The following is a 142,909-nucleotide window of genomic DNA, read 5'->3' as shown; positions in this document are numbered from 1 at the left end:
GCCTGATCACTGTTCATCTTGTCACATAGAGACTTCGAACTCCAAGACTGTGTAATCTTTTTCAGAACCACTGAATTAACCTAGGCAAGTTGTAAAAGTCTCACACCGAAGCTACATAAACATAAATGGGATTATCAGAGCGTGCTTTATGACCCACTTACCTGCTGCCTGTGGTTCCAGTACCTTTTTAAGCATCGCTCCTTTACATTTCTCCCCCTGTATTGTTTCTAATTAAGTAAAGCTCATCAGAAAGCAATTTTTTATTTATTTTTCTACTCTTAAGAAATTAGAAGTGCCCAGTTAAGAAGTTTGTTTCTTTAATCTGAATGGAAGGCATAATTCTGCATCCTTTCTACAATTGCTTTGGTCCCATACATCTTTTGCCTTCAAGTCATTGAAGAGCCTCAGTCAAAGCATTCTGAGTCGGCACCATCGACAGACTTGAGCAGATGCCCAGACACTTGTTAGTATGAAACTGTAGCATGGGCCAACGAGCCCATAACATGGCCGAACAGCAATTAACTAATGCAGTAAGAAATAAGACTCTCTCACCTGACATACCTAGAGAGATCTGATGGTAGCAGTTTGAATTGGTTCTCCAGGATAGGGACAACGATTTAGTAAAATTTCAAGTGTTTTATGTGATAATTATACCTTTTTGGAGGTCGACTGCTCAGCAGCAGATAGAGGAAAAACGTATTTCCTATTCATGTCAAACCATAGTTCGTAGCCTTTAGAGAAACACATGCCTTGGAGTCTCACTTTTCCGCTTTCTCTGCCGCAGCATTACAGCACAGCAATGAAGGGAACATAGAAAATGGTTTATGACAGTAGTGTGACCAACTGATAGCTGAGAAAACCACAAGATATGCACAGTTCTACTTTCAGTTCTTCTCAGTACAATTAAAGCTCTAAACAGAGACTCTGACTAAAACACCCAAAAAATCTTCTGCAAAGTTTACACCTCTTTTTTTGGAGGTGGGGAGGGGACAGAAAGGAGAGGGAGGAAAAAATTGTCCCTTAATTTCTCTTCACCCTCAAGAAAGGCAAACCAATGGAATTAATGGAAACAAAGCTGAACCTCAGACTGAGTACTTGAACACTTGCTGTGCTACTGGTCCGTTCTAATTCAAGGATTTTATTAGTGCTTGCAGTCCTTTTTGCATCTGTTTAAGACAATTTACATCATATACTTCAGGCAAATGTTCAAATGATTTTTAAACTGCAGGCAAATACTATGCAAGTGAGCTTGCCAAATTGAACATTTTTATGTGTATTTCCAATTTTACTAAAGCACAGATTGGATATGTTGGCCAGTGAACACCTGCTCCCTCTGCTGACTGCAATTTAGTGCACCTCAGTAGTATCAAGGTATCCTTAACTTTTATGTATTAATAATTATCTCCATTGGGGGAAAACTGCTGAGATACAAGTTTCAAAGCAAACTAGCAAAGCCTACTCAAACTATTTATTTTTATCTGAGCTTGAATATTTACCCTATCTGAACTGGAATCTAGCATATTTTCTGTTATGCTAGATTCTGATAAAGTAACTGAAACACTGTCTCCCATCCCTTCAATAAAAATCACTTTCTAAACTTGAAACATGATTTAAATATTTTTATTTAAAAAAGAAAACAGTGATTTGGGTGAGTGTGTTTCTGACTATTGCTTCTTTAGACTGTTAGAGAGAAAAAAAACTCCAAACAGAACTGATACAACCTAACGCAAATAGACTGCCTACAAAGATGTTTGTCAGAACATACATTTTGGTATTGCAGGACTTGCATCTAGATGTGGCTATTAAGCCTTCACATCAGTGGGCTTGCATAAGCAGCTTAAAACATTAAGTTCACTCATTTAAATGCTGTTGATTCTACAAGTCACAAAATACAATGTTTATTAATGCCTAAGCAGCTAAGTTCGTAGTTAGGTGTCTGATCTAATTCAAACTAATAGAATCATTATTTTCTTTACCATAAGTGATGACAGGTTTTTGTCTTTGGCCTGCAATAAATTCCAGGGACCATTTAAAACTAACTAGTTTAATGTAATCCTTTTCCACTGTAGGATAATTATAGTGTTGCGTGTTAAACTGAGCAAAACTAGCATGAAATTAGAAGTAGTACCCTTCTTACTGTCAAATGGATTCCCTAAAACAATCATTACCAATTTGCAGTTGCAATTACAACAACCTACGTGTAAGCACGTATCTAGGAGTAACACTGGTATCTAGGAATAACAGTGGTATAATGATTCTTTTCAAAGACAACAAAGATTTTACCACTGGGTTCTACTTGAATTAGAAAACTATTTTTTACTGACTATATACTAGATGGTTTGCTGTATTTCTGAATTTATAGGTTTGCTCTATAGCACAAGTTTTCTAAATCATCTTCATTAAAATTGCATCATTTAATATCAGCTCTAGCGTGGTCTAGCCCCTTGTTCCTCTAGGCACACTGTGAAGTAACTTTTTATTAAGAAGTAGTTGAGGGATGCATTCTTTTACTGCTTTATGTCTAAAATTAAAGCAGTGAAGCATGTAAGGTACTGTAAGAGCAAATGGAAATTGCCCACATAAATACAAAGGGGTTCAGGAATGCTGCATAAGGGCACTTTTCTCCTCAACCAGTTGCCTTAATTGGTTGCCTTTTTCTAGCACATGAAATTTTGCTCCACAGTACCTGCCTCAGGGAGGTGGGTATACTTTAAATTACTGGACCAAGTAACAAGAATTTCAGCATCCTCTTTAACACCTTGCACATACCTAAACCTTTCTGAGGTCTAAGTCTTAGATTTCTCAAGCCAACCCTGGTTTGCTGATTTTGAACTCTACTCATTTCATCCAAAAAATAGAACTACCTGCCTTCAAGTTGAATTGGTGCATATATTCCAATATATGTACTCAAAGAAAAAAATAGTAAGTTGTTTTTCTGGAACAAAGGTTTAATATAAGAATGCATTTAGTGATTGCAGTTCTAATACTGAATTACAGGTAAATCCTGTGTAGTCAAAAGCACAAATATTTAATTGAAAAGAAAAAACTGTTTAAAGAGTCTTAAAACAGATTAATTAGATGCCTGGAAAAGCATTGAGAAGTCTTATGTGGAGGAAAAGTACATAAAAAGGCCCAAATCCACAACTGCTACTAGTTTATCGCCAAGATCTCATTTGCTTAAAAGTTTAGGATGAAAATTGAAGCCCTTTTTCATCTGCTGAAGCGCAGAAGGATAATGCTTTTATTTTAAGTGAAACAGAGGAAAAAAATGATTTTATTTTTATCTGCTGTGACACACCCACACAAGGTTCTTTCTTGGTAGCTACAGCAGTAAACAGTCCTCTATTCCCAGAGCGGCAACAATTACTGCTGAGCATAAACAAGGGAAAGAGCCACCAGAGAACACCATATGTGGAATTTAAGAAAATACAGCTAATTTGCAAGCTTTAGATAATCACCCTTGAAAACAGTATAAAAGAAAATTGTTATAAAATACACAAAAGAATACATTCAGAGCTTAGAACATACATTCATTAGAGAAAATAACTGCAGCTGTAACAACAAGCTCCTGTCCAAAGACAAGAAGATTCAATGTATTTTAGTGAAACACCAGTACTTTTATTTTTAAGTCAAATCTGAAGAGAAGGGTGCTCTGTGTTTTGCTGTATTTACCTTTAGATGTACTTCTGAACTTCTGGATGTGTCAAACTTCATTTAAATTACAGTTGGTGGATTTGATATGCAACACCTCATACATCAATACTTAAGAAAATGATTTATTCTTTAAGCAAGTAGGTGCATAAATGCTCAAGTCTAGTACTGTTAATTCCCAGGCAGGGGACCATGAAGTCCCTGATGTGCTTTTGAGTTTGAAGTTGTCATACAAATCCACACACAATTAAGAGGATATGCATTCACACTTAAATAATTGCCAAAGAAAATATGGCTTTGTTTCTTATCTTAATCTGTATGGAAAACAATGTCCAATAGTTCCAGGGCTGTCTGAACCATTTTCTTTAGTGCTGTCTTTAAAATTAAGCTTCACGTACACAAGGCAAATATCTGACACTGCTACATCAAATAAAGGTGTGTTTATTTAATTCAATTACAGTGCTTCAATAGGATGCTACTTGTTTTCCACAACAGCAGAGCTTTCCTATACTCCATGCAGCTACAGGTATTATCCATCTCCCTATGAAATTTTACCAGTCTCATTGAAATCTGTCTCATTTGTTCGTTTGGAAATTTTTACCAGTGGTTCCCATGGAATCAGAACTTGGTCAGCAATCTTTAGTTCAGTTGCATTGCAGTGAACTTCCATCAAAACATTTTTCTTCAATGTGTACACACTGGGAAAGCCAGGGAACTTTCACCAAATTTACTTATAGAGACGTTATTTTCAAGACTAGTCAGTAACAAAGAAGGTTTAGGAACTTCCAGACCATAACACTGATAACAGCTTGGCTATCAAAGAAAGACAGTGATGGTCTCAGTATCAAAATCAACTAGCAGTATAGAAGAGCAGCAGTGCAAGTATCTATTCATTGTTTCTGTAATAGTTTTCAATTGTTTCTGAATTAAAATACACCACAGTAACTGTGATATCATCTCTGTACATTCTTGCAAGGTCTTCAGGCAGTGTCAACATTGCAGCAAGTTTCTCCTGGTCCACCTCGCCGTATTCATTATCTCCAATTGCATGCCTTATTAAATGAGTAGCTATGTTCTGGTCAAGTGAGGCAATGCCTCGGTTTTTCCTCTGAAGTAACAAGTTGTGCATATAACCCAAATTAACTGGTTTCTCAAAAGCCAGTTGTGGTTTCTGCTCATTAAGCTCTGTAAGGTGTCCAGCAACTAGTTTTACAACTTGTTCATTACTGAGCATCTCCCATAGTCCATCTGAAGCAATAATGAGAAACTTATCCTTGCCTCTTAATTTGTGGTATGTGACTTCAGGCTCCGCAGTTAGGTAGGGGGGTGTATGGTAGTTTGGAGGAACATACTGATAAATATTTAAAGCCTCAGCATCACAGCTGTTCTCAAGAACACTGTGTTGCAGTTCTTTACTCCATTTTAATTGCACATCTCCAAAAGCTCTGGAGGGCATGAGAATCCCCAGTAGCCTGTCATTCACAAACAGAGTTTTCTCCTCAGATCTAGGATGTTCTCTCTTTAATCTTCTAATTTCAAACTCATCGAAGGCATTGTGGTCTCGCGTTAGAGGAAGAGTAGACCATGTTCCATCTTCTTCCCGAACCCCTAGAATTGCTCTGCAATCACCAGCATTTGCAACATGTAAGTGAACACCATCAACATGAGCTACACATGCTGTTGCGCCAGAAAAAGCTACTTGAAGGGCAAGATTTCTCATCAGCTCATTTTCCTGGGGAGCCTGAACTTCCAATGATATGTCCGAGTCTAACCTTTTGAATGCACTTACCATGGCTTCTTCTAAACTAAATCCTGGCTCAATGTCCAGGTCCAGTAAGTGTTGCCAGTAAACCCGGAGATTCTCAAAGTACTGCGAAGTTATCTCTCGGTACTCCACATCATTTGGATGCTTGTGCAACTGCAGAATAGGCATAACTGGTTTCATGCACTCCACAGCAAGCTCAATCTCCTCCAGTGCTTGCCGAGACATGAGAGAAACCGCTATGTAATGAAGGAGTCTCTCACTTACTGCCTGAGCACATGCAGAACCTGCATGACCATCAAAGACACCGAACATCATGCCTCTGGTCTGCAAGCAAGTGGCTGCACTTCTGCGGTCTTCAATAGGGGTGTTGGATGCCAGCTGGTTACTTTCAAATCTCAACACAGAATTCGTATTTTTAGAATTCAAATCCAGTATTTTATGGGATAATTCACCTGCTCTGAGAATATCATTGATTTGTGATGGAGACAACTGGAAAGAGAATTGTTCTTCTTCGGTGGAGGTGTGTCTGAACGCTTTTTTTAAGGAGAAGACATTGTCTAAGCTGCAGCTTGCAGCAGGGTATAGAAGTCTTTTGGAGAAGACAAGCTTCCATTTTATTTTCTGTCTATTTGGGATGCATATGGAGTACAAACGTCCTTTTCGTTGTAAAACAATGCTGTTTCTTGCTGAGCTTAAGATCCAGGATGATACAGTTCTTGACATCATAGGTCACTCCACAAATTGAACAACTTCCTTCAGTCAAGCAGAATGTCCTTGTAGTCTGGAATATAAGAATTGGAAAGGTGTAAGGTAAATTTCACAAGAACCTTTCCATACAGCAATACAAAGAAAGTCTAGAGCTCACAGAAACATTCAGAACTTTTTTGCAGAAAAGACTTATGGATAGAGGTATCTTAGAAGTGATACAATTTCCATTACTTAATGACAACCTTGGTGAATTTAACTTAGGATATGACTCCTCCTACCAACTAACCCATCAGGAAAGCTCATTTTTATTTACAAGCATGCTTTTTCTTATTATGGCATGATTAGGACATAATTCCAACATTACAAGAAACATACACTGTTCAGTGAAAAGCTTTGTCTAACAGGACAAAGAAGACAAATATCTCAAATGTGTTGGATCTATGCGGCAATTAATGGACAACTTTTAAAACGTCTGCTAAAGTACAGCTCTACTCCAAATTCATTCTAAATCGTAAAATGTTTCTTCTAAACATCAGAGCCAAGAGAGTAAGTACTCAAATCCCACAGAACTGAAAGATGTGGCAGACAGATTAACGTTTTATATAAATTGCCACGAGCTTCGCATCTAGAGCAAGCTAGCTTACCTTTCCAATTCTGTTCCAGCTTATAAGCTTGATTCTCTTTTTGTACCTTCCAGGTCTTAACACTGGTAGGATTTCTGCACAGCTGAAGTCAGACTGGACTCCTGGTCAATTAATGTATTTATCACAGCACTGTGCACTTGGACAAAGGGAAAGTTCTGCCACAGCTGCACTGATGACTTTTATAGGTTTGCAGTTAGGCATGTTCATTTGGAGTGCAATTAAATCAAGCAGCTGTGAAGAGCTCTGCTGCCAACAGCACTGAAACCTTGGGCACACCTGAACAGATGAGGTTCTTCAGCTGCCATGGGGGAGGTGCATCATCTCTCTTCCTCCTTTAAATAAGCTATTCAAGCTGGGAGAGGCACACATGTCTAGATGCTTAATTCACAACAGAGCTTTGCCCCAAGGACTTAAAAGCTAACTGTATTGTAGCACCACAAGTACAATTACTCCCAGAAGATTATACTGGCAGCCTGTTTGAACAATGTAGTTTTCTCGGAGCTCTGAACCACTTGCAGGTTGCCTCCAGCACAAGGTACTCCAGGTCCCACTCCAACGATGCTATCTATGTACTACTGCAGTTCTGGTTTTTGTTTGTTTGTTTTAAGCAGTGCACTCTGTGAAGCAGTGCTAAGGCCATCCAGCCAGTTGCATAAATAAAAACGTTCTAAGAAATCAGCAGAAGCTAAACACAAACGTGAGCTACTGTAATCAGAAAGTCTACCGCTCCAACCCAAGGACTCGACTAAAATCCTATGTGGGAAACAAGAGCAAAGCGTACCCCCTGCGCCCCACAACAGCAGAGAGCAGACAGGCTGTTCCACCAAGGAACCCACCACTCTGACACCGGGGACACTGCGAGGACAGGCAAGGACACCGCCTGATCACTGCCATCGGGAGAGCAGATGACAAAGCCACTGCCAGTTCATGGCTCAGCGCTTGCCTGTGGTTTCCTGGGACAAGGACCTCTCCCACCGCCACCTATTGTGCTGCACAGAGAACACAACCAGAAGAAAGCCAGGAGGAACCAGAACAGCAGCAGCACCAGACGAGCCTCATTTGTCAGCCTTGCCCAGGCCGTTCCCCACTGCTGCTTCCCTCCCGTCCCACCCTTCCGAGCCAGGCAGGATCCGAACCCTGACAACTCCCCTGTTCTTGATCAGACCCCCTTACAGGAGCAGCGTGTTAACGTGACTGACCCTGCTCGCAGCGGTGGCTGCACCTCGCTGGGGTTTTCCTTCCCCTCCCCAGCAGATCCCCCCAGCGCCATGCACACACCTCCCTGCCCAGGGCCGGGCAGCACCGACGGGGTCCTGAGCACACTGCTGAACCTACACCCACAGCCCCAGCGCCCACCCCAGCCACCGCCCGCGTTACAAAGCGGTGGCGGCGCTAATTAGGGCGCCGGGCGGTGCTAATTAAGGCGCCAGGCTACAGCCCATAAGGCAGGAGCCGCTCCCACCCGCCTCAAGCGGCGCAGCGCCAGCAGCAGCGCTTCCTCCGGGCCCACCGGAGCCCCCGCGGCTCACCCGCAGGCGGCCGAAGCGGTGCCTCCGACCCCGTCCCTTACCGGAGGGCTCCGCTCCTGTCCGGTCCCGGCCGCAGCCGCCGCCACGCGCCCCGCAGGTTCCGGGCTCTCCGGCGCCGCTCAAGTGCCGGGCGCTGAGCGACGGCCCCGCCGCCCAACCCGCGCCGCCCCTGCGGGAGCCGCCCCCGCCGGAGCCGCCCCGAGGAACGGCCGCGGCGGGGCGGGGCTGCGGGTTCCTGTCAGGACATGGCGGGGCGGGGCGGGTGGGGGCTGTGTGGGGCTGCCGCCCCGCCGCCATGTTCCCTTAGCGCCGCCTCCGCCAAGCGGTGCCAGCTCTGCTGCTGCTGGCGGGGAGGAGAAACACCCCCCGGGCACGGCCTGACCCGGCCCGTGGGGGCCGTGCCGGGTCCCGTCACCTCCCGTCCCCTCCCGTCCCCTCCCGTCCCCTGAGCCGCCCTCACGGTCGGCAGCGCCGTGCCCTCGGCTGCAGCCTCCGCCCTCCTCCTGCTTTAGATTAATAAACTAAATTCTCCATTAAGAAAGAATCCATTATCCATTTATAAAGAATCCATTAATAAACGTCAACAAAGGTTACTCTTTGCAGGAACTCTCCTTTGTTCTTTTTAAAAGTAAAATGACACATCTTTTGGTGCTGGGGCTGCCAGCTGATAAGGCTCCAAATCACAAAGGCCCTTTGAAAATGGCAGACCCTGTAAGTTAAGAGCAACAACTATTAGAGGTTCAGACACCTGGATCCCCCTTTTTGCCATCTTCTTTCTAGTTTTCAGTGTCTGTCATGGTTAAAATTTCTGTTGAGTCATTTAGTAATGAGACAAGGAATGAGCCCAAAGTGCATGGTGGTTAATAAGTAGTTATTGGTTATTACATACTGGATACCGATAGACCTTGCCTCGACCTGAAGTAGTGATTCTGCAAAAACAGAGGCTCACATGAGGCTTTGATAGGATGATAGTTCATTTTTGATTTTCCTGGCTTCTTGTTTTGAAGCGTTTTTCATTTACATAATGTGTTGCAAGTATCCCACACGAGATAAGTGTGTTCCCACATTATCTGCAGTGGACAGATGTGTGATCATCTTTGTGAGTCTGAATGTTTATTTGTTTCCGTGTTTTTGTTTGTTGTTGTTGTTGTTCTAAATGTAAAAAGTGAAATATAGTTTCATGTCAACTGGAAGACCAAGGCAAGAAAAAAAAAGAAAGGTCGCCATAAAGAAAAAAAAAAAAAAAAAAAAAGGAGCATTATTCTAGCATATGTGGAAACAATTATCCAAAATGGGTGCACCAGCAGGAGCTCTTTGGCAGTCTTCTGACCTACCAGTTTTTTCAGTTTTTGTACCATTTACAACAGTGATAAAACCTCATCTGGCAGCCTGAGAACCAACTTGACTGCTCTTTCTTCTGCTCAAGGCATGTTTAAATTCTGCTCTTCAGCTGAAAGCTATTACTGCTCACATATTCATGCAGTCATTTCATAAACTCCTGTGCATAAGCTGAAGTGGTTTAGGAAACATGTAAATTAAGGTGAGACAATTAACAATCCTGCAGGTATTGCTTTTGTTCCACATAAGCCAAGTACAAGAAGGAATACTGTATGAAGGCATATAAGGAACTTAAACATTTTCAGTGTCATTACTTGACAGGACTAGATATTAAGGTCAATTGAGATTCAGATTCTGTTTTGGTGTGTTATGCTGATGAACCAGAGAGATACATTATTAAAGTTAAAAAGTAGAAATGCTACTCTCTGATATGATTTGGGGAAAGAAATTGTATTGCTCAGGCTTGCAGTATTTTTGCCCTCAGGAATATCTAATTACTATGGTGAATTCCTGTGGCAACAGTGGCTTGGTTGCCATAGCACCCTACCTAGCTAATTCACATTAAAAAAATATATATAACTCAAGTTTCTTTAAATAAAATTAAGCTTTCATTTTGACTTCATTGTTTATAGGTGAGCAAAAGGTGACTATCAAATGTCCTGTGCCAGGACAGAGTTCTTATAAGCAAATGAATGCAATTCCAGAAGCATTTTATTAAGGTACATGGTAGGTTAAAATGTAACAAATGCTATATTTAGACTTTTTCAAGGTATAATTTTATCTTTTTACTTGTGTGGGCAGCAACTCTGTTTTCTCTTCGCAAATATATTTTTGTGCTCATTTCCATGCTGCGTGTTTAGGCCTTAATCCAACTCCCATTAAGGTCAAGCCCAGTTTCAGCAGGTTTCAGATAAAGTAAAAGGTTATGTGAGCCTAAAGGGTCAGTCTCAGAAATCCCATTGCATGAAACAGGTTGCAGTCAGGCTATGCAGGCATGTGACATCTTTACTTCTGACCTAAAGTTACCACCACAGGAATTTCTAAGCAGATAAATCATGCCAGGTATTTGAGACAGGAGTACATTGCTTAAGTTAGTTCAGCCAACTTGTATGTTTGTATGAATGGAGAAGTGCAAGACTATGAGAAACACTGAATTTGATGTAATTACTGGATGCTGCTTAGAGCTCTACTCCCAGAACCCACCTGTTGGGTCAGCTTTAGCTATCATGTGAGCTTATGGGAAGTGAGGCTGTCATCAGATCTGACAACATAATAATTTGTTGGGAGGGATGCTGTGATACAAGTTCCTCTGTGGTAATAGGATCATTAAATCAAATGTTGGGAAAGGGGAAAAACGCAGGCTGAAGAGGAGTACTGCTGCTTCTGGCATTGGCCTCAGTTAATTTGGATGAGTGACACCTGAAGCTGTATTCTTAGGCTGTATGTTTCTGGATACGGGGTACAAAGGATGGGAAAGCTAGAGTTTACCTCTTCTCTCATGGTGCATCTTAGCAATTTTTTGGAATTATGTTATCACTGTCTGGATGCCTACTGGAGAATTAGTGTTCTAAGACTTATGGAAGGGGTGATGTATTTTGGTAAGCTCTTCAGGAGACATCAAAATATTAATAAATTATCTTATTTCTGCTTATATTGCATGCCTTCCATTGTATCTAAGGACTTGAAATAGGGTTTGGTTTACTGTTTTGTAATCTTTTATTCCTTAAGATCACTGTATACTTTAAAATGAAATTAATGTTACGGCGAAAATGACTATTACTATTCATAATCCTAGCTATGTTAAGTTTCTTAGCCAAGCATGATATAATATACTGGATGAAGATGCTGACACACTCACAGAAGCAGTTATATTTGTTCTACTTTATCGTTTCCCAAAACCTTTTAAAGTGACAAAAGTAAATGGTTTTGTGCAGCATTTGCAAAGCAGACGTATTTCAGCAGTCTTAACTTGTAAATATTTGCACCGAAAAAATGATGAAGTATAATGAAAGATACACAATCTTATATACCTGCAGTAGCTCAAGTAAGTTAATGTAAAGCTACCTGAATTAATCAGGGGTAACAGAGAATATTTGCACAACGAGGATTTTCACACACAGAACTAGAGGCAGATGTCTGCAAAACTGATAAAAAAAAAAATGACATCTTGGGAGAGGGTGGGAGGTAGTTTTCAACCAATCTTAAACTTTACTCAAGGGTTTTGGCACTCAGTGTTCTGCTTTGAAAAGAGCAGCAACCATCTCAACTCTCAGAACATCTAAGTTGTGGAGAGAACTCGAGTTGGCTAGAGCTCAGATAATGTTTCCACAACATACTGTATCACCCTTTCTCTCTGAAAATCCAATGCTGTGTGGAAGAACTAGAAATCTTAGGAAGAAAAAAAGGCTGTTCATATGCATCACTCAGAAATGACATATGAAAGTATACTTGGTATAGCTCTGATAGTTTGGCATAATAAGGCTTTTAGCTGAAGTCAAGAAACAAGCCCAGAATGTATCTAGGAAGTGGAAGTACAGCTGTTCATAGTTTTTCATGTCCTTTTATCAAAAGAGTCTAATTCTGTAACCGGCTAGTGAAACTTAAAGCTTTCTATCTGACTTGCCTTACACTGATACTGCACTACTTGGGTTTTCCTTTGTTCCTATGGAAAATTCCTTTTCCTTCTTCCGCTTGTTTGTTTGGGCAAATAACTGGCTGTGGCTAGTTTGGTACAATATATCTATTTTCCAATTCCAGGAACTACAAACAGACATCTGTTAATTACCACTGCCTTCACAGCAGGTGCTAATATATATGAATTTCCACTAACCCACTGAAATTCATGAAAAGTGTGGGACTCCTGGTGTTTTGTAAACATAGCTTGTTATGGGGACACATGAAGAATGGAATCATATCAATCAATCATATCAACCAAATAAGTGTGGTTTTCCTAGGAAAACAAGTTAAACATCAGATTAATATTTCTAACAAATAATTAATACTTTTCTGGAAAGCAGACTAGTAACAAACACAATTTGAATCCAAAGAGGTAGAAGTCTACTTGAAGTTTTCTTGAAATGAGGAGAAAGGCTTAGTCTAGTACTTGAATTAGAAAACAGCCATAGATAGACGCCCTTTGGGAACCTGGGAATGCCCATCATGCAAAGAAAGATAGGTCCTGTGAATGACTTGACTCTCTGGACCGGCTGGGAGAATACAGGTAGTCAGAACTTGCCTTTTCATAGACAGCACACCAGTATACCTAACTGGCTTTTTGAAAGGAAACAAATACAAAACAGTTGGATTTGTTACTGCTCACAGCCTTTAAAGATGCCAGCTACTTGCTATATGTGTTTTGTGAATAGTGACAAACATTTCATTTACTGTACATGTATATGCTATTTTGAACTTTCACAAGAGGTAAATTAGCACTTTAGATGGAGAGGTCTCTTACAAGCAAAAAATTATGAATGAGACTGGGAAGAATAAGTTTCCTCAAGGTCTGTTAAAGCAATTGCATTTTCTTCTTAGTTTGGTTGCAAATAAAATCCAGTCTTTGATCTTCTTATGTAATCTAAAATAAATACTGAAATGCTAGGAAAGCAAACAAGCTGCAAGAAATGTCAATGAACAGAGATAAACACAATGAACAACTGTAGGAAAAATGTCATTCCAACTCTCCAACTTCACTTAACCCCTGCTGTTACAACAGAGACTAAGCAGTGTGCATATACACGAAGTTGCAGTTTAAACTGATGATCCAATTTAAGTTAAAGTGATTGGATTAGTACAAAGGCATATGTATTTGCTGTGACTGGATCTTAACTCCACATATATAATTTTTACCCACATTTACCCACATTTTATTCCACATTTATCATTTACTTACTTACAAACTGGTTGAAGTTAAACTGAAAATCACTCTTATGCTGAAATAAATGTTCAGTTAAGGTTCTGTACCACTCCAAATGTGAGTTTAAATTTCTTGAGGATAAGTTACAAGTGCAGGGAAGTCTCCAGACTTAGTTTGAAGTGCCAACATTTAGAAAACTCACTATATGAATGTGAAGTGAAATGATGGTTTCCATTATTGTGACGTTGTTCACAACCTGCAGTAAGATTTTTTTTTGGCTAAAATTCAAAGGTAATGCAAATAGTATTATACAGAGAACATCAGAAACATAAATATTCTCTGCCTTACAGCCATGCAAATTAGGAATAGTTCTGGTAATATAGTTCTGAATCAGGTTTCATCAATATACCATTTTTACAATATACCATACTTTACACTCATCATGAAACATCATAATAAATTGCTGCTATATACATCACCTATATCACTGAAGTTGCCTAAATATCCTCCTGTTTGTAAAGGGTAGTAAAAAACTAAGCTGAACCTTAACTGGAACCATTAAAGTCAAAGAGTTAAATGTAGTGGAGTGTGTAGTTTACCAAGCAGACGATATCTCTAGTTTACCAGTGAAACAAAATTGTAACTGACGTAACTGATCTACTATGATTCTTTTGTAAGATCGATCTTTTTATCTGATAACGAGGGTTCAAGGACTGCATATCCTTCAAGCCCACACAGGGATTTCAACTATAATCACCTATACATTTAAAAATATATATATTTTTTGTCAAAGTTACATTTTCTCTCATGTGTTGTACTTTGACCAAGTAGCCTTAAAAAATTGTTTTAAGCATTTTAAGTGTAAGAAATGGTAAGGAATGGAAACAGGCAGCCACTAGATGGCATTTTTAGTCTAACTTTTACAGGTGTTCAATTTGTCACTGTCCTACAAGTAAGGCCTTGCATTCCTTCAGTCATGAGAACTATGGTCATATCGCAAGTTAAGCCAATCAAATGTCCCTGGAGTAGTTAAATTCAGCTGGTAGCTTTCTTTCAATGGAGCTGGCAATATACAACGGTAGCACACATTCTAGAATTTGAATGTCTGTGATAGAGCAACTTTGCTGAGTAAAGTTTAGAAGGTATGTCAGAGGGTAAAAAGAAAGCAGAAAAAATGATGTTCCTGATAATCCTTGAAAAGTAGTGGTGCGTAACAGTTATTCAGCCCAATGAATAGCCTTTAAGGGGTACATGTGTGCTAGAGTCACTGACTAGAATACAGCTAGGAGCATTTAGACAGTAGAAGCATTTGGACTGTACACTTAGTCACGTGGTCTGAATTTTTGGGTAGACCTGTGTGGTGCCAGGAGTTGGACTAATAGCAGTTTGTACTGTCATAGTTACTATCCTCTGAGGGTCTCACAGCACATTATAAATCTTAGTACACAGTCTCTGGATTTCATTTTTCTCATCTCATAGATAGTAAAATAATATCAGTAAAAGGAATAAAAGAGTTCTTGCTGTAAAGCTCTCATACTAGCCATATTTCAACCAATATATTAACAAGTTAAGAATTTGTATATAAAATACCAATTAATATGGTCCCTTGCACTACAGAACATAGTTACTAGGGAAACTTTGCTAAATTAAAATGAATTATCAGTCAAACATTTGGTCTTACCTCTTAAAAAACATTGTGGACTAGTAATCTTTAGTCTTTGGTGGGGGATAATTTTATTATTTTTGCTTCCTTTTGCTTTAAGGAAGAAATTATTACAAAAGCTTCTGTATTATCAATGTGCCTTGTTTCACTGTAGTAAAAAAAAGATAGTTTATAATCTAACAACTGAGAAAAGCTATAAAGTTTCTAAATCAAAGTGTAGTAAACATCTCCCAGAAACTGAATACCTTGTAGGATTCACCATTTAAAGCTCTTTACTATAGCTAAGCTTTTACAATAACCTTGTGAGCTAAATATTACCCTTCTGCTGTTCACAAGTAAACCACCCTTAAAGAAGCTTAAGTACTATGTTCAAGGTCACAGCATGGACACATTCTGTAGATAAGTAAGCTTCTTTTGTTGGACCCCAGTGGTTGTAATTGGGAAAAGATGAATCAAGGTTTGGTACACAAACCCCATTAACACTTTTTGAGAAGCCTTATATGCTTAAAATTAAAAAAAAATAAATATTTATCTGCAACCTACTCTGTTAAAGCATGTAGAAATGCAGCAGTACTTTGATAGTTTAAGTCATATGAAGTAAGTGATACTGCTTAAATTTCAATTAAGAGGCTTTTAATTTAGCCCTCATAGAACAGGGATATCAAATCTGTAAGGTTGTTCTGGAATTCTGGAAGACCTTTTAAATTTTAAAAGGTGTTTCATGTAGTAAGTAACTATAAAAGGGAAATAAGATTCAAAATTCATAGTAACAAAAATCCAACTCTGACAGTAGGCAAAAAAGTCATTAAAGATGTAGTAAATGTCAAGAATTCTTAGCCAAAAGAATAAACAGCAATAGAAAGCATTAGTCCCAGAAGATGGGAAGAATTGTGGCACAGACTAATTTTTTTTTTTAATTGATAGACTTTCTAGAACTTTGAAAAAAAAAGTCTGAAACTTGAGGGATGACTGCTATCTGTGTTCATATTATTCTACTATTGCATGGTCAAGGTTCCTGTGAAACCTGGAGGTGAGCAATCAGATCATCCCTCACTCTGAAACACGTGCATCAGGTGAAGGTATTGGTGTTTCTCTGCTAAAGGAAGCCTGAGGAAAAAACAACATTGCAATATGTAGGAAAATACAGACCTGTTCAAAATAGATGAGGAGATGCATATTTAAGTGTCATTTATTTAAATGGACAAATGAAGATACATAAATAGATTTTTTGCAATACCAGTTTGCATTACTAGCAAAGCTACATTCATATAGTTAAAAACATTTCATTATGTTTCTTCTCTATTATTTCCTCTAGTATAGTCTGTGTAAGAGTCTCAAATACAAAACAGTGCTGAGTTAACCCTCACAACATCCCTGTGAGGTAGGTCAGTCATACAGTGTAACTCTTGTTTTACGTATGAAGAAACAAAGGAACAGAATATTTTAGGTTGGCATACCAGAAAAGCTGTAAAGAGTTTCATCTAGAATTCTGGCCTTCAATTCCTCATACTGTGCTTCACACATAGTATCTTTCTCCCTTTTCAGAAAACAAAAAAAACAGGCCATAGTAGGTGTTCTCACTAACCCCCTTGCTTTCCTTTAAGGTATACAGCTTTGAACATTTTTTTCATTTAAGATGATAACTGATAATCAACAAATCGTGTCTGAAGTATACAGATTTAATGAAACATTTGAAGCCCATAATTAAATAACTGAAAATAGAGTGAGGATAGTTATAGATAACCTCACTATTTACCACTAGACACAGTAGTCTGAATAATTTCATCACTACGCTGCAGTAGCAGCAATACTAAAGCACGACTTGTCTAAAGCCACTATTTTGAGGAGGTAAAAGTATTCATGACCGATGAAGCCTCACATTTGCAGGGAATATCCCTGAAGAGGGCCATAGCTAGGGGATGATTTGTGCAGCAATGTACATTCAGTGCAGTCAAGGTCTACCCACATTAGTTCTGAAGTAAAATAAACAATCTACATTCTGTAGGGCAGACACCGGAGGTCATATTGCAAAGCAAATCACCTGAGGTAGAATTTGAACAATTGAGATAGCCAGAAGTTACATACCTGAATTTCTACAGATGTTTTCAACAGAACTAACGAGGCCACTAATTATGTATTCTGTATGGGCTAAAAGAATTGATGTCTAACAATAGTGTGCAATAATATGGCCTGTTTTTAAACTCAGCATTTGCATCTTAGAACAGTAACTTGAAAATGTACACATTTTCAGGTAGTGGTGTTCCCATCAGCGCCTACTTGAGGTGAATAAAGAACAACTTCTGTACTACTTTTGCACTTTGTCAGGCAGCTAAAATACAGTGAAAATCTTTCAAAGAGAGCTCAAACTATGAAAAATTTAAGTCCAGTTAATACAAATTTCTTGACTGTTGTTTCATCTTGCATTAAATCAAACAATCCAATGTGTGCATCAGCACTAATAGATCAACAGTTTCTTATATTGATTTTTAGTTTCGAGTCCTGGACAGCATTCCCAATTACTTCACTACCCCTTACACCAAAAAGAGTTCCAGTTAAAAAGATGAAAGATTAAGTTAAAGAGTGAGATTTTAAATATTTAAATCAACTATAAAATCAGAAAGTTGTTGCCCCCCTCCAAGTATGGCGTGTTCAGGGAAATGGCTATCTTGCACACTTCAGGAGTGATCTAAAAAAAACAGATTGTCTTTCATGTGGAAGCTCTTGGATATTTCAGGGCCATTGTCAGTTTTCTTCAGGCATTGAAGGAAGCTCGAACTACTCTCCCCTTCAGTGGCTGAGGGGGGCGAAAATTATTCACCATTTGAATCCTCTGGTCTTCCTCACTGGTGAAGAGGAGTGTGCGGAATTTCTCCAGCTGTAAATTCATGTGAGATAATTTAAAGCTTAAAAAGGCAATTGATATTAATGTTCTTGGAAAAAGGACCAAACGAGAGCATTCATTGAGGTCTATTGATAGAATAGGTTCAAGCAAATATCCTAGGTAGTAGTAATAGAAAAAATACAAGCCCCGATTATTGGACAGGATTATTATTCACAGGCTAATGCTATTTTCAATTGGCCCTGCTGCAAAGCAAAAACAGCCATTGCCTGTGTATCCAGTGTAAAATCTTAAAAGATCTGGGAGAGTATTAGAAGTTTACCTGTTTCTCAGAAATACTGATGGGTTCTTTCAGCACTATCCACGTTACACTTTCATTAAGCGGTGGTGTTGTCAAAGATCCAAGGTATGTCCAATAATCTAGACGCAAAGGCAGGAGACATTTGGGGTTGAAGCTTCTAAATTGAGCTTTTGTCCCCTGGAAGACAATTGATATTTGATATTTCTTTTACTTTTAAGTGCAAATTAGGAAGTCTTTATGAAACAAACAAAACGGTAGAGCAATACTAAAGAATGGAGAGCAGGAGAAGAGTCTGTAATAGTTTGGCTGCCTCATAACTACTGTTACCTAAAAGGTAGCATAAAGAAAGAATCAGGAAAAATATTACATACTATTGCATATCAACTGTGACCTCTGATGTTGGCTGATTGGACTTGGCATTTTTACCCCATGGCCTTTACCAAAGTTCATCTCTTAGTGACAAACATCTAAAAATAGTTCAGGAAGTATATTCTTGCTGCATGGCCTCTACCAAAGTTCAGAGCTGCTGATAAAAGGTCCAAAAATATAGACAAAATATACTTCCTATGTTAATGTTCAGTGAAATACAGAAAATATCATGAAGAATTTCCTTGTCTTGTTACTGGCTATTTTCTACACTATCCATCTGCTTCAGTAAAAAATGTCAACCTTGGAAAAACTTGTTCTAAAACAATCATTGCCTGCTGCGACAAGTATCAGCTTTAAAAAACAAGAATCTAAGTCTAAAAGTAGAGCAAGCTGGATCAACGGAAAGACCAGTAGAAGGAGGTGCTGTGCCTAAGGTAGCAATTGTCTTGACTGCCACACTGCAGGGCAAGATTTTTTTCAGCCTGCAGTTCTATTCACAAGTATCTGAGAGGTATGGAGTCACTCACAAAGCACTGCCCAGAAGTCTCTAAAGCTGCTCATAAGGAACAGACTGAGCAGCTTATCCCTGGTGACAAACCCGCAGACCTATCACTGCAACTGAGGAATGACACTTACCTGTATGTTCAGGGAATCTCTGATTGAAATCTAAATATCACTTCATGTATCTACAACCTACATACGACTGTTGAATTGCTTTCCCAACCCCCCATCTTTCACAAGCATATACAAAGGAACAAGAAAAATGCCAACTCAAGTATTAGGTAGTGCTTTTTAATATTAGAACTTAGGCATCTTACAGAGTGCATTAAGCCCATATAAATCTAAAAAGAACAATATTTGTGGTAGTCTAATTAGTCTTCCTTCAGCAAGCTTCAAAGATCTTGGACACATCTGATAAAAGATAACCTTCACATACTACTGACAATGAACTAGCTTAGGACCCCATGAAAGTTATCCCCTCAGAGCTTTGCAGCAGAAATAATTTGGACAATCAGCTTCAATTTGTTCAAGCTGGACTTGATGATTCATTTTGCTGAGCCTGAAGGGTCACAGAGCTTTTGTTTTAGGTAACTCAGGAAAAGCAAAACCTCTGAATGACCAGTGAGGTCAGCATAGCCTAGGGAGGCACCTGCTAACAGTAGGCAAATATACTGAAGTATGGAGGGTCAGAGAACAGAGGGATTGGACAGGAAGAATAAAACTGCATTGGTACTCTAATGAAAGGATTTGTGGTGGTTGATTTCGCGTTTTTCGTTGTCTCAAAGATATGTAACCTTTTTTCCCCAGAGGATGTCCCAGAAATAAGAAAAATTAAACATGTTAAACTTACTTTAAATTTTACCATGTACAAAGCATCAGTGAGCCTGTTCATATTGGTGTGTTCTTTTCCAATCTAAAATAGTAATGGAATAGACAGGTTAAGTAAGAATGACTATAATTACGCTTTGAATAGGTAGCATAGCTTTCTTATCTCAATCTCAGCATTCCTACTAAGGAAGGTTTAACAGCAATTTGCTATGAGTTACTGCTTCCAGTAAGTCATCTGTTTTCCCTGAGCACCTCTTAAATACATAGCATGGTTCTCAAACATTTGACAGCATAATGCTTTTCATCATGTAAACATGCTATTTTTGTAATTCTTACCTCCAAGAAAACACCAACGACTGCCAAGCCATCTGGAGCTGCTGCTGCTTCTCCAAATGTTGCATATTTTCTGGCATTCCAGTGAACTAAGTGGAGCTTTAAAGGCAGCAACAAAGAAGAATTAAACAAATCAGTTTTAGAAGCTGTCAACATAGGTGGAACATAGATTGACTCATACTTAACAGGCAGTAATGCTTGCTCATAATGGAGTATAGACTCCAAAGACATCTTTGGGAATATGAGCAAGTTCAGTCTTCTGGATCTGGACATAAGCATGGACAGACACTAAATTAAATCTCTATTATCCTTAATTAGAAGCAACTCAGGCATTAACAGATGATTCTGCGGCCTAACTTTGCTGATATGGGCCTTTATCCCGTGAAACACTGTGCCTCATTGCTCACTGGGGGACTCCAGGATGTTACCCTGCTGCAGGATTTGCAAGAGACTGTTGTGGAAATGCCTGAGCCTTGTCCCTGCTTTGCAGAAAATGCTCAGGAGCCTCAAAATGAAGCCATTTTTAAGCTTCATAGGTGGCAGCAGCAGCAGCATTTCATAGGTTGTGATCCTCTGCTGTAGTCTAGTTTGTCCATGCAGGTAGCAGAGCTAGATGCTGCTTCTCAGCATCATATTGGCCAGTACATCCTTCCCGTCTGCACCAGTGAAAGGATGGAATTGATCACATACAGCATGCTAAACCACATAGAGGGCTTTTAGAGGTGCAAGTAGTGCTGTGTGAGCAAAACAGCTGAGCTGTGGAGCCAACTGTGCGCTGTTGACCATGGGCAGAGAATCTTGGAGAAAGGGCTGCACTGCACAGAGGTGTGCTCTCCAAATACAGGGCAATTAACAGATGAACAATAGATCAGAAACTCATGTAAAAAATAAAATTCTCATTAAAGCCCATATGACTTAGTCACATAGAATCATTAGAATCCTAAGGAACATACAGATACCACTACAGATGTTTGCCAACAGCATTTGCATGAATTAATCTCATCCATAAAAACAGTTACCTCACAGGGAAAAGGTTTGCCATCAATTGTATGCTCTGATCCCTGGCTGTGCTTTGCCCCCCAGTGGAAGTGGAACTGCTTTAGCCGAAAGGGATTTTCAAAGGGACCACCGCTGATCACTAGGTAGAAGGAAATAAGAGTAAAGCATTCTCACTTTTTGGCTCCCTGATAATAAAACCTAACAGCTGTTGGCTGTTATTTTCTAATCCTGTACATTTCAGTTTGCAGTATAAAAATGACACCACATGCAGATAGTTAAGGGTTAGATTTGTTACTGGAAAACACCCAAACTCATGTAAAAAATAAATTTGTAGAGTATCAAGTAGCTACTTATGCAGGATTCTCTAACATTTTTTTTTCTGGAAAGAAAACATTTAACATATGAAAGTTTAGTAGGTTTGTTATGGCTAGGCCTTTCCTGTTTAACACAAAACCTAAGTTGAACACGTAAAATATTTTTGACGACACTACTTGGGATTCTGTGCAAAAGGTAAATACCTTGAGCATCAGGTAGAGAAATCAGCTAAGTATTTCCTCTATAAGAATTCTTTCCAGTGGAGGATCTCTATGTTCTGCTTCCTTTAAATACCTGATCCCATAAAACAGGTAATGTAATAGCTTGTACTTTAGACAACACCATTCAGAATCTCAAATCACCTCATAAAGATGGGAAAGGGATACAGAGAAACTTTATACATCATTTAGAAATAACACTTAAGAACAGATGAATGTTTAAGACTAACTACAGAAGATAATCTAACAACCATACCTGTAGTTCTCTTGTATGTTTATATGGCACTAAACCAATTAAGTTTTACTCAGCAGACATAAAATCCTGATCAAAGTCTTGCAATAAGTGCAATTGAAGTGCATCTAGAAATCATAAGGCACTTACTCTCAGTGCAATCTGTAACATTTTTATTCCAAAACTTAAAGTTGTAGCATTGTGCACGCCCTCACAGGTACATAGCTCTAGCCTTCATGCAGGACACTGGCCTTGCCAAAATATTCTTAGTATTAATTAATATTAAGTATTTTCTAGTACGCTTTGCTGAACTTAAGAGAATGCATCACCTGTCCCAATATTTTAAGAAATCTAGCTATGATGGATTAGTCAGAACTCTGTTGTATCATTTATGCAAAGCTGTGAGTCACTAGATCTATTTCAACACAACTCAAACCCTCAAAACCGTGTTTATGCTCCTAGCAATCTTGTTCCTTCTAAGTGTTATTGAAACATCACACATGCATAGCATAGAAAGTGCAGGTGCCTTCATTCCTGCATGAGCTCTGAGTTTCTCTGCAGAGTGATGCATAATGGTCCTAAACTTGTAGAACTGAATGAAGTGCACTGTTGCATTGATAGAGTTCAGCTTTGAATTGCATGAAACTTATTAGCAAGCTAAGGTAATATTTCCAGGTACAATTTACAAGTTACTTTCAGGATTACATGCTTATTGGATTTCTATGCAATAAGTTTTAGAAGATGAACTTCAACATTTAGAAATACCTGAAAACCTGACCAATAATTTGGGCAGTTATTTAGTTTTATCTGAGATGCAGAAATTAAGAATCAAGTGGCAGGAATTTAAACCCCCAGGCCCTATTTCAAATGGTTACCAAGATAGACAAACCACTTCAGAGAAAGTAACTGGTTTTGAGTACCTAGGATATCCTATTTAACTGAGATCGATGAGCACAACCAAATGGAAGATGAAATCAATTGTCAGGCTTAAAATCATTCAGAGTATTCTTAAATGCACTCTTCTCCATTTATCAGCTACTTCATCTCTATTTTGATGCTGTATTTACCACCATCCTTCCCTCCTCACCTCTCTCTCCCCCCCCCCCCATTGTAAAAGCAAGATCTACCATAGAAGTAGAATTAATAGAAGTAATCATATAAAGCATTTAAGTTTTCTGCCAAGTAATTGCATATAGTGCAACATCCACCAGTTCCTACCAATTCAGAATGAGCTCAAGACTTTATCATTTCTGAAGAAGCTGTACTGCCATGAGGAAAGAATAAAATGCAAGATAGCAGTGACTGGTCAATATAAAAATAGGTCTAGTGCGCTACAGTTATGATGACTATTCTGTATGACCTGGTCTCTGATAATCCTCTTCCCTTCTCTGCCCCTGTGGATGCAAAACTGGGGGGGTGGGCCAGCCAAAGCTAGTACCTCTGATTTAGGTGATCAGACAAGCAGGGCATTGAGAAGTGTTCATGCCTACTCCGCATACTGGCTTTCCAGAAAACTGACAATCCCCATTGAAAAGGAACCACTACAAGCAGGCTTCTGAGTTTCTTCATAAAAGTGCTTCTCCTAATGCAGAAACTATTCAGCTGCGTGATATGAAATATTGCTTGAGAGACTGAAGTGAAGGCAAGAAACGTAAGGCTCAGGTTTATTCGTACACAAAATTCAAAGGGCGCTGGTTGCATACCTTGTTCTGAACTGAATTTATACGTTGCATAAAATACACTATCCAAGATATACTTAATTGTTTCCCTAAGACACAAGATGTTATGCCAAGGTAGTTGGCCATCTTGTAGCCTCACCTGTCTTGTCATCAGTATCTTCAAACTCAACCATAACTGAGTGGCCATTGTTGGAGATGTTGAGAGACGTGCAGGATTCATAGGAGACAGTAAGCGGCATCAGATTCGGGTCATAGACTGCTTTTGCAGAAACTATATCAATAGGTGACTGACGGTTCCCTCGGGCAATAGGATAAGATCTGTGCCACTCGGAAGGCCCTTCAAAACCAAAGAAAGGAGAGCACCATTATTTTCTTTCTGCAATGCACAAAATTGTTACAGGATTTCATGAGGCTTGATGTAAGGCTCACTTAGCACGAGTGACTTGAACACTTGCCATCTGACAAGTTCATTTTATATTCCAAGCTTGGTGTTTTTATTAGCACAGTGCAACTAGATGAGGGACTGAAGTATCATGTACAAAACAAGCTGGGGAAGCCACAGCGCATCAATAGACTGCTGCATCTCCATTTACTTGTGCCACTAGTTTTCTGTGAAGTTGGTAGTTATATCTTAAAGGTATCTGAAGTCCTTCCAAGGACTAGATGTGCAGGTATAAGCATACTTATATGCGCACACACTCCCTCAAAGAAACAGCAGTTAGTTCTTCCTAGGAAATATAATGTAAAAGCTACGCTCATTCAAATGAGATGCAGATGACTCAATCTCTTAGCTACTGACTATGCAGTTATTTTTAAAACCATTTTAGGGCTGCAGTAAACCTTTGAAGCAGCTTCATTCCTCACTCATGCCCATTATTGTATCTTTCTGTCCTGAAAGAAATACTTCTCAGTGCAATAATTAACATTTCTAGACTTCCTGAAGCCAGTACAGTAGGGTTAAAGACCTACTTAATAACATTGCTCTCTACTGGCAGATCTGGAACACTCGTGCCATTTGAGATAACAAAGCCTTACATATCAGAATTCCTTATTCTTACCACTTATTTTTCTACTTTGGTAGTACAAGAAGCAATTCAATTCTTCTACTGTTCATGGTCAGAAATCTAAACAGTAACAATTTCACTTTAAGGTTCCTAAGTAGCACATTTTTAGTGGTAGCATTCTCACAGTTTTACATGGTATTACTATTATTTTTAAAGCACATTATCCTCTTATCTTTAGCATTTTCTGAAGATTTAATCTTACAAAATAGTGTATTTTCTTGGTCTGGCTGTAAAGCAGATTTGGGGTTTAAATGCTGTTACACAAGATTAAGCAGTATCATTTGTCTCTTCCAAGCTTTGTGTTAGCATACATAACTCTATGAGTATTACCTAGATGTGCAAACAATACCATCTAGCAGCAATAACCAGCTTCACTTATCATTCAGGTGAAGCTGCTTTTGTCGTGACAGCACCTGTTAAATAACTGCTGTCAAAAGAGGAAGAGACAGGCTCCTGAAGGTTATGCAAAAGGCTGTTTTATTGGACAAGATCAGTCATTCATCCATCGTTCTCTGCAAAGGGTACAGGTGGTAGAAAACATTGTTGTAGGGATCCTTCAGTAGTTTCACACATCCTCTCACTGACACAGTCTCGGAGGTGGGAAGTGAAGGAAGATGGCTAAATTAAAGACTGTCAAATCAGAAAGCATGATTTGTTCAGTAAGAGGTCTCTGATACTGATCTGTACAATTTATTGATGTTCCAGAAATATATAACATATACCTCTTTTTATTCATTTCTTTGGAAGTCAAGATATCACATTTCAGCAGCTGCACAGGACCAGAAGAACTATTACTGCTCTAATAAATCTGCTTTACTTAAAAGAATTGTTTTTGGAGAGACAAATAGTTCATTTTCATAGCAGCTTTTTGGAAAGGGACCCATCTGTAATATACGCAGCCTGAGCAAAAAAAAACACTCAGTACTGAGTCTCTTAATTTAGGAGCAATTATTACAACAACAAAAGGCATCAGGTATAAGTTGATGCATCTCTTGGCAACACTTTCTGTGTGCTCTTTATCAATAAAGTAATTAATTAGCTGCTGTATCTACTTGATTCTTACAGACATAGAAATGCAGGCAGCTCTGCAGGGCTCAGGCAACAGTTCTAGAAAGAAAATGAACGGGGGAAGACAGAGAGATGCAGCATGGAAACGCTATAACCTACCGTCATCCTGCCCATATCCCCAACTGTGGTGGCCAGTCATTATAGGGCAGCTGCACCCTGCTTTGCTCTCAGCTCTTTGATCGGAGCATTGCTGCTTACCTGCCTTTATAATGGCTCACCGTGGGATAGGGTCAGCCCCTTAAAGATACAGAGCAACCAAAGCAGCTCTTGCAGGACGGGGAAAGCATCCGACTTCCTGCTGCTCTGAAGTTTGCTGCTGCTGCTGCTGCTGCTGGGCTCTACCCTGCCCTGCCCTGCTCACTCTGTTTGCTAACACAGCATAGGAAAAGGGAAGCTTAAAATTTAAGTAACTGGAGTCTCAGGACCTAGAGAGGAAACAAGATTGTCCAGGTGACAACTAGCTAAATTTTTGCACGTGAAAATCAAATTTAGGGAAAAGTAGTAGTATTTTCTTATTCTGCACAGGGAAGCAATAGCCACAACCTGCTCTGAGCACCAGGGCACAGCAACGTGCAGACTGTAATGGGAACTGCCCGTCTCTCTTGTGTGTTCTGCACGGAGAAACACCTGGTTACTGCCTCTCGTTTCTCATTCTCTCTAGCTGCAAGAAAGACTGATATTACCAGCTGGTTTGTAACTAAAACTTAAGAAGCAGTGCTTAGATGAGATGGAGAGCAATCTCTTCTTAGAAAATAAAAGTGATTTGTGCTACCTTTAAACAAGGTAGGATCACACCAATTAGAGATAAATCACCAATATGATTTTTTTTCTTGTTAACTCCAAGGAAACTTTTTGAAAGGCAAAAATAAAAGCAGACTTACATTAGGGAACAGAACATGGCAGACTCTAGAAATAGGAGCCTGTCTGTGAAGCTTCAGTGATGTCCTATAAACCAGTTGTTGCCTGCATCCAGCTAAACCCATGGAGAAGCTAAAATGAGATACCAAATCTGCATTTCTGCATTTTCAAAGCTCTTAGGACATCTTTGTGGCAAGAAACATGTCTCCCTGGCAGTAATTTTATTAGATCTAAGGGAACACCATCTGTAAATGCTACGTTTTGTAAAACATATTGATTTTCTTAAAGGCGGTAGCATGCAGAGATAAAGATCCTTCTATTGTGCAATCAAGCAAATGGAAGAAAAAAATCAATGAAAGCATTTTAAGTAACTTTTCTATTGTTGTACAGCCTTGTAAGAATTCATTTCCTTTTTCAGGACCTTTCCACGAGAGTCAGCTTTAAAACCTTTGAGATTTATTGATTCAAGCTAAATCACTCAACAAGGGATGTAACCTGCTGTAAAGGTGTCCACAGAGCAGTTTTACAATGGCTTACTCAGATCCACTTCTCAATTTACTTCTGTCTAGCGTGATCTGCTGAGGTTGCTGAGCAGACCTGATACTCACACCAGGCCCTGATCCTGCTGGTGAGTCCGTGTGCCGAAATCCACACACGCAGGTCCTGCTGCAGTGGCACTGGGTTAAAACACTGCAGCTCTGTAGGACAGGTTGGCTGTAAGGAGGTGGGGGTGCTTCCCCTTATTCTGGTGTGGCTCTGTGGTGTGTCTGTAGGCAAACATGGTGACCAGACATGGGCAGGGTCAGTCAGATGCAAATAGTCTGGAAAGCTGTCCTAGATGGTGGGAAAAAATGAAGAAACAAACAAAAAAACAACTTTCCAATGAAAGGAAATGGAAGATGAATTTTGCATCTTAACGAAGCATAGAAGTTTGGTGAAAATTGCATCCAAGACAGAGAATGCCCAGTGACTGTTTTCAAGAGAAGCTTAAAAACTGCGGCTCAGACCTTGCTCTCAGGGCACCGTGCCAATGAAGTGGCCAAATGTCTACATGTGTTTGATACTGTTCAACACTTCCCCTTCATCTCCTTACATTCAAAACCACATAGATGGTTAAATATGTGTATTTCAAAGGGGGAATGACAAGAATAGCATATTCTTCCTGGCAGCGTGACAGGAAGTGGACTCCACATAATGGAAATTTTAATAGTTGGATTTAAGAAGGGTGAAAGAGAGGAGTGACAGTGCCTGAAAGATAAAACCTTCCTGAATAAAAATTTACCTATGAATTATAACAATATCAAATACATAGTTATTTATATACACAGTATTTAATATCCTCCCCCATTGATTTTTCTTTTTGAGGCAAAAATTAGGTTCTACTTAAAGCTAGAGCAACACTGCTGCATAGACAGATACCAGATCATTCTGTAATCCTGATGTCTATTGACATTGGCTATCTCCAATGAGAGCAACACACATTTGAACATCTTGCTGTGTGCCTACTCTATTTAATACATATGAATGTGTCAGATGTGCCGTTGGCTATTAACAAAATAAGCCAGAAATACAATCAGTTTGGACACAAGCTGCTAACCCTAGAGCCTTTGGAGTACAGAAGACAGGAGCAGACGAAGTGTTAAAACATTCATCACCCCCAGGCTTGCCTACACCTCAGGTTCTTGAGGGTATCTAGTTTATCCAGACAGCTCATCTCTCTTCTTACATTGCCATTACTAATGCTGCCAGTTTCCAAATCGGAGTTATACTATGGTGATATCTGTTCTGTATGTGAGAATTAAAGCCATTTGTAATGAATCCAAAAACTGCACAAAAATACTTTAAATGTAACTATAAACTGGAGCGGGTAGTGCAACATCAAAAATCAAAAAACAGACTAATTCCAGATTTTTTTCACTTTTTAGTACTTTATTAAAAAAAAAAAAGTGATTGCCTACAGTTTTTGATTTTTTGATTGATAACATATACATTACATTTCAAATTTTATATTCTCAAATGTTTATTTGCAAATGTAAGAGCTTGACTAAAACATGGAAAAGAAGAGTTAAAAGAGGGCCAAGAGGAAAGAAGGTTTCCCTTTGGAATGACAGGCAAAGTGGCGCAGAAAAAGAGGAGCTGGGTACCTGGCCCCTAGGAGTTTCCCAGCCTTCACCTGTCATTTTTTGTTGGGACTCATCCCTGACTTTTAAAGCAGCTTTATGGCAGAACTCCAGAACAAACAAGGGACTACATTTTTGAACTGAGTCTGAAAGAGTAATTCTTCTAATTTATGGCTTGACCATTTGAAACCATATGACTGTAGCAGTTACCAAGAACAGAACGAGCCCTACTAAATATTCCAACAGTCACTGGCACTTCAACAGAAGGAAGGATTTACTGCGACAGAGCAAACACAAAGCCTGAGAAGTGAACTTTAGAGGAGGTGCTGTACATGGGAAAAAAAAAGAGGAAACACTGGAGTGCATCATAATGTCATTGGCAAGGTATATAACCCTAGGTTGTAATTGCACTGCTGTGTATTTTGTTCCAGTGGATAAATAGTACTAAATGTACTAAAGAGCAGCAGGATAAAAGTGTAATGTAACAGCTTCTGTAAGGTAATCGATACTGGAACAGTGCACATATCTGGAGGCCTCTCTTGTTGGAATTTACTGACAAGTGTTGGTTGAAACGCTTAAAGATGTAAACGTTTTGTCTTTTTAGTATGATCTGTACTGATCCTATATGGAGACTTCCCTGACAGAAGCACACGGACACAGCTGACTCCGGCTTTTCCTATCAGAACACATTTTCTCTTCAATTGAGCAGCGGAGGGCGCCTCTCAGCCCCCGGCCTGACGAGGCAGACCCCCGCAGCGTTTTCGCCTTCGGGCTTCAACGCCAGCACGCCGTGAGGAGCAGGGCCGCCCCCGGTCGCCCCGCCGAGGCCTCCCCTCATGCCCGCCCCGTCACCGCCTCCGCGGGCCGCCTCCCGCCGCCCGGCCGCGCCTGCGCATCGCGGGAGCGGGCCGCCATGGCGCAGCCGGGCCGGGCCAGCCTGAAGGAGCAGCGATACGACCGGCAGCTCAGGTAGCGCCGCACCCGCACGGCCTCCGCGGGGCTCAGCCTCGGCCCTGCCTCGCCCCGCTTCTCGCCGCGGCCTGCAGCCGCCCCGGCGGCCCCGTTAGAGCGGCCGCGGCCCCTCGGCACGCGAGGGGCGGCCGCAGGGGATGTGCCCGCGGAGGGCAGGGGGCTGAGGCGGGGCTCGGGGGTCGAGGCGGGTGGCCGTGCCGCCGCCCTGCTGCCGAGGGAGCCTTCGTCCCGGCCCCGGGGAGCAGAGAGCAACCGAGTGGGCTGCGGAAAGGGCGGCTGCGGCTGCAACCAGCCCCGTCCTGGGGCGGGGCGAGCCTGGGTGGGTGGAATTCGCAGCGCCTTGCGCGCGGCTGGGAATCTCACAGAGGGTTTAATGCCTTCCTCTGTGTCTTCAGTAAGTTTTCTGCATGTGAGGAGAGTAAAATCCCAGCCAGTATGAGGTCAGGGGGATTGTGAGTCAGGACAGCGGAGACATGGTTTCAACTTGAGGATTATTGATGTTTTAAGTGCATTGCCTAACCAAGCAACTCCTCCGGGCTGTTTGCCAAGCTGCCCGTACATTTCTGTGCCTTGCACCCCCTCAGATTATAGAATTACCTCATTTATAGTGCAACTTACAAAAAAGCATTCATTAAGTATGTCATTTACAGTGAAACTTAGGAAAAAGCATTCCGTTTTATTTTTTTCCCAAGGACAAACTTTACTTAAGGAGTGTTTTGACCAATTCTGTTTTTTAAAAAGCAAAGTATGTTGCAATAGGGAAGGGTGTGCACATTTGTCTGCTGCAGAGCGTAAGGACAGAGAAAATGAATCAGCAATAAAATAGACTTGTTCTTTAGATGCTTTGAGGTCTGTCACAGTTAGTTTTCTGAAAGAAAGTTTATTTTACTTGATGCTAGTTAGTCCTTCTCAATGGCAAATGGAAAATAGTGTGCTAGCCTCCGTTTGTGATCGTTCAGTTCTTTTTTTTTTTTTTGATCACTTTACTATAGAAAATGAAACACAGAGTGCTTCTGTTTATATCCCAATATAGATTGTGGGGTGATCATGGACAAGAAGCTCTAGAATCTGCCCATGTTTGTGTGATAAATGCAACGGCCACAGGAACTGAAATACTTAAAAACTTGGTGCTACCAGGTAAGTAAGTGTCAGTTCTATATTTGTGTTGTAGTATAGCTGATAAGTTCATAATGCCTAGTTATTCACAGTATTTATTTTTCCTTCAAGGTATTGGTTCATTTACGATTGTGGATGGAAATCGGGTCTCTGGAGAAGATGTTGGAAATAAGTAGGTTTGTTACTGGCTTCTTAACCAAATTGAGAACTAACAATTCCATAAGCAGTTTCATCTCCATGCTTTTAAAGTTACATAAATTTCTTCATAATGCTAAACCTCTATATTTTGCTCCAAGTCTTCCTCTTCTTTGATGTTTGCGATATATACAGCATATGTGATCAGCAAGTTGATGTTAGCTTTTACTTTTTTTCTTTAGCTGCTGTTATTGTACCTTATAGATCTATTTGCTTCATATGTCCGGTTTATAAAGGCAATGGTCTGCTCAGTATGAAAATATTTTTTAATAACTTGTTTGCTGTCCTCAAAACATGAATAAGATTTGCTTGCATTTCAGCATGGTTAAAGTTATTTTTCTTAGTGGCGTAACAATTGTGGTGACAAATTTTTTTATTAGTTTACCATTGTGAAACTGCGACTGATATTTCCTTAGTTTCCATAGCTTTGAAAGGTGTGCAGACGGGGATAGGATAAGAAACTTATTACAGATTAACAAGTTACTTTTTATCTGTAATAATTTTAGATAACTTTCTCTTACAGTTCAGGTACATACCCCAAAATACCTGTCTACTTGTCGGGTTAAATGTGGGGTAAGGATATTTTATTATACGAAGAAATGAGTACTAATGGCTCTTTAATGAGCCCAGTGGAAATGAATCTGTAGTATGATCCTGGCTTCTAGAGGAGTTTGGCATGTCTTATTTTTCAGATTGGTGGCTCAGGCAGTGAAAACCTTCCTTTACAATCTGATCATGAGGAGAACATAATAAGCAGGGAGGAGGAAAGCAGATTTAAAGGGGAAGATTCAGACTTTTTTTTAATATGAGAGTCAACAACATAACATAAAGCTACCTTCTGTAGTGCAGACTGTTTTTTTTTTTTCAAAATTAAATGTTTTTCTTTTTTCTTCTTGTCTCCTTTTCAGTTTCTTCCTACAGAAAAGTCATATTGGTCAGGTAAGGATGTAATAAATATCATTTTAAGTATATTGAAAGAATGAATATATTGAGTAAGTACTCAAATGTAGCGTTGTAATTAATGCCCAAAACATATGTATGGGTTAAAATCCCTGTATTCTTTAATTAAGACATTAATGTTTCATTCCTTGTAAATGAGAAGAAAAGCTCAGTTCTGAAAAAACTGAATGAAAAAAATAACAGGATCTGGTTAAGAATATCATTGGAAGTATAAAGTGGAAGAGAATTGCAGTTGGAGTAAGGCTCAGAACAGAGGGGTGAAGGAGCAGGGGGCAAGGAGGAATCACAAGGACAGAAGAATACAAAAAGCACGAGTAACTCCTACAAGTTCTCAAATGAACCTGGAAATTAATAAATAGCCTTCACATAACTTTTGTTTTGAAAGCATTACTAAAAATAGTTTTAAACAATTGTCTGCTATTATGGTATTTATTTTTTCTTTTGCAAACAGGGCATGGAAAATCTTAGCTTATGAAGAAGTTTGTTTACCATTTAGCATATGTAGTACTGATACACTATATAAACTGAGTTTCAAGAAATTAAATAACATCTTTATTGTTCCAAAACAGAGTCGTGCCCAGAGTGCCACTGAGCTTTTGCAGGAATTAAATAACGATGTTTCTGGAAACTTTGTGGAAGAGGTCTGTCTTAAATTATTTTATAGATTTTTTTTTTTCCTTTATATTGTGAAGACTGTGAAATGGTAACTGTGTTGTGTTTGTAGTAATGCAATTTAAATAGCTTCATGATAAAATGACATTTGAAGAAGATGATTTTAATTTACAAAATAATGCTTAGAATTAACTTTTATCAAATAATTCCAATAATACTGTAGCTTTCACTGAATATTTTACATTTAGTGTTGAAGACTTTGTTATCAGAAATTCTTGTCATGTTTCCTGACATATTTCTCTCTACTGTTCAGAGTCCAGAAAAACTGCTAGACAATGACCCTTCCTTTTTCAATCGGTTTAACTTAGTGGTTGCAACACAACTACCAGAAAGGTAAAGAATCCATTCAAGTTGTTTCTTTTGTATTCATTCAGTGGTAAAAGCAGGTTTCAACTGCAGGTATGTTCTTGCAGGAAAACTTAGGCAAAACAAAAATCTTCCATTGTGAAGGAAAGTTATAATAAATGACTGCATTTTTCAACGGACCTTTCTATATGTTGATATGTAGTTGCAAATCTTGTTCAGATCCATGACTGACTTTTAGGTGCCTTCTCCTGTTTGTGTCAAGTACTCTTATGTAGTAGAAATTGCTTCTGGTCCAAAGTTGCTATAACAATTATTCGTATTATGTAAAACCTAATGGATAGCAGGGTCTGTGATACCTTTGGATTTTTGCAAATGTATTTTACGTTTTGTTGTTTATCATATCGCTCGCTCTGTTTTACCTACATAATAATATTGCATAGATGAACTTCAGTAAGACGCGATGTTCTTGAATGTTTTTTTAACCTCTGGTCTCTCATGCTGCCTTCCAGTAAAAAATACAACTGAAAAAATGACAGCTCTTGTAGCATCAAAATGCTTGGGGGAAAAGGACATGTTTCTGTTATTGTAGACAAGCTTCCTCCACAGGGGAAAGAGGTTGCTGGATAGATGAATTGTTGTATCTTGCTTTTGGAAGGAAGTAGCTGTTCATACTTCAATCATTCTCCTCCCACCCCCTGCCTGCTTACATAAAAGCAATAGCAATTAAGAACTGACTTGTTTCTTACTAAAGCGATCCTTGCATGCACACATTTGGGAATTAATTTCTTAAATGCTATTTAAAAATCTGATTTGACTTGCCTCTACTAGAGGTTAAGTTAGTCTGTGCAATAAACGTATCTAATGTGTTTTCTTCTTTCACAATTCATTGAAAAAAAAATTTTACTTAAGTAACATTTAGAGCATTGGGACAATAGAGTTAAATATGCGTAAGACAATGAATAATCATATGACCAGTCTATGTTAAATTCACATGTAAAATTAGTCTCCGTCAGAAGTTTGATCATATGTGCTTAAAATCATAATAATGATAATGGAATACTCATATAGAAAAATTCTTGTACAAGTTAACTCTTGTAGAAAAATTCTTATACAAGTAACTTTGTGGCTGTTGTTCTCTTATATATCTGAAAAACAAACAAACAAATGTTTTTCCTTACAGTACATTGCTGCGTTTAGCTGAACTTCTCTGGAATTCTAATGTTCCTCTGCTGGTCTGTAGGACTTACGGACTGGTTGGTTACATGAGAGTCATCATCAAAGAACATCCAGGTTAGAGTTCTTTTTTTTGAGATCAAGATTTTTCTAAGTGTAAAGCTTCTAAATGTTATGTCACCTATTTCAACTTTATTTTGTGAGGTACTTAGTATTTGCTAAGTCTTCTATGGTTTGCAGTTCCTTACCAGCATTCTTTAAAAAATGCATAAAAACTATGGACTGCAACAGATAGTTTTGGAGGTTATCTTCTGACATTAAGCTTAGCCTATTATGAAACATGTTGAGAATTCAACAGTTAAACAAACAGGTGATGCACTGTGTTTGATGTATAGCTGTGTTTTGAGGGCTGAGCATAAAACTGTGAAATGCATCATGTAACTTCTTTTGCAGTTGTTGAATCTCATCCTGACAATGCATTGGAAGATCTGAGACTGGACAAGCCATTTCCAGAACTGAGTGAACACATTCAGTCTTATGACTTGGATCATATGGACAAAAAGGTTGGTATGTGGTTTACACTATGGTCTCTAAGACACATGCAGGCACAAAACGGATTCTATGAAAACGCTTCTCAGCAGATGACTTTTTTGGTGTTGCATCTCATCTGAGCAGAGGCAACAGGAGAATTAGTCACGAGGTACTGCTTTTGGCCCAGATATTAAAGTCTGTATTTCAACCTTAAGCAAGGGGAATGCCTTAAGATTACCGAAGGACAATTTGTCTTTAGATTGATTTCTCCCCTTCTCGCCTTCTTTATGATCAATTACTGCTTTACTGCTACAGAGCTTTGTGGTGTGGATATTTGTACATGATATTAAGTTCTGCTTTGGAAAAATATAGGAGAATTTGGCTCATCTACACTTGTGTTAAAGTAGAGGAATAACAATTTGTTTTATAGAATTTAGAGGGTTTTATTTCAGAATCAAAATCCAGAACATGTCCAGTGTTGTAAAATAGTAGAAATGATATTACAAGTTTATAATGAAAATAAGTTCTTAATTCATTTCCTGTTTTTATCTCTTCTAAACTTGACAACAGTTTCTCTGCTTTTCAATTACAGGACCATAGCCACACTCCATGGATTGTGATTGTAGCCAAGTATCTAACAAAGTGGTTCAATGAGGTATGTTGCAAAACAGGATAAGTAATCAGTTTGTTGTTATTACTACTACTACACAGTTATTTTTTCTAAACCAGATTATGATGTTGGCAATATGTTCAAAACAAGACGGAAGCATAAAAATATTACTAAGTGAAGTACAAATGAATGTATGTGAACCTTAACAGACTCCTAAAGTTTAACAGTATGAACACCATGAGTTTAGTAGATATTTTTAAAACAAACTCTTTTTGTGGTTTTAAATTTAGAAAAGTGATCAATTGCCCAAGAGTTACAAAGAAAAAGAAGCCTTCAGACAACTGATTCGGCAAGGTAATACCTCCTAGGAGTGTTTCTTTTTTTAAACTGGCAGAAATATATAAGGCAATATTTGAAAAATAATCAGAAGTTCTCTCAGGGTTAAGTTTAAAAAAACAAACAAACAAAAAACCTGCTGACATATATGATGTGATTCTTTTGCTACATGATAATTTCATACCGATGGATCTTAAGAACCCTGATTTTGCTTATATAAATACATCATAACGGTGTTTCGTACTGTTCACTGTTTAAGATACAGTATGTTTTCATTTGTATGAGAGGAGAGGCATTGAGAAAATTCTGTTGAAAATGCTAATTATCAACATTGAAAGTGTGATAAAGAGGAAAGTGAGTGGCTTTTGACACTGACTTTTGAACTTGAAGTATTTATTTGTTCAGTTGGCCCACCGAATTGTTGGTAGTTGTTGCAGTCCTAAATGACTAGTCAAGAGAGAGATTATGTGGGCTACTGAATATAGTGTAGTCTGTGAACAGACTTCATTTATTCAGATTTTTAAATTTAATACCTCTTGCAGCTGCTAAAATTGAGACTTTTTTTTGAGATCTAGAAATATGTTGTATAAATAAAACATGATAGTTTAGGAATATCATCATTTAAAGATGACCTGTGTGTGAGCTGCTTCTAAGAGTGGTTCTGTTGTTTTCATCCCTAGTTTATGCTAGGGAACTGATCTGCTTGAAAAGTAGTGATGACCTTTGGTGAAGTTTTTAGTAGAGTCCTTTTCCTGATTGGAATTGCTGTATGAGTTCAAAAACATAATGGGGCACCATAGCATAAGTGGCTCACATGCATGCACACACATACAAAGATTGGGTATGGGAAGGAGTGTTAAATTGCTTTTTAGTTTGATCAGTATATCCTGGTGATAATCCTTTTTTTGTTGATGTGTCATAATGCCACAGGGAGATCCAAAACCAATCTGTTCTGTTGGTAAGACCTAAATGATGAGATGTAATTCAAAGAATTGTGGTGTGTGTGTGTGTGTGTTTTTTTTTCCTTCAATAAGGTATCCTAAAGAATGAAAATGGGATCCCAGAAGATGAGGAAAACTTTGAAGAAGCTATAAAAAATGTGAACTCAGCATTAAATACTACAAAGGTAAAACAACCATTTAATATGATAAGCTTAAAGAAATTTCAAACACCTCATTTTTTCAGAACATACTCTTCTAGGACAAAATCTTTTGCAACATCGATATTGAAGTAAAATGGCATTAGTACAACCTGAAAATTGAAATTAAGTGCAATAAAATAGACCTAGACTAGGTGGCACTGTAGCTTATGAAAACTCCTAATTTTGCTTGTTCATGCAAGGAAGCTCCATTTCCTTCATGATGACTGGAATTTAAGTATAGAATGAGTCAGCAACCAGAGTTCATTAGCAGTGTATTGCTGTCTTAAACTTTTACAGTTTGATTTGTGGAGGAAAATCCAGTAGGTGGCCTGGTATAATTACACAGAATTAGTAGTCATGAGTGTGGATGATGTCCAATTTAAATACATTGCTAGGAGAAAGAGTGCTTGAAGTTACGCTGTGTTGAAGCTGCTTACTACAGCACTTAATGCGTATAGAAGTTGGGCTGCAAAAGACTTCTGACTCAGGAAATTCAGAACTTTCCTCTTGGAGAAAGTATATGATATTCCTTTCATAAACTGATCAAGCCTAAAAATTTTAGAAGTGAGGTTTTCATTGTTGCCTGTATCTAATCCTGCAGTAACTCCTGGTTTAAAATTTACCTTAATTTGTCATCCATGATAAGCTGCAAAAGCTATGTGGAGTCAAATCACATTCTGTCAATCTTCATAGGTTACATTCCATTTTTATTTCAACTGTGCTGATACTTGTTTGGACATTCAAGCCTACCAAGAAGGCAGCAGGTAAAATTTTGTGCTGGCATCTGAGCTACTGTAGTCCACTTTCCAGGATATTACTGATTTATTTGAATTTGTGCCAGACTCTGAACTGCAGCAGTTACGGAGTCACTCTCGCTTCTGCAGCCTCCTCTTCACTTCCTAATTCTTTTTGGCTGCTCTGCCTCTCCTAGTTAGGACGGGCAGCTGCAACTGTTAATACCTTGTGCTGATGGTGTGACCGCTCTTTTTTTTTTTTTTTTTTTTAAAAAAAAAACTCTTTCACGTAAGAGATAAAAATATGGAAAAATTGTTTGTAATGGTCTTGATTAGAAGTAGGTGTCTTGTTCTCAGGCAGTGATATTTTTGAATGCATCTGAGAAGCACTGATGGCCAAAGGGTCAAGAAATGCTTTAGTACCAAACTCTGAGGTCACTTGGGTTGGATCCCCAGTGTAATGAGTATTGAGGTAATTGAAGAAGTTAATTCTAGTAAATGGGGTATAAACCCAATTTATTTTTTTTTTATAGATTCCAAGATGTATTGAAGAAATTTTTAATGATGATTGCTGCACAAATCTCACAGAGCAGGTAATGAGTAATTAAAGGTAGGAGTTAATTGTAGAAAAAGTGTTACAAATAACATGGTATACATAACTTTATTGTTCATTTGCAGTCACCCTCCTTCTGGGTTTTGGTTCGAGCTCTGAAGGAATTTGTGGCAAATGAGGGGCAAGGAAGCTTACCTGTCCGGGGCACTATTCCTGATATGATAGCAGACTCCAATAAATTTATCAGATTGCAAAATGTGTAAGTATCTGTATTTTCTATAAAAGCAACTAATAATACTAAAGGATGATGATTTCAGACCTGTGTTTAAAAAAAGAAAGAAAAGGTGGGGGGTGAGGAGGGGCTGAGGAAACCCTGCAGCCTGGGCCTACCTGCTCCTGTCTGCAGCAAATACTATTTGTTATCTGGAACTAGGGCCTAACCCCGAGTCTTTCATACGTGCCAGTTTCCTGATGCGAGGTAGTAACAGATGACTTCTCTTCATTTCAAATCTAGTAAAGATGTTCTTACACACAGTGGATCCCATAGTCTATCTACTGCAGTCCAGAACATTTGCTTAAAGTAGATCACTGATTAAACACAGCTTCTTTATTTTCCTTAATATGATTGTCAGCCTGGTTACAGAAATTCAAGTTTCCTAGATAATTAATTCTAAATATGTAATTCTAATAAATCTCATTGGAAGGCATCACTCTGTAGATAAGCAAGGGCAATGACTTGATGAATGAATATTAACTATAAATGCTAAGCAGCATCAGCATGGATCAAGATTTTAGGAAGGCCATCTTTGAAGACATGTATCCTCACCATAAACTTACTATTCCTGTGCATCATGGATATTACATAAATTATTGGGCCAAGAAGACTTTATTGCATTGTACTGTATTTTCAGAAACTCTTAAAATACTTCATGCCCAGTAAAGGATGCATAGCTGCTGGTCTCATACTTTACTTAATCTTCTTCCAACTGTTAGTAATAGTGTTTTTTTTATACGAACTGGTTTCTAGAATATTTATGCATGTAGCTTGTAAGTCATTTATTTAGTGAACAGCTCAGTTCTGCTGAGTTGTCATACAGGAATATGAGTGCGTCCATGATCTTCAGATAGCTTGCTTCCATTCATGGTGCATGTATCTTACATTTATAATATAAAGCAGGAGGAAATGGTCTTCTCTGTGAAGTCTAAGATGATAATTCTATGCTGTAATTAAGAATATTTTATTATCGACAGGTACCGTGAAAAAGCAAAGAAGGATATTGCTGCTGTGGGTAACCATGCTGCTAAATTGTTACAATCCCTAGGCAAGGTAATTACAAATGTAGGCCACTTGTGACAGGGCAGAAATACTTTTTTCCTGATATTCTGTAAAGAAATAAGTCAAGAGATGGATATGAAAAGAGAGCTGAATTATCTCATTCCCTTAAGTTCTAATGAGATTTAATATCTGTGGTCTGTTTTATTTATCACTTTTGATTTGGTCATATAAAATAAAAGCAAAATACATAAAGAGCTATATTATTTACAAGTTTAAGATAGCCCTTTTTACAAGAATGAGTAGGTAATATCACAGTGAATGTATTAGTATACCCGAAAACATGAATTGTCTGCTCATTGTATTGTACTGGAACCAGTGTATTTTCTGTTCTAGGCACCTGAGTCAATTTCAGAGAGAGAATTGAAATTGCTTTGTGAGTATGCTTGGATTCTATTTCAGTGTTTTGCAGATAATGTAATACTAAACCAACAAAAAGCTTCCGAATGATAGCGTAGCTATTAATTGTTAGCTCACGAGTTGAACTTTTCAGCCATGTGCTTAGCAGTTGCATTCATCATCTTCAGTGTAGAGAACATGCTCAGCATCTTCCAAAAGTGAGTCTGTAAAGGTTGGCTGTAGAAAAAGATGGAATATTTTTTTCAGGTCCAAACAACAGGTAGTAGATAGCCTCTACTTTCTGTAATTATTATCTAATCACTGTCATACATTCTATGATTCAGACTTCTGAGTGTAGTCTCTGTACGTTTCTTGTAGTCTGAAAAGTTAAAACAATGATTCAGGGAATAGTACTGCTTATGGCAGTTAGGTTATGTTATGGATATATTCATGTCAATGGAGCAGCCTGAGTAAGTCTCCTCACAATGGATAGCTTTCCTGTAAGCATGTAGCCAAGAACATGCTGCATTTCCATATCACTTGCTGGAATTTTTAAGCATCTCTTACAAGTCTTACAAGTTACTCATTTGTTTTCAGTGCCAGGTACACATTTTGAGTGCCAGGTGCTCATTGCGTTGGTTCATTGCAGTGATAGTGGAGGAGAACCTTTATTTGCTCATGGCTGTAGTTAAAATATTAATTGAGAATGTGTGAGACAGTGGTAGATATGGTGAAAGATAGAGTATCTGTGTTCATTTACAGCAGAAGCTGATGGTTGTAACTGATGACTTGCTGTAAAAGATGCACACACTGTGAGCTGTTACACGTAGCTGTTAGATAACACAAGAGTTATGCTTAGAATGTGGAAGCAAATATGCACAAAGTATTTCTGTAAAAATATAGACGTAAATGTAGTCTAATAGATGTTATCACTGAGGTACAAGAAGAAACAGATTGAAGACAAACTCATGGTTGTATTGTTTAACAGCGTTTTACAGATCAAAGATAAGATTTATAGATTTAGTAATTGATGATGCATTCAAGTCAGTAATGCTTGTCTTTCTGCATTTTCTTAGGCAGCAACTCAGCTTTTCTTCGAGTAGTGAGGTGTAGATCTCTGTCTGAAGAGTATGGTTTAAACACCTTTAACAAGGATGAAATAAGTAAGTACTCCTTTATGGCGTATACTTTAACTGTGTTTTCAACTTGAATGGTTTTGTTATGAGAAAGAATTATATGTTAGATATACTATTTCAGTATGTAGTTTTATAATTCACCATCAATTAGAATTACATTTTTGTTAACTGTAGAATGTTGATTTCATTTTGATTTTTGAAAGTTCAAAAATGAAGTTACAGAGTAATGCACATTTCATATTTTTCCATTTTTTTTATAGCACATACATAAAACGTTGTCTTTCTTTAAACTTCTCCTTTTTTTCTATCCCTTTTATTTCTGACAGAAATGGAAAGGTGCTTTCACCTGACCAAAGATTTGATAATAATTATGCTGGCCTCTCTCAGTTCAGGTTTTTGTACGTGAATAAAGGGAAAATCTAGTTACATAACACTTTTTTTTTTTTTTGAACCTGCATAAATTAAAAAAAAAAAAAAAAGCTGGAAATACTTTTTATCATCACAACTTGTTTAAATGAAGCTCATAAAAGTTCTCTAAATGTTTTGGACAAAATGTATACGCGTTTATAAATGCAATATATATAGTTTGTACATGTATACATTTGGGAATATTGATAACTTCAGTAAAAGCTCCTTGAATTAGCTGATAATACCTTTTGAGACTTAGGTAGTTAATTTTTAGGAAAACTACTAAATTGTCTTAAGGGATTTAAGACCTGTTTTATAATTAGTCATAATTAAACGTAAGTAGCATGCGTTTCAAAGCCTAAAATTACAGCTAATGAGTATCCTATTTAACACAGCAGCTGTCAGAGTCGAAACATGAGTATCTTCACTGAACAGAAATTATACCAAATATATTAAACAGTTTTGTCAGGCACTCTGGAGTCAAAATCAACTATCTGCTAGATCAGTCGTTTACATTCTTGGTGGCAAACTTTCTTAACAACAGAAAAAAAACGAAGGGTTTTACAGTTTAAGTACGTGGGGAAATGCTTGATTTCAAGTAATTCAAACACTCTTTTTCTGTTTAATCTGTACCTGCTAACCACTTTTCTATTTTCAGTTTCCAATATGGATAACCCAGACAGTGAAGTAGTGCTGTACTTGATGCTACGGGCTGTTGATAGATTTTATAAGCAGCATGGGAGATACCCAGGTATGTTAATATCAGTTGTCGTCATAAGAGGTATGAAAATTCAATAGTTACTACAATACTAGTTACAAACTCCATATATAACATTTGTTGTTTTTTTTTTTTTTCCCTTATTAATGCAACTTCAACATTGCAAAAATTAAACATTATTTTGGGGGGAATTTAAAGAATTTAGATAAAATTGATACCATTGAAATGCATTGCATGGATTATGAGTTAATTCAACTATGCTGCAGTTTGTCATTATCATGAGTAACATCAACAGAATTATTATCTATTGCTATTGGTCTAATATATTAATCTACTTCAAATTTTTTTCTTCAGAAGAAAAATAATTAATTTTGAATGTGGTGTTAAAGCTACATGATGAAACAGTTTTATTTATTTTCCAGGTGTCTACAATTATCAGGTAGAAGATGATATTGGAAAACTGAAATCATGCCTTACAAGTTTCTTACAAGAACATGGATTGTCTGTAGTGGTGAAAGATGACTATGTTCATGAATTGTAAGTAAAATATTTTAAGAGTCACTTTGTAAAACTGACTTGGAAATACTAACTGTTACTTTGCTGTCTAGTTGTCGCTATGGAGCTGCTGAGCCACATGCTATTGCTGCCTTCATGGGAGGTAAGAATGCTATTGTATTTCCATAACTAACAAAGCAACCTGCAGTTGTACTTGCTTGAGTCAGAATCTTGCTGTTTTAATGACTTGGTATTGTCAGAGCAAAGACTGTAATTGTGGACTGTTGTCAAAGATGTAATAAAATTCTTCAGTTGTGGCTCCTCCTAGCAAGGGTTTAAAGTCAGTAAAAGAAACCAAGTAAACTTAAATAATCCCAGTAGATGTGTGTGGTTTTTTTTTTTTTTTTTGTTTGTTTGTTTGTTTTAAGTTTTATTTAAAGGAATACTTATAGTAATTTTAAAAGGGAATATTTGCAATAATATTGAGTGTGTTACATTATTTTAAAGAAAACTGTGTACCATGTTAATTTTAGGTTAAGTAATGTTTAAATGTAATTAATCTTGACTGCTTACATTTTAATTATGTGTAGATACATGCACAGAGAAATTATATGTAGTAAAGTGTGCCTAAAGTTAGATTTGAAGCTTTTGAAGTAATGGCTTTCAGAGCCTCTTCTATATTGGGAAGTACTGAAAGACTTTTTTTTAACTAGGAGTTGCAGCGAGCACTTCTCCAGCAATCCCAGTGCGTACAGTTCTAGATTAAGAACATGCTTTTTAATGGATTTAAAGTATCACCTGCTAACTATATTATCTTATTTTGTAGGAGCTGCTGCTCAGGAGGTCATTAAAGTCATTACAGGACAATTTGTAATTTTTAATAACACCTATATTTACAGTGGAATGTCACAGACTTCAGCAACTTTCCAGCTGTAGAATAACCATCTCACATTTGTTGCCACCAGGCTGTGCTGCTGTGTTCTGTAAATACTGTGGTGGTTTGCCACTGACTGGACTGTTCTGTATTACCTGCAAAATTAAACTTCTTTTGTTTGTAATGATTTTATCTGTTGTTTGTTTTGTTTTGTTTTTCCCCCACTGAGGATAAATAAAATCATTCCCAGTTCTCCTTTTTTTTTTTTTTTTTTTTTTTTTTTAAATCTAGGACTTTTTCTTACCTGTGTAAGAAAAAAATTTGTTTGCAGATTAAGTGGCATTTACAAATTAGTTTTCCTGGTTTGCAGCAGAGATGATTTTTTTCATTAAAGTTGCTAATCTGGTTGAGGGGGGGATGAGTTGCAAAAGGTTAAAAGAGGATGCAAGTGAGGGGAGACCTAGGGAAAGCTGTAGTGCCCTTTACTGAGCCAGTCTGAGGATGTTACGGGAAAGGGTTATGTTCAGAAATTACTTGTTTTGCTTCAGCTGTATTTATCTAGCATGAGATGGTCTCTCTCTCCCTCACTGTGTGTCTGGCAAATGTCGGGTAACAATTAACTGTATGCATTTCATGGTGTAGTTGTAGTTTCCCAAATGCTGAGTACGGAAAGTGAGCTGCACTGCAAGCTGCTCTTCCCCTCTCCTTAGCCTAGAGGCACGCGGAGGTTCGGGTGGTGCTTGGGGACGGTTACGAGGGGCTGTCCGCCCTGCTGCGGCCGTGAGCGGCAGCTGGGGCCTGAGGCGAGCTGCCCGCGCCCTTGGGCGGGAAGAGCCCGCGCCGGGGCTGAGGGCGGCCGGCTCCTCGGGCTCCTCGCGCTCCTCAGGCCGCGGGGCCGGGCGGCGGGGCCGCCTTCGTGGCTGACAGGGCTCGGTGCCGCCGCCGGGCTGCAGGTAGCGAACGAACCCCTGCCCTTCTGCCCAGCTCCAGACAGCCCTCCCGCCCTCCAGCCGGCAGAAGAATGCTTCTGCGGTTCCATCCCTCGTTTGTTTGTTTTAATCCCATATCCTTTATGTAGTCTCCACTTTTTATGTTCAGGATCATCTGGGGCACTTGTTATGACTGCTGCTTCAGGGTCAAACTCTGGTAATGAACCTAATGGATCATACATGACTTATTTGAGAGTGAAGAGGAATGGGGTGAATTCCCAAACAGCTCTGGAAGACATCAGAGGCCTGTTATGGCACTCTGGACAGAGTGTTTCTGAGAAGTTTGGGGGTGCGTCCTTTGCTGGCCCGACTTCCAATTGTCACAGAACACCAGTGAGCCAGACAGGGTTTGACCACGGGGTTTTTAAAAGGCAGAGCAGGCCTGAGGCTGCCTGGTATCACCCCAGTGTGCCTGCAGGGCCCAGGTCCAGCAGCCACGGCCCAGCACTCTGCTAAACTCCTCTCACAGTGCTGCCATGCATCAGGTGCTCTGACACTGCTGAGCAAGCAGACAAATACATCAGGGCTTTTTTTAGGTTATTATTATTATTATTAATTTTGAAAGGGTTGTTACTGGGTTATTCTGTTTTCCCTTATTTGCGATGTTTACCAAGAATCTGTTGCAGCAAACTGTGTTATTTATCTTAGCAGCTTTGCTCCATGATGCAACAGCAGAGTTGAACTATTTGCATGTTAATGTAGGCTGGTTTATAAACGCTGTTTTCTGTACCTTCTGTGTGTCTCAAAGATCCAATTAAAGTTAAAAATGCCTTTCTATAGGGTTTAAAAATCTATGCTACTTATGTGAAAGACTAATTGTATAAACGTGTATTTAATCCAACTTCACTGAAATGAAATTTGCTCCAAAGTGAGCTAATGTTTGTAGTCTTTGTTAAAGAATTTGCAGGGAGTGCATATGGCTGCTCTTGGCTAGCAAGGTGGTGTCAGGAGGGGAAAAAAGAGGTGAGGGAGACTTGTGAGCTTTCTGCTGTTGTGGCAAGGCTAGATTTGCAAGACAGAGGAACGTGTATGTATTACCACTTCTGGAAATGGTAAAGGAAGCTGAAGCCTTTTTACCCTATCCCTCTCAAAACCTGCTACTGTAAGGATATATATGGAGCATTTTAAACTGATGGAAGTGGGGCAGGAATGGGGACATTTGGTAACTCTAATTGGAAAGCAGGGCTGGCTGTTTTCACTAAGATGACACTGATATTTCTTAGAGCCTGTGCTCTACTTTGAGAAGGATAATTCATCCATTATTAAGCTGATTTTGTTACTGATTTAAAGTTTCTACCTGGAGCTAAGTCATTCTTGAGATATTTAAATAGGTTACTGTGACACTTGCATCAACCTTTCATCACATTTGGGACTTGGAGCATGGATAAGGGAAGTGAAATGGTGTATTTGAGCATTTGGGCAGACAGTAGATTTGAGGGTAGATGTCAGTTCATCCTAATACACCATAGGGTTGTGGCCTGGCACGAACAGCCAAGGACTGCCAACAAGCCTTAACCATGCTTCCAAACCTGAATTTCGCTCTGCTGTTCACATAAATTGGAAATGCTGGTATGTTAGACTTATGTAGAATCAATGCTGTGGGTTTTTCTGATTTACATGTTCTATTTAAAATTTCTTTAGTTAATTAAAATAAAGTTTTGGTTTAATAAATAATCAGTGTCTTGGTTCCTGTGCGTTTCTGTCTTTGGTTTTGATCATTACTGATAAAGCAATATAATTATGGTTTAGTGGTTGGCTCATGTAGCAGTGGTAGGAAGTGGATTGTTTTATACTGGATGTCAGAAACTTGCTTATTTATCATTATCTGGTAATTGTGCTGCCCCTTGTTGGCTGATGATGAAGTTGGTAGCCTGTTGTAAGGAAAATTTGAAGACATTTATTGTGATCAATGAGAGAGCTAGATATATTTTAATGCCAGGTGCTTTTTGTGGTGACCCACAATGGCAGCATGGAATCACTTTATTTTTGTTAAATGTTACCTTTCAAAGTTGCTGACATAACACAACTAGAAGTAGCATCACTATAAAATAGGGTATTTCCAAAGGAAACTTTCACCATGCAAGGCTATATTAAATAGTTTGTGTGTCAGGGGATAGTGTAAAACTAGAAAGCTGTTAAAGGGTGTAATTTAAGAAAAAAATATTTAACTTATATTTCGTATGTTATAGAAACTGCTGATCTAAACAAAGAGCAAATGCTTTTTCCTTGTCATTTTAGAACAAGAATAAGGGTTCAACCTAAAATGGAAAATCAAAGTGTGCAGACAACACTGTGTGGTAAGATACCTGAAAATATTTCTGATTTATTTGAATCTGTTTTACAAAGTTTTAGTAGATTGTGATAAGTCAGTTGTAGGAGGGTGACCTACTGGGGAAATGTTCTTTTTCCTTGTTGCCAAATTTTTGGATTCTTGCCTTATTCAAACAGTAAATAATGCCAGCACACGTTCACCTTTTTCTGCTGATACTTAAACATATTTTTTCTATTTAATTTCTTTAAGAAACACAAAACCTGAAGTGTTTGAAAAATATGGTATCTGTTCTTGCCAAATTAGGAAATAATTGTCTAGTAAGTCTTTTATTACATCAAAAATACAAGAAACAGATTTCTATGGTCATTTATCTACTAAAGATTGTACGTAGGTGCACCCCTAAATGCTTTGTATTAACTTCCTGACATAACGACCTGGTTCAAGATGCTAACGGTTGAGATAAGTGATTCAGTCTCGCTTAAATAAATGCCATATAGCAAGCCTTGGCATTTAGCCTAATCCTCCACTGGATTCTGTTCCTAATTCACTCAGATGTTCATAGTTCCATATTATTTGTTAAATAGAAGTAATATAATTTGCAATTGGAGAACTTAGTGTGATATAAATTGCTAAATATTAAGTTATTTAAATTTATAACATATACTAACAATAATTAAAAGCCAGAAATATTAACATGGGACTGTTACTTTAGTGAAGCAAATCATGCTCAAATAGTTGACTTTGGGTTAAGTACTTTAGTTATTTATAGATGGATAGAAGTGGTGTAGCTCTGTGTTTTGCTTGCTTTTTCTTTAAAATACATATCCATGGTACATTTTTGAGCTGGTTTAATGTAATTCTAAATGAATTTAAAGAAAAGATAACACTTCACGTGAAGTTTTTTTTTTGTTTACTCTTAGATATAAAAACAGATCTGAACTTACTGCTTGAATGCCTTAAATACCAGATGGACTGCCCTTTATCTCAGAAAGAGGCTTTGATCACTATTTATTCAATTTGTCAACAAAACAGTAAGAATCGTTTTACCTTCAAAAAAACATAACTGTTTATGTTCACAATGTATGTTAAGAAGCTGTCAATGCCGGGAGAAAATAAGTTAGCTAAAAGACCTAAGATTTGATGGGGTGTAAAATCTTAAGATTTTAATTTTACACAAAAGCAAAATTTTAATTTTTATTTTTTGCTTTGTTTATTGTAGGTGAAGCAAGCGAATATTTTCGAGAAATTGGTGGTTTGAGGTTTATAAATGATCTTGCAAAGTCAAGTGTCCATTGCATAGTAAAGGAAGCAGCTTTATTTACATTAGGAATTATAATAGAGAGTAATGGTAATAAATACTATTATGTATATTTCTGAGTTACTCATGGTCATATTATACCTTGGCTTGTTCTTTTTCTCCATTATTTTTCCCATCAAAAATGATATTACAGAATAATAAGCTTGAAAAAGGGGAAATAAAGTTGCCACTGTTCCGCTTTCCCACCCCAAGGTTTGAAGAAATACCTTGCTGATATGCCTATCTCTGCTAGACTTGTGTATCCAGCACATCTTAATGCTAATGGACAGTTTTATTGCTTCACTTCCTTGTTAACAAGTGTAATGACTCAGAGATTCTTCCAAAGTTTGCCAAGGACCAGCATAGTTTAGAAGTGACCACAGGAGGAAGCCCTAATTCCCTTTAGAGGCCCTCACAATGATTTAGATAAAACTAAGCCTTTGTTTACTATGTTATCATGTTATCAAACTAATTTAAGATTTTTTTAAAAAAGACTTGCTTTAAGGACTTAATGGTTTTTATTTTCTGGTTTCAGTTTACTGTCAACAATCTTTATGTACTTCTGCATTGTTTGAGGACCTCATTTTAGTTTTAATTAATAAGGATTCTGGTGTGAACTTAAAAAGAATGTCTGTTTATGTCATCTTAGTACTGGTTTCAAATAACAGTAAGTGCTTTCTTCTGTGTTATAACACCATTTTTTTTACTTATGGTTTCCTTTTTTCTGTTTGCCAATCTATGTTATGGAAATTTGGAACACTCAATAAATAATGCTTTTGTGAGGTTAACTTAAAAAAGATGCATCATAGCATGTCAATGGAACTGAAGTATAGAATCACTGAGATTGGAAAAAGACCTTTAAGGTCTTCACTGTAAATGAAATAAATATAAGTAAGTAATTGCTTACTGGGATTTCCTTAAGTAGCAGAAAGTATTTAAATTCTAACATTACGTGCAAACCAGGAGTTTCTGACAAAAGTCTTCTGAAAAAGTTAGACATAGAGAAAAATAAAACACTTTTGCCAATGTTTTTCTGAGATTTTCAGCAGGGGAGGGGGGTGCATATTTGCTTAGGAAATGGAAATACAATTCAAATATATAAATTAAATTTGACATCAGGATTTTGTTTCAAGTTGCGTGTGTCTTCTGAGTCTGGTATGTCTTCTCTTTTAGAGTATGGGCAAACTTATGTCAGAGAAACAGGCTGCATTGGTCTTCTGCTACAGTTATTCAGGTAACAAACAATTGCTGTTCAAACAGAAAAATGATAGAATTTTTAGGACCTGTTCCCTTTGTTTTTCCTGAACAGAACAACTCTTTCCACATCTGAGATGAATCTGTCAGATGAAAATACTTACCAGAGCTATCAACTGTGGTCTTCAGTCTGCAGTACTCTCTGTGCCTGCGTTAACAATCCTCAGAACGGTAAGTGTTGCTGTTAAAATTGTGAAAAATGATTGAAGTGTTTTTCCAAAGTGATAAGTTCTGTTTTCATTTTTATTGTTCAACTGAAATTTCGGTGTGATGCTTTGCCAAATTATGTTTGTACTTGGGGTTATTTGTTTTTATTTTCCCAGAAGATAATCAAAGCATTTGCTGTGCAGTTTTTCCATACGCAAAAGAGTGGCTAGAAAGTTGCACGGAGCCTGAGATTGTTCGTCCTATTTGTTCATTTGTTGGCCTCACAGTTGCAAATAACTGTAAGTACAGCTGAAGCTTTAAACAGTTTCCTTTTGTAAGTTTCATTTTACAGTTAAATGTTTGATTTCTTCTTATCATCAATCCCTACAAATACATTTACTGTTTTTGCAACTTTTAAATTGAAAATTAGATTCGACTATCTCCATTTCCCTGGTTTGTGCTTATGAACACGAACAGCCTCATTGGCTGTAATTACTGAGGTTGGTAAAAACTATTTGGGAGCTTTTTTGATTAGAAGTAGTTTGAAAATATTTCATTACTATGTTTCTGAAAACATTTATATGCATGTGTTAGATCCATATGTTTCTTGTAACTAACTTAAAAAACAATTACAACAATTTCTCAAGATTGATATATATCCAAATTGAGTTTCTTTGTATGGATGGAAATAAAGTGATTAATATGTGCATAGATAAATTGCAGTGAGTTTAAAAAATGCTAAAACAATTAAAAAAAACTCTTTTTTTTCCTCATATTAAGCCACTGTGCAGAAATACTTTGTTTCTGTTGGAGGACTGGATACCTTAGCTAAAGTTCTCAACAAGTTGATGCATGATTCCTGTATAAGTCAATCCAGCACAAAACTTGCGGTAGTAGTAACAAAGACTCTGGATGCCTGCATTGCTAATGACTGTGAGTGAAGAGAGCACTGCCACTTATTTCTGATAATTCTAAATTGCATTTTTTAAAAGCCTGGTTTTGGTGGATAAGTGCTAGGAATGGATGCTAAAAGGCTATTAGTTTACATATATATGTGTATGTATGTATACATATATATACACACACAGATCCAGTTTGTATTGCAAAATCTTTAAGATTCAAACTTGTATTGGGAATGATTCAGTTAATCTGAGGTGGATTACTTTGCTATTGTTACTAAAATAAACTTAGTGAAATTTAAACCATACTAAAATTTAAAAATAAGTTACTGGTGCTATTTTTCAGTAAGTAAAGCTGAGAACTAGGCATGGCAGTAAGCTTGGATTCTGGAGTTAGAGTTGTGCTTCTGTAGGCTTGTACTGGAGACTAATAAGCTTTGTAAGCTTTAGGAGTATGCATGCACTAGCAGTGTTGTTCCCAGTTTTAGGAAGAATTTGCCCTCTTTACCAGGAACATTCCTAGCTCTTGTTATGGCAGATAGCCTGAATCAAACCTTCCTCTACTCTTTTAATCTGTTCTGGAACTGATGTGAGAAAACTCAGCAGAGGTCTACACAACTTGCACGTTGGAAAGTCCTTGTTTGTCAGGTCTACCACAATTCTAGAGTACAATCTGGGGGAAAAGGCAGTGTTGGATATGGGGAATGGCATGGTAGAATTACTACACCAGTAGAGGTCTGCCAATTTGAAGTGTTGAAATTAAAAATGAGAGACTAGAGTTTACGCAGTCCCAAGGCTTTTTTTAGAGTCCCAAGTTTCTATAGAGAGTTCTCTTAAAAAATAAATAATAATTTCAGACTTGAATGGTGTCTGTATACTTATTGTCTAGTTCATTTTTCTTCAACTTGTTTTTAACATAATAGCTGCCATGGGTGGCGCTTTGGCGAAGTATCACACTGTGTCTGAGCTACTGAACCTGCTGTCTAATGACACTTTGGATACAGGAGAAAAAATGAGTATTATTCTAACAATTGGACATTGTACTGAGGTTTGTGGTAAGAAATTTTTCTTTCTTTCTGCCCCTTTTTTTAACTGAATTCTCATACATTATTTCAGTGGTGACATTTGATCAAGATTTTGAAACATGAGGGAATGTTCTTTTAAATAATGTAACTTAATATGCAGGGAAAAAAAAAAGTTTGCTATATACTCGATCTCTAAACTGTAAGACCTGTTAACACATAGTATCTTTCAGAACTTTAGAAAAGTAGGCAAGAATTCAGTTTGTTTTTAGGTATCACAGGGTAAAATTCACCCAGTCCTGAAAACTACTAAAACACATACATAACAAATTTTTTTGAGCTCTGTTTTAATGGTCCTTGAATAGATACAGCTGCTGTGCACTGTTTACATATCTATTAGTATTTTAAAATGCTGTACAATGGTAATGTTTTTAGAGTAACTTAACTGCTAAGTAACCCTGAAGTATTTTTGCCAGGCTCCTCATGGCATGTACAAGAGTATCTGTTACCTGTTATCACAGTATCACGGATAACAATAAAATTTTAGGCTGCTGTCTTAGTTGATGCCGAGCAGTGCTTACATTTTTGACTTGTCTAGTTTGGCTTGGTCCTTCTTCAAGTTTCTTGCAATAGATTTGAAGTATGGTCAAATCATCCTGTGTGATTTAGAGCACTTCTGCTGCAGCCTGGTTAGTAGGGTCATTACAGCATACTTGAATCCATAACAATGTTGTTTGTGGTTTTTTTTGCTCCCAGAATTTCCCTGGAAGTTACTGGTATTAAGCTTCTAAAATTAGTTCAGATTAAGTGTGTATGAGATTGCAAATAACTTATTTTCTTTTACAATTTTCTATTTTAGAAGAAAATCAATATGAACTGCTCAAGAACAATGGTCTTCCACTTATGATTCAGGTACTAACTGAGTCTCAAGATGAGGAACTAAACAAAGCTGCTACTTTTGTGCTGCAGAACTGCAAACAAATGAGTAAGCTTACTGTTCCTGCTCTAAAAATGAGAGATGACTTCCATATTTAAGTTTTCTTGACTTTCTAAATGATTTTAACTGTAGCAGCTTTGTGATTCTGTGTACTCAGAGATGTTTATTTTCTGCAGTGAAGGCAGAATAAAAGTAAAAACTTCAATGGTGTGACAAGAACGCATTTGTGTAACCTACATATGTAGGCCCAGTTCATAAAACCTTTTCAGTCTATAAACAATGTACAAAATATTATAATCCCATACCCTATTAGTACTCTGTTCATGGGTATGTACCACTGTACCTTTAGAGACTAAACCAATGGATAATCAGGCCTGTAATCACCATGGCTACTATTATTTTACCATATTAAAAAGTGTGAACTTCAATTTTAAAGTAGGGTGCATTTTGAAGCATCCTGTTTAATGTTTTTAAATTGTGTAATACTACCCGTGGAGCAGAAAGACACCTTGTCCTTCAGTCTCTATAGCACTGAAGGTATTATGCAGTGCTAATCAGTAAAAAGCATGTATCTATATTTTTGCATTAAAAGTGTATCTGAGAGTTTTGTTTAAGTGTATAGCTGAGGGGACATGGTACTTTTCAGGCTCCATCGATACAGAGGTGTTTTATTTTTAAAAGCCATACTGGTGAAGGAACTGTCCAGAATAAAGTGATTTCTTAAAACAAATCATAATTTTATAAACAGGTTATAACAGCTGTAGTTGCAAGCTCAATGATTACTTAATGGAAACACTGCACATGCTTCTTGTGACTGCAGTTTATCTTTGAAGTGTATGAACATGTGTGTATAAATTTAGATTAACAGGGGGTTATATTTTGCATTATTATTTACGGGGAGTCACTTCCTCAGAATACTATAATATAATAAATATTAAAGTATTCAGTGATTAAAATTTGGAATATTAACTTTATGTTTTATGAAGCTGAACAATTGTCCCTGAAAATAAATGAGAGTTCATTAAATGAGAAGAATGCAGACAAGTTGGAAGCAGACATGCAAATCAGAGAAAGAAGTCTACAAGATTACTGGAAGAAAGCGAGAGAAATTTTACACAGAATAAAATTGATTGAAAAGGAACATGATGAGGTTGGCATGTTTACCAAAGCAGGGTAAAACTAAGCACATCTTCTCAGAGTCTAGGGAGCAATAGGAAGTAAACCCTTAAGATTATTTCACTGTGAGCTAGAAAAGTAGGGAAGATATGGGATGTATGAGAAACAACCTCTGTTTTTTGCCGTTATTGTATATCATACAAAGTTAGAAGGATTGAGTGCAGTCAGAGAAAGACGGCATCTGAATGTTATGAAGTATTTTAGTTTGTAGAAAATCTATTTTGATAATAAAGTTCAGATCATTTAGGTTGAAAAACAAGAGTTAAATTTTATTTTAATCGCCAGTTGCTTAAATTTATAGTTTAATATTCACAAGCACGAAATATCCATGACTGTACAGCTATGACAGGATAGCTAATGCACATGTGAATGTAAACAGTTTTGTTATTACATAACTTTGCTTGTGCTGTATAACTGGAGGGTATCTCTGGGTGTGGAATAGCAAATGTTGTGTTATTTGTCTGGATCTTCAGTTAATTAAAATTTACCAAGTGTTCTGTATTAGTAGCACATCCATTGCTTCAGTCTGGAACTATCACTTAATAACTACCTCTTGGACACCTTTGATAGCCTTGATGTTTTGTCGGCTTTCAATTCAGTCAGGGATTAGATTGATCTATCCTAGTTGATCATCTTATTAGATTTACTTCGTTGTTACTGTGGTTTTTAAGAGCCCATTCAGTTACTAACTAATATTTTTCAATACAGGAAAGAATGCAAGGAAGAGTATTTGTTGACAGACCTTCAGAAAACAGTATTGAAGCAACAAAATACCGTGAAATGAATCCTATTCATCCAGAAACATATGTAGAAGGAACACATAAAGAAACATGTTATCCACGATTAACGTCTAATTTGGATGGTCAGGTTCTTGCTCTAGCTGTAAATTCTCCCCTGAAAAATGAAGCAGTGAATGCTATGAATCCAGTAAACGCTTCTACTAGAAAAAGTGAACAGAATGATATTCCACGGCCAGTTTATGAAGTGCAGAGAGACAGTGTACTTCAAAGTCATCGTATAAACGAGAAAACAGGTTGTGAAAAAAGGCAATCTATTCTTCAAGTACAGTAAGTATCTTGCATCTAAGCAGAAATAGTAAGTTGCTTTTCATTAGTAACTTCTGAACTGAATGTCAGCCTTTTCAATTAGTGGTTTCTAGCTATGTATTTGTACCAAAGGTTACAGACGCTACAGTGTCATTGTTTATATATATATTTTTTTCCCTCTTAATGGTAGGCTTCTGATGATTTGTATAGAGAGCCTGTTACAGGCCATGTTCTGTGGTCTTGAACATAGTGATGAGAAAGCATCCATAGTCTTCTGTCTTCAAATTCACACTGATTTAGAAGATTAGGATTTGACCCATTGGTTTGGATGAAACCAAACCCTTAATACTTCTGCAATGTGCACTTAAAAGCAAAACAGCAGTTATAGAACTGTTCTGCAAGAACTCAAACTGTAGTTCCTATGAAGAAGGAAAAAAAAAAGCTTTTTTCCCCCCATGTTTCTCTTCCCTTGTACTCAGTTCCTTCACTGCATTTACTGTTCTCTTGCTTTACACACCTGTTTCACACAAATGCTTATTTTCCTCTTTTGCTTCCTATGGTTATCTTTCTTACTGATAAACAAAAAATGATTTATAGGCAACCTGTAAGAATAAGTATAGATTCCATTGTCTTGCATTTACATAGAAGTATCCTCTGAGACAGGCAGTGGGAATATGAACAAAACTATGGATCTTTTTTTTGTTGTTGTTCCACATTTTTATTGTGCTTCCTTTATGTGGCTGGCTGGACCATGGTCCTATACAGATTGCTAGCATGTGTTATATTGTGACTGCAGCTAGCACAGAAATAATCAAGGGCCTAGTATATTTTCCATGGTACTTTCACTTAAATTCTACTTTGCTACTAATTGGCATAATTTCACACAGCTTTTTTGTTTGTTGTTCTGACCTTTGAAGCACAAAATTATCAATGAATACATTTTGTGGAAAAAGTGCTCTCCTTGCATGTGTGTATGTGTAAAAACAGGAGTTACCTGAGCACAACCATGGATTAGGCTCCTTGCTTCTGCAGCATTCAAAGGTGGTCAATGATGTTGAAAAATGCATGATTGTGGTATCACAGGAATGTGTTGGTTGCATAAAAGATACTCAGTGTAAGAAGAGAAGATGACAAATTGCCTTTCAGAGCAATTGCCACATCTGGTAAAAGTTACAGTGTTCAGAACACTTCTTTGGAAGTTTAATGTGCACTCAGTAACTGTGATATAAACTGGAATTGGAAATGATTCTGGAAAGCAGCGAATGCCAGGAAAAGTACTGTGTTCCGAATGCTGGAACAAACATGCTGCATAGCACTGCAAGGAATGCTAATCACATGTATTGGGTAAACAAATTTCTAAGATGATAATATCATGCTGGATACTTCTAGCTCAGGAACTTGGGATAAATACAATCTTTTTTGTAGAATTTTATCTTTTGTATATTTAATGTGCTTTTTGTTCTGTATTTTGGAACGTGCGTATTAATTTACAGTTAAATGTATGTTTTGAAACTTTATATAAAATTGGTTCACATTGTTAATCTTTCCAGGAAAGACTTATTTAAACAACCAGCAAAGACTGTTAGAAATATGAAACAGGCATGCACGTCAGGTACAAATAGCTAATCATATTCGTGTTTTAGATAATTTTGTTCTTAACGATTTTAATTTGTTTTGTTTATTTTTATCATTACTTTTTTATCATGTTTAAGTTAGATGACAAAATACATTACTTGTAATATTCTTTAACTGAATAATTCTGGAATTTTATATTAAATACAACCTTATCTAGAGTGTTCTTTTTTCTTTTAAGATTTTTTAGCTTTTTATTTTATTTTATTTTAACTATTCAACTGAATGTCTTACAGATAAATGTTTTAAATTAAGTCTGAATGCAATCCATACTGAACAATTGAAGCCCTTAACAGAACATGTGCAAGGCTACTGGTTTTGTACTGTACTTTTAATTGTGGGGATAGAACCTACCTGTGAGAGTGACTTTTGCCTGAAGATGTTCCTACATTTTGAGTGTGTGTGGATGGTGGTAGAATAAGAGTTTTTCAGGTTTACAGTGATTTTCTTTATGTGTATTTATTTCAGAATTGGAATATAGTCAATCAAATTTTTGCTTAAAATTTAGTCTCCAATTAATTTACAAAATCATTCATTAGTTCAGTGTTCGCCAGGATGGTAGCTTTACAAGGGACAAAGCTGACTTTCACAAATGGTTATTTAAATGAAAAATAAGTAGTATTCCAGTACATCACACTTTCAGTATCTGATTCTAAATAAAGATCATGTTCATGGAACTTAATTAAGCAATGTGAGTTTACAGGGTTATTTTGCTGTGTTCAAGTTGAAGTGGTATGCTTCATTAGGAAAGTAAATAAGAAGTAAGCATTGAATTATACATAATTCTGGATTTACATAAACATGAATACTCTCTGTTTAACTTCAGGAAATTTCATTTGGATTTTCTGCTGTTAATGTGAATTCAACTTTCCTAATCTATAAATTGAAAATATAATTGAATATAAGTATGCTGATGCATGATTCCCCTAGCAAATGATAGCTTGCATTTTCTTCCTAGCGTTGTTTTTTTTTCCTCTTTATTTAGACAACCATTCATTGTCCTCAGAGATAACCAAGGAAGGAAAAAGTACCTTGACTACAACTGCATCCCTTAAAATGACAGATATAAGGTGTATAGGTAAATATCTTAGGTCCTTGTTTCCTAAATTCAAAAAAGAAGCATTGAAGAGCCACCAAACCAGAAAGTGAACCTGACATTACAGAAATCTTAACACTTCTATTGGATTACCTGTTCTCTAATCCTTAACTGCTTCCTTTACTTTCTCTGCTTCTAAAATAAAAGAAATGTTGACATAAAGCTTACATATTTTGATCCTGATCTGTGTGTCTTTAGTAATATTGGTTTTACTAAGAAACAATGTACAATAGCTTAGAGAACACCTAGTAGTTACAGAGCAGGTCTTTGCTTCCTCAGAGGGAAAAAAAAAAAGAAGCCCTGCTCAAATCCCTTATGTATTCGCCCTGCTAAGCCTCCTAACTATTATGAAGCCCTTCTATTTTCTCTGCCTTACTGCTCTTAAATAGAGAGAGGCTATCACAGCTATCCATGACTGCAGCCTGCATTTCCTCCGTATTTTCCTTCCTGAACACAGTCCATCAGTAGGTTATGACAGTGCCTCTGCTACTCAGCATTTGTAGGTGGAATCTGTATGGTCTTTTTTTAAATAGATCCACAGTCCACTGTGAAGTATCATGTGGGCATATGAAATCAAGTTGTCCAAATAGTTTCAACCTGAGTTTCAGCAGTGCTTTATCTTAGGCTAGAATATTGCTGAGATACACCTGTGCCCTTCAAATTCTTCACAGAAGTTCTTTTTCAGCTGCCATAACTAACAGTGAGAGCACTTAAGAGTAACTAAACTGTATATTAGAATGGGTTATGACCTCAGAAAAAAAATCAGAAGGCTTCCTGTGAGGGAATTCATGCACAAACTAGGCTTATCGGTTATATTCAGGTTAATGCAGATAGCTGTCACAACACAAATTTTCACAGTAAAGCAAAGACATGTTTTATGTTTTAGCTCCTGCAGAAATCGTTCCTTCTGTGCAAAGTGAACAGGGGCCCTTTCTTCCCATCCCATCAATATTTTTATTTCTGTAGAGAATCTGTGCCTAATTAAGTAATTTTAGCGTTGAAGTGCAGTACAATTTGGTTCCATAGGTCATGTTGAAAACAAATTTAGAGAGCAAGCACAAAACAATAAATAAGTATTTTCAAGAAGATACAGAGATAAATAACCTCTTTTAACATATGTATATGAAAAATTGGAGGTTAAATTGTAGATCATAGTAACATGCTGAATTTTATGATGGCTGCTATAGCAGTTATGCTTACTGTTTCTACAATGCCCTATTTTTTTTTCCAGGTTGTACAACGGCAGGTCTGTCTGTCAATAGCAAAACTTTTAGCAAGATGCTGCGAACTTGTCCATACCTATGTTATCATCACAAAGTTGTTCTGGAAGCTGAAGAAAGATATAAAAAGGAACTTCAGAAGTTGTCTGTTTCTCATATTAGTGGATATGCAGCTTTTGAGCGTAATTTATTTTGTTTGTTTTTTAGTAACTGTTTAGTAACTTGTTTTAACATTCTTATTCTGATATCCTACTCACTTTATATGATTTACCAATGATTTGTACTAAGTGAGATTGGAACTGCCATTTTTTTGGGAGGATCAGTTAGTCAAATATTAATAGAAGTGAATATATGAAGTTGCAAAAAGTGTGAATGGATGAACTTTACAACTAACTTGTTTCATTCCAATATTACATGCTCATGGATGAAAAGAGGCTTACGATTATTGATCAATAAAAAGAGCATTAATCTTATTTAAAAGCATCTTTTATTTTTCTGGTTTAACAGAGGCAATTTTTAAAAGTAATTAAATAGTTCTTGTCTGCTGGCATTTTTAATGGTCTCTATCTTATACTTTTTAGAAATACTGCTGACCCCAATAAAGAAAGGAAAATTGCATACAGAGACATCAACTTTTAAGAGCAAAAAGGATAATGTCCAAAGTAAGGCCTTAGTTTGGAAATTAATACAAAAAGCATTTGTTGTCTGAGTAATCTTATTGCAGGGTTTCACCATGAGAGCCTGTGGATAAAGAATTATGATATTGTACATGGATTCTGTCAACAATCTGTCAGAGAATGTGTAATTTATACTCATGAAATTATTACACATACTACTTTACAATTAAGTTATCTGGTGATTGCATTGAATCCTGCTAGGGTTACTGCCATGCCATCTACTATTTCTCAATTTTGTAGCCTTAAGTTTAAAAATGTAGAGGCACAGTCAAGATCAGATCACAGTGCAGCTGTTTGTTCCTAGATTCAGCATCATTCATCTGCACCTAGATTCAGCACTATAGCTGTGTTATCCTATTTCTGTTTCTGTTCCTTCTTGGAGTTCCGCTAAGGACTTGGGTTTCTGTGTGCTAAATAGCTAAAAGTAAACTTGAAATATACAACCATACTGGAGCAAGTGTCTGGAAGTGATCTATCAGAAAATTAAAGAGGTTTGTTTACCTGTCCTGTATACTGAGTTGTTGAGTAAGACATTACTGACAAATAGAGATGGAAAAGTGAATATTAGCTCTATCAGCCTCTGCAGGACAATTTCAGAACCCTGTGCTTACAAAAGCATCAGTTGCCCCTAAAAAAAGGTCTATAATGCTAAGGTCTATGTCTATAATGCACAACTGTCCATTTGTAAATAGCGGAATATGTATCTTTAAAAATATTTTATTCTACAATATAATGAAATAGTTGGTTATAATTTGAACTCTTTTATTTACTCCACAAATATATCTATTTTTTTGCATAATTCACAAGGAATTTTCTTCAGAATGTGGTGATTTTGGGCACATCCTGCAGAGCTCTGACTGCAGTCAAAATAATACATTCAGCAACTAGTGACCCATACTGTTAACTTAGGACTGACCGGAAATTTTAAAGCAAGCTGAAGAAGCTCTCAAAATCAGTACTTAAATTCATAAATGTTAATATTACTTAAAAAAAAAATAAAAAATAAAAAATCAATTCTGAAAAATCAGCCCACCAGTCAGGAATTTGTTTTTAGTGTTCTATTTCCAAAAACCTTGTTTACATCATTATGTAATTGATTTCTGGTAATAGCTAGTGTGTGTGTCTGTATATATATATACATATTTAAAATCATATTCAGAAACTAATTTGGCAATGATAGCCATGGAAGTTTAAAAACTTTTGTTAAAAAGAGCAGCTGTTTATTTCATCTCAATAACTTATTACACTAATAACCTTTAGCAAGTAAACATTTTCTGAACTTAACTGCATTTTTCACTCTTTCTTCCAAGAACAGATAGTAGTATGGCTCAAAACATGGTTTTGTCATAAATTTCAGTTCCTAAAATGTTACCTGTGTTTTATGTGGTGTTTTTTTTTTTTTTTTTCCAAGAAAAAGACAAGATGTTTTATTTTTTTAGGTATTCTTTTGACTCCAATTAGAAGAAACAAACCTGATACTTCCCATAGAGATGAACATAATAAAAATACTCGGTTACCTGAAGAATATAACTTGCTACCGATATATGAAAAGTGTGAGTATTACCAGAAAATTAATACTGTAATAAGAGTAACTTAAAGACCATTCATTACCTTTAGCTCAGGGCATTGAAAAAGGAATCCATGCTTGCTGCTAGAGACAAGTAGCTGAGAATTTAAATAGTCATTCTTGTACCTTCACTCATAGTATTATTGAGGTTTATTTTGGGCTAAATCCTATTATTTGCTAGTTGCTTCCAGTACCTAAATAATCCTGACACGTTAACAACAATGATTGGAAAAAGATATAATGAAAATTAGATATTACTAATAAAGCAACAGTTATGTATTCATGTTCATTAGAATAAATATTCTTTTACAACACTACATTCAGTTTTACAGTAGAGCTCAGTTACTTCAGAACAACTAAGAGGTGGCCTTGTTCACAATTTCATAGCTTTCCAAAAAAAACAGGATGCTAACTTGAGGAGACAATGTGTGAAAGAAAAGCACAGCCAGGAATGCCAACAGTTAAAAGAAAATTGTATATATTCACTTGGTGAGAATGAGGTTAGTTATGCGAAGCCTACTCATACGCTCACATATTTATAAATGTAACATGAGTGTGAATTACATATTTTCTTTTCAAGTCACCCTTAACAGGACCCCAGTAACAAAGTGAACCATATTCAAAACATATCCTCCTCTGCTGATTCTACTTCATAGTGATTTATCCCTGAAAGAAGTTAAGCATTTTTCTACTGTTAGCCCTTTCAAGTTGGTGGATATGGAGGTATACTTTTTTCTTGTACTTACAAAAATTCCTACAGTATAGAAATAGTAGAAAACTAAAGACATAGCTGTTCTGGCTAGAAAACAGATACTGAGGGTGAAAGTTAGGTAGGCACAACAGAAATAAATGTGTCAATGTTTAAAAATATTGTATTTCATTGAGTGGATGACTGAAGAAATGGCTGAACGTAATATATTGAAGAACCATCATTATCCTGATAAAGCAATTGATTCTTCAGAACTAGTTAAGGTTGCATCACCAGTAATAATGCATTGCTTCTGAATGGGAAATACTGTGTAAATTTACTTAGTTTTTAATTACAGCAAAATAAATACTTCCAGAACAATGAGAGAGACTCCCTGGATATAAACATAAGAACTTTCAACAAGAAAAGAAGAATCCGAAAAGATTTCACAGATGAAGAAATCAATTATCTTTTAACTGGAGTAAAAGAAATGGGTCATCACTGGAATTTGATTTTGTGGTCCTACCCATTTCAGGAAGGACGGACGAATGTTGATCTTTCCAGCAAATACTACAAGTTGCAGGTGCAAATAACTAAAGTTTAGTTTTCTACTAATAATATATACTACCAGGTCATTTTTAATCTTTTCACCCTGATTTGACTCAAAAAAAAAAAAAAAAAAACCACAAACCCATAGGATATTAGAATTTGCAGCCTGTGGGGTTGGTCTTTCTGTCATTTCAATGTTTTGCATGCTGAGGATTTGAATGGCCTCCAATGTAATTTAGAGATGCTATCACAACGGATGGATCAGATAGCATTTTTTTGCTGTATTCTGGGTAAATGTGGGACTGGGCAACCATTTTTCTACTGAGACTTTTTTCTAAAATTGTATAGTGTCTTGTGTCAACATTGGTCATGATGGTTTTTGTATCTACTATCTTACAGAGGCAGGAAAAAAACAAAATCCATCAATAACATCTTTCAAGAATATTTTCGATTTTGATGCACAAAGTTGAAGAACAGCTTTATTAATGAAGATGTACTACCACAATGATACAAGCCTGTTGAGAATTTAGATTGGTTTGAACTTGTGTTTTTCACTGCTAACATTCATTTACCGAAATTGTTATGCTTTGCGATTTTCACTTAAATGTAATTTTTTTAATAATGCTAAAATAGCTACTAAAATAGTCTTTACCAGTAAAAGTTATTTTTTAAAAGAACTTAATTTAACGTTCTTACACTTTTGGTTTTGCAACAATTAATTTGCTTTGATTCTTTTTAAAATGTATTTGTAAAGAAAAGGTTTATTGAATATTTTGAATTTAATTATTTGAATTACTGAATATTTTTATTAATATGTTATGCCAGAAACTGCTAAGTGTTAATGTTCTGACTTTTTTTCCCCTTTTAATCAGTGAAATCAGCAGCTAAGATACTTTATGCACTTGATGTGCAGTATGTGTAGAAAAATAGAATACATTTCCAGACATCTAGAAGAGGTGTTTTTTTTTATTCTAAGTTATACAGTCAGGTCAACAATTAAGAGAATCGTATAGTTAGCAGAAATGTTTAAGTGATTGCAGAGGTTATAAAGACCTTTCTAATGATATCAAAACATTCACAATATAAATGCTAATAACTATTAATTTTGAACATAGAAGTTGTAGGAAACGTTCAAGAAAATTAACATACCTGACGTATTTTTGAACAGAAGGTTGTATACTTTCAGAGAGAAAGGGCTGGTAGGACAAGCTTTATAATTTTGTTAAATTCTTACTTGCAAATAATTCTGAGTAAAACAGGATATATCTATGAGAGAAAGCACCAAATGTATGTTTGAGCATTGCTGAATACGCTAGGCAAATCTTACAGAGGTTCACATAAATTGAATTACAGAGCTTGTGGAGATTTCAGAACTTATACACGTAAGATAGTGTGTGGTTCAGCTGCAGTATTTCTTATATGACATTCATGGACCTATGTAAAATACTTATGTGGTGAACTAAATAGAGTGTAGCTACTGATTAATTTGACTTCTATTTGCAGTGGAACATTTATTTGTATATTATATAAGTGCATGAGCAGAACAACTGTTCTTGCTAAATATACAATGGTTGTAAAAAGCTTTAGTGAAAGGCTTAATAACTTGATTTTTCAGTGATAGCCTTAGTATTTCTGTTCTAATTAGTTCATTTATTATAGAAAAAGCTTGGTCATCTTATTTGCTGTAGGCTTTTACTATGATGTAGCTTGAATGCTTAAAAGTGGGAATGATAATCTGAAAGTGAAGGACTTCCACTGATGCTGATGGTATAATAAATCGTTTTTAAATGTTTTTCAGCTGTTGCTCTTTATATATATATATATATCTTGTTAAAATACTAAAGAACCTATAAAAGATGCCTTAAGGCATATCTTTGTAAAGGCCCAATCCTATAAACCTTTATGAATGGAGCTATTCCAAGGGGTGTAATTAAATATTGGCCTACATATTTGCAGAACCTGAGCCAAAAGTAATACCAAGGAGTGGTGCATACATCAGCGAGATTTTGGTCTGTTACACACTCCACAACGTATTTTTCCAAGGACTCGTAAGCTAGTCCAGGCAAGCTTCTATTTCATGTAGTATCTGAATGTGTATTAGTAATCCCTATTATTCTGGCCTAAATGTATTTGAAGTGGAAAAAATATGGAAGATGTACATCTTTAGTTGACAGATGTAATCAGAGTATTGCAATATTGACAATTTACCTATTTATAGGTAACAGTTTAGGTTGTGAAGTCAGTAATCTACCTTCCTTAGAACAGGCCTCATTTCAAAGTTAGTTCAGGTGCTCTGTGCCTTGGTAAGCGCTGAAAATCTCCAAAGCTGAAATCCCCACAATCTCCACTGCCGCTTTAATTCTCTCGTAATGAAAATTGCTGAAATAGGCATCATTAAAACGTTCTTATAAAATCCAGCAAGGGAGAGTCATGACTGGGAGCGAGTAGAGACGTGTTGTATGAATTTGTGCAAGTCGATTCATCTGTCTGAAAGTAAGTGATCGAACACTCTGGGTAATTGTATTTTCTTGTATAAACTGCTTTGAAATGCACACGGAATGGTTATTAGTAATATAGTTGTGTAAGACCCATTCATGTCACTTTTAGACTTCTTATGCTACCTCATGCTTTGAAAAGTCCAAGTGCCTGGTGGTTACTGCCCAAGTGTGAGGGAAAGAATTTCAGAAAAAGTATTTTTAAAAAAAAAAAAAAGAAAAAAAAAAAAAGAAATTGTTTCGTAACACGAGTAGAAGAACAAAATTTATCGGAGAAGTGCAAGAAAATGGGGGCGAATCTCCGAGCGTTACTCCAGCCCTCTCACTACACCTATGGCCGGAGTCTTCACACCTCACCCCGGGCAGCCCGGGCAGCGCTGTGGCCCCGTCGCGCCTCACCCTGCGGCACCAGGGGGCGCTGCCGAGGGCCGCCCCCCGCCGCGGGAGGCACCGCCCAGGGCGGAGGCGCTGCCGGGGCTGCCCGGGCGCCGCCTGATCGCGACGCGGCCGCGGCTGCGGGCGGTTGCGCGGCCGCGAGGGGCAGCGCCGGGCCGGGCAGGGCGCAGCTGGGAGCGGGGAGCCGGGGGCGGCGCGGCGGCAGCGGGCGGCGGCGGCAGCGGCAGCGGGCGGGCCGGGGGGAGGGAGGAGCGGGGTCCTCGGCGCGCCCGGCTGAGGTCACTCTTTGTGGCTGCGGCTCGCAAGATGGCGCCGGTGCTGGTGGAGAAGAAGCTGCTGGGGCCGGACGGGCCCGGCGGCGCCGAGCTGCCCAGCGAGGAGGAGGAAGGGCAGAACCTGTGGTGAGCCCCCGGCGGAGGGAGGGAGGGAGGGGGGCACACGCGCGTCCTTCGTGCCCCGCCAGCCGGGCGTGCCCTGCCTGTCACGGCGGGGTCCCCCTGCCCCGCGGCGCCGCCCCGGCCCTGCTGCGGCGGGCGGGAGCCCCGAGCCCCGAGCCCCGGCCGTGGTGGAGCGCAGCCCGCAGCCGCTGCCAGGAGCTTCCCGGCCCGGGGGGAAACGGGGCCGGGATGGGGGCACGGCCGGCGGCTGGGTGGTGGCGATCGGGGGGTTGTGGGAGGGGGCCTGGGGGGGTCGGCGTGTTGCTTTTCAGTCAGTTATCTGTTTAAAAAGAAAAAGAAACGCGTGTGAAATGCAGGAATGGATTGTGGGAAGAGTTAGTCATCAGCTGGGAAGCACTGCTGAGCCGTAACGTGAGCTCCACTGCGGGAGAGCAGCTTCGGGAGGCGTCAGTGCCCGTGCTCTAGGTGCCACAAAAACTTTCCTCAAAAAGGTGGCAGGCTGCTGGGGAGGCCTTTTATTGAGATGAACTCAAATCTTTACCTGCAGCAAGCCCAGTTTGTAAATAGAACGAATGTGACTGGATTGGTCCGCGTAGATCTGCTGAGCTCATCAGCGCTGTCAGACGAGCGGTGCGGTGCGTGCTGCTGCCTGTGTGCAGCGTGTGCCTGTCAGCCTAATGAGGACGATGCTCCTTTTCTAGGTCTTCGATACTGAGTGAAGTTTCTACCCGGTCGAGATCTAAATTGCCCTCAGGCAAAAATATTCTTGTTTTTGGTGAGTAGCACATGCAAGTGTGAGGGTTTTCTTCTTTTGGAAGAAGCAAAGCATGTTGAAAACAATGATGTGAACAAATTGACACATCACTTTGTTAAAATTAGCTTACATAATATGATCTATGGCATTCTTGTCTTCAGGCTGGTGGATTTATTTTTTTTCTGGTTTATTCTGTTAGTTTTACAAGATATATTTAAATAAATGGAATGTAATACTGAACAATGAAGCGCTTCTTTCTTATTGTTGTGGTATAAGCTGCTGGATTCTGCTAGAACGCTTAAAATAATACAGTAAGTGTGGTCCAAAAATATGCAAGAACACTTCTGATTTTCTAAGCGTGTTTTGAAAGTCTTTTCTACAAAGTTAAAGTTAATTCTGAAATTGTCTTTTTTCTTTTTTTCTTTTTCTGTACAAACTTATTGGCAGGTGATGATGGTTCTGGTAAAACCACACTTATGGCTAAAATACAGGGAGCAGAGCATGGCAAAAAAGGAAGAGGACTGGAATACTTATATCTAAATATTCACGATGAAGACAGGGATGGTAAGTTTATTTTGTATGTAATCTTTTTTCAGTAATAGCTGACAAGCTTTTTTATAATTCCGGTTTCATCAGTGCATTTTGGATTACGCCCAAGTACCTAGTTCCAGTATTATTGGGTATGTTTTATAAACTATATCATTTTCTTAAGTGAAATGCATTTTATGTTTGGACTAGTTTCTCATTTTCACCCATTTCACACTTCCCCTATGCAAGAGGCGAAAGTACACTTGAGCTATTGATATAGTTAAGGATCCATCTACTTTTAGGGTAGATGTTTCCTGCTGTTGACTTACTAGTAGATATGTTAGTAGATAAGTCAGAATTAGGATTTTATTTTCTCAGAATGGAGCTTGTCTCTTTGTCCCTTGTATTTCTTTTTGTTGCTGTTAACGATACGTCTTTTCTAGTAGATGGGAGGCAAGAGACTGATACAAGCAGGTCTAACAATGAGAATACTGTTAGGATATTGTTAGGAAGGCTAGAGACAAGAAGAAATGAAGAGTGAGCTAATAATCCTCACTCCTAAGTCTTCCTCTGCCTATCTCATTTTGGGCAAAATGCTGGACCTTTTCATGTTAGTTTCCCTCCCCCAAAACTGGGAATGATGGTCTTCCAACTTGTGACATTCTGATTTTCCAATGCTGAAGAGGAAAGCACTGATGGTGGTTCATCCATCTTTCCTGAAGAAAGATGAACTGGATAGATCCTAGAATGGTATTTTGGAAATGGAAATGTACTGCATAAGTGATTAAGTACCATATGTGTCTGGTTGTTATGGAGATTGATCCTGTGGTAATAAACTGTCTTCAGATACTAGTGAGGCACTGTTAGTACATGAGTACATTGCCTGTGTCTTCAGTGGCCACCTGACCTTGCAGTTCCTAAAAATCTTGTGTGTTGTAATTTTCAATGTTGAGGCCATTCTTCGCTTTTTGAGGTTCTTACTGTACGTGCTTGCTCCCTGTGTATGATTGTCTTCTGTACTGCGTAAATAGTTCAGGGTGAAAAGCCTGCCGGTAGGGGTGTTAGGATAGCTTGTGGCATCGAGCTTCTTGCTATTGTAAGCAGGCGATTGCTGGGTGTGCTATTCTTACTGGTGCTATTAAACCTCAAGTATGTCTCCACTCTGGAACTATTTTGGGTCTGTTTGTGAGTATCTCTAAGTGATAAGTATTTGAGGTGATTAGGAGAAGCTTGTCATAAGAACTCTTGTACCAGTAGCAGGAAAAAATGAGACCTTTTAGTTTATCAGACTCAGCTGCAGAATTCAGATCTTTGCACGTCCCTTTCATGGTTGTGTTAGGATCTAATAATATCTGCCTCTTTCCTTTTTGTCTCATTGGTGTCATCAGCAAGCAAAATAAATAGCAAAGTAGGTCAGGACCTCCTGGCAGGCAGAGTTAACTCTGACTTCTCTGCGACGCACTTGGGTTCTTTAAACTTGTTGCATGGTGTGTGTGTGGTCAGACACAGATGTGGGAACAAGCCCATATAATTGTCCCACAGTTCTTGGAAGTCATAAAAAATTGAAGATAGGTAATCAGGAGCTTACTATCACATACCCATTTTTGAGGCTATCTGCTTTTTATTATACCCCAGTCTCTGAGACCAGCAAACCACGAGGATTTCCATGGGTGTCAAGCCAATCCTTGCGGATGAAACTAGTGGAATAGTAGAGTCAAGATCTTGTCAGCTCCTTTCCCAGATGCTGGAAGGCTTCTTTGCTTTTTACCTTTTTTCTCCTCATTTCAGAAGAGTTTATTCTTTCCGGGTAAAATAGTTTGGTCATAGTGCCAAGTTATTATCTACCTCCCTTTGGAAGTCTTGAAGGAAATCTTCTGTGTTGCTTCTTATTTCTACCTCTCCCCCTTCCTTTCCTGTCTCCCTCATTAAGGGATATTTGAATCTGGCTCCTCCTTCGTCCTACGCTTAAAGTAGAATCATAGAGTTACTACTTCATGCTGGCTCACACAGGGTGCATAATTTAGTTTCCTTTTTGTCTTTTCTGCTAAGAAAAGTTACACAAATTTAAGAAAAGTTAAATAAATTTATAAAAACACTTTTGGTTTCGTTTGTTTACGAACCTCTGTGCCCGATGCAGGTGTCCACTGACTTGTTTTCACCATCGCTGCCTGTTTCTTGGCAGTGCCTCACAGCTAGCTTGGATGCCAAGATGCATGTCACCACTACCTTGGTAATTAGCTGCTTCAGTTCTGTTTCTGCCAGATGTTAGTTGTTCAATGTAACATGCACTACTTTGGTCCCTACGTCTCAGGATAACTTAGAATAAGTCCACTACTGAATCTCTGCCTGAAAAATCTTCTCCTTAGGGTACAATCCCCAGTTGTGCCTAGGCTAAGGCATTTGTTCAAGAAGAGGCTTGGGGACGCCTGACAAGCAATCCTGAGAGGATTCTCCTAGATCATTAGCCTCAGGTACAATATCTTTGGAGCGTATGGCTTCTACATACATGACACCTTAGTTCATCTGGATGAAAGCACTTAGAATGCTAACTGTAGAATTCACATAGAACATTTAATAACCTTGGAGCTCAGGCCCTAGATTCCTCTTAGTAGAGTTTCCCAGGGATGTGCTAAGTCTCAGTTTCTTGCCTTACTTTATGATGGGCAGATGTCTTGTGTCTGTGCTCACTTTTGAGAGCAGAGGGTCTTAATTGGTAGGATATAAAGGGGGGTTCTGCATCATTTTGTTACAGGATACGTTTTTCTAGAGTAGCTTTCAGAGTGTCTTATGGTCAGAGTTGAAGCGAGGATGTGCAGCAGTGGAGTGAGGCAAACTGTATCAGCTGCTCAGGTGACTGGTTTGGTAGCAGTGATGTCTGGGCTAGCAGGCAATTATAAACACCGTGGAGGTTTTTGAGTTGGACTGCCTCACAGTACAAATGCAATAGAGTTGGCTCTGGCTGTACCAAACATGCAGGTGCGGTACAGCCCTTCTGTTGTGGTGCTCCTCCTTGTAAGAAAGTCAAGTAGTCTTGTTTCTTTGCCTCAGGTTTGGACTGGCCTCAGTCACACCATGCACACGTTCCAGTTGAACTGGTTGTTCCAGAGTGAGCCAAGTGCTGATGGTACACTGGTTTCCAATGGGAGACTTTTTTTTTTTTTTTTTGTCAAGATCTTTAAAGTCATTCTCTTGAAAATGATTTTTTCACCATTTTGCTTCTCTTTACGGCTTGGATAAGGGATATGATATCTAATTACCACTGCTACGTTTTGAATAAATACAGAAGATGTAGTTGCAGTTCACAGAATCAACCATCTACAGCAAAATTAATCAGAGATGGGAAACTCTTTTCAGGGCTCAAGGGATAAGGTATTGACAGGATTTAAAATGTAATCTTGGCAGCTATTTTAATAGTCTTTAGTTAGCAACACCTGTTATTCCAACAGGATCTGATAATTGTTTGCTCTGTTTCGGTATCTCATGTCATAGGCGTTACGAAAGGTCCAGTTAACATTTGCATCGGGTGACTAATTGGGAGCTTGACGCGGTGCTGACAAAGTTGAATTTGCCGTCAAGTCCTTGCCAAATTGTGAACAAGCAGTACTGTATTTTTAAGTGTTTAATACTTATAGTAAATGTAATTGCCAATCCGTACCTGGTGCTTGTCTTTCTTTGTAAGAAAGGAGGAAACCTTTTATTTTCCTATGAAGCTATCTTTAACAGACAAACAAAAAAACAACCATCGTGTGCTGTGAGCGTTAGGCTTTAGGCTTGCAGTCACCCTGGCAGATGGATTTCATCTGAGCGGTAATTCTGCTGTGTGTTCTAGTTCCACTCTATTCTAGATGTTAAGTAGAAATTAAACCCTAGGACAAAGGTGTTTAGTAAACAAAACCTTTGTAACCTTTAGAATTTGGCTTAAAATGTGACTTAAAATCAGTGAATTAAGGGGTTTGTAAATTTTTGTTGCTTACTAAGATGTGAAAGTCTTTCCTGTGACTCTCACAACAGAAGAAGCTATCAAAGTGCTGTTGAGAGTTTAAGTTTGCATAGATCGCGGATAGACTTAAGATAGTTCTTTAAAACTTTGCATATTTGCTTCAAGAAGGCATTGTGCTATCAAATGTCTCCTAATAATCTGTAGCTCATGGAAAGCCCAAGGAGTTGTCCACTGGTAGATTTTTGCTTCTGGGAATTCACAAAGGGGTGCAGGGGTAAGAGTCCTGAAGAGATATTTGATGTGCCCTTGTGATTGTGCTCACATTGTGTTCTAGCTTCACTTACTCTTTTCCAAACTTTGACCAGACTTTCCTTCAGTCCTTAGAAGCCTTCCAACAGCTTTCAGTTCGTGCATCCAGTGCTGTGAGATTCCTTGCTGGTTATCAGTGAGGCAGTCTGCTGCAGTGGGGGGAGAAGGCAGGTGAAAATAATTGCTGCATGGTGTATTTCTTAAGTACACAATAACGATTTTGTTTACTGCAAACAATAGCATTGAAGTGCACAATTGGAAGTAAGATATTTAAGTTAAAAACATGATTTTTGGGCTATTTGGTGATGACTGATGTTTGAATAACTTAGGATACTCTAGGAGTACTTAAGCAGGAGCATAACAGAGATGCTAAAGGAAGATTGCCCACATACAGCATCTTGATGTAATCTAGGCTGCTCAGAGATGTTGGAGACCTTATTAGCAAGTGTTGTATGTGTATTTCTGTGCTCATTTCTCCTTCCAATCTCTCTAGTCAAGTTTTTGCCTTTTTCTAGAGACAGTGGTTTTGATCCTGATGGATTCTTATGTTATGACCTGATTCTTAAGATAGGCCAGCCACAGAGACTGGATGTAGTGTGTGAAGCTGAGAGGTTTGGAGCACATGACAGGGAAATACAGGGGGCAACAAGCTGGAGGAAAAAATCAACCCTGCAAGCCCTGCAGCAGTTTTGAAAATATGTACTCTACAGTGACTGGTTTGCTGATCTAGTACATAATAATTCATAATTCACCTCTCATCTGTAATACTTGTGGAGAACCATTGTTCTCTCTGGACAACTGTAAGAGAATGGAGAGTATTTTGGAAGAGATAATAGGATGAGTCTAGTGGATAGAAACAAAGGGAGTTGGCTTTTTTTTTTTTTTTTTTTGAGGAGAAGGCTTCTGAGGATAATATAATTTTTTATTTATTTTTTTTTAATTTGAGGAGAATTGTTTATCCAGAGTGCCTGAAGCATGGTTCCTAGATGATGCTCCATTTTTTTATTTTTTTTTATTGCCAAAGTTCATGTTTGGGTCCAAAATTCTCATGCCAGCTGTCTGTTCCAGCTGATTATTTCCCCTCGTGTTTCAACAAAAATTCTTCAATCACTATCAAAATGCTGTGGGGAGAAACACAAAAACTAAAAACCAAATCTTTTGTCTAGTACTAATTCTACAAAGAGGCTGTAAGTTGAAGCCAATGTTAAGTCACTGTGAATTAGGAGCATATAGCACAGCTTTAAAGTTTGGTAGGCTTTATGTTTATCCTGTGTTTGGCTCCTCCTACTTCTGTGCTAGAAACCAAAGCTGCTTATTGCTTGTATCTTGTTTGCAGCTTATTTTTGTTGTAAGATGTCTTCAGTATGTTAAAACAGTGTCTGAGGGACACTTAGGGCTTCCCAGCTGAGCGCAGCTATACTGTAACTCTCTTTAGAACTTGGAATTACATTTGTGTTATGTGTATCCTTGATTTACTTGTAATACCCGTGCTTAAATTGAGGAGTGCTGTGCAGTATCTAGAAACTGTTGTGTCAGCTGTCATTAAGAAAAGCCAAAGAACAGAAGTTACCTGTTAAAAATATTCTGAACTAAGAAAAGTCCTCTCAAATGGAAGCATCTGCCAAATAACTTGGGCATTTATATATGTTCCTGAGTTAAAAGGTAAACCATCAAGATCTGCTGCTAGCTGGGCTGTGGTCTTTGATGCACACTCCTCTGTTTGCTTACAGACTAGCAAAGCAACAAGTTGGCATCAATTGAGCTTTCAACTGTGCCTTTTCTTTTCAGATCATACCCGCTGTAACGTTTGGATTCTGGATGGAGACTTATACCATAAAGGGCTATTGAAGTTTGCTGTTTCTGCAGAATCCCTGCAAGACACCATAGTGGTCTTTGTCGCAGATATGTCTAGACCGTGGACTGTTATGGAGTCTTTACAGAAATGGGCCAGTGTCTTGCAAGAACATATTGATAAGCTGAAAATTCCTCCTGAGGAGATGAGAGACATGGAACAGAAGTGTAAGTGTTTGTGCATCCCTATGTTCTTGCCCATTTTTCTTTTCTTTTTTTTTTTTTTTTCAACTAGCTTTTGCCACTTTCTTTGGTAATGATAAATTTCTTCAAATTACTGTTTCGAGAGTGAGCAGAGTAAGAATTGCTTTGAAGTTACAATGGCAACTCAGATTTGAATAGACTGTTAGGCTTTAAAAGAACTCTCAGGATATTGCTGTGCTAACAACATTTCAGGTGGATTAATTTTCTATATTCCTTGGAAAAATGAGATTTTGATGATTTAATTTTTAAAAGGCTGTTTCTTAAGCTAGCTATATAGAATCACTATTTTAAAAGTAGTGACAAAGTTCAGTAGCAAAGTGCTTTGCTTTACTGTGGTATCCTAGCCAGGTCTCATTCTGTACTGTACTTGTCTTCTAGTAGGTCTCGTTGCCCTCGATTTTCATGAGCCTCAGACCATGATCCTGGTACATTTCACTCTTGCCATTCCTACCCTGTGACACTAGGAATGTTGTATAAATTAGGCTTCTTTCCTGGCATATCTGTGGCAGGAAAGAATTTGGCACTAGCAGTCGCTGTTGCAGTATTATTTTCAGCAGCCTCTTTTCTTTTCTAAACTAGTTTTGAGAGTTTTTAGGGAGTTTTTCTGTATCCATATTGAATTACTCCAAAGTAAATTCCTTCAGTGGAAAGTCCTTAGCAACATGTTCCTTTTTCAACTCAATTATAGATTCAGGCTGGTTATGGGTGGTTGTTGCCTTTTTTTTTTTTTTTTTTTTTTTTCTTTTCTTTTCTTTCAGGGTTGGTTGCTGGCTGCACTGGAGTGTTTAAACCTTGCAAATACTGTCTAGTAGCTTCCTCAGATTCACTTTAGGGAGCACTGTAATCTGTTTGGCATGTGGGCATTCAGATGTATTTGTATAGCTGATCTCCTTTCTGAATGTTAAATAAAGCTTTCCCAAAAGGGTTCTGCCTACAGCATACTAGTTAAAAGTTTATACTTAATGATTGAAACCATCTGGGGTTTGATCATCAGGCTATATTAAAAAGCAAAACAAATATATATATATATATATTTTTTTTTTTTGGAAGGGAAAAAGCATTATTTTGGGGGGAATGGGAGGAAGGCAGTTCTGGTCTCAAAATACAGCAGCTAACCTGATTTGCATTTTTAAGAGTCACATGAAACTTCATGGCAATCAAAATAAATCTGGAGTTCTCTGTGCATTTGAAGTTGAATTTTGAAGAGAAAAAATGTTTTCAGCCTTCGCTACGAGTGCCCCATGTGGAGCAGCCAGTTAGAGTTGTGGCAAAGCTTTGGCACCGTGCTTGGAGAACTCAGGAGGCATTCCAGTAGTGCTGTCTTGGAGATTTCTAACTGGAAGGACCTTAAAAATTCCTAGTTTCTCGTGCTCTTAAATAGAGTTGAGGGAAAAAGAAATTTCGGGATTTGTTTTACACGCTTGTAGGACTCTGCTGCCATCGTATGGCTGAGCAGTGAACTTCAGTCCAATATCATGCAGGTAGAACAGGGGCTGCCTAAATGTCTTCTCTTCCAAAATTCCCTCCTGCTTCTTTTCATGGTTGCTGTGCAGGAGAGTTGCACCATCTCCAGTGCATGTCTTCTAACTTCTTGCAGAACTTAAAGGCCAGATGTGAGCTCAAAACTTTGGTCACTGTAACTTGTAATTCTCTTAACAGCAAATTGTGCCTGAGAAATCCCTGTTATAGTTGTGGCCATATTAGCATAGCTGCCTTGAGAATATAATGCATGCATGCCTGAAGAATGCTTTGTGACTACAGTCCTCAAAAAAGTCTACATCAGCAAAGCTTTCCTTACTAAAATCCTCCTGCCCTATGCTTTCTGAGATATGCTGACACTTAGAAAGTAGAGAATCCACGGTGTGGCAATAGCCCAAAGTGGAAAAAAAGGATGATGAAGCACAGCTGTAAAGTGGGCAATGAAAACACAGGGACAGGGTGCAGAGTGAAGAGCTGTGTTAAATTCGTGCCAGTAAAGCCCCAGTGCAGCATAACACTACATGAAGGCACGTATATATTTCTTGATTTCAGCTTATATGACCATATGTTCTTATGTTTGATTCTAGATGTAAATTGGGCATGTGGACCAAGCTGGATGTCTGCAGTGCTCCCACTAGCTACTGCGCTCAGCTGAAGTAATCAGTAGTTGCTGTTGACTGCAGGGGAACATTTTCAAGTATCCATGTGAAGTGTTGCTAGGTTGTTTCTCCATCACTAGGATGTTATTACCGGCTTCCAGAAAACCTTCTGTTAGCTCACCATTCCTCACAGAGTTGAACTTTGGACTGCTTGTCTTGGCTTTCAAGGTTTTTTTTTTTTTGTGGCCTCTCTCCACCCAGCCTTTTGTCTTGTGTTTGCACGAGTCAGTATCTTGTGATAAGTGTTCAGTATCTCATGATACTGACTCCTGGCTCTGCTGGGTGGGTGACGCTGGGCTCCATCTGCTTCATGGGAAGCCTTTCCTTTGTGTTAGAGAGCTTCCAGAATGGGAGACAGGACACCTGTATGGAAGTAACAGGCAGCCTTGAAAGAAACTGTTTCTTTCTGAATTATTTTAAGTATACAAAGAACTGAGTTGTCTGCACACAGCCCTATCACTGAGCTGCTCTGCGGAAATGCCTTGCTAAAAGCTTTGCTAGTGTGAATTTAAACTGTGTCAATTCCGATGTTCTAGCTTAATTCATATTCTAATTCTGATAAATCATTGCTTGAACAAGACATTAAATTACTTAAGGGAAGGTCAATGTTTTGCTTCCGTACTTACGTCAACCCAGCAGAAAAACAACTAATAAAAATTAGGAAGTGCAGAACTGAAATACACTTGTAAAGTGGTTATTAATGGTATTCAAGATACTTGCATTCAAAGCCAAAGGCTTCAAATGCAATAATGTTTATCTGAGAGTTAAATAGTGTCCCCTGCTCAGGCTGAATTAGTTTTTTGTGCCTTTTTTGTGTCTTAAATAGAGCTGAAGGAGTTGTTAAGCTAAAGCTAATGTGGATTATGTGGAGGAGAAAATGTTTATAGCTTGCTTTAAAGAAGGGAGAAACTAAGGGTTTATGTGGTCTGTTTGGATGCATGATGAATTTCAGGTCCGTTAAAAGTCTGAGAGTGGAGATAAAGTGAGACAGTAACAGTAATAATGGGAGGTAAGGAGAAAAAGTATTAAATGTCTGTGAGGCAGAGATGCGCTGTAGCAGAAACGATCTTGTATTTCTACTAGAAATCATTGCTGAGAGGTAGTCTGATAGCACGTGTGATGCAGGTTTACTTGGCTTTAACCAGGCTAAATGTTGAATGGGGCTCTGGATTGAATGGGAGTCTTGAAAAGTTGTTCAGGAGCCCGTCGCTAGCTGGCATGTGAACCACTTGAAGTAGTTGTGCACGGAAGCAAGATCCAGTAGGTCGAGCTTTGCAGCACTGCTTTTTCCTGCTCTCAGCTGTACTTGCTCAGCAGATGCCCTCTCTCAGTGGAGCTGGGCGTGTGTTCCGTAGCCATTCCAGCCGCCGTGAGGGATGGATGCCAGCCTGCTGTCTGTCTGCCAGCACAGCAGCAGTCATCTCCACGGAGCCGTTCTGTTGTTTTGTTCCCTCGTGCGTGGCTCTGCAGGGAGAGAGAGGCGCAGCCTTGCTGGTGGCAGCTCTGCCGTGGTGGTGTTGGGCCGGAGCAAAGAGCTGAGAGCCTCAGCGTTGGGGTGCTGCTGGTGTCCTGAATGACGGCTTGTATCACGGGGTCAGCCGTAGGTTTCAGGGGAGGCTTTTCCTTCGCAAACTTTGAGGGGTTTTATATGACTAAATAACTCTGTAAACATTTGTTTTCTCCTTTGTTGTGACTGAAGTCAAGCAAGCCAATATTGTCTGATGATAAAGCTGTAGTAAATTGAGACCAGTATTGCCAAATGTCCTCTCACATCTGATGAAGGCAACAAGGTTTATCTGAAGGATTGCAGGGGACATAAATGGTACTCTGTGAACTGCTGAAATATACTTGACTTCAATAGTTTTTGTTTGTTTGTTTTCTTACCCTGAGCTAGGAACAATCTGCTTGGCTGATTAATGAAATGAAAACTTTTTTATCATTTTCTCCTTAAGTACTTTGGAATTAACCAGCTTTCCACGACAGTCAATAAGCACATTTAATGTGCAGCATATATAAGGGAATAGTTTACATTTCCAGTTACTGGGTGTGAACCAGTACTAGAGGAAAACATCTCTTTAAAATCATTGTAGTTTCTTCTCCACCAGAAGGCACTGCCTCCCCAGCTTTAAAAGTAACTGGATTCAGTGTTTTGTTTTTTTGTTAATTGGTTCCTGGGAGATACTGAATTGATGGTTGAAGTCCATATTTAAAGGTTTTTTTAAGCTTTGCTCTGGACTTGAGCTCTCTTGTTTCCCACAACAATGACACAATTTGATATTTCTGGTGAAAACTGTAGATTGTGCGGCTTGGAACAGGATTGTTTTTTCTGCTTTGTGTTTCCTTCCACATCCTGTTCTGTCAAAGAAATGTTCCTTATTTTGGAAAGGTGCGATGACCTCATACTGCAGGCTCTGCATTACAAACTTCTGAGGCTGTACGGGTTCCCAAACCTCAGATATATCGGATGGCCCTGTCATGTGGCTGCACGTACCGAACAACAATCTCTTTGTCAATGTGCTGGAGATTCGGAGCTTTTACCAAGAGTTCTCCTCACTGTACATGCAGTCTGCTCTCACCATAGCTCTAGTGATGCTCTGTGCAATAAAGGTGCCTTCACAGAAGCAAGTCGTGGAGCTCTGCGTGCCCCTGTGCTGCACGCTCCCCGTGGCTCAGCCAGGAGGCGGCCTGGGGCTGGGGTGCGAGGCAGCACCTTCAGGATGCACCGTGCTGGGGCAGGTTTGCTTGGGCTCTCTCTGGCTTTCATCCTCAAAATGGACATTCAGGGACTAAGTTGCAGCCCAGCTTTGATAAAGGACCGTGTGGGTCCCAATGTGCCTCCAAAATGGTGATAATACTATTTCTTAGGCACTTCAGTGTGTGATAGTATTTGCTATTTTGGAACATTCATCCACAGAATAAAAGCAGAAAACACATCTGATTTTCTCTGGACTCTGTGGTAGTTTTGCAGAATGTAATTAAGTCTGTTGAGATAACATTTACAAGTCACTGAGTATGTATTTATGCAGTGTATATTTTATATTTCTAGCATTTGGCTCGTGTAACAGAAATGTAGAGTAACAGAAACTTAAACCGAGTAGTATTTTCTAAGTTTAGTACAATACAAGTGGCTGTTTCAGCTTGGTGTTTTCTGTGCCCGTTTACATTTTCATCATGCGTTCTTGCAAGACCAGATGCAAATTGCACAGAGTATAGGTTAGGTTGCTAAGCTAAATTTACATTTTCTTTTGGGAACTCGACTATAATGAAATGTATTGAACTGACAAATGTGCATTTGTGTATACCATAGCTCTTGCAGCTAGTTTTGCTGATGTGTAATGGCCCCAAATTGCATTTGATTTACCTTGTTGTAAATTCTGGGGGACGAGAGTTGTGTTTGAAGGGGCAGCCAGGCTTGAGCTTTTACTTTGTGAAGGTTTCTAGGTAGGAATAGATAAAATTACTTTAGGTCATATTAATTCTGTTTTTCTTAAACAAACAAACAAACAAACAAAAAACTAGTTCCTTTGTTTTGTCTTACAAATATCTCTATAGTTATAAAGGAGTTTCAAGAGTATGTAGAACCTGAAGAAGGCTACCAAGGATCACCGCAGAGAAGAGGCCCTTCTGGCCAAGAGGATGAAAATGTTTCTTTACCACTTGGAGAAAATGTGCTGACTCACAACCTCGGTATTCCTGTGCTGGTAGTTTGTACAAAAGTAAGTTTCTAGTTGTGTTTGCCACTGTGGAGAAGTTTAATTACTCGACACTTAGAACCTCTGCTTTATACAGACATGCTGAATTAATTCTAGATTTCTTTTAAAAGTAATTTCCTGACGTCAGTATCTATTTTTAGTTTTGCAGAAGGGTAATAACCTTATTTAGTTATATGATAATTAGTTTATCTTTTGTTTTATTGTTGGCATTTTAGAACAAAAGGATGAGAGTAAATGTCTTCAGAACATTAAGGAAAACGTAGACATGTACTGGTATTAAATTTTTTACTTTTTTATTATATACTTATATATATTTACTGGTAATAATTTTCTTTATCCTTTTCTTCCAGTGTGATGCAGTGAGTGTACTAGAGAAGGAACATGATTACAGAGAAGAACACTTTGACTTCATTCAGTCACACATTCGTAGATTCTGCTTACAGTGTATCCTTTCCTCTAAAGAGATTTACTGAAATCTGGAAGCAAGAAAATTATGTTTTAGTGTTGAATTGTGCATAAAATCAATCTGAGAAATTGCACTTCAGAATTGCTTGGTATTTAGGTATTTATTAAGTAGCGTTTGTTGTTTTAGAAATGTCTGAAGATGTATAAAATTAGAGTTTTGAAATTGTGCATGGGATTTTGAGCTTTTCTTCTTTTATGAAAGATTTGTCTTTTATTTTGTAAGGTGTTCTTCTTTTTTGGGTGGGGTTGGTTTTCTTTGGTTGTGTGTGTGTTTTTTCCTTCTGTTGTTGCTTGTTTGTTTTCCCTCAGAACTTACAGTTTTTAAGAGCCTGGGAGAGTAGGTAACTTCTGTGTATGTCCCCCCTTCCTTTCCCCAAATGCTAAATGGCTATAGCTTTTGCGTTTAATTACTTCTCAAATGTAGCTCTAGTAGATACGTGACCGTTAGACCTCTGTTTTAAAATTACTAATGTCATTTAAAACCTGTATCTTAAATGTTTTTCCTTAAATAAGTAATCAGATGGAGCTGCCTTGATTTATACATCGGTTAAGGAGGAAAAGAACCTTGATCTGTTGTATAAGTACATTGTACATAAAACATACGGTTTTCAGTTTACCACACCTGCCTTAGTGGTAGAAAAGGATGCAGTTTTTATGTAAGTCCATTGTAAAAAACAATCTGAAATCATATTGAACTGGTCATATTGAACTCTACACATAGATGAGGGATCTACATCAATTATTTTGGTACATTATGTTTTTAAGCTGGAAATTGAATGTGAAATGCTATGCTAAATTTAACTTAGGTACTTTAAACAAGTATCTTTGTTTTCTTATTTTTTTTTAATGAGCAGAAGGTCCACATTGCAAAAGTAGCCTTTGAAAATAATATTCAACGAAATAAATGAGTTTTTAGGTGTTGCAGTTTTTAGCCGTTTTTCATATCTGTGATATACTTCTAAATACCTCTTTTCATTATTTATTCTTAGTCTTGTTTTAAACTGAAGTGACCGACTACATCTTTTGAGGGACTTCAGTACATACCTGTTGTACTTCCAGCAAATCAGAAGTATCTTTCATGCACCACCTTTTTGGTTTTGTTACTTTGGATAAAAGATAACTGGAGTATACAGGCTGGTTCTGAAAGGAAAAATAAGTAAACCTGAATGGCTTGTAATGTTCAAAATGATCTTGTGTGAGTCTTATGAAGCCATGGTTTAAGTAAGTGTAGTGCATATTACTTGAGAATTCAGCTGAGAATTAGGACTGACCTTGGCTAAGACTGCCTTGTTTAGGTAGCGGGCAGTAAACGATTGGTCTCTGTAGACATATTTTCTGTGGCTCAAAAGGCAAAGCTTTCCTTCAATTCTTTTTGTAGACCTGCTGGTTGGGACAATGAAAAGAAAATTGCCATTCTACATGAAAACTTCACAACAGTGAAACCAGAAGATGCATATGAAGACTTCATTGTAAAACCTCCTGTAAGAAAGGTAGGAAAGGTTGAACTTTTCCCTCCGCTGTCCTCTGACAAATTAGTTATTAACAGCCAGTCAGGCAAACAGTACAATGTTGAGAAACTCTAAATCTGTTTTATTTTTTTCCTGTATCCAAATGTGTAAAACATCAGGCTTTCATTTTCCACTAGCTTGAGATACTGCAAGCAAACACTGCAGTCATTCACTCTAGTGAATCAAAGGCAGTCCAAAAATATCCATTGCACATTAACCTTTCTGGATGTTCCATGCAAAAATGCTTTTTGAAAACAGAATACTGTTCTAAGGCTTCAGCAGTTTACACATACAGACACGTAACTGAGGCTATCACGTAGCCAGAAGACTTCACAGTAATTTCAGGTTTTGTTTCTAATAAGAAAAATATTTTTTTCAACAGTTAGTCCATGATAAAGAGCTGGCAGCAGAAGATGAACAAGTATTTCTTATGAAGCAACAGGTAAGAATGGAAGAATTAAAAAAAAAAAAAAAAAATCCTTACTAATAAGATTTTACTTGAAGTTCTCCATTGATGCCTTCAGTTTTCTATTCCTTTTTTACTTTACAAGACGACAACTTCTCAGTTTCTCTTCTCACATTTGAATGTGATTGTGAAATAATAATTTTATGCATACAATTAGAAAATATAGCCACTCGTCTTGGCAAACTGGAAGTATGATCAAAACAGAAATCATTTACATTCCAAAGGAGAAGAGTAAGAAGATCATTTGAAATTTCACAACATACATAGGTTGATCTGTAAAATATAAGTACTTGAAAAACATGTCTTAGCGTTGCAGATTTCTTAGAGCTGGAGGCTTGAAAGACTTTAACGTGTCAAATTTGTCCATGCTGTATCTTGTTATTTTCTTATGTTTATAACAACAGCTCTATTTAAAAAAAAAAAAAAAAAAACCCTCCCTAAAAACAGATTTCTTTATAATTGATTATAAATATCATAGAGGTTGCAGACTTGAGTATCTGTGGTTCTGGCTTGTAGTTCTGGAATGGCTGCGTAAGAAAAAGGACTGAGGCATGTTTTTTCTTTATAACTAGTGGTATTTCCTCTAGTAGTAAAGTTTGGAAGTATATAAATATCAAAGAGGAAGTCTATAAATATAAGAAAAGTGAATGATGAAATAAATTAATGGTTAGTCAGCTTCAATGTATTTTATTCCTTTGTAGTTTCTGGAAAATAATTAAAATTCCTAATATGTTGTTTTTGCAGTCATTCCTTGCCAAACAGCCAGCAACGCCTACAAGAGCATCAGTAAGTAGATCCAAGAGAAGAGTAGGAGGTGTTTTGTTCCTTTCTAGGGAAAAGGGAATGATTCTAACATGCAGAAGCTCATTTTATAAATGTAGCATGTAATTACAGATACATAATCTTTCCAAACAGTGGAAAATGCAGAAATATATGGCGATATTTTATGATGTTGCTTAAAAATTACGTCATTCTAACTCACTGTGGAAACATTAAAAATATGTGATAATTTTTGAACTGAAAATTTCCTACGCTGATTCTTTCTCTTAGTGGAGGCACGTGCCCAAAATAGCCTGTGTTGATATGAATATATTTTTTCTCCATTGGTAAAAGTGCCAATACAAAGGTTAAAAAAGTAATTTGTACGCAATGTTGCATTTGCTTTATGTAAGTAGTCCGTTTAATTAAGTGATTTGGAATTTTTTAAGGAATCTCCTGCAAGAGGGCCTGCAGGATCCCCAAGAACTCAAGGCAGAGCTGGACCCGCCAATGTACCCAGTGCCTCACCAATAACATCGGTTAAGAAGCCAGATCCAAATATTAAAAGTATGAATAAGCATTTTACTTTTTTTTTCATGTGGTGTTTCCCTTAGAAGAAACACTCCTCTTTTGCAGGAGGACTCTGGAATTTATTTACTAATGGTATAGTGTCAATTTAATAACAAGAATGAATTTATGGCGTAGATGCAGGGTTTTTTTTTAGTTTTGTTTTATTCTTTGTCATTTCTGTAACTTGAAGTTGAGTTCTGTTATTGCCAAGCAGTGGGACAGAGTTCAAATACATTTATTGTTTATGTTGCCTAAATATATTTATTATATAAATCAGTTGGACTATTAGAGTGGAAACTGCTTTAAACTCCACACAGGTTTATACTTGATATACTTGATTCTGGAATCCACAATTAAACCTGTTATTCTACTAAATCCTCTCCAGAATGTTACTTTCTCTAGTACCTGAAATAACTTGGAAATTGCACCCTTCCCCCTTCTTCAGCACTAAGATGGGAATTCCCCATTGTTGACTGGTGCCTTTCCTCATAAAATAGAGCTCTGCGTTATTGAATGGTTTTTCCTCTCTGTGCATTAAGGAAGTAGGTAGGACAAAAATTTGTTTTGAATTGCGCACTTTAGTACCATAGTTCACTTACAATGGATAACTTACTGAGCGAATTCCAGATCATGGCATTGCTAAGTTCTGGTTTATGGAAAGTAGTGCAGCATGAAAGACTGTTCTAAAACTTCTGTGCAGTTTATTTGTAAATGGATTTACAAATCTTTAAGTTGCACCATGATACTTTACACTTTGTTTCTTGGCTTTCTACATTTAGAAAAAGCATATGGGTACAAATGTTTAACTTAACATTTTGTGTCCCTCCATCCCAGAAGAGCAGTAATGTGTTTTCAGACGTCTCTGACTTGGCCAAAGAAAGCAGAAGGACTAGTGGCTTAAAACTGAGCAAGGGAGAGACTTTCCTGTATTTGAGTTTTATTTCCTTGATTGGTAAGAGTGTTAGATGTGTATGGAAAAAATAAGTTCTATCATTAACCAGCATTAACTATTCTGTCATGTTTATGTTTGTTTTTTGTTTAGATAATGCTGCAAGCGAAGGTGTTTTGGCAAGTTTCTTTAACAGTCTCTTGAGCAAAAAGACTGGTTCTCCTGGAAGTCCTGGTGCTGGAGGAGTGCAAAGTACAGCAAAGAAATCAGGTATCGGATCTGTTACTGCAGTCTGTTCCTGTATTTTTAGTACTTTATTTGGTCCTCATTGGTCTAAATGTGTGTATCCTTTAAGCTGTTAAGTTAAGTGGCAGAGCTTGACAGATGATACAATGCCAAAATGTGCAGTCTCTTAAAGGATTAGATTACTGCAACTTCATGACTCAGGGCTTCTGTTAAACTTGCTGTAACTCATCTCTCTGAGTGAAATTGTACTGCTGGGATATAAATGACATCTGATTCTTGATTGTATTCAAAAGATGCTAATATTTTACATTAGAATTCCTTGCCTTCCTGACACTTAACTGCTGCTTGAAAGAAATGTGTTTTATTGGGTTTAGTGTGTAGTTTCCAATCAGATTACTGAAATCTTTCCAGAGTTCAAGATTAAACAAATTGCTTGTTATGGCAGCTTGAGGTTATCCTGTTGTTAAGTATCTACTATTTGATTGTGATCCAACCCAACTTATAACTGATTGAGTGGATTTGTGTATGTGTGTGTGACTGTATTGTATGAGACATTTACTGATGAGCAATTACACTATTTTAGGTGGAAATAAGAGAAACCGTCAGAATAGTATATAGAAAATTAGGTGCTCTAAAGTGTATGGTTGTTCCACCCAATATTAGAAATCCACTTCTTTGTTGATTACTTAGCTGTTCCTTTTCAGTATTGGCATTCCCACCACCACTTGTATTAAGGAGCTTACTTCCAGAATGATTTCGGTACTAAGTTTTTGGTAGATGTTCTACTTCAGATCTCAGACCTGTGAAATTGTGAGATTTAAAAAGAAAATTTATACCAGACAGTGAGGATGTAACTATTAAGAGGTCCTGAAACTATCTGTGGAGTCAGTGGAGAAGAATTTTTTTTTTTTTAATTGGGAGGAGTTTTACGTGACATTTCATACCCTGAAAGCTCAAAAAATGGCTAGAATTTGACTTAGGGTAAGTCTACTGTATTTTTCCCCTCCATTTATAATAAATTTTTCTAAATCTCCTAAATAGATCTTATTACATTTATTTACTAAAAAAGTAAAAACAAAATATTTGTGTTACATTCTCACTTTATTTGCTTAATATAATTTTATCTATGTTACAATCACACTTACTAATTTCTGCCTCAAGCTAGAGAGCCCTCTTCATTTAAACACTGAAGGGCACCCCCCGCTTCATCCAGAGCAGCATCATGCTCTTAAACTGTCCTACTTCTATAAAAACAGTTAGACATAATGGTTAGGGGTTATTTCATCCATGTTCTTTACTTAAAGGAGAATCAGTTATGAAGTTCCTGACTGGTGATGAAAAAGAAAAGAAACAAACTTGGAAATAATAGATGTAATGTCATCTTTCCAGGAAGTCTGTTCCAGTTCTTATTTTTTTCTTTCTTACAGTCAGCATCTCTTTATCTCAGCACTGTTTGTCTTGCTCAAGGGAGACAGAGATCAGTGTATCCCATATTTCTTTGCAGCAGTCTTCTGAATATTTAAAAACTGTTAGCATTTGTCCTGTGACTCTGTCTGGACCACAGAAACAGACTTCTGTCAGCCTTTCCTCATAGGGCATATCTATGGCTCTGATAGTTCTTACTGTTCTGTGGACTGCCTCCTCAGAAGATCTGTTAATTTCTATGCTCAGAGAGGAATACAGTGCTTCAGACAAGGCTTTGTCAGCCCTAAGTAGGGGTAACTTAATCTGTGTTACATATTGTGCTCGTATTTAGACATCTTAGCGTGATGCTAGGACTTTTTGTCTGTATGATATTAATCAGGATTTGTTACAACAAAACAGCAACTTTAATGTAATTTCTGCCTCCTAATCGTATGTTTGATAGTCTGTATCAAATGACCTTAGTATTTCCAAAGGCGCTGTTTTTTGCTTCATCGTCGTTTTGCATTCTGTTATTATGCACAGCATTGACAATTTATAGAAATAGCTTTTTACCTCCAGTCCTGTCATTTGGAGTTCTTTGTGGTGTCTTTGAGCATGCTTGCTGGCATATCTGATAAATTCAACAGTTGGACAGGGTAGATTACTAGTCACTATTTTTAAACAACAATATGGATAATTAGTGGGTTATTTTGTGGGTGTGTAGTTCATTTTTCTGAAATACCAAGACTTCTTTTTTCTAGTTTATTTACATGAAGGTTGTGTGAGATGGTATCAACTATTCTCCCTTCTCCACAGGAGCTGTTACCCTATGATAGAAAGAAATCTTGATTGTCTTGACACAGCTTGTTGGTAACAGATCCATGTTATTGTGCTGCTAGGCTGTTTGTAAGCGTCTAAAACGTCATTGCAGTTTCTGGAGAAATACTAGAGTAAAAACTAACTAGTTTATAACGGGCTCTCATCTTGCAGTCTTCTAGAACATCCTGTGTGTTTCGAGAGTTTTCAAAGATGACTAATGACTGTAGTTTTCTTTTGCCAGCATTAACTTCTAATTTAAATAGATGATTCCTCTCCTGAGACATCTAGAGACAGCAGCCATATCAGTTCTTAACTTTTTTGTGTTGTTAGACTAAATTAGACAACTTATCCTCTAGCCTTCTGTTTAGAGTTCATCTCTTTTCCCTGCTGGTTTCTTCTTCATTCATTGCCATCATTGGCTTATTTTTCTCCAACATGAGTGGTTAGAATTTTATGCAGCACTCCAGATAAATTTCACTGTAGTGCCTGCTGCAGCATCTCTCTTTGCTGAAAGTACGTCTGAATGATCTCAAGATCGCGGTTGGCTTTTCTTGGCTGCATCAAGCTGGCAGCTTGTGCTCGTCCCCTGACTTTCTGAACAGAACAGTCGACTTTCACTCATGAGAGAATATGCCTGGTCCTTGTCAGCTGATGTTCTCACATCTTACATTCAACTATGACATAATTAAACAGTACTGAGAAGGTAAGCACTCCTTTGTATCTGAAGAGCTCTCATTGTGTTTATAAGGCACCCGGTGTTGGTGATAAGATTACTTGCTCTTTTGTGGAGGAGTTCAGGAGGATATTTTAAAATGACTTGTGGGATTAGGAAGTCTTATTTATGGCAGCCTGTTCTGTGTGAATAAATGTACTGAAATGATCTTTGTGGAAATTTTAAGTGCTTAACCTAAACTCTTTGAAGAAACCTAAGTTTTCAGAAGGTTGCCACTGAAAACATTTTGCTTGAACGAAACCATCCGTTTCTCCCACCACTATGCATATCTTGTGGTTAGAATTTCGAGGTTATGGTAGGTTGAGGGAGACATTACAGATTTCAACATACTGGTCAGCCGAACTGATAGGTTTATGAAGTGTCAACTCTTATGTGAGAGAACTCTCTCAAATGCAATGTCATGTCTGTTTCCATGCTGTGCAACTTCACATGTCCAACATGCTTTTATGTTGCTGGACTGTCTGTTTCCATGTGTAAACCTTGATAACTCAAAAAGCTTCAAATGATGGGTTCTGTGCTGGATTTTTTGTGCTGGATTTTTTTTTTTTCTTCATGGACTTGTTGGTATAAAAAGTTAATTTATTTGTATATACAAGAAGATGCTTCCACGTTCTAAGGTTGCATTTACCCTTTCTGTGCAAAAGGTGAAGAACTAGGGTTCTTGGCTCTCACTCCGTTCTGGGAAGGAAAATGCATACAATTGTATAGCACAGATCTAATTGACTAAGGCTACTACCATCTTGGACAATACTCTTGTAGGGAAAGTGAGAGCAAATATCAATTCAATTTATAATGGAGAGTAAATTTTCATTTTCTTAATCACAGCTGTATATTTCTTCTCGGTTGAAAAGTGACCACTTCTGGTGGCACTAAATGGGAGTATGTGAACCTACATGTCACTGAATAGCTTAGCAATGGCTTACTTGTGTAACATGAGGTAGTTGCAGGAGACAGCTGCTTGGTATTATTTTGGAAAATTAAGGATTCAGTTCATTTGGCATAAAAATGCCACAGTTTATGTTTAGACCTACTTATATCTGAGAGGGTTTTTTTTTCCTGACTCAAGGTGCCATTAGTCTACAAAGGAAGTTTTTTGTGTTATAAATATGTTACAGTTAATTTACTATTTTTTTATTTTTGTTTATTTACTGATGCCTTGAATAGATCCGATTAAGAATACCATGGCTTATGATTAGAGTTTAAATCTAAAACCTTTACGGTGATTAAAGGTAGCCTTTTAACTTAGTTATGTCTTTGTACTTTGGAAAAAACACTTAAATCTCTAACAGTCAAATCTTGCCTTCCTAATGTTTTCAGCATGTACCCTGGAAAAAATCCACCTAATATTTCACACACATTTGAACTAGAAAACAGATGCTTGTTAAATTCTTTGGCTATGTAAGGAAGCTGTACATGGTTATATAATCTACTTTTTGCCTAAAAATATAGATTTTTAATCTTAAATGCTGGTATGCTTTGAGCATTAGAATATAATGTTCCAATTTTAGTGATTAATTTGTCAGTGGGTTTGTAATTTTCAGAATGAGGGAATTAAACTGTAGTTCAGTTGGAGAATTGTTAAAAAGCTTTGAGTCTAATATAAAAATGTAAGAAATGCTGTTCCATGAAATACTTCAGTGTGTCTGGTTTCAATTGAAGAAGTCCTTTGAAATGATGGCTCTGAGATATTAAATGAATATGCAATTCATGTCCCCCTTTTTAAGGGAAACATTGTCTGCAGACATAAAAGAGTTAGTTGTTTAATACTGAAACATAGCAAGTATGACCAAACAAATGTGATTTTTGTAGCAGGTGTCCTACATACCTCAGAGAGCTTGTGGTTAAAATCTGGGTTTAAATAAATTCCTTGCTGTGTGTACTAATAATAGAATTGTATACAGTTGATTTTTATAGAAAAGTCTATATGTGGTTGTTTTTAAAATGTCAATTGCTCTAAAGTATGTCACAGATATTTTGATGCTTAGTTTTTCTATAATTCAGCATTTTGTCTCCTTAAAGTGAATCAAATCTTGGTTTTTATGTAGATATTGCATTGCATTTACTCAGGCTCTGTTCTTGGGTAGGTAGGGAAACAACAAGCAATTAAGTACTATATTGACATTGACAAATGATTTTATCAATAATTGTACTCATCAGTAAGAACATTTCATTGAAATGAGATTGCATTAACCTTGCCTTTTTTTTTTTTTCCTTTTTAGGACAAAAAACAGTTTTGACAAATGTTCAGGAGGAATTGGATAGGATGACTCGCAAACCAGACTCTATGGTAACAACAAACTCTCCTCCAACAGAGAATGAAGCTTGATAGCACTTAAAAACACATATGTAAATGACCAAATAACTATGTATATTGATCTGATAAGACCAGGAATTTTCTGCTATGGCAGATGCTATCAGTTTTCTTGGGGCAGGGGAAATGAGCTTACTATGTCATTGCCTTGTCCCAGTAAAAAGTGCACATTCAGGAAGTTTGCATATAAAATCCCTCAGTATAAGATAACCATTTAGAGTTTATATAGGGCAATTCTTTTGGTTTTTGAGGTAAGCAGGTGCAGCTGCATTTCCTGTTGTGAAGAGCACAGAGAAGTAAAATGCAGAATTCTTACTAAAATAATACTACTGACTGCACAGAAGACAAGGAAGAGAAATGAAATCTTTCAGAGTTACTGGAATTGGCTACTCATATGTTTGCAAATGCATTAAATACTTGGAAAGGTGGTGGTGGTGCTGTAACAGAAAACTAATTAAGTGAAAGAAGCCTGGGCAGGGAATGGAGCCCTAAAAGGGGAAACAGATTTGGGTCAGTAAGAAACTAGAATGTTGGATTGACTGGAGAGGAGCAATGTTGTTAAATCCTGTGTTTCACATAGGGTAAATAATCACTGTTTTAAAAAGACTACTTTACATTGGAGAATTCCAGGCCAAACACTAAGCATCATGGGAATTTATTCTTGTTATAAGTCTTGTTTTAGTTTAAAAAAAAAAAAAGTCTAAGTGTGGATGCCCTTGCTGGTGTAGCTGACAAAGGGAGAAACTATAACTTGTTTAGATCCAAGTGCCTGGCACAGCGTGTCTTTAGAAGGTGCTTGAACTTATTGTGCACTGTAGTACAAACAGTCACTGTTTGGTTTTATTTTAAAGTCGGTAGTTTGGCAATTTGTATTTAATTTTAAGTCCTGTTTTCTGATAGCTTCTGCCTTTTTTACACCAAGAGGCTAGCCTATGAAGAATGGTGGGTGACGTATCATTTTCCCAAAATGAAATGTGCTACAGAACACTCAGTATTTTTTTCTTACTTTTTGTAACTAAATATTAGCTACTAAGCTAAGATTGATTCCTGCCTTACACCTGTGGAAGTTGTTAAAAAAGCTTTCAAGGCCCTTGTTCCAACTACATCTGCTGCAGGTGCAGCCAACTCCAAATCTGAAGGTAACCTAAAAAGCACGAATGTGTAAATGATGAACATAGTTGATAACTTGTTTTGCATTTTTTTAAATGTAGCATTTCATTTGGAAAGATGGGTTGTGGTTGTCCCCGTTGCTGTAACGGAGCTCTGTCTATGGTCACATAAAACCATCATTCTATAAAAACAAACGAAACTGCTATGGTTACTGAAATGGCACTTTGATTTTATGTACGGTATGCTTGTTTTACATGTACACACTACCATAAATTAAAAATACCAAGCATATTCTGTGCTCTTAATGTTGAAGGGAAAAACCACAATTTGAATTATGCAGAGTTTACTTTTTATTGATATGAACTTGTTGTACTAAATCTGATGTCTGGATATAACTTCCCTAATATATACTGTTACTTAAATATACAGAATTAGTTTGACCACTAACACAGTACCGGATGTTAACTTCAAATCCTATGTTATATCAAGAGGCTCTTCTTTTAACTCTGTCTAAGCATTATCTAGGAAGCTAAGAGTATTTACTTGCCTCTTTGACAACCGTTAACATAAGCATGTTATTTGTGCCAGTTTTTTGTTGAAAATATTTTTTTACTTTTTTTTTTTTTTTTTTTACTTTTTTAAATAAAAGGTATGACCTGAAGTTATACAATTGTCTAGGTAACAGACTAAGAATGTGGATAGCTGGTGGATATACTTGCTGGTGTAATGGGTGCCAGTTGCAAGTTACCACACCAGAAGTAATTACACTGTCCTTCTGACACTAAGAACTGAGATGAGAAACTAAAACATCAAAGGCATGGCAGGAAAATTGGAAAAGTGTGTGATTGTAATGGGATAGAGTTTGAAAACCTCAGTCTGAAACTGTATTTTTGCCATCTAACCTGGTAAGCACTTTCTCTAGCAATACGGCTAAAACAATTGAAGTACTTTCTGGTTTTATAAAAATATTAAATATATTTAAATTAATCGAAATTGATAATGTATGTTAACCTATCAGCCTTGCAGAAAGATGCTTCTGACAAAACAGAAACAGATTTCCAGTTTCTGATTGCAAGTGAATGCTCCTAGTTTATTGAAACAGTTATGTAGCATCCTGTGGTTGCCAAAGTCTGTCAACTTTGGTGAGCTGCACAGTTGTTCTTCTGGTGTCTTCAAGCATTGGAACCAAAGGCCAAATTGCAAACAGCCTTTACATTTTCAAGTGGAACTTCATTTTATTTGCAGATACACTTGTATGGTAGACTGTTTAAACTATTATACGACTATATTTATATGCATTATAGTGACTGCATCTACTGTTCATGTTTAAACTAAGAAAACAAAAGATGAAATCATTCAACTTGAAGCAAATATAAAAGTTTAAAGATTGGCCCTCCATAAAAATGCTGTGGTTATGCTGCTTGATTTTAAGTTTGCACTTTTTTTTTATTGGCTTTTAAAAAAACTGTTTAAACTGAACAGAATTTCGTATTTTATTTAATTTAACTACGTTGAAAGTGACTGCTCTGTACATCATGAACTTAACAATATACATGCTGTAAATGAAAGTTCACTGTCCTGTATACGAAGGGTTTTGTGTTTGTTTGTTTTTTTTTTTTTTTTTTTTTTGGATTTTTTTTCCACCTTACAATTAGGACTGCAGATGTATGAAACAAACCTTAGTCCAGTTGTATGGCTTTAACCAGGTGCAGTATGCAGTCATGTGGAATCTTGCTTTCTAGTGCTGGCAAAATAAGGACATCTTTAATTACTGGCTTCAATAAACACGAATCCAGACTGCTTTATGCTGTGATTTTTTGTTGTTGTTGTTTTTAAGATCACCTTTCTAGAGCTGTTTCTGTGAAGAGGAGAAATAAGTTGGCTTGTATGGTTGTGTTCAGGATGGAAAGTAACTGTAGTTACAGCTTCCTTCTTGGGAGGTCTTGTAGCAGCCTTTGCTAATGCGACTCCTCTCTAGTGTTTAGAGGTTTACTTACCTTGTGCAAGTAAAGCCAAGTTAGTCTAGCTAGGTTTGTAGAGAGGCATATTAGCTAATAGTTTACACACAAACAGTTACATTTGCAGAACTGGTTTTGGTACAAGTAATTTGTTTTGTGAGGCTAGAGAAATAGTTGTATGTTTTCCCAGGTTAAGATGTATACAGTCTAATATAATTGGTGCAATATTATATCCAAGCAGAGCATTGGCCCTAAATTTGAAGGATTAAAATTCAGGCTATCAGAAACTTAACGAGTAAGTTGCTTGAATAGTGTAAACGTCTTCACTGCTAACAGCAAATCTAAGTTTTCTCTCTTTGGTTGGTGTAATGAGTTTGTCCTACTAATTAAAGAAAGAGAAGACTAATTTAACTGGGATTCTTCTTGTTTACTTCTTTGTTACTTGAACTGGATGCCTGTATATTCCCCGGCATAGACCAAATTTCTAGTTCATTAGCGTTTCCTGAGTCATCTTGCTTTTGAAATAGAAATCAACTAAGGTTTTGGTTTTTTAAAATACATAGTTTCTGTACGAGTGAATCCTTCCTTACAGGGCCATGAAACAATTATAACTGTAGAATTATCATAATGCTTCATGTTTAAATGAGTTCATCAATGTACAGTAAAGGATTAAGTCCTTTTAAAATTTACAGCATTCAAGATGGGATTTAGAAAATATTCTTTGAATGTATGTGTTTAGGGTGGGGGAACTAAATGAAGATTTCCTAGAAATGAATGAACACCCTTGTAACTGTTGTGTAATTTGCTGTTGTTCATCTGTAGCTTTTTTCTTTTTCCTTTCTTTTTTTTTTTTTTTTTTTTTAAAGAAAATTCCTCCAAATTTAAAACAGAAAAATGGGATAACATGGTTTTTATTTTGGTGTGAAAAACGTTTTGCTGGAGGGTATAAGCTGCTTTTACAAGATGAATCTTTCACTGACTCTGCTGTTCCAGATGGTCGTGTTAACCCCTCTGGCTTTTCAGCCTTGGCAGGATTTTGTCAGGGTATATTGTTGTGAGGTAAGAACCTTTTGTTTGAATAAAATCAACAATATATAAATGTTACAACCTAAAACAAACAAACAAAAAAAAAAAAACTAAAAAATTCTGGTTGCCTGGATCAGTGCTATAGAACTACATGAAACATCTTAACTTACTAGTTAGTACCAAAAGGAGAACTCGCTTGTTACTCAGTATTTTTAATTAAAACAAATAGTATACTCAGAGGATAGAGGCAGTTTAATTCCAAAAACACACTTTGGGTGGAATTTGATTTCCCCTTCAAAGAAGCATTGATGTAAAACTTCCAGCCAGTTCTGGTACAGCCTTAATAATAACGAATTATTTATTCTCTGATCCGCTCAGATTTTATGGAGAAGATAATGTAAGCACAAATAATTAAGAAAGTCAGCAGTCTGAACAAATGCTTTGGGACACCACATGGCTCTGATTTCCGAAACATCTGATATTTCTGCAGTCAAATGTTACTGTGGTTTACAAACAGCCATTCCATGTATTGGGAGTTGCAGTAATGTAGGTGAGGGCAGAATCTGGTCTAGTATGCATTCTTCTCTCTGGAAAAGTGGACTGAAGCAAGCACTGACTTGCACAGGTACATCACTGCCTTTCTAACACTTGAAACTGAAATACTTAACCACTCCTCACCCCCCAAAAAAGGTAATTTTCTCAAATTAAGTGCTTTACAAGTGGTAATGCGGTGCTACGATGCTTCAGAATCATGTGTGTCCTTATGTATAGGGCATCTAATTCTGCTTTAATCTGCCTTAAAAGACACAGTGGGTAGTTGTATTAGTGCATTAGGTGTTTCTTTTGCCAAATACAGCAGTACGCCTAAGAGCATAGTGCTCAGCATAGAGCATTGTTTAGAAATGACTGATGTAAGAGTTTTGAATTGTCAGTATTGGTTGATATGTAGTATTGTTGCCCTCTGAAATGGTTACGCTGACGTTTTGGTTTGTGTTCTGGTATTCGTAGTTACAGACTTGCAGTTAGTGGTATGGTTATATTTAAACCACTCTAACAATTATGTACCTGAAAGAGGTCTGAAGAGGATGTTGTAAATGAGGGAAGCAATTTTCTGTATCGCCTTTGTTTGCAGATTTTGTATGTAGCAGAATCAACGTTGTTAGTTGTAACTTGTTATTTGAAGAAAAAGATCTTTGACTCCCCTCTCGACAGCTGATTATAATTACACTTCACTAAAGTTTCCTGTAGATGAAATGTTCCAAATCCAAACAGTGGCAGACTTGAGATCAGTGCCTGTAGGTGATGCTGCTTCAGGTGCCACTCTAAGATGCTCTGTCCTTTGTTTGCCATGTTCCCTTAATAATTCTTCTGTGGCAAATTTTTGTGTAGGCCAAGTGTCTTTCAAAGAACTAATTGGTGAAATTTTCCCAAACAAAAGCAGTTTTATGCAGTTCTAAGAATTTTCTTATGGATTAAGCTTTTTTCTTTCTATTTTTGAATTGTCTTAATTAAGACACTCTGGTTCCTTTCTTTCAGAACAAAAGCTTTAATAGCAATGTCCAGCCCTAAAACAAAACAGTTGCATCTGGTCATGCACAAGAGAGCTGAATTGGGTTGCACTGAATAAGCACAAGCTACCTTTGAAAAGCGTTTGATTTTTTTTTTTCCACTATGAATTTTCACTTAAACTGTTGGTACTTGTTTGTAGTTAGCACTCAGTGTAGCTTTATGATCATTTAAAAATATCCTCCTTGTCTCAGACTTGCCAAACTCTTAAAAAAAAAGATAAATAAAAATCCTTCAAACTATGCCAGAAAGGTGATTGCAACTAAAAGGTGCTGGGAATAGTCTCACACGAACCTTTGCAAGAATGTTCAGTACAATGTTGAAGCTCTCGAGGCAAGGAAACACGCAATTCTCAATCTCTGGCATGGGTTGCCCCAGGGGAACGGCTGCAATTTTTGTCTTGCCTTATGCTGCCATTTTCTGCTCAGCCAAGTTTTTGGTCTGACACCAGCCTGTTGACTGTCCTGCAAGGGGTGAAGTCACAACATTGTCCAACAGCAAATAGGAATGGTAGGCATGCCTTATGGGAGGGTAACGTGTGCCAAGGCTGAGTACCAGTAATTAAAGTCTGTATCCGAACACAGGACTGACCACAGATTTGGATCGTAAAGCAGGCTAGGATGTGGCACTCAAGTTTAAGGGCACCTATTGGTCATGTCTTCAGGCGTAGGATAGAGGTGGAGATAAATATCTCTTGCTGTGGCTGGTTAATGACAGCTGTTTTACCTGGATAGTAAGTTGATAGTACTCAGTGATTTAAAACCTCTCGTTTTCAGAGGAATCAAGTGATTACCCATGAAGGATTTGATGTGCTGACTATGCTTTGGAGAGTATTAAAAATGAAGGTGTTACAAATCTACAGTTGCTCTGAAAGACCAAACTACCATGGCCATGTGCAGAGAGAGATAAGTAGGAAAAACTTCCATTTTATTCAAGAGTTGTCACTGCACAGAAAATCTCTAAAATTCAAAACAAAGGTAAAAGGCTGGGCTGAGCCCTTGGTACTGCTGGCCAGCCCCAGAACTGGATTAATCTAGCTTAGGTGTGGAGGTCAGTGAGGGGTGATACGGGCGTCTCTTGTAGGTGCTGTGATCTCACTGCCTGACTCCAATACCAAATATTTGACAGCTGTCAGCTGATAATAGCTTTTGATAATAATTTCAGGTCCTTTTGTGATGTGGTGATTTTGAAAGAAACAAGTGATAGTTAGTCTTTGATACATATAAGAGAATTAGGTTACTGAATTAATACTGGAACTTGTATATGTTATAAGCCTGAGTTGTCACACACGGTCGTGTTTTCCTGGTAGAAGCACACATGACCCAGAAAAATACTGGATTACCAGAAGGCAGCTATAATTAGCAACTGTTTACCTTGCTGTATTGGAATATTTTGGTTTTTAAACCAAGCAATACCTTGCAATACTGTTTTGTTGGGCTGGGAAGTTGCCGGTAAAAGTGGCAGGATCTGAAATATTTCAAATTTAGCCTGTCAAAATCTCCCCAAGTTGCCTTTGAGCTGAACAGAAGTAGAGCACAACTATTAGGAGAATGCTGTCATATTTAAAGTATTTTATTTTTACCACAGTTTCCTCTGCTTTTGTCTTTGTGCTCTGGCCTATGCTACACCCTCCTTAAAAACAACTTAAATTCAACTTCAGTAACATCCAAGAAAGAGCTCAGAGGTAACTGAGATAATGCCAGTTGTGTGAAAATTAGTGTCTTGGTGGAGACAATAGATCCAAAGATTTCCTCTGCTTAGGATTGTAAGTTTGACTAGTTGGTAGGCAGACAGGCCAAATGAAAATCTGTCGCTGCACACATGGAACCTGGCACAGCACTTGTTATTTTTTTAAATTATTTAGGCAGTAGTTTGGGGACATAAATAGGAGCTAAGCCTACTGTGTGTGAAAAGGGACCCTTGGGAGGGTGCTGGGTCATTGGGCTCAGTGGGAGAGGTGAGGTGGGGAAGGTAGGAAGAGAAGACTTAAGACTTAAGTCTGCAGGGAATCAGGATTTATTAGTTCCGCTTCACACAGCTTGGGAGATTTGGGGCCATATGCCTGTCTTGAGTTTATAGCCACTGATGGAAGACTTAAAATTATTTTTCCTGTTTTTTTTTTTTTTTTTAAAAGTTTTCCCTTGTATGTAGAAGACCTATATAACTAAAGAAAGAAAGAAGCTCTTTTTCCTGCAAGGAAAGAGTCAAAGTTGCTGACTATAAAACTTTGTTGTGAGTAGGAATTGAGTACTGTTTAAAAAAAACACAACCTACAACAACAAATATATATATACATACACATACTTTGAACTGTAGTCATGTTAGCTGGTGTAAGCAGTAACTGCAGGTAAAACAATTTGGAAGGAAAACTAAAAATGAACTTTTTAAACATTTGCAGTTCTCCACCAGAGGCGGAGGAGGCTGCGTGGTTGGGTTACGTAACAGCAAACAGTATTAAAACAGTTGAGGTCAGTTGTTTTCGCTGGCCCGTTACATCCATGGAAAGAAAGAATGTAGTGAGTGTACTTCATCTTTTTATTTTTTTTTAAATCTGCTAAGGGACCTTTAAAACTTTGCTTATAAAACATGGTTTATACAATTTTTCTTCCTCCCCTTCAGCTTCCCACCTCCTCAAAAAATAAAAATGAGCTCTTTCCATCCAAAGGCCTGCTGTATCCTACATGCTCCATCTCTTGCTGTAAAAATACTAGATATCACAGGGGCAGCACAACCATGCCCACGCAGTCAGAAGGAACTACTGTTTTCTGACCTTCTGTTCTAGGCTTGTGTGTTTTTATAGTATTATTGGAAGAAGACTACCTTTTTTTTTTTTTCTCAGTTCAGGGCTTTTTTTTTTTCCCTTCTCTGTTCCCTGAATAAATGTAGTGCCATGAATAAAGTAAACATTGCTGTTAGTCTCTCTGCATATTTTTCAGTGTGCTTCATTATATGGGATTTTTTCAAAAGAAATGTAACCCACAGCCTTGGCTGGTTCCCAGCACCATTAAAAGTCCACTGGCACTTTTCTTAAGAATATGAGGTTTTGCTTCTGTTTTTTTTTTTACATAAATTAATTTCACCTCTCTCATGTAGAATGTCTGCTGCCCTTCATCCCAGATGTGGCTGCAAGGTAACCCCTCCCTGGCACTTGCAGGTTGCTCAAGTCTACAAAAGCTTTTGGAGCTGAAAAGAGTCAGTGACAGCTTCATCAGTGATAAAGGCGGGGAGAAAAACAGGACCAGTAGACAGACACTGTTGAAGGACATGTCAATCTCTAATCCTGGAGAAAAAGAGGGGTATTCTGTGAATGGCTCATTGTTCGTGGCATATGAGATCATATTCATCAGTCTGTAAAGTAAGTCTCTAATTTTTATTGCCAGTAGTGCCTTAATTGTGCTATTCCTTTTTGAAGGAGAAATTCTCTTCACTGATGGTGGTGAAATTCCAGGAGCAACATTTTCACCTTTCCTCATAAGAGAGGTGAAGCCAACCCCATGCAGCTCCCTGGGACAGGTCCCGTGGTGACTTAGAGCCACCAAACACAAACAAACATGCAGGGGCTGTAAGGCTAGCTAAGGAAGTTGGTTCTTGTTATTGCTCCCAGGGTCACTTTCTGCTGAGTGGTCTTAGCCTGGGAGCTTGCGCAGTACTGCTTGGATGTGCTCTAGCAGGAATCCTTATGCTGTTCAGCAGTAGTCATCCCCTACAGTTAGAGATAACTGACTACATGACTCCCCACTGTTGCAGCCGGTTGTCCTTCTTTTGAAAGGCCATCTCACAACTTGCAGCTTATTCTTGCTGTACGTTGCATTAATTCCTAACTCTGACTCAGCAAAATTATTTGCCTGCTTCCCATGCTGCCAATGGCTACGGAATCAAGGTGTGCATGCCACATTCTCCGTGAAAACAGAGAATGTGCCAAACTAAGGCACTTAAACCTAACAAACATTTTTCTAAAGAAAGTTGTTTATTATTATTTTTTTTAGCTTTTTTTTTTTTTTTTTTTTTTAAATGAATAGTTGAGAGAGCTTCAGAATTTTTACATTGAGAAATTCAAGGAAGAATGCTCTTCTCTTGATGCCAGAGTTAAACTCTAATCACCGCTCAGCTCTCTTGGAATTTGGCAGCGTACCAGTGCTCCTTCCCCTTGGTAGGTCATGTGGAAATACTGGAGCATTTTCTTAAAGAACCTCTCTGCTCTTTTCAGGTACTTGCACAGATGGAACTTCCCTGTTAGGATTTGAATTCCTTTCACACTTTTAACTAAATTTTCCTCACAATAAGCACCATTCAAATCTACAAAATTTTATGTATCAGCATTAAAATACCTTGTTTGTTAAAACTACACAAATGCAGCTGTTAAAATCTGGTTTTAAGCTGATGTATTCAGTTGCAATAGAGTTGCACACTTCAGTCTTGAAAATGGAATTTAAATGCATTTAACGAAATGAACACACAAGAGGTTTATCAAAGGCTGTTCATTGAAGGCTGAAGTTTATTAGAAGTTGTATGAATAGCTGAGATGGAAGTTGAGATAAGTTGCTTTGTTCAGTTTGATCAGTGATAATATTTAAGATAATCTTCCGACTGTTTTTTACATGTAAATTGCCAGTTGGTTACAGTATATCACCACAGCCCTAGAAATAGTTTCTGATGAGGAATTTTTGATTCTGTTCAAGCTGGCTTAAGTGTTCTGTAAAAACACAGATCTTTGTTAATTACAGCAGCTGTGAATAGCATAGTTAGGTTTACTCCTGTCTTGTTTCTTGCTTGTTTCCACTGTTTCGTCAGGTTTTAGCGGGTTGTAAAGTCTTCTCTGATAAATACAGTGACCTGATTATTAGCTTGATATTATGGTGGTGTTTTGAGTGCTGACCACTGATGTGGTTCGCCGTTTAACTACTCTTGGTATGCATCCATGCAGTGAAATAGCAAGATTTTCTTGAAAAGCTCATGAACTTGGAAAAACTTTCAGAAAGTTATCTGAAAGCAATGTGATTTGCCTTGGATGTATGCAGTGACCTTTTTACTGGATCAATACTTTTATTTACATATCAAATGTAGACTTTTTTTCCTTTCAAGTGCTACAGAGCAGACTGAAAAGGTGCCGTATCAGGCAAGAATGTGTGTAAAGGATTCCTTTGTTAAATGTTGGCAGAAACCTCACAAGCCCTTGCCAAGTCTGTCCAGCCCACCCACCCGTCCAGGAGGATGCCAGAAAATCCCCCAGTATGGCTTGGTGTTGGCTCTGTGCCATTAGAGCAAGGGGGAAGCTCGCTGCACGGCTCGTGGTGCCGAAAGGGGCACCATGGCTGTGGCTGGCCATGCCTGCTTCCCGCTGCCCCGAGACGCAGCCTGGAATGCCTGTGAAACTGCGGTCGGCGACACTGTCAACATGGTTCTGAGAACACGCCTCGCAATTGTTCAAATAACACTTGAGATACTTGGAGCAGAGAGAACACTTAATGTGCTTTCGCTGTGTAAGCAATTAACTCCCCAAAGAACAGAGCGTTTTCAGTGTTCCCATACTCCGCAGCGTTCTCATGATCTTAAATATATTTAGGCGTTATGCCTTCCATTTTATAGGAAATTAAGTTTGCTGAAGGCTGCACAGGATGCAGTGGTAAGCTAAAAAAATGGAATTGAGATCTCTTATCACCTAGCTTTTTTTTCCTAAATCACTCAACCATCTTTCCCCTTGACCTTCAGTTTCCTTGTGCAATACCACCTTTTGATTCTCCTTCAACATATTGCTCCTTTGGTTGGAACTGCAAAAGGTTAATCAAAATAATGTTTGCTGGATGCTTCAAAAATGTTTCAATTCCTTTGCTCACAAATGGCTTTCTAGAACCACCACGGGAGCTCTTCAAAGCCGATGCTAAGTGTCTTTGTAGGTAAATGTGGAAATGCTGTGTTTGTGGAACAGCTGTGCAGTTGTAAGGTTAAAAAGAATCTATGAAAGCTCTTCTAACCGGCAGCCACCTTGTCATCATATTTCCTGCAAGAAAAGGAGCTTTGTGTGACCTTTCATTTCCCCGGAATTATACAGGAACTGAGAAAAGAGACTGTAAAAACCTATTAGTCCATCACAGACAGAATTTTCCCTTTCCATTTATAATTTTGTATGGTTAGACTAGTTTTGGGTGACCCAAGGAACGGAGGTTTTCATCCTTTTCCATGCCTTGCTCATGTTTTCTTTTCCTGCTATTTGTCCTTCGGTAAAGGCCAACTTTTTTTTCTTTTCTTAAGCATGTTTGCTAGCTCTTCATCTCATTTGAGAATATCTCAGACTCCTCCAGCACCAAGGTGTACCAGAGATGCTATGGAAAGACCTGACTGCATGCTGTCAATACGTCTCCAGTTAACCAAGCTGTGCCTGATAAAGGTAGACCAGAAAAATCAACTCTTTCTGTGTCCAGGGTTTCTGGTGTGCTCTCTGGTTCTCTCTTTGGCCCTACTTCTTAGGGTCTGTTTATGTGGAGGCCAAAGAGGAGGAAAATCTCTTGAAATTAAAAAACATGTGGCGCTAGACAGAACCCTCTAAAAGAAGGGTGATGAAAGAAGCTTCAAGAGAACGAAAAAAGAAGCAGAGCATAAAGATAACTGGAAGAAAAGAGATGTAAGGGTGATAATCCACACTGCTCTTGGAAAACAGAACTACTGTAATGGTTTAAAAAACAAAACCAACACCTTCTTAGAGGCCTGAGGAAGATGCTAGAACAATTAATATATGTGAAAATCCTATCACAGAAGATTAGACAAGAGAAAAGAATGTGGATTGTTACTAAGACTGAGAGCAGAAGGCTGGCTGATAAATATGACAGATCACAGGATACAATACTCAGCTCCTTGAGTTTCCAACTCCATTAGTGGTGCATGGCAGTCTGTAGGTTGAGGGAAAAAAAAATACAATGCAAACCCCTTCTTCATTTGCATTTGCTGCAGTTGTATTTGTCAGGTTGTGTTGCATGTTTCTCCCTATTTATGCTTTCATGAGAAGTGTCTAGAAGTGTCAAAACCAACTCTTTTGTTGGAAAACTTCAAAACTCCATGTCAAAATGTTTCTAACACTCACAGAAGAACACCATGGGAGTTTTCACTAGTTGAACGGGTGCAGGTACAGTATCATAACAGCTTGAAAGGGTAATTCTGAGGAGTGTGAACAGCTTGATATATCTCAGAGGATAAACTCTTGTGTTAAAAATACAATGTAAGCTGCCACTATTATTGACGTTTTCCAGTGTTAGTATCAACATCAGTGCATTTCCAAGAACCCCGAAGCCCAGACTCCTGCCTGCAGAAGTGCCAGAGGCAGCAGGCAGCACCAGCTGTAACCTCCACGCGCCTTTTAGTCGTGCACGTGCCAAGGACAAACAGTGTCATTTGTTTCTGCCTACACAAGAGCTGCAGTGAATAACACAAAAGCCTAGATCGGCGGTTTGCAGTGTTTTAGAAGCCAGAGACAAACTTTTATTGGGGATGGGGGGAAGGACGAGATGGTTGAAGAACAGCTGAACGCGGTACGGCTCATTTTCACCCGCGGGGGAAGCTGTCTTCACGCTGCCCCCTCGGTGCCTAGAACCCAAACTCGCCGCTCCGCGCGGGCGGGACGAGGCACGGAGCGGCCCGGCCCCGGCGGCCGAGGGGAGGCGAGCGGGGCCCCGGGGCAGGTGCCGGGGACGGGGCCGGGTCCGGGCGGGGCGGCTCGGGGCGGGCAGCTCGGGGCGGGCTCTCCCCGCCCTTTCCGCTGAGCGCAGGGGGCGGAGCGGTGGCGGCGGCAGCAGCGTCCCCGGCCGGAGCTGCCCTGCCGGGAGCGGCGCCGGGAGCAGGGGAGCAGCGGAGCCGCGGGGCGGCCTCGCCGCCGAGCGGGCTGAGGGCGGCTCCGGGCCGGGTGGCGCGGCCGCGGGCACGGCGGCTCCTCGCTGCCCCTCGCTGCCCTCAGCGCGGTGAGGGCGCCCCCCGGCGGCGGGGCGCTCCCGCTGCTCCTCCTCATCCTCCTTCTCCTCCTCCTCCTCGGGGCTGAGGCCGGGCCGGGCACGGCACCATGCGGCCCCCGCTGTCCCCGCTCCTCTCCGCCTGACGGAGCCCCCTGGCCCTGCCCTGCCCTGCCCTGCCCCGCTGTGCCGTGCCATGCAGCCGATGCTCCGCTAGGCGCCGGCTGGAGCTCGCAGCCCGCTCCCTCGGCCCCCCGGCGGCACCGGCACCATGAGGAACGGCGAGGACCTGGAGGGCTTCGATGGCGAGGCGTCCAGCACCTCCATGATCTCGGGGGCCAGCAGCCCCTACCAGCCCACCACCGAGCCCGTCAGCCAGCGCCGAGGGCTGGGCGGCCTCCGCTGCGACCTGGACTACCTGCGGGGCACCTTCGGCAGGATCAAGCTGGCGGAGGTGGTAAGTCCCGGGCCGCCCCCAGCTCCCTTCCCCGCCCGGCGGCGAGGTGCGTACCTGCGCCTGGCGGCCGCCCAACGGCCTCCATTTCAGGGCCGCCGCGGGCGGGAGCTGCGGTTCGGCGGGGGCAGGGGCAGGGGCAGGGGGGTCCCGTCCCCACGGCCCCTCGGCCGGTGGGGAGCTGGTGGGAGCGAGCCTCGCCCCGGGCTGGGGGTGGCGGAGGAGCCGTTGAGGCACCGGCAGCCGCCGGGGTTCGCTCAGCGTGCGGAGCGGAGCCCGAGGCGCCTCGGGGGCTGAGCCCGAGCGGTCCCCGCGGCTCCGTGCTCGGCGGCCCGAGGGACGGGGCGGCCTCAGGGCCTGTGGGTACCCCCGGACTGGGCTGGTTGAGGTAAAACCCCACCCAGGACGCCCGCTGGGTCCCGCCGCAAGTCATCGGATCCCAGGGTTATCAAACAAACACCTCGGGGGGCTGCGTGTGCTGGTCCAAAACGACACGAAACGACCCGACCCAACCCAACCTAACCCAGCCCGCTGTGCCCAGCTGGGCGCTGCTGAGCGGCTGCGGTGTGTCAGGGCTGCAGGAGGAGGATTGGGGTTGGGGTCGCAGAGCGGGGCCAGGTGCGCAGCGGGGGCCCCGTGTTCCTCAGGTGGGGGCCCCGCGGTCAGCAAAGGGTGCCCGGAGCTCCCGGGAGGTGCGGGGCTGCAGCCGCGCCTTGGCCATGCAGGGTGGCTGGGGTGCCGGTGAGGAGTCCCTTGCACATTGATTAGGTTTGGTTTTAGCTGGCTGGAATTCTGTTGGTTGCACGAAGTGGAAAGAAACCTTAAAACGCAAACAAACAACCCTCCAAATGCACACCTGAAGTTCTGTTAGTTGCACAAAGTGGGAAGAAACCTTAAAACAACCCTTCCCCAAACACACACACACACAAAAAAAAAAAAAAAACAAACTGAAAACATTTTTCATTCTCAAAGGAAACACATGCTGTGTTTCTCCAGAGAGTCTAAACAGCTACACTGCTTAGTTTGAAGTCCTTGTGAAGCTTAGAGCACTGTAACAATTACACGCGTAATAACTCCTGAGGTTTTTCTGTTGATGATGCTGATGCATGTCTTCATCTGATCAAACTTCAAAGTTGCGTTGTTATTAACATCTTTGAAATTAGCAAATGTACTTTTAAGGGTGTTTTAGAGCAGTTATGAAAATGACAGTAAGCCTGAAATAGGTTTTTAAGTAGTTCCTTACAGAGATGCTATGAATTGTATTCCCTTAATATGAGTAAGTTCTTCAAGGATAATAATGTTAAAAAGAAAAACTACACCAAAAGCCCACCAACTTTTAAATATTTCATGTGTATTACTTCATTGTTTAAAACCACTGCTAGTTATTGTAAGACAAAGCTTGCATGGACAGATTTCATGTAAGATATAGTCAGAGTGTACTAGGTTCAGTAGTGAGCACAAGTTTATAGAGGGTTGTGGTGATCAGTGTATAGTCCTTTTTGCAAATACCCAGCAAAAATCAGGATTTGGAAGTGCAATTTGTTTTCTTCTCATCTTCACAGTGTAGAACAAAATCCAAGGTCTGCAAGCGTTAGCAATGAGCATTACATGAGTAGGCTGAACGACAGGGAGCAGCTGCATTTGCATTGTGTGTTTTCAGGACTGAAGCCAAAGAAGCTGTCATCACTGTGCAACATCTACCTGTCCTGGAACTATTAAAAACCATCCAGGCAGTAGAAGTTCTGGGATGGTGCTTCCTAATATGCTAAAATAATCTGCCCTCAGGATTTTTGTTTCTGTTCCTACTGCTGATCTTTGCGGTACACTAATAACTCTGGCAAGTCATGCTAAAAGCTTCTAATTAAAATGAGTGATTATTGATTGTGAGTAAGTAAATCGTCTATTATTAAACTGATACGTTTGGAACAAACATGAAAAAATTTTGGAGCACGCCTCTTAAATTTTTAGGGCTTATAAATAAAATTAAAAAAGAAAAAAAGATAATGGTAAAGACCATACGATGGTGGACTTAGAGACACGGGAGTTTTCTTGTCTGTTGAATGAGTATGTTGCAACTTCCAGTATGTCGTAGGACATAGGAAGGCGTACGTGCAGATGAGTTTCTTTGGAGGAACTGAGTAATATTTTGTGCCTTTTTTTTTAATGAGTGGCCTGAGATAGCACCCAAGGTGCATACGGAGTGTATGAATCCAGTGGGTCGGAAGCTGACAAATTAGCTTGGATAGGATGGAAGCCTATGTACCGTCTCACCAAATTCAGTTTCTGTGTGGTTGTACTCCAAAGGAGCTGCATCTAATTTGTGGTAATGACTGGTAGAGCAAACTACTGGGTTTTGCAAACTGTTGGTAAAGTGAGCAGTTTTGGAAAAGGAGGAGAAAGAACATGTTCCACGATGCTCTTAATTGACTTATTTGCCTAAGATAATTATTTTTGTTGTCGTAATGCTTAGTAATACCTTCAAAACTACTGTGGGAACTGATGTGTATCAGGCTGTTGTACAGCACTCTGACTCATTTTTAAAAATGAGAAGGAGCACCCTTCATTGCACAGAATAAAACCTCAACAAAAATTGGTTAAGATAAAATGTCTCTAAATATATTCTAGTAAAAGAAAGTAATGCTGCAGGAAAGATTACAATGCACATGCTTCATTTAATGTCAGGATTCGTATTAAAATACATTCATGATTGGCAGACAAAATTATCGGTTGAAGACAAACATTGCCGATTACTGTAATCTTTGGTTGAAGGACTTTCCACAGCTTAGCTTGTAGTGCCATATGTGACGTGTAACTGCAGGGCATTGTGGCTGAAATGGCTCTTTTCCAGGTGCCCGTTTTTGATTGTCAAAAGAAGGAATAGGGAAAAAGTCAAATGCCTGCAAATGAAGGCACGGGGACTGCAGGGCTCTGTTACTGGCTCTAGGTTTGTCTGTATTGATTCGAAATACCACTACAGGAGCTGTTGCGAGCTGAAAAGCAGCATGATGTTTTAGGCCTGTGGGGTAGTTTAAGCGCTGCTGGATGTGAGAAGAGTTCCAACTCATTTATTCGTATCTCAAGAGAATGTGCCTGAAACTGTCCTTTAAAGGGGCAGTGTCACAAAGGATTACGATAACGTTAATGATTCATGTAGAGTATTGTGCGGCACTTTCCCAAGACTTAATTAGGCTTTCATTTCCTCGACTTCCAGAAAAGGTTGAAGAGTATTACAGGGTGTTCCTGTTAATTATAATTTGGGAATTAAAACTAAGGAAACTTCTAATATTTTGAGTTTCTCATGAATATTCAAGGCTAAGCTTAGTGATTAATAGTACGTATGGCTGACTGCTAAAGATGATTGGTGTTCAGAATAGCAAGGAAGTAACAAGAAGTCCAATGTAGAAGAGCTTGGTATTGAACTGATTTTCACTTTTTTTTTGAACGCTTTGCTAAGTCTGTGAGATATTCAGCACATAGCGCGCTCACCTGTGTCTTCCCATTTGGGTGAGCTCGCTCTCTGCGCTTGTTTGGCTGCCAGGGGAAATCTCCGACGCTGCTGAGGCTGGGCAGAGCTGCGAGCTCTGTAAAGAGGCAGCTGGCAGGATGGAGGGGTGGTGGGTGTTGGACCCGATCAGGAAAGGAGTTTTCAGGGGGCTGGGGAGGCTGACAGACCTGATCAGATATCGTCTGATAAGGGGGAAGAAAACAGCATGAAGGGAAATGAACAGGGAGGAGGACTCAAAGTAATATGGGGTGTTGATGTTTTTGGGATAACGAGGATATGAACTGGAAGAGGAGGGCGAGGAGAAGCTGGTACACTTGTGCACTACACAGAGAAATGCTTTTTCTTTTGGGAAGGTCAAGTCTAGGTGGGCTCAGCTCTCCAGCATTCAGATGGAGCAGTACCTTGCCGTGCAGCAGATGTGGAAGATTATGTAGCTGTCCTGGGAGACCAGAGCAGAAAAGCTCTTTAGAGTTTATTTTCATTACTCTCTGGCATGGTTTTATGTTTCTCATGTTTTTAAGGGCTTTAATACTTCCCATGGAGATTATTGTACAATCAAGCAGATATCCCTGGAAAAGTTTTCAATGAACATCCTCAAATGATTTGTTACCTTTCAGTGCCTCTTCCCTTTTTTCTTCAGTTTCCTAAAGAGATTCTCCTCTTCTGAGTGCGCTTGCTGAAGGAAGTTGTTTGCTGTATGAGGAATTGGGAAGGGCCCATGGCTGCCATCCAAAACAGATGGGCCAGTTAGCAGGTAGCACCTCTGCACGGGAAGTTGTTTCACTTTAGACAAGTGCTGCTTCTATTCTTGCTTTGTTTTTACTTTCAACTTTTCTAAATGCATTGTTATATTTCCTTCATTGCTCTAATACTGTGTCTTTAATAATCTTACTGTTACAAGAGTTGGATGTAGGAATATACTTACCACTGACGTTGCCTCAGGAAATGATGACTGCCCATTGCCTGCTTCATATTTTCTTTGGTAGCCGTAGTTCCTGGTGGGCTTTTCCTTGGGTCACTAGGTGAGGTGTGAGGAAAGCAGGCAGGATCCCAATGGGAGCCTCCTTGGTTCTCACCAGCCTCCTGCTAGGTATTCGCAGGCATTTGATTTAAGGTAAAATAACTGGAGCTTGATGTGAAAATTTGAAAAAATGGTGCTTAGCCAGCTCTTGCGATGTTGGTGGTGGTTAGGAATGGTTTAACTGGAGCAGTAAGATAACAGCTACAGGAAACCCTTACCACGTGCTGCCTCGGGAAAGAATGGCATTTGTGGTAGGCAGTGGTGGCCTCCCTGCACCAGACAGCACTAGACTTTGTATTTGTAATGTGCCCATTCCAAATACTACAGAAATTCATCAAAGACCCATGTTAATGGAGATAATGCTTCTGCTTGGGAGGTCTCCGAGCTACAAGTTGCTGATGAGCGTACTGGGAAGCATTGCTGCATGCTTGCTCGGGGCTCGCTCTCTGTAATGTGTGCTATTGCTTGGTGGTGGAGGCAAGATTTTGGGCTAACTGAAATCTGGTGGGAATAGCAGTTCATATGTTCACAATTTTATGTATAAAAAGTTCCATCTTCATTGGTGGAGAGTAGCTGAATGTTGGAAAAAGTTGTTCTGTGGCTTACTATCATTACACGTTTCCAGATCCAGAAGTTGGTTAAGGCCAGGACTACTCTGACATTCTTTGCTGTTAGAGTCTATTGTGATGAAGAAATTAGCATTGAAAAGGTCCGTAGTACCTACCTACATGTACGTCAATAAGACTGTTGAGAGTTCTCAGTGTTAATTACATTAAAAAATAGCCGTAATTTATGTTCCAAGTAGTAAGGTAACTGCTAACTGCTCGAATCGGGTTGAAAACTAGTCCAAAGTGCTCAGCAGTCAGTTTTGTTATCACAGCGTTCCTGTGCGTTCAGCTCAGCAACCTTCAGATGGCTGCTGGAGGGGAGGGTCACTTGGGTGCCCCAACATCCCACCCGCCCCAATCCAGAGCTTGTGGCGTGTTGTTAGGAAATACCATTGCGTATATGTATGGTAGTACCAGTGGGAACAGGCAATTACTGTACCTGATAGAGGTCAGTAGCTGACGTTGTCTGTCACGGATTGTGTGGCAGGGTCACTGCTCAGGTTGCTGGTCCTGCTGGAAAGGTGTTGGTGGTCTTGGCGAGAAGCGGAGCACTGCAGGAGACACCTGAGCCTCCTGAAGCAGTTTCAGTGTCACTGGCGACCTCATGCCTTAGTTTTTCCTATAAGCGATCAAGTTTCACCTTTAAAGTTAGCTTTTTCTCTTCTATTCTGCTCTTCTGAGGTATGCAAGCCTCTTTCGTTTCTGGCATGTGAACTTAGCTCTAGCAAATTTATACCCATTTGTTCTTGTGTCAACACTGCGGATTTGCATAACCGCGCTTTGCTCCACGTACTTTGAAATGGCTGTGTGCGCTCGGTCACCTCGCTTCACAAAGCCAGGCAGGGTGGTTGTGGACTCTGCTCGTCACTGGGGCTCTCTGCTCCCCTGCAGCCCGCCCGGGCACTGCCTGCTGACCGGGGATCCATTCGGAGGAGCACGGCCCAGGAGAAGGCAGCCTGCAGGGGTGGCGTACCAGTGCGCGCAGTGACCTTGGTGCTTATCACACCTCTGCTGGGAATTCCTCCCCTGCTGTGTGCTAGGGTCACGCTGGCAGTTCAGAGCTGTTCCACTGCATCTTCCATGTTTTATTCTGTTGTAATTTCCAAACAATAAATTGGCGTTTGTATAAGAAGTGCTTGTGACTTTGCTATTGGATGTTGAATGGTTGATGCTTGGTGGTATTTGTAGCTCGTTCAGAAAACGGGAGTATGGCAGTGGATACTGGTGATCTTTGGTATCTTGTAGAAAAAAGCCTGTCGGGATAATACATTAAAGGGATAACATTTGTAATAGGCACATATGCTTAGAAATCCTATTTAGGTAGAGCATGTCTGTACAGTGTCTCTGAGACGCCTTATTTCTCTTGGGAAAGTTTTCTCTTGAAAGGTTATAGATCGGCGCTGCTGTGTGGTGATATTTTTGTACTGACATTTACCATAGAAGGAAGAATGATGAGATAACACTGTTTAGCTTTGGTTTTTATTGTTTCTGCGTGCATGTGAAGAAAAGGCTGTGGCTGTCATCCAACAGCAAAGCAAATGGCTTTTGGTCTCTTCTGTGATGTCCCTTAGATGCAGTCGGGCCATGGGCCATTGTCCTACAGTCATTAAACTCCAGTTGCAGATGAAATTCCAGTTGCAGATTTTTCTCTAAGATGGTGGATAGTTTAGAATTCTGCTTTCAGAAGAAACTTCTATTGTGTCTGTAATATATATGTTTTTTTCCCCCCCCACCATTATGAACCACTTTAATAGTAATGGGTACATTATATTAATTGTAGATGCTGCAATGAGAATGGTAATTCTAATGGGATTATGATTTGGAAAGCAACCTTCTTTTCTTGTAATCTTTCTGTTAATCTCTCTCTGGTTGATGAGCCTCCCTAGAGATTTAATTATCATGTAACATAAGAAAAAGGACTAGAAATTTAAGAGGCTGCATTTTTGTTGTAGCATACTTTACTGCTGTAAGGGAGGTATCAGTTCCTTTTGATACCAGTTAATGCATCATTTGTCAGTTCAGGTTAATAGTCATGTCTTGGTAGTCGTCGTCCCATGCTCCAAGTTGTATTTCAGAAACACCCACCTTACTTGGTGTAACAAGGTACTGAATTTTTTGTATACATACAGTGAATAGCCATCTGAACAGAAGTCTTAACAGCAGGTCAAATGCTGTTAGTCTGTAGTGGTAGCAGTCACTGTTTATAAATTTGGTATGAATTAAAAAATACGCTCTGACTTATACAAAAAAAACAAAACTCACTTATTTCTTAGTTGATTTGTGTAGTCAGTTGCTCCCAAAATATGGAAGAGTTAAGGTTTCTCTGGAGCCTGTATCATCAACTCTGCAGAATAATAGGAGGAGGAAAGCAAAAGCTTGCTACACAAACCTTACATAGAGCAGGTGTAAGAACACACAATTATGAATAAAGATGGGTCCAAAATGGTACTGACCGTGGGCAGAGAGGTCTCAGAGCTGGCGTAGCACTCGCCTGGACCAAGAGGTCTGCGCAGTGTGGAACAGCATGAATCAAGTGCTACAGTCCCTGCAGGGATCAGGTCTGAAGCGTCATTTTATTTAGTGGGTGTCCAGGATGAAATCCACAGTCACACTGCAGCATGTTGCTAGAATAGCATAATAGGTGAAAGGGGGTTTCAGGTAAGCAGAGTAACTTGGCAAGTTTTTATCTAATTTTGTGCAAATTAAACTGGGAACTTTAATTTCCAGTGTCACAATTCCAACTCTCTGATCCGAAGGCTTTGATACTTAGGGTCCTCATTTGTATAAGAATATAATGATGTATTTTTACCTTAGTCAACGTCTTCAGGTTTGTCTACCATTTTTTTTTATGTAACCTGATATTCAGGTGGTGTTAGACAAGAAATTTTTTAAAGTTTTCTTTAGCTTGCATGTATGTTCACAAAGTGTTCACCTTGCAAGCCACCTGAAATTGTTCGTGATGGTTTCTTCCTTTAGTGCATGGCTTAAAAGCACAGTAGCTGTGTACCTGGTGCATGGAAATATGTCCTGTACTTCAATCTGGTACAAACAGTGGCACTTCTGGTGGAACTTTCACTTAGACTAAATGCTCTCATTGTCAGATGCAAAAATCTGGCTATAATATAGCAGTGCTCATAACAGCTTCTTGGGGTGTTCTGCCAATTTTTTTTCTGAATTATTTTATGAATCAACTACAAGTGTTTTCATTTTAGTATTTTTCTGTACTTTTAGGACATTTAAAACTGAAATGTGCATGCAAGAAAGCAACAAGCACATTGTGAATATGATGAAATGCGGAAGTGTTAGGAGCCTTCAACCTTTGATTACCTTTGTCCCGTGAAATTCCTTTCGCACTACTAATTGATATTACCACTTGACTGTTGTGAATAAATTTATTAGGGGGTTCATCGTAGGGTTTTTTATCGCTATTTTTTTCTAATTGTTGCATTTAATGCTTGGAAACCTTTTAACTGATGCAGATGAAACCTTTCAGGGAGTGTGGGATCTTTTGATTTTATATGATGGTATCACATCTTCCAAGTATCTAGAAAAAAAGCACTTCTCAGAATTCTAGCAAAGTTTCCGAAGGCCTTGGGATGTTCAGTATGTTTAGTGCATAGTGGTGGGACGATAAGAATCGTGACCAAGAAGGTCAAGATGTTGTTGCCGGAGTCATAAGGATTTTGCGTTGTTAACATCATTTCATAGTCCTGTGTTTGCAGTGTGCTGAGTTTGTTTGCAGTCTTTAGGCAGATCTGTTCTTGAGTTATAAAATCATGAGTAGGTGGATTTGCCATTATGCAATGCAAGTTTGTGGGTTCCTTTCTATTTTGGGTGAGATATTACTATATAACGGTTGTAAGACAGTCTAAACAGCAAGACAGGCTTGAAGGTTTCATGCATTCCCCGGTACAGCTGGCAGTGCTCTTTAATGTTCTGGCCTACATCTATTTTTTTTTAACGTTCTGTTTTACCAGTATGTCTAGACTCTTTTTGCCTTTTAAGGCATGGCATCTAAGGGGGCCTTCAGATTGCAATCTTGGGAACGTTGGGATTGCAAGGACATTTTGCACCATTTCCTTTAAACAAAAACAAGCTCAAAAAACTTTAATGGATTCTTTAGGACTACTTTAAGTTCTTGGTTGTGTTCTCATTAAAATTCCTTTCTTGTTTTAGTATTTGTGGGATGTTTGATGTTTACTTGTAATTAGGATTAAATGGGGTTTTAAAGGATACAGACTGATTCTGATAGTCTTAAAATAGAACTTTCACTTACTTTAAAACTGCCGAACAGGCTAGTTAAACACGGGACCATACGGATCAAATACCTTGACAAATTTTACGAGTACACCTTTACTTTTTAAAACCAATTCATTTATCCTCCTGTTTGTTACAGAATTTACAGTACTATGTTTTAATATTGTTTTGACTAGCCCGGTTTCCAACACTGGTTGGCATTTGAATGTGAATGGGAACATGAAGCCAGTTCAGAAGTGTTGATTTTTCTTTGCTTTAAGAGCTGAGTGGAGAATTCTCAAAAGTGAAGGAATAGCCAAAATGTTTATACTTTATTTAAAATTCACACAAGCCTGTGTGAAATCACACAAGCCAGTAATGCATTGTGTTCCAGCAGAGAGCATGTTTGTACCTAACATACAGAGCATGTGTGTGCAGCCTGGAGACAAAATAAGGTAACACCATGTAGCCAGGTTTTTTAATAACAAAGATATGATAAGTTATGAGTTCTTACAGCTTGGTGTAATAAAAAACATTTTATTGTTCTTCAAGAAGTAAATGCTGAAACAAAACCAGTGACTTTTGGTGCAACTAACAATTACGTTAGTCAAAAAGACAAACAAGAGCTACCACTTGTTTTAAGGATGCATCTTCCTCTGTCTTGGTGACTGAAAGTGAGGTCTGCTAAACTTTTCTTGAACTCAGCTGTTAAGATAGAATTTTTCCCCTGTTCTGTTTCCTTTAGTCAGTTTTTACTCTGTGTTACTATTTTAATGAAGCCCGCATGAGTAAGACCAGCAGTAAATGGGACTTCTGGAAAAGCATTTTATTCTTCCTCTTTCCCTCTTTCTGCCCCCATAAGTGCAGCTGCCAGTGGCTGAGGAGGATGCAAAGGATTCAACATATTATATTTAGTGCAGCAAAGAAGAAATGTGTGATGTTTTCTAACCTGTTCTTACTTAGCATGTCTAAGAACATACTATGCAGATGGCAGTCAAACTGTGATAAAATTAGACTTGAAGAAACTTAGCTGAGTAGCTTCACATGTAAAGAATTTCCACTTTTCTGTTATGGGTATGATTAATTATGCTTTTTGCCAGCACTCCAGCATGCTGTCCTGAAGTCCAACATGGGCATACTGCAGCGGTGGGTCTGTAAGAGCGTGCTGGTGCTTTCTGCCTGGCACAGGCAGGGGTGTACCGAGACTCGCTGAGGTGTTTGGAAGGATTTACTGAGGAGCCTGCAGTCTTGCAGCAGGCAGTGCTATTACGGAGACGAGCTTGTAAAGTTTGAGAATAGGAGAGAGATGGCTATAAAAAGCTGGGCTTGCGGATATCCATCAAAATGAGGGTGAGACAATAGGAAAACTAAGCCTCAAATATCAGGAAACTATGAAAAGCAGAGGGAAAACACACTTCCTATCATTGAGAATTATATGTGCGTTCACTGAAGCTGTCGGCACCATTCAGTGTACTGTAGGTACAGAATAAACCCTTAAATTTGAGCTGTTCCTGGTTATATAGGAGTTGTGTGTAATAGACATTTCTACCTTTCCCATTCATATGCTGTAGCTTGGTATGTTGGGCTTTTGTTCGTTACTGTCTTGTGGTACCTGCTGCTTATGAAAATAAGTGGAATTAAAATGCACAGGAATTGTAATTCCTGGGGACCAGGGGTTTAAGTTCCTATGGTAAGAAATCAGTGGGAAATCATTTTGTATGTTTTGTTTGCCTTTATCATGTACAATCTTCAGATGAATGTGGGATGGGGTTGTTACAAAACTGTTGATGGGCTTTTGTTTATAGGACCGGTGGTGTACCGTGTTTCTTTTGTGCCTAACCTGGAAGGTATGTTTCCATCTTGTTCGGATTTCTGTGAGGAAATTCAATGTGCATAAAACAAACATCTCTTCATAATGTGCCTTGGCTTCAGGTTCTGCTCAGTGGTTCTTTTGGTCATCTGACTGGATGAAAAGGAAATACAGCTCAGTCAGAGTGATCTATTTATTTTTCTTCATTACGAAGATGTCTGTGTTTTAGTTGGCTGTAACTAAAGAAGACAAACTCGCCGTCTGTTTGGCAAAATCATTGAGCAGGGCTTTACAGGTGTCGCGAGGTGACTCCTGCCCCCCAGCCACTCCTGGCTCGGGGCACCTCTGGTGCTAATGGGCACTTGGCAGCCGCCCCTTTCTTGTCGGGGGGAAGGCGATGGAGCTGACTGTGGCCGTGGGGTCTGCTGCCACAGCATGAGGTCACCCTGTGCAGAGCAGGACGTGGGTCTGGTAGTGCAGGTCTTTAAGACTGCCCATGCCTGTTTGTTTCAGAGGTGCTGGGCTGTTGCAGATGCTCCAGGGAAGTCATTGCAGACGTAGATTAAGCCAGCTGCCTTCTGTCCCTTTTGAGGTCTTAGTGAAGTTTCGTCTCCCTGAGCTGTTCCCAGGGAATGGGGAGTTTTGGTGGATTTGGGCGGTTTGGGTGTAGGTAGCCACGAACCGTGGTGGCGCTGGGGTGGAGGCAGCACTTGGGGGGACGTGTGGCTGCCAGCAACAGTGCCAGCTGTGCAGGGATCGGCAGCCAGGGGGTCAGGGCTCTTGTCACCCTGCCTGTCCCCACGTTGGTGTATTGCTTGTAATACTAAAGTGTTCGCTTGGAGAATGGTATTAATGTAAGGTAAAAAAAAAAAAAAAAGTGATTTGGCTTAGCAGTACCAGGAAGAACTGTTTTTTATTGAAAAACCAAAAAAAAAGCCACCATAAAAACGACATTGCATAAACTATTTCCTTACTACTAAACAGACTGTATTTTACAGTATTTGAACTGGAATTGGTTTTGCATGTATCTAGCACAATGTTTGTTGAAGAGGTGTGTCCAAGCAACAGATACAATCCTGCACCAATCGTACAGAGCAGGAAATATGCCACTCCTTTGCCTGTGCGGGTTTCTTCCATTCAGGACTCAATGGTTAATTTCACTTTCAAAACTTCAGTATTTCAGGTTTAGCCAGTTGATAATCTCTTCTGTTTAGCTTAGTTCAGTCCAGTTAATTTCTTTCTGGTGTTAGTTTTGATCTACTTAGTGTTTTGAAACAAGTAACTTTCTGTTAACTTTGTTAAAAAGTTACCCTCCTTCTTAAATATGGCTCTTACAATACTCCAGCAGAGTGTTTCTGGCCTCAGAAATGTGTTCTATATTTAGAATTGGTCTTTCGCCTAAGCTGAGGAAGGGAAGTCAGCAGTAGATGAGTCTTTCAAAGGTTATAGGAAATTGATGGAGGTGGCAAGCTATCAGCTGATTTAATAAAGATCCCACAGTATTAAATGTGCTGAAGTCTTGCCATGTTACACCCAAAAAGGAACTAAGAAGTAGTAAAAACTTGATTGCCGCTACATGCAAAACCCTAGAGGTGCAACGAAGATTTGAAGTTTGAGTGTTTTGCTATTATTTCTATCATCGCCACCAATACCAAATCCAAGTTGAATTCAGAGGTCTCACTGAGTTTCTCTGAATTTGTTCCATGTTATATTTTGTGCCATTAGAGCACAGTTTAATTTATCCAGGGTGCTGAATTACTTATGCTTGCTTAAGCTTCCTTCTCTGGTAAGCATCGTTTTTGTAAATTTTCTTTTAAGAAAAGTTTAGTGCTCATTTGTGATTTAAAGCTCCTTGCAGTCCAATTACCAGTTAATAACACATTTCTTTTAGTCTTAAGGATACAGGCTAAGAACAGGCGGGAAATCAGTCATTCTTCTGCTTAGGGTAAAAGATGGTTTCCTGCTGGAGAAGCAGTACTGTGTTTAAGCCATATGATCCCAAATATTCGTATCTGTGCCAGCTGTTTTAGATGTGGGAAATGCATGTGCTTTGCAAGGAATGAGACCCACTTGGTTTCGTACATTAAGTTAGGACTGCTGGGCCAAGTAAATAAGAACAATAAATCTAGATTTTAATTCAAGGAAGTTTAACATCTTCAGATACTTTAAGTGGTGTAAAAGCAATTTATTTCTTCTCAATTTTGTGCATATGTATTGTGCTGTACCATTGATTTAAACAGTCTGGATGTAAAAATGTCTTGGTAGTGTGACATTCTTACTGAAATTCTGTGGGTATTTTTCAGGCAGAAAAAATGCTGACCATTTTGTGGTTTTTTGGAAATCATGCGTAATTATGTCATTTAACCACACAATAAGGCTTTCTGTGGTAACGTTTTAGATAAACAGGAAAACTTTTTTTTACTTTGTTTTCATTGCGGAACTGTCTTTATTTTTAGTGCAAAGTTGTTTGATGATCATTATTATTTATTCAAAATTAAGATACAGTGTACTTTTATTGTTGGTAGGAAAGATGCACCGTTAACAACCTCCTAAAAGGTCTCTTTCAGCGTTTTTGCCTGTCATAGTGCATTTTCTCCATTTTGGGGAGATGCGGTGTTTTGTCTGACGTGTCTGTGTTGCCGAGAAAGTGATGTAAATATAAGCCATTTACGTAGGCCTAAGGCAGATGATTTCTTCATTAAAGGCCCTTCTCCAAGGGAATTTACAGGAAAGTTGAGATGAATAAAATAATGGTATGAGGCTAATGTGCCTAAATCAAAGAAGACTGAATACAGCATACAGGCTCTCTTTCAAGAATTAAACGGCCCTTAATTGTAGTAGCTTCATCCCTTTCCAGCGAGGGGCTGCTTCTTCTGAATAGAGCCTTTATGCAGGGTTCAGTGCACTGTAACAGAAATGCAGTAGCCTTGGATTGTACATGGATTACCTTAGTGGTCCTCAACATCCCAACCAATAAAACTGGTTAACAATTTAATGTTTATTTTCAAATTTTGTTAAAAACCAAAAAGGCCCAGAAATCATTATTGGGAAATACTTCTCACACCTAAAGCCGTAGCTGGAGACTTCTCTGCCTTGTGTTGGTGGGAGGTGAGGGATGAGGTGCTCTGGGACGCTTCCTCCATCACAGGGTTGCAGCTGCACGGCACGCGCTGTGCTGCGAGCCTGGGCAGACCCACCGCTGTTCTCGGCTCACCCAGCAGCTCCTTCTTCTTTGTCCTGCTTTTGTTGACTTAGCTCTTCCCTTTCCTGTGCTCAGGGGAAATGTGATGTTGCAGGAGGCCTAGGGTGCCTCAGCATGGACCTGCATGTCCAGCAGAATAAGCAGATGTTTTCACCGTGACGGTGTTTCATGTTGATGCAATACCTACTTTGCTTCTTTCGGGAAGGCTGGAGGTAGATGGGAAACTAGAAACAACTGTCAAAAAGGAGGGGAGAAAAAAAATAAGGGTGGAATAGAAAACTCCCCAAAGTACTCACTGCAGAGAAAAACAGCTGAAAAGTTTCATTTCATCCATCAGAGGAAACTTTCTCTTGACTCTATCCAAGAAAGCTGTAGCTGTGTTGTCTGTAGGAGAGAGCAGTAATTCATGTAAGAGGAGATCTATGCCACATTCAACTTCTCATTTTTCCTCAGTAAACCAACGTTGAAACTTCTGCTTGTGGAAAAACTTCTTGTCAAAACTCATCGCTTTAAAAACATGAAAAGAGGTGTGCGACTCAAAAGTAAGGATTGCCCCCTGCACTGGGTAAATTGCAGTGTGCTCTTCACTGACTGGGGCCCCTGCAGTGATACGGTGCTGTTTGTTTTCTTAGCTGTCACTGCAGTCACGGGAGGTGGCCTCAGGCTTAGGCAGCTCCCGTGCCCTGGTTTCCTGAGGGAATGTTGGCCGCTTGTGTTATCAAGCGAGAGCAAAGCGCTGGCATCTGGGGAGTGGGTATTTTCCTCTGCTGCAACTGTGTGGGGCACTGCTGCCCTGGGCACCTCCAGATGGAGTGTGGAGGCCTCCGGGGCTAGAGAAGCTGTCCTGCGGCCTTTGGCCTCCCTCTCTCCTGAGGAGGCTGTGTGTGGGCAAGGCAGACATCCTACATCTGGGATGGTGGGAACAGCGTAGGAAGATGCGAAGAAGTGACTCTTCAGGACTTTGAGCCTTGGGAAGCAGTCACCTTCATCTAGTACAGCTAGTTCAGTAGGCAGTGGTGGGTAGAGAGGCAGGCTATGGAGGCAAACGTAGGTGCCAGAAGAGATGTTTTTGTTACGGTTAAGGAGCTCTGTGACAGAACAGGAGGAAATGGCTAGCTCTAAACCTGCAATGAGTTCTGTCAGAAAATAAGCTGGGATAAAGACTTCTGGTCTGTCTCCAGTCTGCAGTGGTGAGCTCCTGGGTTCATGTGTGTGAACATAACCTGCTTTGTGGCACATCAGCCGAATGGTGTTCTGGGTGGCAAAATTGTGTTAATTCACTGCCAAATTTACACAGTGAGTCTGACACGATCTATTTCATATGTTTAATAATGCAGTGAAAATGAATTGGTTTTCTTGCAATGTTAATGTGTGTGCTTCTTTTTCTTTGTTTGTTGTTTCTTAAAAGAATATGGTCACTTGTTGAACCATGGTCTGTGACAAGCGGCTTGGGCTCATGTCACAGAATTTACACAACACTTAAGTAGTGTAGCTAAGTCACGGTTTTGAGTCTATGATGTATTTCCTGTTCGTTTCATGTGTTCAGAGCAGTTGGCTTTTTCAAGACAAATAAAATTGTTCAAGACAAATAAAATTGGGTTTGTTTCAGAGTGAAATGGGCAGTGGAAGCAGCATTAGTGTGTTTTAAAAAAGATTTGCATCACTTGTAATTAATTGAAAGGACGTTTCTGGCAAATTTATGAATGTGGAGGGGGACAAGATTATCCCAGTTTTTCAAAGAGAAAATATTTCTTAATAAACAGTAAAGTTTTTATGGTGTTTGCGAACAGGGAAGTATCTGTGGGAGGATAGGTTTTTTGTGGTGATTTTTTTTTTTTTTTTTTTTTGTAATAGCATTCATTGTGAGACAAATAACAGATGGTTACCAGGAAGTATTATCTGTAACTTTGGTAGAAAGGATGGTCTTCAGGTATGCTTAAAAGTATTTTATTGTTATTTCAATAAATAACATTTATATTTATTTATTTATATTTATTTATATTTTAACATTTATATATTGTTATTTCAATAAATCAATAAATAGAAAGTGTTGCAAGAGAATTGTTTTCATGGGAATGTTCTTTCAGGTGCCCTGATCAACTCAGTGATGATAACTCACATTAGTAGTGAATTATTCTACCCATGTTTTCAAAAGGCAGATTGAGTTTTGCTGTCATAATCTCCATCATAAACTGAGGCAGTTGAGATTTTCTCTCAAGTTTTCTGGTAAAAGCTACCAATAGACTCATTCTGTTACAACCTAGGCCGCTGTATGCTAATGCTGGTTGCTGGTACAATCCAGAGCTGTTGATATTTTTAGAAAATGAACCTAATATTGTTTGGGCTTGTACTACTTTCTAGAGAATATTGCAAAATCATTTCTTTTAAAACAATAACAATTTTGGAAGTGTTGTAATGTATCACAAGTAGTGGCAAGAGCACTGGAGGCTTCATTATATTGGAACATCTACAAGTAAAAATTTTGCCAGCTAACTCTGACTTTTAGCATTAATCCTTGATGTTGATCCCATGTGAGACAGAATCTAAGATTTTCTTTTTTTTGATCTTTATGTCATCTTCAGTAATGAGGCTTGTGTTCACAGAAAACATGGACTTCATTGCATGCTAATGCTGTAAAATGAAGCTGCTTTCTGGACAGAGTTGTTTATTTTTCATGCCATTGCTGAAATCATAATTGGAGTTTGATCTTGACTTTCTGTTTTTGAATGCTCAGTTTCACTGCATGTTTTTTTCCCCATTCCATAGCTATTTAATATCAAGGACATAATCCAACGTTAAGCATTTAGTTACTGGGTATCCATTCAGAATTTGTTTGGGAATTAGCCTGCTCTATTAGCTGGCAAAAATTAGTATAGCATGTACCATCTTAGAGATGGCATGCTAAATGAACTTTGAGAGACTTTATATCCTAGTGTGATTTTTTTAAATTAAAATTCTTTTTGCTGTGTTTTAATAAAATTTTAAACTTAAATTAGCTACTGTGTTCTGAAGTCTACGACAAAGGAAGTGCACAGTGTTGTCCTTTACTTAGAATTACTGCTGATATTAGTGACAAAATCAATTTTCTTCATTTTGCCAGGTGAGTTGATAGGAGGCAGAGACACAAACTAATGTATGAAGCATAGGAAGTGCTATAAGAAAGTGTAGCTGCAAAATTATTATTGAAATTGGCAAAGAACAGTTTGGCAGAAATTGATTTGTATTGTGGCTTCTGTTAATCTGAACGTTTGTGCAAAGTGTTCAAGTTATGAGGAGGAGGCTATCTCTTTAAGTTCTTCATCCTTAAATTGAAGCGGATTGACGAAGGTCTCAGCAGAATTTTGTGGTAGAGCAAAAAAGTGAATTCTTTCTGAGAAATGTGAGTGGGTTGGTGGGTGGGTGTTGTCTTGAAACACAAAGCAGAGCGCTCTTAAGGCTTTCCTTGCTTTCATGGAAAGTGGGGAGAGGGGAAAAAAAGGCATATATTCCATTGGTTTTCTTTTACCAGTTCAATTTATAGAGGAATATGTTTGAAATGTACTTTAAAATATTTAACTTTAATGCTCTCTGTAGATCTAAATGGTAGTTAATATTGATGTGTGTTTTCTACATATTTTAGTTTTGTGCATTGAACAGATAGTGATTTTCACTGTGTTATCCTAAAATAAGGAATCAGGCAGGCATTTTTGGAGGCTGGTAGAGATCCTGAACTTATGCTTTGATCTAGATTTCAACGTCATTTTGAATTTTAAATAATAGCTTTATTGAAATGTCTTTTACAATCATACTGCGTTAATACTATATAATTGAGCTTGAGGTTGGCCCAAAAGACAAATGATTCCATCTCCAAGTTTTGGAATAGCTTATCAGGAGTACAAAATGAAATAAAACGTTTGAGGTACCGTTTTGCATGTTCAGCCAAAGGCCTGAAGGGGTTTCGTGAATTTCTGGGTGTCTCAGTCATTTTCATGTTAGACTCCTTGTAATTTTGCTAAAATATACTTCGTTGAACAGGAGATATCCAGAAAGTCTTGCATTAATTTGCCTTTGTTTTTGCTCTCAGACAGTGCCCTGTTATAAACTAAAATCACACATTCCTGAGTGTAAACTGATCATGTTCCCAATGGAAATTTCAGGAATACTTGTGGCTATTTTCAAAATGTGGAAATCTATTTATATTTTTTCCACTTGTTTTTCTTCCTAGGTTTTGGCACTGATTGCATTCATCTGCATAGAGACCATCATGGAATGCTCCCCTTGCGAAGGCCTTTATTTCTTCGAGTTTGTGAGCTGTAGTGCATTGGTGGTTACTGGAGTTCTGTTGCTAATGTTCAGTCTAAATCTTCACACAAGAATACCACAGATCAACTGGAATCTTACTGTAAGTTCATACAAATCTTTACTCTGTTCAAAATGTCTGCAAAACTGATCTTAAGTTTGGTCTTTGAACTTTACTTTCTGCTGTTGTTTAAGATTCTGTATGAGTACTCTTCATGCTGAGTTAAGTGTACATTTCACTTTGAATACAAACAGCAGAATGAGCTTTGCAACGTAGCAAGATTAAACTATGTTAAATAGAGCTAAAATTCTTTTTTGTTAGATTCTCTTTGGAAGGAAGGACTTTATGCTAATGCCAGTAATTACTGTTTGTGGATGAAGTGGATAAAAATGCAGTCTGTAGTTATTTAACTTTGACAGATGCTGTGTTTACAGTAGCCTGTTGTTCTCTCCTAAGCTGTTTTCCATTTTAGGATTCTGGTGCTACATATATTTTCTTAAACAGATTAATGTAATCATTGGGTAATAGTGTAAAAAATCATGTGCTTTTTGTGAAAATCAGGTGTTGAATTGCTTATGCACCTAACTGGCTGGCAGTGCTTAATGTGCTCTCAACTACGAGGAGCTTTAGGAAATGAACTGCTGGCAATGCACATTCCTTTTGTACAAGTCTCCATTTCCATGCTGTATTATGAATTAAACTTTCAGATTGGTTTGCATAAACACAGGTCACAAAATCAACATGAGTCACTCTAGCAAAAGATCTGTCAGCCTAAGGACAATATTTATATCAACTTCTCTGGACAATACAGATATTTTTGTGCCCATGTTCTATTTTATTTTATAACAGTAATTTTCAAATGATGTTGCAGAACAGTCCCAGAGGTTTCTAGGCTTCTGTGTGATTTTTTTTTTTGTTTTGTTTTTAATGTTGCTATTGCAATTTGTACATTTACCATAGTTGTTTGTAAGCCTAAATGACTTCTCTAAAACAAGACTGGAATGTGGAAATAGATGATTTTTTGTACCCTGGGGATGCATGATTTATTGAGGGAACTCTTCCTAGGAGTGTTTGATTGATCAGATTAGATGGAAGGATTGAAGAAAGTGACACGTAACTGTAGGTAGGGTAGAGCCAGGTGGCTTGCGAAACAAAACCAGTGGAACCACAGGAATTTTATTGGATTGCCTTGCCTTTGCTTCTTTTATCTCCGTTCGGCAAGTATTATCACTGTTTGTGTTCAAAGCAAGCTGAAAAGTAGCAACTGCAGAGAGAAGGTGGTCTGTTTCTGTTGGCAGCCTGGTTGTTTAATGGGCATCACAACAGTCTGACAGGTGATAGCAGCAACTGAAGACCATCCTGGTAAACTGCACAGCTCTGTGACACGCTAGTAAGGTGTGCAAGAGCATAAGTGCATCAGTGACACAGAAGATACGTGGTGGTTCTGCTGGTGTGATGAGAATGGTTTAACAGTAAATGCTGAGTCAGCTTATGGTGAAAGTAAGCTTGGCAAAGAGTATTTTTATCAAGAGACCACTGAGTATTATGCATGGTGTCCATGACTGAGTTGAAGCTGGATCTCTGGAAGAGTCAGTTTAATAACTTTGCATGCCCTTACTTCTGTGTGTCAGTAGCTTTTGTTGAGTAGCTTTTTGTTGAGTGTAAAACCATGGCTTGCTTTTACAGTCTAAGTGTTCTTGTAGGTAGTAAGCTGAACATACGTAAATACAGAAAGCTATCTTTTACTGCCTTTTGACCACAAAAAAAAAAAAAAAAAGCAGGATATCACCTGTAGTGTAACTGGATGCATCCTTTCGGCCACTCTGACTTCTTACAGATTTGAGCAGCACCTTTCCAGTAGCGGAGTGACAAAAACTGCTGGTTTGAGGGCAGCATTACTCATCTCTGCATAGCACTCGGTGTTAGAGATATTTAGAGACAAGAGTACTTAAAAATATAACTGATTAAAAAAAAAACAAACATGGATTGAGCTCTTGGTTTAGGGGAATGGTTACACTCAATCCCATACCTCAACATGGAGCAGCATGACATGGTCAGACTTTAACGTGAAGAACAAATGGAATAATCTGCAAGTGCTTTCACTTCAGTTTGTATTGCTGATCAACAGAGAGAAAAGTAAATACTTGTGATCTTGCAAGTCTCTTCTTCTGATTATGTATACCAAAGACCTCTAGCAGAATTGAGAACTTCTGACGTCCACTAACTGAGGAGACCATCCTTCCTCCTGGGATTACTGACTTTAATAATCTGGTATGATTTAATAGTCTGATATGGCCTTTACTTGTAGAGTCAAGTGGGTGTATCTTCATTATTCAGGTAGATGGAGTCTGCTGGTGCATGTACAGAGTGTGAGATTAACAGCTTCTAATAAAACCTGTGGGAGATTACTTTGTGAAGTTAGTAGGGTATTTAAGAATGCAGAATTATGTGCTTTCTGCCTTAAGAAATGCTTATTTTGGCATTTTATTCCTTACATCTTGAATGTCTATTTATGCATTATTTGCCTATTCCAATATTTCATACTTGCCTGTATTTTAACAGTTTTCATAATTTTGCAGCCCCTGTGAGACAATTATTACAGGAATTGCTTTCTGAACAATATGTTTTCCCATTCCTGAATCCTTTAAGAGAAAATCACTATTTATGCAGAAATTCATGTAGTGCTTTTAAAAAATATGTTTGACTTTATAATGAGCATTTCCCTTGTGAAAAGTCTCAAACTTAGCTTTCAGAAGTTGTTTGAGAGGAAGAAGCTGTTGTGTGGGGAAAAAAAGCAGTGTTAAATTTAGGAAGAGGTCTGTCTTCAAACACAGTGTGCACACAAACTCTCTAGGAAAACCATTTGTTTTCCAAATCCTCCTTCATATTAGAAGACCAGACCATCAACTGCTATTATCCAACACGCAACTATTACCTTTAGTACTTCATTAAAATTACGGTTTTCTAATGTGTTATGGATATTATCTGCTGTCTGTGGTAAGAATGAACATGAGACTCTGCATCTAGCAGAAAAATGCATATTTATTAAAATAGCCATTTTCTGTTTTTTATATTTTTAGCCGTTTGGGAAAAGAGCTTTGTTTTGGTCCTAACTGGGGACTTCGGGACATGTTCACATTTTTCTCAGATAACATGGAACAAACTTTGGAGATGGTGAGGTCAGAAAAGAACTGTGCTTGGGTGCATTGGAACAAGATGGATTTGTTACAGTGACATGAAGGAGTAGTCATTTGCCTGTGTTGCACAGCACTATCAGTATTATGCAGAAATGCAAAAGCTGGGGAACCTGTCAGTGGAAATTTCTGTTTCCTTTACGCTTCACAGCTGAAAAGGAGCCTATTTTGCAAGGAGACTTGCAAGTGGCAGAGGGGAATGTAGTGCACGCTACAGCAGAGATCGTTGCTGAACTGATGAGCTGCTACTTTGAAATGCTTGTATTCAGTGTTGGCTAATAACTGAATCTTTCATTTTGTGTTTGGCTAAATTATTATTATTATCACTGTTTTTTTAAATCATTATTTGAATCTCATATGATCTACAATGAGAGTCTGAGATCTTGCATCCAAGTGGTGTGGATGACATGGCCCTCCAGTAGGGCTGGAGCAGGAAACTGAACAGAAGTGTTTGTGGTAACTTTGTTCTGGTGGATTTGCATCTGATTTGCCAGGCTTTCTGAGAATTCCTGTCTCTGCAGGGTGGAGCCACAGAAATGCTGCGGTACCTAAGATGACTAGGGGAAGGAGGGAAATGATGGCAAATAGCTGGAATTTGACGCAGTCTCTTAGATGACAGTTTGATGAGATAAATCCAGGCCATCAGACACACTGTTGCATAATCAGCCAGCAGAATGGACTACTTATGTATACAAAAAAATCTTCTAATAGATTTTGACCATTTATTTGTATTTTTTTTCATGTTCACTGCAACTGTGTAAGTGTGTTTTGTCTGTGCAGTTCTGAATACAGAGTTTGTCAATGTGGAGCAGCCTTAAAAATGAGGCACTGAGTGGAGCACAGCACAAACTAATTACAGTTCTGCTGGGCTTATTAGCTTGGGCTCAGTCCCTGGGCAGCACTGCTCCAGGGAGGAAACAAAAGTCAGGTGTATCTCTTTGAATACACAGATTGGTGGGTGTATTTTTGTGCTGCCTCAAAACTTATTTCATCATCTTCACAGTTGTTTTTTTTCCCCTCAGTTGTTTGGAAGGTAAAGCCTTGGGGGCAAGCAACTGACACTGAGGTAGTTGACAGGAACCTTGAAGAGATGCCAGACTGACGAAGGTCTTTGCCAACCTTGGCTCTGAAGAGTGGAATTGCAAAGCTGAATTTTAAAGACCTTCATGGAGCAAGCTTGATAAATTTTATTCTCCCATGACCTCACTTTTTATGTTGTTGTTGTTGTGAACAAACATCTTGGTTTTCTTTGGCTGGCCTTGCTGTTGAAAGTGAAAGTGAGGGATGACTTATTTAATTTCTCAATTGTCAAAATAGCAATGCCAGTTAAGGATGAGAAATTGGTATTTTATAAATTTAGAAAGAATTTATTTCTTTCTGGTTTGTGCTCTTTGTGGGCAGTTCTTATTTGGTGTAGCACAGTGTAAACAGTGGTGCATTATTCTGTAAGCAATACAAACACGAGCTTGAAATACCCAGAAGTATTACCTGGTTGGGTATTTTTTGCTAGTAGGTCTGTTGCATTGTGAAGAAAACTGGTGGTCTGTCTGTACAAATTTTTTGTCAGAAAAATGCGTGGGAAGCAGCAAGGAGCAGCTAAGTAAGAATTGAGAGGGGAAATAGGGGATCTTCAAGGAACCAAAATAAAGCAGGGATTATGGAAGCTTTAATTCCAGAATATATTTTGTCATTTACAGCAGGATTACTGCGTCTAACAAAGCTTGTATTCCAACTCAAAAAACTAGTTAGAAACAAGAAATAAACCATATGAGTCTTGGTTTTGAAGCCACTTCTTCCATTTCTTCAAAATCCTATCATGTCCTTGACCTTCCTTTTGGTGAGCTGACTGAGGTTTTTGAAAGTCACTTGTTTTGTTTCATGTTTTTTTAATGTACTTTGCTTGAGATGCTGGCACCAGAACCTGTTTGCAGCAAGCCCCAGACACCTGGGGCTGGAGGGGGACCCCTGAGACTGGCGGGCTGCTGGGGCCACGGGGCCCTGCGGAGCTGTGCTGGGGATGGGCGGCGTGGTCCCAGGTGGTGAGACGGGCACTGAGGCACTTCTGCACAGCTTGAATCCAGCCCTGCAGGTCGCTAGCGTGTTTCTGGAGCTGTCAGCCACAGACTATTTTGTCAGAGCGAAGTGATGTTTACCTGAACCTCGAATAGCAGGATGTGGTGTTTGAGTAAAGTCTCCCTTACCCAAGTCCAAACAGATATGAAAAAAGAGATAGGAATTAATACCCCTACAGGTAATTTGGTTCCTTCTACCTAGCACTTGTGCTTGAGGAAACCATTATTTCAATTAGTATTTTTTTATGCTCATACAAAGTTTAATAATACAAATAGAGAATAACATTATGTGATTTTGACCAGGGATGCTTGGTTTAGAAGATGGACAGGTGGGTTTGTAAACTTCAGATTGATAGCTTCATATAGGAACCAGGGGAACAAGTTCCTGAGCCATGCAAATGAAGTACTGATGGAAGAAAAAACAGGGGCATTGTTTGTACTACCTCCCCCCACACAAAAAAGGGCGACAGAAAAAGGAGAAAAACAGAGGAAAAAGGAAATGCTACTTTGAGCGTCCTTTTGTTGAAACTAACTTGGACAGCAGCTAGTAACTCCTGTGACCTTCCATGACAAATTCAGGTTGTTGAGATGCACAGGTTTTTCTAGATTAGTCATGTGGCAGCTTTAAACTCCATCTAAATGTGATCTAGATATTGGAAAGCAAATGACAAAAGTGGGATCCCTTCTGAGCGGGATAGCTAGCTGGAGATGGCAGTAGCAAATATGTGTCCTTGGATACTCTCCTTTGGATGAATGCCACTGTTAGGACTGCTGGTGACTGAACAGAATGACTTGTGAGTAACTAGCAAGGGTGCGGAAGTCAATCGTTTGATTTTGAATTGTTTTGCAAAGGAGAAAGGGACCAGCAGCAGTCTAGAGTGGATTTGATTCAGCTCATAGATTTTATTCTCTGTTATGGATGGCAGCTTTGTACAGTGTTTTATGGCACAGCATACTGTCTCATGAGGTTGCTGTAATTTCAGCAGAAATTCTTTTATCTGTGTGATGTGGTTTTTACTTTGTCTATAAATATAATAGTAAGAACTTGAGCTACATCATGGCCAGATTTGAAAGAGCTCATCTTTTTTCAATTAGCTTATTCTTTTATTGTCACGATTATTCATTTTCTTTTACGTGGAAAAAAGCTACATTATTTTAGGGAGTGTCCTTTGCTTCTTGAATTCCTGCTGTAGTTCATTCTCTTCTTGTTTCTGCTCTGATTCTTTCCAAAACCATTATATATTTTTTTCTTTTATCTTTCTTGTTTGAGTACCAAATTTGGGATTAAAAACATCCCCGAATGTGTGTGTTGGTGATTTTACCATTATGTACCTATACAACAATGTTATTGATGTGTTGTAGCTCCTCAAGCTCCAAAGAATCTGGCTTGTGGATATGAAATTTGTCTTAGTTTTAGGTTTTTAAGAGACCAGTTTTACTGTGCAGATGTGAACCAATTATTAATTGCATTCAAAGGTTTTTACCTAAACAAGGAAAATGAAATGACAGAAATTAAAAAAAAAAATAAAAATGAATCAAGATGGAATAAAGTATTCAGATTTGAATTGTTGGATTCTTTGCAAAGACAAATCTGATATTCTTTGTCGAGAGTGCAATAAAATATAAACAGTCATAGGTGCTTTTGAAAGTTCATCATTATATCTTTGATTTCCTGGAAAAATCATGACAAAGGCATCTGCAGGTACATTTCAGCAGTATTTCAAATTCTGCAATTATCTCAAACTTGTTATAAGAAGCCTCCAATCAATCTGTAGCATGAAGACAGATGATGTCCGTTATATTGTGGGTAGGTCTAACGATCTTGCTTATTTTAACCTCCTTTGACAATTTGATCAAGCTGTTAGGTTCAAAATTCAGAGGTCAGCAGGATTAATTGATAAGTACATCTAACCCTGTAAATCATGCAACATTGTGTCATCCATTTAGTCATTTTTTAAGTGTGGTAATGAGGAAGTACAAAATGTGTCTGAAAAAGAAATCTGGATCGTAAGAAATAAGAAGAGGAATATTAAGTGTGTCTTTGGCTGTTTGTTCTAATGGTACCTTACAGTTAAAACTTATTTAATTTTGAATATGACTTTGATCTTAACCTTTCAGCTATTGATTTTGTTATGCTTTCAGTTTTGATGTGCTTTTCTATGCTATCTTATTTAATTCAGCCAGTATTTCTTGATTATATGAACATCAATCTTCATGTACACAGCTCAAACTAGTTAATATTCAAAGCAGTTTAGGTTATTTGATTTATACTATGAGAAATTTTATCCTCCTTTTAAGTAACGTCCGTGGCTCTCTTCTGTACCCTGTCCAATTTTTCAAGATAATCTTAAAAATGTGGGTAGCAGAACAGAATGCAGCATTCCCATGTTGCTTACAAGGGTGAGATAACCACCTTACACCTATTGTGTCCGTATATCCAAAGGAATGTGTAAGTGTGGTTGCCCTCTCCTCGGTGTTTGTTTTCGTCATTCTTGGTGACATACCTGTGTGTACTCTAGAGACTTGATGAAAATGTTGTATGCTGTTGAGTCTGGTGTCTATTGACATACATAGGGAGTAAGGGAAAAAAAAAAGGTGCGTGCAGATGAAAACCAAAGCTCTTTTTGGAGACCTCAGAATTACAGGTAGAGCTGCTAAACTCGAAAGTTGGAGAGGGAGATACTTGGAGACATTCTGGAATGTCACTTCTTTTCTAATATCTCTCTCTTAAAAGCATCTCTCCAAGCCAAGAAGTTATATCATTCAAGCTACAGTAACTATTAAATAAAGTTCTGATTGTATGTGATGCCATTAGTAGCAGATAACATCTATCTCAACTTGAACCCTGTTCAAGTTCTAGTTACGCACTACCAGGTGAAGACATGGTAATAGTTTCCAAGAGACCTGCAGTTGTCTTACATTTCCTTACTGTTTGCTAAGGTAGTCTCACTGGACTCGTGAAATCTGAATACATGGGGAGAAAACAGTGGGCAGTGGAAACCACTTGGATTTCTTGGGAAAGTCCCCATTCTTGATGAGGATCAGGCCACAGTGCTCAAGTATACAGTTTATCCCCTGGTATGCTTAATTTTGATTTAGCTGTCGCTGAGTCAGTACCTTTAGATGGGTAGTTGCCCCGTGGATTGCACAGCACCAGAAATGCTCAATTTTTGAAATTACGTTCTAAAGCATTTTCAAATAAATGGTGGCTAGAATTTAGTTATGTCCCACTGATACGTTATTGACCTTGATTTTTGTAAGGTATGGCAGCCTAATGATCTGAACAAGTGGCATATGCAGCACATGAATAACGGAATTGCATGTTGCTTAATATTTTTTCAGTGCTTGAAAAACAGCAAGAATTTTCCCTGAACCTACATGTCCTGAGGTGTCACTGTGCCTATGTTTTGAAATGTCTGCTTGAAACATCAATCCTACGCAATAGATATGTATAAACCTCCTGTGCATTTTTACAATACAGGCAGCTGCTATTCATAAAATTGACCATTAGATATGTACTAGTGTACAGATAAGGCCTCAAATTTTACTTTAGTAATTTAACTTTATTAAAATTTTACTTTAGTAAAATTTTAGGCGTGTTATGTGGGCAATGCTTGGAGAGTTGTTGTGATGTGAAAGAGACCAAAGGGTTTCAGGGGTGTTGGAGTCTGAGACTCAGATTGCTTCAGCGTCAGCTGAGGTGGAACAGCTTTACTTATTGCTTGTACTGACAGTCTGTTCTTAGTAATCCCAACACAAATTGAAGTAAAACATCCAGAATCCACATTGGTGCCTTATGCATACGTACTATTTGATTTCTATTCACCTATTGTGAATAGAATTGTTTCCTTTGTAATAGACTTTGTCATCCTTTATATGTGATAACTGCATAGGAAGTGGGACCGTATTACTGTAGTTTTTGTTCTAACCTTCTTCCATTTTGTCAATTCTAATAAAAGCAAGTAACTATTATTGCTCAGTAATGCTAATTATTTTTTCTTTTTTAGGATCTGGTCAACACTGGACTCAGCACTTTGTTCTTTTTCATTGCCTCTGTAGTACTTGCTGCTTTAAACCATAAAACTGGAGCAGAGATTGCTGCTGTGGTAAGAATTTGAACTTCTTTATATGCAATAATGCCTTCTATTAAAACTAAGATTAACTTTTCCCTTGTGTTCTTGGAGTATTTCTGTTACTTTTGCCATCCCAATTTACTTCTAATTTTACAGTTGGCTATGCATTAATTTTGATTCTAAAAGAATTGGTTATCTTTGAATTTTGTCTCAAGTCTTGAAGGAAGAAACAGGAAAAGAGATTGCTGAGAACACTAACAGTTTTATTTGTCTTGCATCTTTCTCTATAGATAGCTTAGGTGTTACAGCAGTATATTGCAAGCTTACAGAAAAGGTATAGCCAAAGATTCTTATGAAATTGGAGCTGCTAACACTTAATCTTGCTGAATTCTTCTTGCTCACTAATTTTTGTTTTGTAGAGGGAGTATAGTGGTGCTTTATGTTTTTAGATTTTTCAATCTAGAGCAGTAAGGTCAAGCAAATAAATTTTGTGCTCCCGTTCACAAAGCTTTTTATTTTTTTTTTTTTGCAAATGTGGGCGTTGAAAATCATGAGTTCTGCCCAAACATACAGAAAGCCCTGCAAATCAACTCTTCCTTCAGGCTCATACATAGTCTGGACTGGTCATCTCTTGTCATTTGTCGACTGTTACATTCATCCAAACAGTTCATTCCGCAGGATGAAGAGCTGTATTCTTCTTTACAAGAGGTTCTTCATTGAAGTTGCATTGCAAGATTTAATTGTCACATTGGTAGACAGAGAACTCAGTTTCCTGGGATCATTAATCTTAGTAGCTTTCACAGATTCTCTAGATCATTGTGGAAGAAACATCAATATTATGATGATTTGTCAGTGCAGTAAGATAGAAAACTTAACTTCTGAAGAATTTTTTTATGAAACTACTGTTGTTCTTGTTTTCAGAAATTGTCTTTGACAAGTCTTTCTACCTCTTGTAGATATTTGGTTTCTTGGCAATGGCAGTGTATGCTGTGAACACATATTTAGCTATCAAAAAGTGGCGAATGAACAGCAGACAACAAAACAGTCGTCAGACCAGTGATTACATACGTGCTCGGACAGAATCCAGAGAAGTAGATCATCGCCCTGAGATTCAGCGTCTGGATGCATGAAAGCGATACTCAAATGGGACTGCAAGGGGAAAAGAAGTGCTCATGGAATAAACTCCCTCATGGAATAAAGTGTTTTTTCTTTATTTAAGGAAGGAAAGGAAGATCAGATGGTGGCAAAGAATGTCGAGCCCTGCATATGTGCGTAGATGAATTGAGTCAGAAGCTGTTGTCATGAAGGCAGTAAATGTTGGTCATTCAAAAGCAAGAGCCATTTAAGACATCCACATATATATATACATATATATAAAATATATATTATATATATATATGTTGCGAAGTACATTAATGTGTTGGATTAACTGCACAAAACTTTTCTTCTCTCTCCTAAGTGCAAGCTCTGGATACACATTCTGTCGCTGTATCTTCGTCTGTCATAAACACTAAGACCAGCACTATCTTGTTTGTTTAATATAAGAAAGAAATCCACCAGAAGAAAAATTCATACCTGTGAAAAGGAAGTGAGGGGCAAATAGCAATAACTTCAGTCATGTATTGTGTCCAGCAATTCTCTGTGTCCTTCCTTGTGCAGCCTTGGCGGTGCAGTTCAATTCTCATCTGCAAGATCTCACGCAGTTTCATTGGTGGCTCACTCATATAGCTGAAATAAACAGATGGATCATGTCTTTGGGTTGATCGATTTAATGTTGAGGTAGTTGTCTTTGGATTACTCTGAAATCACCACATTCAGTTCATGCATGACCTTTGTTGGATCTGAACTTATGCAAGATTAGCGTGTTTACTGAATGGTCACCATACTGTAATGCTTCCAGCACGAGTACGTGGGGTTTCTGTTAACGTTGGGATACGTACTATTTTGTTTTCCAAAATGGGGAAAAAGGCAGGGTGGAGAAGGGGGAGGCAGAGGGGCACAGTAATGAAGGGGAGAAAGAATGAATTGTCATTCAGTAAACTTGCATTCCAGTCATGTTTTTTTTTTTATTTTTTTGTTCTTTTAAGGTTCAACCTTTCTGAGAAGCATAGGGTAAGCAAGAACTATCAAAAAATTCATGTACTTATAATGTAATCTTAGGAACACTGTATTACGATTCATCTAAGACACATTTTCCTTGTTCAGAGGGTTATTTGCTTCTTCTAAAAACTGTTAGTAGTAAGCAAAATGTTATTTTAATTGGGTATGTCTGCAAAAAGTTTTTCTAGTATTTGTTGTTTTATTTAAGAACGGTTTTACCTAACTGAAGTTTTCTTAATTGTACTTCCAGTGAAGATGAGGGTGTTATCTCTAATCAAAACTCGAATTCTGCAGTAATCAGTTTTACAATGTTAAAACAAAGAAGTTCCTCAGTATTTTTCTGGTTTTATGGCCGGTGTTTTTATCTGTGTAATCTATTATTTGGCATATGGATGCCTGCATATTACATGAAGAAATGTTGCAGGGTAAAGATCTCAAGTGCTGAATTCCTTCCGGGTTTAGGCTAATGAAGTAATTGAAATTAGTGGAACTATGCCTGAATTTATCTCACATGTGACTTTAATGCATTTTGTATTGTTTGTAATTTAGCTGTACTCTTAAGTGGTTGAATGCAGTTAACTGGAAGCTTAAGAACAAAAGGCAATGCACTGCAGACAGGTGATTTCGAAATACTAAAACCAGGTTATTGCCAAACAGAAGATCAGTATAAGTGCCTGGGCTTTTTAATATTTGAGGGAGCTGAGAGAGTTCCAGACTTAAACCTTACATTGCAATGTTTGAATCAAGCAGCAGGAAATTTATGTGTGGAAAACTGGTTAAAAACTAAACAAACACAACAACAAAACTGATCTCATTTGTTGAAAGGATGCAAGACATGGACTCCTGATGGCTCTAGAACAGAAGGCCTTTATTGCCCCTTTTCACTACTCCATATACTTTCCACATAGCCCCATGTGCCTGAATCTGTCACACAATTTGTTAGAGACCCTCAGACACGCCTTGAGCCAGCCACCAATTGGCCACTGCCCCAAAGCTCATCTTTAACACTGTAGCCAATTTTCTTTTTGACAACCTTGTTCAAGGTTTTGTTTCTACTACTTGTTTCCTCATTATTTCTATTTCAGGGATGTGTGAAACAGCGCGGAGCCACCTGCAAATTCCTTTCCCACAATTCGTGATTTTTCTGATGTCTACAGTGCATTTCACCTGAGTTGTTAAGACTGAGATTAAAACTAAGAGTTCTAATGAGGTTAGAGAAAACTTGCCTTTCTAAACTAGAAGTGGTTTGCCAGTTACTGTATTAACATCTTACTTAGCTTCATTGAAAGTTAATACCAAAGGCAACACCAGTTTAAAAAAAGGATCAAAACATAGTAGCTAATCTCTTGTTGGGTTTACAGCATAGATGTTTAATTAAGGTGGTGTCTCACCAGGATTAATGAGTGTTTCATGAAAAGAAAATGACAGCTCAGTGTTCACGCTGGCATGAAATAATTAAGTTACTGAAGCCAGCATAGTTGCTTTAGCCCTGTTGTTTTTCAGCACTCTAAAAGTAGCATGAGCGTATCTAGACCGGTATTGTAAACCAGCATTAAAGCAGTTGGCATAAGTATCATTTTAAAATAATAGTATAAAAAATAAATAAAGCCTTACTCACAGAATATTGTCCTGCAGAAGATCCATGCTTTGGAGTGGTACCCACATCTGAAGTCAAGAAACAGAAGTTAGGTCTTACGTAAGAAGTTATGTCTTATAAAAAGTGTAGGTTTTCCATTGAGTATATCCTGATGCTGGTTAATGAAAGGATTGAAATGGTGTGTATGAAAGAAAATGCCCTTTTCTCTCTTCCGTAGTCCCTGTGCTGATTCAGTTCATCTGACTTCTCAGAAATATGGGAGGTCTCATGCATCTACAAGTTTATGGCTTTATCTTCCAAATCCTTACACCTTTCCATACCTAGACTAAAGATAACTTCACAGAGCTTTTTCTGGAGTGAGATCATGAAAAGCTTTTGTTATCTTTTAGCTGGAATGACAAATGCTTACTTGGTATGAATGATAGTTATATTTCTAATATCATATAATACTTCATCCTGTAGTATAGTATAGCTGTATGACCTTGAGTACTTTTACACATGAAATAAGTTTTCTTGAGTTGAGAATGATATGCCATTATTTATTACTTACATCAATAATGACTTGAGCTTAGCACAGCTTTCAGGATAGAATTCAAAGAGAATATGAATTGAAAAAAATACTATCTGATACAGTTGGAAAACAGGAAAACAAATGTAAATTTGTAATTTCCTTATTTTGGGGACCAAAGATGATTTTAGTATTGTACAGTATATACTTTCTAAAAGTCTAAGTTAAGCATTTATTACTCTTCAGAGACATTATTTACTATTTGCATTATAGAGTAGGGAGATAAAGTGACCATGAGATGGACAACTAAAATCGAAGCATTAAGATCATATGATGCTTAAGTGGTTGACATTTTTTTTTCTTTTTCCCCCAGACAATTTTATATAATGGTTTGAAGAGGTGGTGATGTTTTATTAAGACTGTTATCAGAACTGCAGTCATCATAAAAGGGAAAAAAAAAAGTCTCTTAAGGAATAAAACTGAGGTAAAAAGGTGTTTTTGTTTTTTTATTTTTTTTAAATTTTATTTTATTTTTTAATTTTAAATGGGAAAAAGTGCTTCTTCCAGCCACCTAATCTTATTTGAAAGCATATAGGGTTAATTTTTCCTGAGCATACAGGGTTAATTTTCCCTTTAGTGTTAAAGAATGCTGTTTAGCTTCACAAAGGGACCCAAAACCACTGTAAATAAAACTAAATGAAAGCTAAACACCTGAAACTTCTATGAATGGGATGCTTGAAGCTGTAGTGGCATTCTGATTAATCCTCAAGTCAAAACTAAGCCCTCAGGTGTGCAATCTCCATGTATTTCTGCATGTAGAAATGAGGGCAAGTTTTGCAAGCTATGCAGACATTGAAATATCCATTAAACAATAGGAAATGATTGGAGCAACAGCATAGTAATTGTTGTATAATGTTTCAAGAGTAGGTATCTTCCTTTCAATGGCTATGGTCAGTTTGGTCAGCCTTAGTTCAAGTTTATTATACATACATGTAATGATGCGCAAACTGCCTACAATAGAAGCAGGTTTCTAAAACCATAATAAGAGCTGATTTGACAGTTTAATTGCTCCTTAGTAAAGTTGGTTCCTTTTTATTCTCTGCTTGTTCCTTCCATTTCATAAATTCATGCCTCATTTGTCTTACGTTTTACTGTTTAGTTTTGTTAACCCTTCTTTGTTATCTGTACAGTGTCTGCTTCACTATAAGGAGGACAAGAATAGCATGTCCTTTTGCTTAAGTATGTACTCTTACCTTTTGTGATAGCTTATGTTATTTGGGCTGGATATGCTGGGGGATTTATTATTTTGTCCCATGGACTTTGGAAGCTAGCTGGTATAGTATTCGTTTCTTCTAGGCTTTCTGTTAGCAGCCACATGCTCAGAGATTGAGGACCAGAGATTCATGACAATCCTTGAGATTTGATGCCTATATTTCAGTTTGTGCTGTTCATTGTTGGCTTTATATTCATCAGCAATGAGCCATGCTGTGGAAGCAGCTTGCTGTCTTCAGCTTGAAAGATGTTTATTAGGTGTGAACTGAAATTGGTAACGTGGAGTGCTTCTTCATAGGCTTTGTCCCATGTTTCACTGTGCATCTTATGACATGATCTAGAATTGCTTTACTGTATCTGTTTGTGTTTCATTGTTGAGTGTAGAAAGAAGAGGGGAAAACTGGGGAGAACTTGCAAGTTTTTAATTATTATGATTATTTTTCCATGAATTACTTTGTACCATATAATGATTGTCCCTTCCTAATCCAGCAGATTTACTGGTTCTTAAAGTGTTGCGAACAGCAGCAGAATTGATCTGCTACAAGCTGCATGTGGACTATGAATTAACCACTAGTTTTCCATAAACGTTAAGGTCCCAAAGTAAATGTTATATTTGCCACCTTTGTGCTGATTTGGGAGTTTGCAGGTACAGTAAACGCTTACGTAATAAATGGCTTTATTAATGCAGCCTTTTTTTTTCCCCCTTGTTCTGTATCTGCTCTTTTCTTGTCCTGTGACACCTTTGTAAGCATTCTGTTCCTGAACAGAATGTAAGCATTCTGCTACCTGTTCTCTTTTTTTTTTTTTTTTTTTTTTTGGTGGTGGTGGTGTTTTTAGGGTATAATTGTATAATTTCACCAAAAAAAAAAAAAAGTTAATAGCAATTCAAATAGGGTAGAAAATAATATATCCACTTGTAGTCAGATGAGATACTGAGCAGCTTTGTGCATGAGAATTGGAGCGTAAATGACAAATCCTATGCTGAAAGCTCTGGAGCCAAGCATCTTCAGCAGATACTTAGGAGAGAGAAATGTAGGCTCATTTAGATTATGAACATGAAATGTAGTAAAGGATGGGAAGGAGAAAGAAAACCAAACCTGATGCTTAGTAATTTGGTGTTTTCAAAACGTGTGAATATGAAGAATCCTCAACTGCAGAAGGAAATTTTTTTTCTGCACTTCATAGAGAAGTTTACAGAGACACTTTGACTTGGTGATAAAAGTAGATGTAGAAATGTTTCTCTGTTCCTAATCCTGGGGCCAGGCTGCCTGTGTGTTATGGCTGGAGAGATTCTACGCCCATTTTGTTAATGGTGTATTAAAACCTGAGGTACGTTGACAAATCATTGTGATTATCAGATGACTTCTACTGAGCTCAAGTGTTGTGGTTGGTTCGCAAAGACCTGCAGGATCTAGAAGCTTGCATCAGGAGGGATGTATGTATCTGGAAGAAAGGATTCTTTCAGACTGGGATTTCTGCTTAGTCCCACTGCAATGAGTAAAGCCATCAAGTAGCATTTCTGAAACGGGGTGTGTAGTTTGCTGTTTATGGGATAAAATAATAGATTGTTTGTAGGGCCTTTTAGCCAACAAAGATCAAAGACTGTGCAGATACAGATATCATGTATTTCAAATTTAATGGCAACAAAAGTAATCATTTTACAATGAAACTGAAATGGGCAAAAAACAAACAAACAAAAAAAAAACAACAACAAACAAACAGCAGAATGTTGTACTTTTTGCCTAGCAATATTTTCTTGGAAAAAAAGAAGTGTAGGGTTTGTCATACTCTTCTCTTTATTTTAACAGAAGGAGTTGATTAAAAATGAATTCATACACATATTCAGGAAATTTCTAAATTCTCTCTCCATAGAGTTTTTCCTGATATGCTATTTTCCCTGTTAGTCACGTAGATCGATCTGTTCAACAGAACCAGAATGGTGCTGTCCAGCCTGAAAGGGTTCCTTTGTTGTCTAGGTCTTATTTTTGCATTGTCTTTTTAAAATCTGTCTATAATTTAACCATTTGTATTCTATAAATAATCTTTAAAAAAAAAATCTGCTTACACTGTGATTTATAGTAGCCTTTAATTTAGAGTATACAACACAATCTAATTTTCTTTTGGGATATGCAGCTTTCAAAAGTGTTCTTATATATGCCCGGAAATAAAAGTTGTCTATTTATCATGAAAATGTGATTAGGTAGTTACCTATCCAGAGTCCCAGTGCAACTCTTTCAAAAGTGTGCTGGATGGATGAGTTAATGAAATTGCCTTTTAATCTCTATGGGTTAATAAATATTTTTTTATAACTAGCCACAGATATTCCTTTTTAAATTATACTTGGCAAACAGAAGATATTTAATTTTATATACAATATACATAGTTACCTTGATTGACGTATTTATAACATAGAGCTTTGAGTTTACTATGAAGGTTTTATCATATACCATGGACTTCATGGGTAGAAGTTTTAAAAAAAAAAAAAAAAAAAAAAGGAAAAAAAGAAAAATACAGTTACCATATATGGAAGGATATGGAAACTTTCTTCATAAATTCAGAAAGAGGACATCAGAGCATTTCCAAAAGCAATAGCCAGATCTTATTAACAGAGTATCTGTTTTTTTCTTATTTTTGACTGGGGCTGGTCCCTACAGCTATTTTAGTAACATCTGGATGTGAGTAAATGAATGAAATATGACCATCTGCCTCTTCCGACTGTCAAGGACTATTGTCTAGAATATGGGAAATTTCAGGGTATTGTTTATTTTGCTTTGGACAAATGTCTCAATAGACATATTTAGTTAAAACCTTCATGCATTTGAAAGAAAATACCCTCTATTAACTAGGCTGATTTATCACTTCTGGTAACCTTTTAATCCCAAAGGTATTATAGTCTAAATATTTTCAGTAATGTTACATTTATCCAGATGTCTACAGGTTAAAATGGTTCTGGCTAGCACCCTTTTATTACAACAATTGCTACCTTCATTTTCTACTGTTTATACTTTAATCTTGAATGTTTAACAGTTTCTACTTGTTGGATATTGTGAAAGGAGAGTGTATCATATAGCATTACAGTTCATCCAGCTTTAACTCATATGTCACGGTTCTAGAATAAGGTGATATTTTGATTTATATATTGTGGCCAATTAATTGCATTTTTAAATGATTTCTGTACTTACGACACAACATTTTTAATAACATTTTAATAACAAATGATTAGCTCATCATTTTATCTGTCTAAACTTACTCTCTTCTGTGTTAGTGTCATTTTGAATCTATTTGTATATGTTGAAGTTTGTAAGGGTTCAGGAACCCACAATAAAATAGTAAAGTATGTATTTATTTCTCATTATAATGCTCAGTTTTGATTTAAAAGTTGACACTTTGTATGTCTTTTCACAGAATTGTAAACTAATACCGAAAAACTGCTTCACCTAGGGTGCCTTCCATGTGTGGTATAAACACTTGTCATTCACAAAAAATAGAGATGTAAATTTATTAAACCAGTAAACACTATTTTTGTAATGTGAGTCACTAATGCATCTCTGGCTTTATTGTGCTTTATTTTCACTAAAAACAGTTTTATGGCTACTGTAGTCATTGTTTCCCTTTGTGTACTGCATAGTAAATATGGTCTCATGGTGAATCAAAAGATTGTATCACTTTTGCTCTTCTCTGCCTTCAGCTGCTACCTGAAAGATGGAGATAAAGCACATTGCTGAAGTGAGCTAGAAGGTATTCCAACCCTTTCCTTGAGACTTGTATAAAGAAATGCTCAGTGTGGGATGTCTGTATCCTTGGTGCTGATTCAGGGTCCTCTAGAAAAACATAGTAGGCATAATCTAAACATTTCTGATACTAGCTCATAATTCACAATTTATGGTGTCTGAGAAAGGAGCATCCCGGCCTGGAAGACTTATCCCTTGGGGATATAGTTTCTGTACTGACAGATTGGTAATTGTGAACAGCTCAGATGTATCAGTCAAAATAGTGGGTTAGAATTCTGTCTTCGGACTGAGCGAAGGGGATGCAATTTTCCTTTTAACATACGAGCACAATTCTGCTATGTAATACCATTGGTATTTTGCTTTTGAAGTTTGAAAAATTGTAATGTATTGCCAAGGAAAATCTTCTAAGCGTTCTGTATGTGCTGCTGCAAATGCAGAACCTGTCTCTGTTATTCTTACTCAGGCAAAATTCCCCATTGATTTGGGGGACTGCAGGATCAGGTATCTATTTATCACCATAAACACGTTCTGATCAAGGATTTGAAGAATATCACAAGCTAGCAAATGTGCATATAAAGACAATGTACAGCCTTGAAGCAATCTCACATTATTTTGGTAAGTATTTGTGGTCTCATTTAAACTGCTCACAAGGCCAGCTGATAAAATTGATGCTTTCTGTAGAGGTACCACCAATCTGTGATCTGATGTTACTTCTCAGTAACAGCGGGAGCTTACATGTGTAAGCATAGCATCTTCCAGCTCTGTATGTGAAAATCGTGCTCTTAATGCTTGGACAATTTCAAAGGCAAGGTAACTCTACAAGAAAACCTAGCTTCTAACTTGTGTTTTACACCAATGATGATTTTTCAGTCTGTTGTTCACTTCTTTTCTGTCAGTTTTAATGATAAACAAAAACACAAGCTGAAGAATTTTCTTGGAATACAGAAAGCAGTCCTTTTTTTTTTTTTTTTTTTTTTTTTAAATCCATACCATCCTAGCATAATTTAAATGGTGTATTTATCGTTTTAAAATGTCATGTTGTTTTTCCAGTCTTTTGTATATGAGCACATTACTTTTTGTAATTTTTTATTTAGTTGTCTTTCATTTTTTTCTTTCTGATATCTGAAGATTTGAGCTCTATGGATTTTCATGGTACTCCTCTGATTATGTCTTCATAGTGTTAAAAGTCTGTATTTTTGTATGTAGGGAAAATGGTAGTTTTCTAACACTTACTTTGATCAATATAGTATGAAATCATTTGTGAAGGACTTCCTGTTCAATAAATGGACATATTAAAGCACTAAAACATTGTCTTCATCTGTAAAGACAACATATAAACTCAGCACAAGGTGTTGTGGTTGATTATCCAGCAAGTGTAGCTGCTAAATGTATTTCGTATGCAAGACAATGTCATAGGGGTTAAAACAACTGAACCAAAAGACTCTGCCTGACGTTTTTGTGACTGCATTTGACAACACAAACTTCATAGATGCCGGAGTTAATGAAAAACCATGTATAAGCAGTCCATGATGAAAGATTATATGTAGCAGAAAGCACATGGAACCGCTTTGTTGCTGAAGTGGTTGTGGCGGGATTGCTCTGGTGAGGGTTTCTCTGTCTGTACTCTGGAATGGAACAAAACACTGTGTCTTGTGGTTTGCAGCAGCATGTTCTGGACTGAAATGCCATAGTGAGTAGGTAACTCTGCCACCTCGTGGGGTGAAGGTTGTGTATCTTACCTTGGTGTGATCTCGATTTGGGGCATTCAGCTGCTTTAGGTGCAAGGTGAAAGCATGGAGTTCAGAGGGTAGGAAATGAGAAAACGCACAGATGGTTGAATGAGTTGTGGGAAGATATGGACGACATGCTTCACAGTCACATGAGCGTGTGGGGGGTAGACAATGGTGGGGACATGACTGATGAGCTTTTACAGGGGGATTCACTGTGAAGGGTCATGTGCTTGTACAACTCTTCTGCAAGATAGACCAGTTCTTTCTGCCTGTGGGGGGTTGTCAGCAGGAGTAGATGTTAATGAGTTGTGGTGTTGCATCTATTGGATCTGCTTAGAGATCAGACCATAATGTAATTGATAGTGTTTAAGAAAACAAACAATTAGCGCTGGACATAATGGCATATTGCTGCTGATGTGGTGTTCCTTGGTCAAGAGAAGCTTTGTCAGCGGTTGAATAGAAAAATGTTTATTCTATCTAACTTCTGAACAGTGAAGACTGACCTCGTTCCCCTGGGAAGACTGTAATTGACTGCTTACTTAATGGATCAGGCTCACAAGATGTGACAGACAACATCCAAAATATATAAAATAAAAGCACAAGTATTACCTGGTCAAAATGAACATTGGAAACACTTTTTTTTTTTTGTTTTTTTTTTTTTCTTTTTTCAGGATAATAGAAGGTAAAATGAAAATTTTTGAATACATCTTAATTTTGTTTTACTGTCTGACCATTCAGAGTAATAAATGATAATAATAAAATTGTCTGAACAGGCTATTCAATACATGCCTGGCAAAGTAATCCTGAAGCAATTAATGGGAAAGTTTGCCTCTTCTGTTGATTTTTTTATATTCTGATGTGAAAATGTAACTTAAAATCTGTTGGTTTTCTAGTGATAAGGGATCTCTGATGGCTAAACCTAAAGGGAGTGTTATTTACAATGTTACTGGTTGCCAAGTAAGCTCAGTGTATCTCTGTCTGCTAAATGTGCTAAAACTAATGCCTGTTTTGTTTGTTTGTTTGTTTGTTTGTTTTTAACAGTAGAGATATTGTTTCTCCTCGCAAGACATGTAACCATGTGT

General features: G+C 38.4%; 6 protein-coding genes across 6 annotated transcripts; 4 read left to right on the top strand and 2 right to left on the bottom strand.

Annotated features, from left to right (window-relative positions):
• Positions 1 to 3,197: 3,197 nt before the first annotated feature.
• PDP2 (pyruvate dehydrogenase phosphatase catalytic subunit 2) lies at positions 3,198 to 8,432 on the bottom strand. Its single transcript, XM_084294978.1, has 2 exons — positions 8,339 to 8,432; positions 3,198 to 6,197 (listed from the first exon to the last, which is right to left on the bottom strand). Exon 2 carries the CDS (start codon positions 6,140 to 6,142, stop codon positions 4,538 to 4,540), a length of 1,605 nt encoding a protein of 534 aa, XP_084151104.1. The 5' UTR covers positions 6,143 to 6,197; positions 8,339 to 8,432; the 3' UTR covers positions 3,198 to 4,537.
• Positions 8,433 to 17,903: 9,471 nt separating this feature from the next.
• On the bottom strand, positions 17,904 to 26,036 carry CA7 (carbonic anhydrase 7; the record flags this gene model as incomplete). Its single annotated transcript, XM_084294719.1, has 7 exons — positions 17,904 to 18,026; positions 18,313 to 18,468; positions 20,012 to 20,074; positions 20,326 to 20,421; positions 21,342 to 21,460; positions 23,905 to 24,102; positions 25,997 to 26,036. The coding sequence occupies 7 exons, from the start codon at positions 26,034 to 26,036 to the stop codon at positions 17,904 to 17,906; spliced, it is 795 nt and encodes a 264-aa protein (XP_084150845.1).
• A 3,730-nt stretch (positions 26,037 to 29,766) lies between these two features.
• NAE1 (NEDD8 activating enzyme E1 subunit 1) lies at positions 29,767 to 43,718 on the top strand. Its single transcript, XM_084294932.1, has 20 exons — positions 29,767 to 29,844; positions 30,881 to 30,984; positions 31,075 to 31,135; positions 32,067 to 32,097; positions 32,688 to 32,759; positions 33,044 to 33,123; positions 34,277 to 34,386; positions 34,723 to 34,832; positions 35,393 to 35,455; positions 35,701 to 35,764; positions 36,781 to 36,872; positions 38,155 to 38,214; positions 38,300 to 38,433; positions 39,426 to 39,501; positions 39,844 to 39,883; positions 40,923 to 41,009; positions 42,049 to 42,141; positions 42,531 to 42,645; positions 42,717 to 42,766; positions 43,430 to 43,718. Exons 1-20 carry the CDS (start codon positions 29,789 to 29,791, stop codon positions 43,537 to 43,539), a joined length of 1,608 nt encoding a protein of 535 aa, XP_084151058.1. The 5' UTR covers positions 29,767 to 29,788; the 3' UTR covers positions 43,540 to 43,718.
• A 928-nt stretch (positions 43,719 to 44,646) lies between these two features.
• On the top strand, positions 44,647 to 62,000 carry TERB1 (telomere repeat binding bouquet formation protein 1; the record flags this gene model as incomplete). The annotated part of the gene is made up of 19 exons (XM_084294820.1): positions 44,647 to 44,813; positions 46,705 to 46,763; positions 47,659 to 47,769; positions 47,958 to 48,086; positions 48,571 to 48,702; positions 49,209 to 49,269; positions 49,345 to 49,460; positions 49,613 to 49,735; positions 50,217 to 50,369; positions 51,259 to 51,390; positions 52,217 to 52,342; positions 53,281 to 53,444; positions 54,179 to 54,532; positions 55,504 to 55,630; positions 57,134 to 57,226; positions 58,476 to 58,646; positions 59,046 to 59,126; positions 60,581 to 60,729; positions 61,755 to 62,000. 19 exons carry the CDS (start codon positions 44,647 to 44,649, stop codon positions 61,998 to 62,000), a joined length of 2,694 nt encoding a protein of 897 aa, XP_084150946.1.
• A 3,048-nt stretch (positions 62,001 to 65,048) lies between these two features.
• DYNC1LI2 (dynein cytoplasmic 1 light intermediate chain 2) lies at positions 65,049 to 91,764 on the top strand. Its single transcript, XM_084294771.1, has 13 exons — positions 65,049 to 65,237; positions 65,936 to 66,009; positions 66,436 to 66,552; positions 72,554 to 72,784; positions 78,511 to 78,674; positions 79,022 to 79,115; positions 79,657 to 79,792; positions 80,515 to 80,626; positions 81,027 to 81,086; positions 81,855 to 81,896; positions 82,319 to 82,436; positions 83,482 to 83,598; positions 88,750 to 91,764. The coding sequence occupies exons 1-13, from the start codon at positions 65,143 to 65,145 to the stop codon at positions 88,854 to 88,856; spliced, it is 1,467 nt and encodes a 488-aa protein (XP_084150897.1). The 5' UTR covers positions 65,049 to 65,142; the 3' UTR covers positions 88,857 to 91,764.
• A 10,521-nt stretch (positions 91,765 to 102,285) lies between these two features.
• CMTM4 (CKLF like MARVEL transmembrane domain containing 4) lies at positions 102,286 to 132,088 on the top strand. The gene is made up of 4 exons (XM_084294583.1): positions 102,286 to 102,892; positions 121,476 to 121,652; positions 130,824 to 130,922; positions 131,846 to 132,088. Exons 1-4 carry the CDS (start codon positions 102,707 to 102,709, stop codon positions 132,017 to 132,019), a joined length of 636 nt encoding a protein of 211 aa, XP_084150709.1. The 5' UTR covers positions 102,286 to 102,706; the 3' UTR covers positions 132,020 to 132,088.
• Positions 132,089 to 142,909: the final 10,821 nt, after the last annotated feature.

The sequence above is a fragment of the Netta rufina genome (assembly GCF_964035555.1).
Source record: "Netta rufina genome assembly, chromosome: 13".
NCBI classification, from domain to species: domain Eukaryota; kingdom Metazoa; phylum Chordata; class Aves; order Anseriformes; family Anatidae; genus Netta; species Netta rufina.
Note: the sequence above shows the minus strand (reverse complement) of the source record. Positions and strands in the feature narration are given on the sequence as shown.

Coding starts and splice junctions, on each gene's coding strand:
- PDP2 (XM_084294978.1), bottom strand. CDS start 6,142: ATGATGTCAAGAACTGTATCATCCTGGATCTTAAGCTCAGCAAGAAAC.
- NAE1 (XM_084294932.1), top strand. CDS start 29,789: ATGGCGCAGCCGGGCCGGGCCAGCCTGAAGGAGCAGCGATACGACCGG. Junction 34,387..34,722: donor CATCATCAAAGAACATCCAG/GTTAGAGTTCTT, acceptor CTTCTTTTGCAG/TTGTTGAATCTCATCCTGAC. Junction 42,767..43,429: donor TATTGCTGCCTTCATGGGAG/GTAAGAATGCTA, acceptor CTTATTTTGTAG/GAGCTGCTGCTCAGGAGGTC.
- DYNC1LI2 (XM_084294771.1), top strand. CDS start 65,143: ATGGCGCCGGTGCTGGTGGAGAAGAAGCTGCTGGGGCCGGACGGGCCC. Junction 66,010..66,435: donor CAAAAATATTCTTGTTTTTG/GTGAGTAGCACA, acceptor ACTTATTGGCAG/GTGATGATGGTTCTGGTAAA. Junction 81,897..82,318: donor CAACGCCTACAAGAGCATCA/GTAAGTAGATCC, acceptor GAATTTTTTAAG/GAATCTCCTGCAAGAGGGCC.
- CMTM4 (XM_084294583.1), top strand. CDS start 102,707: ATGAGGAACGGCGAGGACCTGGAGGGCTTCGATGGCGAGGCGTCCAGC. Junction 102,893..121,475: donor GGATCAAGCTGGCGGAGGTG/GTAAGTCCCGGG, acceptor TTTTCTTCCTAG/GTTTTGGCACTGATTGCATT. Junction 121,653..130,823: donor AGATCAACTGGAATCTTACT/GTAAGTTCATAC, acceptor TTTCTTTTTTAG/GATCTGGTCAACACTGGACT.